General features: G+C 42.1%; 1 protein-coding gene across 1 annotated transcript; it reads left to right on the top strand.

Moving 5' to 3' along the window:
- Positions 1-40,477: 40,477 nt before the first annotated feature.
- On the top strand, positions 40,478-115,390 carry LOC121297416 (cysteine-rich and transmembrane domain-containing protein 1-like). The gene is made up of 3 exons (XM_041223734.1): positions 40,478-40,500; positions 76,853-77,130; positions 115,188-115,390. Exons 2-3 carry the CDS (start codon positions 76,872-76,874, stop codon positions 115,292-115,294), a joined length of 366 nt encoding a protein of 121 aa, XP_041079668.1. The 5' UTR covers positions 40,478-40,500; positions 76,853-76,871; the 3' UTR covers positions 115,295-115,390.
- Positions 115,391-144,179: the final 28,789 nt, after the last annotated feature.

The raw sequence follows: 144,179 nt of genomic DNA on the forward strand, positions 1-144,179 counted from the left end.
AAATAAGCAAGCCGGGGACACAACAATGTGTAACCTGACAAAATAAAGTAAAATGGGGTTGCAGTCCCAAAATAAACAAACAACAAAAACAGTCTGTCTTCCCTTTGTCGCTCCTCCGAAGTATTCCTGGAGCATCCCGTTAGTGCTCTAAAATACAAAAGGAGATTGGTTTGCAGGTCAGCCCACAACAAAGACTTCTTTCAACTCCCTGCTCTTTTCTCTCTCTGTTTCTCTCTCTCTCTCTCACGCACAGTACCTTGCCAGAAAGAACAGAACCATGGGCCATGCCCCCATTTGTACGCTCCAACTCATCCTGATTGGTTAGCGAGGGCAACCACCATCAACAAATCCCTGATTGCCACCGTGCTTCCCGACCGGATTGATGACGTTGCGCACCGCGGCTCCGCTCCCTTTCCAGGTGGCCAACTTCCACCTCCCCTGGGGGTGACTGCTCCTCCTCCCTAGCATCCTCACCGGTTGGTCGGGAGATCTGAAACAAGAATCCATTCTCTCTTTGTCACATATCCCACCGCTCAGAGTGGAGCCGAAGGAACACTCGGCCAAATCTACCATTCCCATTACCCCCCCCCCCGGGAAAAATAATCCACATTTTGATGATCTTTCCCTGCACGATGTACCATATGATACATATAAGGTTGCAATGCCAAATATCGAGTTATTCGAGCATTGCTATCCTTCATGGTGCTTAACCATCTGAGTCGGGAGTGGTCCGTGACCAGATCAAATGAATGAAGTAAATAATATCTGAGGGAGTGGGTAGCCTATTTAATGACCAGGCACTCTTTCTCTACAACCGAATATTTGCGCTCCTGAGGAAGCATTGTTTTGCTAATGTAGAGAATGGGGTGCTCCACCCTATTAACTTTCTGGGACAAGACCGCCCCCATGCGTTGGTATGGAGGAAGAATTTCTTGCTAAAGTCTGGTGAAATTAGCGCAGGAGCCTGGCACAGTTTTTGTTTAATGGTCTCAAACACTCCCTGACACTACTGACCACTTAACTAAATTTGGCGCACACTTCTTAGTGAGGTCTACCAGGGGATTGACCACGGTGGCATACTCGGGGATAAAGCGGCGGTAATAACCAGCCAATCCCAATAGTTACCTCACCTGGGACTTGGTCTTGGGGACCCCCGCGTCCACCAAAGCCTGGACCTTGGTGGCCACGGGTTTCACCCGTCCGTTTCCCATGGTAAATCCTAGGTACTGGCAGGTATTTACCAAACGCACATTTCCTCAGATGGGGATGTAACACCTCGTCCATCAGTCTCTGAAAAGCGGCGGACACACTGTGTAGCCCAAACGGCATGGTTTTTAAAATGGAGCAGTCCATCCGGAGTTGAAAATGTCGTTTTCTCACATGAATTGCAGGTCAAAGGGATCTGCCAATATCCCTTCGTCAGGTCCAGAGTTGAGATAAACCTGGCCATCCCCAGTTGGTCTAGGAGTTCGTCGATCCGAAGCATGGGGTAGGCGTCGAACTTGGCGATAGCATTGACCTTGCGAAAGTCAACACAAAAGCGATTAGTGCCGTCCTTCTTAGCCACTATAACAATGGGACTGCACCACTCGCTTCTGGAAGGCTCAATGACCCCAAGTTCAAGCATCACCCTCACCTCGTTCTGGATGCCACTCCGCTGGCTTTCTGGGATCCAGTAGGGCCTCTCCTGAACAGTGATCCCTGGTGGAGAAATAACAGCCTATTCAGTAAGGTTAGTTCTGCCGGGCACGTCAGAAAACACATCCCCAAATTTCCCGATCAACTTACACAATTCCACCTGCTGATCCAGAAGTAACTGTTCCCCCATTGAAATCTGACTGGGGCTAGGGGCCTCTATGCATGGTCCTAGGTCATCCTCCATCTCGCCTGGGGCTATGAATAAGACCTCTCTTGTCTTCCAGGGCTTTAATAAGTTAACATGGTAGATTTCCTCTTTGTTTCGGCGATCGGATTGCCTAATTTCATAATTTACTGGCCCTACGGCCCATATCACCTCATACGGCCCCTGCCATTTAGCACACAGTTTTGACTCCAATGACGGAAGAAGCAGCATTACTTTATCTCCTGGTTGAAAGGTTCGAATACGTGCATTAGTATTGTAATGCTGCTGTTGCCGATGTTGAGCCGATCTGAGATTGTCTTGAGCCAAGCAACCAATTAAATAAAGATGATCCCGGAGGAGGAGCACATGCTGCACTACATTTTTAGAAGAGCTTTTGTGTTCTTCCCAACCTTCTCTCAACAGGTCAAGGATGCCCCGTGGCTGCCGGCCATATAACAACTCAAAGGGGGAAAATCCCGTTGAGCTCTGAGGCACCTCTCTTAGCAAAGAGTAAGTAAGGAAGAAGAGTAGCCCAATGTTTCTGGTCCTGACTCACAAACCGTCTCAACATTTTCTTCAATGTTTGGTTAAAACGCTCCACCAGACCATTCATTTTGGGATGATAAACAGACATCCTGATGAGACATATCTTTAGAATTCTATACATCTGCTGTAGCGTTTTTGATAAAAAGTTCGTTCCATGATCAGTTAATATTTCTTTGGGAATCCCTACTCTAGCCATAATCTGACTCAATTCTTTCACAATTGCAGTGGCACTAGTAGACCGCAAAGGAACTGCTTCCGGGTATCGCGTTGCATAATCCACCATTACTAATATGTGCGTGTACCCGGAATCAGAAGGCAGCAATGGCCCAATTATGTCCATTGAAACGCGTTCAAAGGGAGTGGAGACAATAGGCAGTGGGACCAAAGGGTCGGGTGCACTCGGCCCGGCACTACTCTCTGGCATTCCGGGCAGGTAGCTACATATTTCGCCACTTCAGTGTAGAGTCCTCCCCAATAAAATTGAGCCAGTATTCGGTCCCTCGTCTTGTCAACACCAAGGTGTCCTGCAAAGGCCTCGGGTCGACAGGACAGGGGAACCATCAACTGTTTGACCAGCTGCCCTGTGCCCGAGGCTAGATTTGCCCTATATAGTAAGTGACCCTCTACAATAAAATGAGGATATACCAGCTTCCCGATGCCGTCAACATCCTTACCCTCAATAGACCTGACCTGTTCTCAAGCATGCACCAGTGTGGGGTCAATGTTCTGCTCCCACACTAGGTCTGCGCTTGAGGCCCACACGTCTGGGACATTGACAGGGGCTGGAGCAGTCTCCATCCTCAAGGGTCCAATAACCTCACCCGCCCAGTCACACTGAATTCCCACTCTCTTCGATTGTCGTTAGGGACCATCAGTTTTTGGCCAACGCCACAGCCTGGTCCAAGGTAGTGGGGTTGTGCAGGCGAATCCAGCCCTGCGTTTCAGCCCTGACTACATGGCAGAACTGCTCCATAACAATGGCCTCCCCTATCTGAACCCTGGTTTTCTGGCTCGGGTTCAGCCATTGTGCCATGTGGTCGCATAGCTGCTGGGTCACCGCCCTGCTCCCTCCATCCCCATCCCGACCCTCTCAATGAGAGCTGTGTGCAGCTCCTCCCTCCTCCGTTCCTCAGCCTCCCTTGGGCTGTCCAAAGCCTCCAGGACCACCGTCAATGTGGCTGGATCCATCCCACTCAGGCACCACATGTGGCAGAATGAGCATAGTGGTGGTAAAAACAACAGACTCCAGTGAGTTTATGTGCCTGGGTTTATTATCCTTTCACAAGGTCACCAAAAATGCACTCAATCGAAATAATAATAACAATAAACAAATAAGCAAGCTGGGGTACATAACAATGTGTAACCCGACAAACATAAGGAAGCCGGGGTACACAACAATGTGTAACCCGACAAAATAAAGTAAAACGGGGTTGCAATCCCAAAATAAATAAACAGTCCGTCTTCCCTTTGTAATCCGTGAATCGGAAAAAACACGCAGGTTAATAATCCGGCACTTCCGGGTTGTCTTTCCTCCGAAGTATTCCGGGAGCATCCCATTTGTGCTCTAAAATACAGAAGGAGATTGATTAGCAGGTCAGCCCACAACAAAGACATCCCGTCTTTCAACTCCCTGCTCGTGTTTCTCTCTCTCTCTCTCTCTCTCTCTCTCTCTCTCTCTCTCTCTCACGCACAGTACCTTGCCAGAAGGAACAGAACCATGGGCCATGCCCCCATTTGTACGCTCCGTCCCCTCCCGAATGGTCAGCGAGGACAATCACCGTCAACCAATCCCTGATTGCCACCACGCTTCCCGACCGGGTCGATGACGTTGCACACTGCGGCTCCATCCCCTTTCCAGGTGGCCGACTTCCACCTCCCCTGAGGGTGACTGCTCCTCCTCCCTAGCGTCCTCACTGGTCGGGAGGGAGATCTAAAACAAGAATCCATTCTCTCTTTGTCACACTAAGATAAAGATACAAGCCCCAAAGATGTGATGAAAAAGAGATGACAGGAATCGGAATGGTACAAAGGTGGAAAGAAATTTGTTTTAAAACTGGAAATTTGTTCTTCCAGAAAAAAAAATATTGTGCTGGTGATTTTATTGGAGTAAATAACTTTGACAAACAGGCCCAACAGAAATAAATGGTGTATGAATGATAGCTCTGACAATAACCGAAGTAATATTATCAGGAGCTTGTCCTGGTTGACTATATACAGACTGGAACATACCAACGAGATGATCCTAGGAGAGAGGTAATACCAGCAGCCGATGACTGCATTTCACATGCACAAGCTTCTCACATCTCCCACATCAAAGGGTTTTACCAGGTGAGAAAAATCAACTGCTGACAAAAAGGCTAACTCACTACCTGCCATTTATTCTGATTTGAATCAAACAAGACAAGGACATACAGTCTTGCCACTTGTGGTCACTGTTGCTCCATATGTTTCTTCAAGGGTGGCAGTACAGACCCCTTTATAAATCACTGGATATACAGTACCTTCATAAAACCTTGAATTCAGCCAAGGCCACTATGAGCAACCACAGCTAAAATGTTGGTGATGTGGACGTGATTCTTTATGTCCTGTTTGTTGAAAATGTGTAATGCTATTATTATTCATATGACTATTGGGCCTCCCACTGTACCCTAGGAGTAGTGGTGTAATCAAGCCAAAACATCGTTCTGGTACTTCTTTCCATAGGCAGAACCTTGACTTAAGAATCTTTACTGATTTATTATGAAAATGCTTATATGGTCTAATTTCGGTGCCTAGGCACCAATGAAGCAATTTTTTCTGTGGGGAAATAAAATTAGTCTTTCCATTAAATAGACACTGGGAACAAAAATAACAGTGTCCGATTCTCTACATACCAGTTTTGATGGTACACTCTGAATTGGAGTCTCTGATAATGGTGCGTATTTTATATGTTTGCTCTCAAGTCAAGCACATCTCTCGCACAATAGTCTGATTTCAGTCAGCTGTCCTTGTGATGGAATGAAGAGAACATTAGGGACTTATATTACAAACTACAGTACTACTTTAAAAAGGCTAACAATTTTCTTTAGTAAAAATGCTGGCGAAGACAGTAAAACTTCATCCAATGACTGCGCTGTAAACACAGGTTTAAATCCGTTTTATATATCGGTCAGTGCAGAGACCCAGGGATTGGAATGAATGACTGACCTTTAAGATTTTATATACTGTATTGTGGCAGGAAATGGCGTTGCAGTGATGCCGTTTATTAAAAAACAAAAATAAATCAAATATTTAAACAAAAATAAACACTGTGCTCACAGAGCAAAATAAAACACTTAAACAACAAGTCACGAACACAAAATAAATTACACATACAGGTCAGGCTGGGCAGATTGCTGTCACTGATCCTATTATTCTATGTTTTAGATTTCTCTCCTCGCTTGCTCTCGTTCTGCCTCTGAACAGCCCACCTGGAGTGTAGAGAGCTACAGGTATTTATGCAGGTGACCATCTCCTGATTAGCAACAAATTAATAACTTAATTAATTCAGGAGATGGTGACCTTCTGCACAAGTTTTTAATGTGGATGGGGATTCCCATCCACGCTGCAAAATGCAAAAATAAAACAGCGGTTCGCCGTCATCTACACACAAATATAAAATAAACAAATACAAATTAACACAAGAGCGGGGAAGGGGAGAACCCGTTCTAAAAATAAACAAACAATACGATTAAACAGCAGGGCTTTCCTACCGCCCTGCTACATGTATATATTACAAAAGCATAAATAAGTGCTGTACATTTATTTAAAATAATAAAACACTGCTAAATAATGTTATAAACTGTTTATTTTTGTATCTGCTTTGATTTTTTCTCAGATCCACCATTTTTTTTATCTAATGAGATCAAATGCAATAGGTCCAGAAAAAACTGAAGAACTGTCGACAGGTAGTCTTTAAAAAAACATTAAAAACAATTCTAATTGTACTGATAATTCTTAAATTGGTGACAAATAAAATATAATTGAGTTTCTGTGTGATTTGCAATTTTATTGAATACAGAGCTACAGATAAAAGACGGGGGAGGTGGGGGGGGAAACATGATATAAAATAGAGGGCATCGTGGTGATTGAAGTTCTGCACTGGTGACGACCTCATAATCAAAAAGAATAGAAAAAAAACTTTCTCTGAAAGAGAAATGTAATCATTACCTAAAGACCCAGATCCTGAACAATATATCAAAGCTGCTCATCAGAGCCTGTGATGCAGTAATACCTGCACCTGAGGGCAAGTATGGACTGCACACACAGATCTCGTCATCATTTTTTCTTCAAGACTGCTGCAATCATGGACGCAGCGACCTTGAAGGTTAATGGTTACATTTCTATTTCAGGGAACCAGGGTTATGATAATAGGGTTATGATAAGAAGCTAACGTTCCCTATCAAGTGCGAAAGGTAACCATTAGTGTATGGGTATGACTACCAAAGCTGTTGCAAGGCAATATTGCAGAACAACTGGAATGCTATAAGGCTTAGCCAAAGGCTAACTTGCACATTACCATTAGGAAACCCAGTAGCAAGTAGTATGTTTATGCTGTAAGAGTCGACCCCGAAGCCACCCTTAACACTCTCGCTCCAAAGCCATGATTTTGTGGATCTGACATTTAGTCTAAAAAGGTATGCAGTATTATAAAGGTATGCAGAGTATTCCGCATCGCTGCATTGCAAATGTCCTTGACAGATGCACCCTGGAACAAAGCCCACAAAGTCACCATGCCCCTGGTGGAATGGGCAGTGAGCTTTTCTGGATGGCATCTGCTTAGACAAGGCTTTACCGTAACAGACTGCCTCCAGCTCTGTATTCTGTCCACATAATATGCCAGTGCCCACACAGGGCAGAACATATGGAGTGGTCACTCCCTGTCAGACTGGAAAGGAGGTGGATGGAAAGCCTTCAATTCCACAGACTGTTTGGTGTGGAATGTCGAGATAGTTTTCAGCAAAAAAGCATGATTGGTATGAATCGTAATCTTTGACCTGGCTTCTGCAAAAATTAAGCAGGCTTTTGCAATGGAAAATGTTTGCATCTCACTCACCTGCTTAGTGGATGTGATTGCAAGCAAGAAATCCTTTTTGAGCGATAAAAAATTCAGTTCAGCTTCATGCAGGGGCTCAAATGGAGGCTTCATGAGTACATCAAGCACCACATTAAATCTCCAACAAGGAACAATATCCTTCATAGGTCGCTGAGCCCCTTTCAAAAACTGACCTGCGAGGAAGTGCGTTCCTGGGGAGACTGAGTCAATTTTGACATGGCAAGCTGAAATAGCTGACAGATAAGACCTTTAATATAGAGGGGAGAGAGGAGGTGATTGTATGCCCAGAGTAAAAGCTTGCGGGCTACGCAATTAAGACTGGGAGTCCTGAGCTCCAAAATATTTATGTAGAGACCCTGCCAAGGGCCCCCTGCATTCCACATAGCACCCCAGCCAAGGCTGGATGTGTCCGTGGTGATGACTTCCCTTACAATGTCACTGCCCAACACAACGCCTAAGTATAGATAGGCAGGCTGTGCCCACCAAGACAGTGCCTTTAGACAGCGATGAGACACTGTAACTAAGCAGCCATGGTTCAATGCGAGCTGAAAACCCTGTGTGGAACCAGACTTGGAGAAAGCGCATGCTAAGGAGACTCAAAGGAAGGGTCTGGGAAGCTGCTGCCATCAAGCCCAAAAGTCTCTGGAATGTCACTACCATGAGTGCTCTGTTGAGCTGAAAAAACTTTAGACAGACAGCTATTCTCCACACTCTGTCGTCTGACAGGAGGCTGTCTGTGAAGGTGTGAGTTGGCTCTTTGCACGATTCACCGACAGGCCCAACCAATGAAGGTGGCCAATCATGAGTTCTGCTTGGACTTTTGCCTGCACTGGAGACTGAGCACAAATGAGCCAGTTGTCCGTGTAACTGAGTACTCTGAAGCCTCTGAGTCTTGGTGGGGCCAGAATAGCTTCTATGCGCTTTGAAAAGGTATAGGGAGGGCAAACAGCAGGTACCTCCTGTGCCCTGGTCTTACGGCGATGTGAAAATAAATGTCATTTAAATCTACCGTGGTGAACCAGTTGTCTGGTCTGATTGATGGCAGCAGCTGTTGCATGCTCAACAAGTTGACCTGTCTGACATCGAGGATAGGTCTGAGACTTATCATCCCACTTGGGCACCAGAAAGTACCTGGAGTAGAACCCTTCCTTCAAATGGAGAGGATGTACCATGTAATAGCCAGTTTTTGTAGCAGAGTTGTCACCTCCTGAGACAATACTGCAGCATCTCGCGGGTCCGTGACTAATGTTGTAGTCATGCCCTGAAAGGGAGGGGGGGCTGTGCCTGAATTGCAGGGAATAGCTGGCTTGTACAGTAGTGAGCATCCAGATGTCTGTAGTGCACTGTGACAGTGCAGTGGGTGTGGGTGTGGAGCAGACTTCACAGAGTCACTTCTGAATTTGCAAATACCCTACCACAATGGTAGGGTGAACCTCATTAACAAAAAAAACCAGTTCAAAGCAACAAAAATATAAATCATAAGTTCCAACAGAGCGAGTCCCTCTCAGCTCCTTGGGTGCACTTCTGGGGTGGTGAAAAGTGCAGGTGCTCAGGTGCTTAAGTGTCCAGTTCTGTTGTTCGGGGTGTGTGGTGTCCAAGGTGAAAAGTGCTGGCAGTGGTGTGGCAGCTCCTTGGCGTCAGGGATCACTCTGACAATAAACACAAACACGTAGCACAAAAATAACCAAATAAACAAACACACAGCTCAGGAACCTAGCTCCAGTATTACCTCAACAAGCCTCGCACTTACAAAATGACAGCCCTTATATACCAGGGGGCTCCACCCCATGATCAGCGCAACTCAGCACACCTGCCAGTTGTCTAATGCAACACAGCTGATCACAGTGATTTTTGTCCCCTAATATGGTCATTCCGCCTTGCACCAAGATGGCCGACTTCCTTTTCCGCCCCTCTCTCCCACGCCAGGTCAACAGCCTGGTCCCAGAACTTCGGTATGTCGAGCGGGGTTACGGTAGCCTGTGCACTGGGGTTCTCAGTAACTCTGCCCCGAAGGTCACACTGCACCCCTAAACCCTTTCCTCGGCTTTTAACAAACACAGAAGTTTCTCCAATCAAGCCCCACCCTTGTCTCACTGCTATCCCCTCCCACTTCTCAGCCCGTCGCTCTCGTTTTGTTTTTCGGGACCGGAAGCGAGACGAGAACACTTCAGCTTGCATCGGAAAAATCTGGCCAATACGATCCTCCTTTGCAACTACTACCTTACTCAGGGCTGGCCCTGTTTCACCCAATAACAGCTGTTTGAAACATAGCCAGTCCCTCCCCAAAATGACAGGATAGGGCAGACTATCCGCGACAGCCACGACTACGCTGTCTGTCCGACTTCCCACAGTCACATATAAATTTCTGGTCGGATATACCTTGGTTTTTCCATGAACACAGGAAATAGCCACCTGGGCATGTGGCTGCCAAGATGTACCTTCCATGAGAGCAGACCGAATCATAGTTTGCCCACATCCTGAGTCCACTAAGGCGTGGGTACTCTTATTACCAATCTTCACAGCAATGACACAAGGCCCCTCCCGACCCTTTCCCCAGGACTTACCTGCTTTGAGAGTCAGGTAGTGGGAAGCCACATCACACTCCATCGCCGCAGGGCAGAATCGCTGAATGTGACCTGGCTCGTGGCATCTCCAGCAGACCGGGGCAGAGGACACCAAGGGAGCCAACCTGTCCCACTGCCCTTGAGCAAGCAGGGGGGATGAACCCCCTGTTATACCCCAGCTAGGGGCCATCCTCGGCCTCCACTGTTTGGGAGGGAGGTGGCCCATCGGGGCACGTGTTGGAACGAGTGGAGAGCTGGATCAGACTCTTGGGAGGGGGAGGGGTTGATGCTGAGGAGGGCGACAGCGCGTCTTCAAAGGCCTCAGCCAGATCGATGGCCGCCTCTGGCGTGGTGGGCCGGTGCTGTACAATCCAATTCTGGGTCTCTGCCCCCATCACGCTCGTGAACTGTTCGATGTTAATCAGCTCGACCACTTCCTGGCCCGATTTTTCGGTGGGGCAGAGCTACCGGTCAGATTGATCTTTCAGCTGTGTGCTACCACGCGGGGGCGGGTAGCCGGAGGCCTTCGGTACTCACGAAACCGGCAGCTGTAGGTCTCCCCAGTGATGTTGTACCACCGGAGGATGGCCTGCTTAATCAGTTTGTAATCCTGAGCGGCGGTGTTGTCCAGAGCCCGGTAGGCTGCCTGGGCTTCGCCTGTTAAGCACAGGGCCAGTTGCAGGGCCCACCACTCCTGGGGCCACCTAGCCATTAGTGCCACGCGCTCAAACATGACCAGGTAAGACTCTGGGTCCTCCTCCGGTAGCATCCTCTGCAGCTTCGGCTTGGGGACCGAACCTATGGGGAGTCCATCTTCCCCTACTGCCGCTGGCCCCGCGCCAAGTTGGTGCAGCTGGGCCACTGTCTGGATGAGTGAAGTGTAGTGGGCAGCGAGCTCCTCCTGCCTCTTCACCTCCCGGGCTTCCCTCCTCCGCTCAGCATCCTCCCTCTGTTGGTCCAGCATTGTCAATAATGTTGCCAAGGTAGTCGGATCCATCTCTAGTGATCCCACTCTGACACCAAATGTGACGGTGCAGTGGGTGTGGGAGTGGAGCAGACGTCACAGAGTCACTTCTGAATTTGCAAATACCCTACCACAATGGTAGGGTGAACTTTATTAACAAAAAAAACACAGTTCAAAGCAACAAAAATATAAATCATAAGTTCCAACAAGCCTTGCACTTACAAAATGACAGCCCTATACCAGGGGACTCCACCCCATGATCAGCACAACTCAGCACACCTGCCAGTTGTCTAATGCAACACAGCTGATCACAGTGATTTTGTCCCCTAATATGGTCATTCCGCCTTGCACCAAGATGGCCGACTTCCTTTTCCGCCCCTCTCTCCAAGCCGGCCCATCTCTGAACACGCATGCAAGTACCTCTGCTTAGTGCCCTCTTGGGTCGGGAGGGAGATTTGCAGCTCAGATCCTCACTCTCCCTGTCACATGCACTGATGCCAATACTCCAGGTGATTCCCTGAAAAGGAGCCGTGGGCTTGTGGCAGCAAACTGCTAGGGCTGCTACTTGGCTCGTGGCTTAGATTGAGCCACTGAGGTTCCTGCCCACAGCTGGTCAATTTAGAGATACAGAGAGATTTCTGTTCAACAACCACAACTCCTCTCTGAGAGAGAGACTTCAACAAACAGGCCTGGTAGGCTACCAGAATATTTTTGTAATTTCTCAGCCATGCGGTGAATGCCCCATTTCAGAATGCCTTATGAGACCCGGCACTGTTTGTTAAGGAGCACTAGTTTAGTTGCCTGCACCAGAGACGCAATAGCTGCGTCTACAGGGGGAAATTCAGCCAAGCCAAGTTTCTCTGCATTATGCAGACTGTCCACATTGACCAGGAAACAACCAGAACTGTAGCCGGGTGACCTCAGGATGAGTGGATTTCAAAAAGAAAATCCGGGTGCACACGGGGGACACGGGAGAGGGACCAGGCTCATCCTCAAAGATGGACCATTCCCGTGTCTCATCCGCAGGCCAGGGCACTTGCAATATTTCAGTGGCCGACAGGGAGAGATTAATTGCAGGTACTGCTCTGTCTGTCTTCCTCCTCAAAGGTGTACTCCGGATTACCCACCTCCTCAGAGGCTGCAATGGACAGCAGATCCTCCTGCTGCCAGTCTGTGCTTACTACCTCTTGTTGCCACAAGGGAACAGACTGCCTCCAACTCACGCAGCAGCTCAGCCAACACTGTGCCCTGATGGGAAACAAAGCTTATCTAACTGCTCACAATCCGTCGATCTCTTGGACCGGATGACATGCTGCTATATGGTAAAGTAACAGGGTGAACATAGTATACAGTACTGTAAAAATTATAACAGGGTGAGTCAAGACTCAAACCAAGTCCACCAGTACTGGACGGTAACCAAGGTTGAACCGAGCTTGCACTGAGGGTTGGTTTGGTGCTGTACAGTACCGTTGGTACGGTAATTTAAACCAAGATGAACCAGTCGGTTCAGTACACGTACTAAGTGTTCAGTCATGTACCAGGCAGGACCAGGGCAGCTTTGTGACCTACGTAACGTGTTACTTACAGTGCTTATAGAAAGTTTACACCCCCTTGAACAGTTTTCACATTTTGTTGTCTGTGTCTCAGAGTTTCATGCATTTAAATGAGAATTTTTTCCACTTATTTACACACTGTTAAGAGGAAAAAAGTTTTTATTGAGAAAAAAATTATATATTAAAAATACAAAACTGAAAGATCATAATTGGATAAGTCTCCACCTCCCTGAGCTAATACTTGGTGGAAGCACCTTTGGCAGCAATTGCAGCTGTAAGTCTGTTGGAATAGGTCTCTACCAACTTTGCACACCTAGATTTGGCAATATTTGACCATTCTTCTTTACAAAACCGTTCAAGCTCTGTCAAGTTCATGGGACTGTTGATGGACAGCAATCTTCAAGTCATGCCACAAATTTTCGATTGGAATTAGGTCAGGGTTCTGACTGGGCCACTCAAGGACATTTACCTTTTTGTTCCTTAGCCACTCCAGTGTAGCTTTGGCTGTGTGCTTTGGGCCGTTGACATGCTGAAAGGTGAACTTCCATCCAAGTTTCAGCTTTCTTGTAGAGGGCAGCAGGTTTTCCTCAAGGACTTCTCTATGCTTTACTCCATTCATTTTCCCTTCTATCCTGACAAATGCCCCAGTCTCTAAGGATGAGAAACACCCCCATAACATGATGCTGCCACCACCATGCTTCACAGTAGGGATGGTGTTATTTGGGTGATGCGCTGTGTTGGGTTTGCACCAAACATAACGCTTTGCATTTAGGCCAAAAAGTTCAATTTTAGTTTTGTCAGTCCACAAAACTTTTTTTTTGCCACATGGCTACAGAATCTCCTGAGTGTTTTTTTGCATACTTCAAATGGGATTCAAGGTGCGCTTTCTTGAGTAATGGCTTTCTTCTTGCCACCCTACCATACAGGCCAGATTTGTGCTTGGGATATTGTTGTCACATGCACACTTTGACCAGTCTTGGCCATGAAAGCCTGTAGCTCTAGCAAAGTTGCCATTGGCCTCTTGGTAGCCTCTCTGATCAGTCTCCTTCTTGCTCGGACATCCAGTTTGGAGGGGCAGCCTGATCTAGGCAAGGTCTAGGTGGTGTCATACACCTTCCACTTCTTAATAATCATCTTGAGCGTGCTCCAAGGGATATTCAAGGCCTTTGACATTATTTTATACCCATCCCCTGATCTGTGCCTTTCAACAACTTTGTCCTGGAGTTCTTTTGAAAGCGGCATGGTGCTCATGGTTGAGTCTTTGCTTTGAAATGCACTACCCAGCAGAGGGAACCTACAGGAACTGCTGAATTTATCCTGAAATCATGTGAATCACTATAATTTAACACAGATGGAGGCCACTTAATTTGGTGTGTGATTTTGTAGGCAATTGATTAACCTAAGCTAATTTAGGATTGCTATTACAAGGGGGTGGACACTTATCCAACCAAACCAATTCATTTTCTACAAATTTCTAGAATATTTTTTTCACTTGGAAGTCGTGGGGTAGGATGTGTAGTTCACTGGTTGCTTACAAGGGCTTGAGTATTATAAAAAGGGGGTGCTTGTGTAATAAGGAATTAGAGATATAAAGCTGGGAAGAAAACAGCTGGACAAGACGTACGATGTAAAACACTCTGCATACGCAGCACTGAGCGGCTATTGAGAATGAGAGACAGAACAAATAAAGACAAAGCTCTCAGTCCAGGTCGTTAGCCAGGTGGCATCTCTTAGCTGCTGGTCAAAAAAGGAGAATGAGAAGACAAACATAAAAGACACTCTCGATGAGAGACATAAAAGACAAAGGGATAGATCTGTCACTACTCAGTGCAGACATGGAGAGTTAGGATAAAGTGTCTCGGGTCCGTGTTGGAGAGACCAAAATAGAGAACCCTTCCCCCCCTTGCTCAGCAGGTGGGGACTAGGCCAGCAGAAGGGGCAAAAAGGTACTTGGACCTGAAAAGAAACTAGGGAGATGAGATAGCAAGGTGTGGCCTTGGTGAGGCTAGCGCATGAGCTGCGACAGGATAGCTGTGGGGGTCCCCTCTAGCCGGCGAGGAACCGTCGGGGATGGCAATGATTTGGGCAGGAGGCCAACCCGGTCGGTCGGAGGAGTGAAACTCACTTCCCCCAAGAGGGATCCCTGTGCGGACTGAGCGGTATTAGAAATAAGAGGAAGTGGAGGAGGAGGGCAAAAATAAACACAGACGGAGGGCTGAAGCAGGCTGAGTGTATAAATAACAAGGAAAGAGATTGACAATTGAACTGACCCCCACCCGGAAGTAGTTTGCGCGGCTAATCTCGTCCACACTGGGTGCTGGCAGGGAGGTTAGAGAAGCCGAATACAGCTATAAAACTTGGAAGCTCCGCAAGGGAGCACCCTCTATAGCGTCCACCAAATTACACCAAAAGGTTAACATATAAATTAAAAAAAATTTACTATTTTAATGCATTTTAATTACAGGATATAAGGCAACAAAAGGTGAACATTTTGAAAGTGGGTGTAGACTTCTGTGGCTTTCATATATCTATTCAGGTTTAGGAGATAAATACCATTAGGTAATAGTTACATTTTGTACTTGACAGCGAAAAACATGATAAAAACAGCTAAAAAAAAATAACCAAACCACCAAAGACAACATTTAACCACTAGATGCTTTCAAAACAAGCCAAATTGGAAAACAACCGATCTGGCAGCACTGTTCAAGGGAAAGTAACCTTATTACCTGTTATCTCAAGTTCAATGTACAAATAAAATGTAAATTTGTCTAATTACAATACTCAATATTTTAATTGGCATTCTGGTACTTTAAGATTTATTTTAGGCAACATCACTGCCTGGGAGTAGAAATATATAAGTAACATTTTGTAAATTAATGTCCTAAAAAACAAAACAAAAACAAAAACAAAAAATAATAATTATAAGTTCTATTATATCTTCTAAAAAAAAAAAAACAACAACATTTCCAAACTGTCGAAGCTCATCGTACCTTTTATGAAGCTAGAAACCTGACAAGCTGGAGAAAAATACAATTTCGGACAACGGCACAGTGGCTTGTCTTCAGCAGGACCCGGCCACATTAACTTTATTGACGGCCCCTTCAACCCCTGGTAGTTGCGCCTGTCTAGATTGATGGGTTCGGTGCAGTTAAGGGTAAATCAAATCTGCCAGTTAAATTAAGTAATAACAACGCGAACAAAAAGCAAAGTGACAATGTTCATCAAACAGCAGTAGCCTACTATAAAAATATTAAAGATTGTCTATCTTTGTATTTTCATTAACACAGAAATAATAAAAACAGCATGCAGGCTATTTAAACGTAAATTCAATACACCTGTTTATTCTTATTAGCTCTGTAGCAGCATTCTGTTGTAAACAAGAACAGATGGAAGAAAATACACCATGAGACTGGAGACCTAGCTCACTCGTGTCATTGCATTGTATTTGATGCCCTCATGTGGTCAATCTGTGTACTGTCAATAACCCAATAATACATCTCTACAGATAGTCAGGTGGGTACTTAGTGAAAAAAAAACCTGCGGCCAGCACACCTTTTTGCAAATATATTGTAGTGACCCGATTTGTACCGCTGGTGTTCTGTATCCCTCAGACTGCTGTATCCCTTGGCAAAATACGCATGCACGGCAATCGACAATCGGCAATTGCATGGCTGATTGTTCTTCTGCTGAACGAGGTTGGGTGTTTAAGGAGAAAGAACAGGAAAGAGATGTGTGAAAAATATAAACAATTGCTGCTAGTGCAGCACGATACTTGTTTGTTTAGTGTTTGTTTGTCTCTGTTTATTATTTGTTTTGGCCAACATGCCCTTTGGTTTGTTAAGTATTTTTGTTTTGTTTATTTGCTGCCAACCCCACATTCTCATGAGATGTCTGGCAGAGACAAGCTGCTAACATCGCACCAGCCAGATCACATTTAAATTTTAACAATAATACATTCACCCCAGCGGCAAACCCAGGATGTTATACGACAAGCTGAATTACAAACCATAGATTTTGTTTGGTATGCATTAATAATAATAATAATAATAATAATAATAATAATATATAATAATAATAATAATAATAATAACTAGAGTTGCTGGCAACTATAAAGGCTTCCAAAGAAAACATGGTTCAATCATTACAAATGATCACTGATACAGCTCGTTACGTTTTCTATTTTTAGTTAATGGGCTACTTAAGTTGTATCATATACAGACCATAATTTTATGCTGATGTTTAAGTGCACTGATCTGTGTTAGGTCCAGCTGAGGAGCTACAGGCCAATTTGTGGGTTTTGAACCTTAGCAGAGGTCAAAGGTCATGGGCAATTACTTTTTTTATAGAGCACATATAACTTCCTATATGTGTTCCATATGAACGATGACTCTATCTGTGATCCCTGAGGCACAATGAGCCAGTTTTTAGCTTGATCTTTAGGAGAGGTCAAAGGTCTCAGGTCATGACATTTTTTCATAGAGCAAATATGTCTTCCTATACATGTTCCATTATAACTATGACCCCATCGGCTTGCCCTAGGAGATAAAATTTAAATGTTAATTCCAATATGGCCGCCAAACCATGTGACCAATCTGCTTTCGATTTTAGTGGTTATTATTTTATTATGGGCTGCACAACTGGGCCAACATTGAAGAGCATACGTGCAACATTGTTCTTGTTATGGGTCACAAAAATGTTTTTTCAATTATCAATATGGCAGCCAAACCATGTTAACAAAACACTCCATTTTAAAATCAACAGTTTTAGTTTGACCTTTTAGAGAGTCAAAGGTCACAGGTGATGACATTTTTTCATAGAACACGTATGACTTCCTGCATGTGTTCCATTATAACTTCGACCATATCGGCACATCCTAGGAGATAAAATTTCAACGTTAATTCCAATATGGCTGCCAAACCATGTAACCAATCTTCTTTTGATTTTAGTGGTTATTACTTTATTACAGGCCGCACAACTGTACCAACATTGAAGAGCATACGTGCAACATTGTTCTTGTTATGGGTCACAAAAGTCATTTTTCAATTATCAATATGACCGCCAAACCATGTGACCAAAACACACCATTTTGAAATCGACAGTACTTCACATTACCCTCTACTACCATACTCAGTTTCATGTCTCTAGTCTATTGCAGTATGGATTTATACATTAATATATGTAAATATAGCACTCGTGAAATTGTTATTTTACTCGCTGCATCCATGTTTTTTAACAAAAAAGCTGGGATTTTAAAAAACTTAAAAAGGACCTTGTCCTGAGCAAACATGACAATTTTGGTGCCGGTCAACATTGCGGTTTCAGACGAGTAGACCTTTAAATATTTTTCACAAATCCAACATGCCGAGCAAACCAACCGTCCAATTGACTTTGTTTCAAAGTTTTGTTTTTATAAGCCATTCATGCGTTACATGCTGACATTGTCAGATCTCCAACTTAAGTCGCTTTTGTCAACAAGAGTTTTGAAAAATTGTCTAATATTTTCATGGGATTTAGCCTAGTGGCCAAACTGTGAACTTGTTTCCACTCGGGGACACCAGTCTGTTTCTCCACACATAGGCATCTACCTACGTATGAGTTTTCCTAACTCTGCGACAAACTTTTGGCGGAAAAATAATAATAATAACTAGAACTGCCAGGCAGTTTTATGGCTCACAAGCCATAGTATCAGTATCCGTCTAAATGTGCTTAGTTCTCAATATGCCAAGTTTAAAATCAGCAACTTCAACAGTTCCACAGAAGATTTTTTCTTTTCTTAAATGCATCAGGTGGCCATCTTGTTTAATGCACAAATGCCAAGTTTTACCGACACAGGCACAATGTTTTTCAAGTTTGGAGTTAATCAGGTGAACAATTTTCAAACTGAAGCCGTTTTAAATATAAGAAGAAAATGGAAGGGACAGCGTGGGAGAAGTACAGGCGTGGAAAAGTGCAGAGCAGTTTAGAAGCAGTTTGAAAGCAGGTTGACAGCTACAGAAGATAAACTAAACTTCCAAAAAAAAAACAACTAACATGGTCTTCAAGCCAGCAGAGCTAAACCAAGTGTGCGTAAAGTGCCACACAATCCAGGACTTGCATAAACTAGTAAGTGTGCTAGAAATGGAGCTGGAAGAAATGAGACAGGAACAGGATCTTGTGGAGCTGGCACACCCAAAATTCATGGAAGTCTGCACCACCCCTAACAGACTGAAAGCCACTAGGGAGATAGAAGAAGGACAGAACAGCTGGGTTCAGGTAGGCAGAAGCAGGGAAAAAAAAGAAACTTTGTCAAACACAACCACAGAATCAAAACAGCCAACAAATTTGAGCTACTTCAAAATTTTGATGAGCAAAACCAACATTAAGAGAATGAAAGGAACAACATCTAGGACCCTATTAACAGTGGTGGCCAGACAGCAAAAATAAGGGAGGTCATGATTGTTGGGGACTCCATATTCCTACAACAGTGTGCTGCCTTCTGGGAGCCTCTGTCACGCACATCACTGAGAACGTGGACAGGCTCCTAGAACGAACAGGAGACGACCCGGTAGTAGTCGTCCACTTCGGTACAAACAAGATTGAAAGAGGCAGACAAAAATCCCTGCAAAACAAATTCAGAGAGCTAGGAAGGAAATTAAAAGACAAGACCAAAACACTGGCATTTTCTGGGATACTGCCAGCACCTTGCAAAGGACCATATGGACAGCTGGAAATAATTAATCTAAACGCATGGCTGAAGATGTGGTGCACACGGGAAGGCTTCACTTATCTTGATCATTGGTCATCATTCTACAACAAGGACTAGCTGTATAGACAAGATGGACTGCACTTAAATAAAAAGGGAACCAATCTACTTGGAGAAAAGATCCTCGAGCAGGTTCAGAAGCATTTAAACTAGGAAGAAAGGGGGGAGAAATCAACAAAAAAACAGCATCAAAACAAAGACAACAACTCAGGTAAGACAACCATTAAATGTATTTATCTAAATGCTAGAAGTATCAGAAACAAACTTTTAGAACTTGAAGCTACTGCACTAACAAGTAACTATGATGTGATAGGTGTTACGGAAACTTGGTTGTCTGAGAGTGATGGGGACGAATATAATATTTGTGGGTATACACTATATAGGAATGACAGGCAGGACAGAAGAGGTGGAGGGGTAATGGTATACATAAGAAACAGTCTTGAAGCCCAGATGTTAAACCTGGACAAAGAAAATAAAGCCCAATCAATATGGATCAGAAAAACGGACAAAAATTCAAATTTAATTTTTTACACAGAGAATCGTGAGGGTCTGGAACCAACTCCCCAGTAATGTTGTTGAAGCTGACACCCTGAGATCCTTCAAGAAGCTGCTTGATGAGATTTTGGGATCAATAAACTACTAACAACCAAACGAGCAAGATGGGCCAAATGGCCTCCTGTCGTTTGTAAACTTTCTTATGTTCTTATGTACTTATGTAGGAGTGGCAGCCTTATTGTTTCACGAGGAGGTGAGAAGAGGAGATGACCACTATGAAAACGGGGCAAGGTACCAGGAGAGAGCAGGGCAAGGAGAAAGACGGCGGATTGGAGAGAAAAGGAATGCAGGGAGAGAGAGCGCGAGAGAGCCAATGGCTCACTAGGGAGAGAAAGGCTACTGACAATGATGTCACAGAGGGCGGGAAGACAACAGAGCTATGATGCCGACCAGGAGCTGCAGGCTCAAAGGAAAGATGGGGGCGGCACCGGTTTTGACACATCGCTAACAACCAAAACAATAATAAACAAAATTGTGGTGCCCATGCAGAACCAGGAGGGGAGCCAGACTTACTGCATAGGCTTTGATGGTAGGGCTGATTGGCAAGATTATTCGTCTTATTTTAATGGTATAGCCAGGCTAGCTGGCTGGGAAAGTAAAGAGAAAGCAAAACATTTAATTACTAACATGAAAGGGGAAACATTGCAAAGTTTGCTAGAGCTGGAATCAGGACTGCATTCAGATTACCAAGCTGTAGTCCAATGGCTTGGGGAATGTTTTGACCGAGGGACTGTAAGCCAGAGCCCCGAGATGGGCAGCATTATACTAATCGGAGGGTAAAGGGGTAAACACCGGGTTTTGATGGGACTGGGAGCTGGGAGGCCTTTAGCCCAGATGGAATTGATGGCTGGACTCGAATTGATGCTGGGGCGAAGAGGAACATGTCCTGCAATTAGCGGCAGCGCTGAAGGGGGGACAAGCAACTGGTACTCCTGAACCTCCCACCTGTACAACGCGAGAATTACTCAGGTCTCATAGAGGCGCTCGACCGCTGCTACCGTTATTAGACTTAGATGGCCTCATTTTAGACTCCCGTCGGCAGTCACAGCAACCCAGAGAAAAGCTAGAAAAACTGACCTCCAATTTGTAGATGGAGAGCTGGCTGGCTTATGCAGTTGCAACCCCCGGTATACAGGAGGATAATGCCCACTACCAGTTCATGGAGATACTCAGACCGGGCCATCTTTGGAGGTACTTAAGGCTACAGAGGCCACAGATGCCACAGGCCTCACTGCGTATGGCCAGGGAGTGGGAGAAGGTAGCAGAAGAGGAAGAGGCCAACAAACCTCAGGGCAGGGTGTGGCAAGTGACTGCAGAAGAAGGGGCAGCAGTGCCCCCAAGCCCTCCTGCACTGGCGACTGCTGAATTGGTTGCCCTTGTACGTGCCCTGACTCACAGCAAGCCCCAGCGCTTCAAGCCCAGGCTTTGCTGGAACTGTGCACAGAGTGGACAAATCCTGCATCAGTGCCCTGGTTCCCAAGGGCCTAGCCCTATCTTGACCCTGGGAAACGGCACAGGGTCTGCATAAAGGACACCACGGGCACCGCCCTGTTTCCCCAGTATTGCCCTTATCACCCGCAACCCAACCGGATCCACATCATTCAACCCTGTCTTCCTCAACCCTGCCGCTCCCCTACACCCCCCACCTGGTCAGCTGCCCCATCTACAAACCACATTACGCCACAGCCTGTCAATTGCCACCCCTGGCTCCGACTGTCGTTGTTGGAAGAACGTGACTGGTCGAATTCTGCCATGTCCCTGTGCAGTCAAAGGGGTCCCCTGCCTAGTGCTAGAGGAACGGGGTCAGCCATCACTGTGGTGCGTCTTGACGTGGTTCCAGCGATGCTATGCCTGGAGCCTACAGCAGTACCCCTGAGGACAGTTACAGGAGAGATCGCCCTTGTGAAGGGGAAGGCTCTCATGTCCCCGTGTGAGTAGCTGCTGTACAGGACCATTGTATACTGGGGTTGGTTTTCCTCCATAGCACCGGGGGGAACCTCACAACTGGAGCCCTACAGCTGAGGGGTGAGCCCACACTCCCGATAGCAGACCGCAGAAGAGATCCTGACAAACAGCCACCCTGAGCCGTCCCCATCAGCTCCCCTCCAGCGTCCACCCAACCCACCCCCCCAACATGGCACCACAACCCTTGCACAAAGACATCAGAAGTGCCACTCTAACTGCAGTGACAGCTATCTGGCGTCTCAACTGCGAGGGACTTGGCCCGGAACAGAAGACCCAGCTGTTGGAAAAGCTGTTGAAGTACTAGGACAGCTTTGCAATCAGGCGGGACTGGTCGAACCGTCGGACAGCCCCTGGATGGCGCCAGTGGTGATGGTTCCGAAGACGGATGGCACGTGGTGACTTTGTGTGGACTATCGCCGCTTCCCCGTATTGACAAGTCACTGTACCTTGTGTCAGGCTCCTTCTGGTTCTCCTCCATCGACCTGCAGAGTGGCTACTATCAGGTAGCCCTGGCACCCGACGCCCGACCAAAGACAGCCTTTTCTACTGGCAGGGAGGCTCTGGCAGTTTAGAGTCATGCCTTTTGGGCTGTGCAACGGCCCTGCCACTTTCGAGCACCTTATGGAGAGGGGTTTGGTTGACGTACCACCGCAGGAGTGCCTGGTCTACCTACCTGCTGGTCCATGGAGCCACTTTCCAGGCAGCCCTTGACTCGCTGAGCAGGGTCTTACAGAAGGGGACAGCCACAGGGCTGAAGCTGCACTCAGATAAATGTCGGTTCCTTCAGCGCAAGGTGATCTAAGGTGACTGCTGTCCATGACTGGCCAGCCCCCACAGACCAGCAGCAACTGAGAGGATTCCTGGGGGTGGCCAGCTACTACCGCCGCCTGCCCCCTTGTTCCAGCTCCTGAAGAAGGGGGAGGTTTTCAACTGGACACAGGCTTAAGAAGAGGCCTTCCACACATTAAAGACCGCCCTTACACGTCACCCATCAAGTCAACCCCTGACCCCCATCTGCCATTCAATTTGGACAAGGATATCAGAAATGAAGGCATCGGAGCTGTGCTGTCCCAAGAGGGGCCGTCTGTGGCATACTAGCGGTTCCTTAACAAGGCTGAATGAGACTACTGCGTGACTCGAAGGGAACTGCAAGCTGTGGTCGCATCGCCCGCCACTTTCGTCACTAGCGGCCTCCTGTTCAGGATCAGGATGGAACATGCAGCCCTACAGTGGCTACTCACCTTCAAGGAACCGGAGGGACAGACAGGCCGCTGGCTCGAGCAACTTCAGGCCTTCAATTTCATCAATGAACACCGGGCAGGGACTCACCATTCCAAAGCAGATGCACTGCCCCACCGGCCATGCGAAGAGGAAGGCTGCAAACACTGCTTGAAACAGGAGATCAAGGAGTGGGAGGCGACTGGACTGACGGAAGAGGAGGCACCTGAAACACTGATTATGGGTGTCGAGATTTGACCACAGTGGGTCTTGAAGACTGAAGGAGGTCCCAGGCTGAGGACCCCGACCTTTGACCAGTGTTGGGATGGTTCCGACTGTTTCAAAGGCCCAAGTGGAATACGTTGCTAAGGTACAATGGTCACAGTGGAAAAGACTGCGAGTACGAGACATTTTGGGGTGACTAAGACGTTGCGCCGGCTGCAGCAAAGTTTCTACTGGGGTCAGTGTCGACACGATGTGGAGGACCACTGCAGGCAGTGAACATAAGAACATAAGAAAGTTTACAAACGAGAGGAGGCCATTCGGCCCATCTTGCTTGTTTGGTTGTTAGTAGCTTATTGATCCCAGAATCTCATCAAGCAGCTTCTTGAAGGATCCCAGGGTGTCAGCTTCAACAACATTACTGGGGAGTTGATTCCAGACCCTCACAATTCTCTGTGTAAAAAAGTGCCTCCTATTTTCTGTTCTGAATGCCCCTTTCTCTAATCTTCATTTGTGACCCCTGGTCCTTGTTTCTTTTTTCAGGCTGAAAAAGTCCCTTGGGTCGACACTGTCAATACCTCTTAGAATTTTGAATGCTTGAATTAGGTCGCCACGTAGTCTTCTTTGTTCAAGACTGAACAGATTCATTTCTTTTAGCTTGTCTGCATACGACATGCCTTTTAAGCCCGGAATAATTCTGGTCGCTCTTCTTTGCACTCTTTCTAGAGCAGCAATATCTTTTTTAAAGTGATGTGACCAGAACTGCACACAATATTCAAGATGAGGTCTTGCTAGTGCATTGTAAAGTTTTAACATTACTTCCCTTGATTTAAATTCAACACTTTTCACAATGTAGCCGAGCATCTTGTTAGCCTTTTTTATAGCTTCCCCACATTGTCTAGATGAAGACATTTCTGAGTCAACAAAAACTCCCAGGTCTTTTTCATAGATTCCTTCTCCAATTTCAGTATCTCCCATATGATATTTATAATGTACATTTTTATTTCCTGCGTGCAGTACCTTACACTTTTCTCTATTAAATGTCATTTGCCATGTGTCTGCCCAGTTCTGAATCTTGTCTAGATCATTTTGAATGACCTTTGCTGCTGCAACAGTGTTTGCCACTCCTCCTACTTTTGTGTTGTCTGCAAATTTAACAAGTTTGCTTACTATACCAGAATCTAAATCATTAATGTAGATTAGGAATAGCAGAGGACCTAATACTGATCCCTGTGGTACACCACTGGTTACCACACTCCATTCTGAGGTTTTTCCTCTAATCAGTACTTTCTGTTTTCTACATGTTAACCACTCCCTAATCCATGTACATGTGTTTCCTTGAATCCCAACTGCGTTCAGTTTGAGAATTAATCTTTTGTGCGGGACTTTGTCAAAAGCTTTCTGGAAATCTAAATAAACCATGTCATATGCTTTGCAATTATCCATTATCGATGTTGCATCCTCAAAAAAAATCAAACAAGTTAGTTAGACACGATCTCCCTTTCCTAAAATCATGTTGACTGTCTCCCAGGACCCTGTTACCATATAGGTAATTTTCCATTTTGGATCTTATTATAGTTTCCATAAGTTTGCATATAATAGAAGTCAGGCTTACTGGTCTGTAGTTACCTGGTTCAGTTTTGTTTCCCTTTTTGTGGATCGGTATTACGTTTGCAATTTTCCAGTCTGTCGGTACCACCCCTGTGTCAAGAGACTGCTGCATGATCTTGGTTAGCGGTTTGTAAATTACTTCTTTCATTTCTTTGAGTACTACTGGGAGGATCTCATCCGGCCCAGGGGATTTGTTTATTTTAAGAGCTCCTAGTCCCTTTAACACTTCTGCCTCAGTTATGCTAAAGTTATTTAAAACTGGATAGGAACTGGATGACATGTGGGGCATGTTGTCAGTATCTTCCTTTGTAAAAACTTGTGAAAAGTAATCATTTAATATATTTGCTATTTTTTTTTCTTCATCTACGATTTTGCCATTTGTATCTCTTACACATTTAACCTCCTCTTTGAATGTTCTCTTGCTGTTGTAATATTGGAAAAACATTTTGGAATTGGTTTTAGCTCCCTTAGCAATGTTCATTTCTATTTCTCTCTTGGCCTTTCTAACTTCCTTTTTGACTTGCGTTTGCAGTTCCGTGTACTCTTTCTGCGTACTTTCTTTTTGGTCCTTTTTTAATGCTCTGTAAAGTGTCTTTTTTCGCTGAATATTTTTTTTAATTGATCTATTAAACCATTTTGGCAATTTAGTTTTACATTTAGATTTGTCTACTTTAGGGATGTAATTGTTTTGCGCCTCTAGTACTACATTTTTGAAGAACAACCATCCTTTTTCTGTGGGTGTTTTCTCTATTTTACTCCAATCTACTTCTGTTAGTCTCTGTTTCATACCTTCATAGTTTGCTTTTCTAAAATTGTAAACCTTAGCTTTAGTCTTTACTTTTGGGGTTTTAAAAAACACTTCAAATGAGACCATGTTGTGGTCTGAGTTTGCCAGTGGTTCTCTGACCTCTGTTTTAGTTATTCTGTCTTCGTTATTTGAAAAGATTAAATCAAGGCATGCCTCCCCTCTAGTCGGTGCCTTGACAAATTGTGTTAGGAAGCAGTCATTTGTCATTTCCACCATTTCAATTTCATCCTTCGTGCTACCCACCGGGTTTTCCCATTTTATTTGGGGGAAGTTGAAATCCCCCATTAGTATGGCTTCTCCTTTGCTACACGCATTTCTAATGTCATTGTATAACAGATTATTTTGCTCACCGTCTGAATCTGGCGGTCTATAGCATGCTCCTATTATTATGCCCTTTGAATTTTTGTCTGTTATTCTGACCCATATTGATTCGGCTTTATTTTCTTTGTCCAGGTTTAACACCTGGGCTTCAAGACTGTTTCTTATGTATAGCACTATCCCTCCTCCTCTTCTGTCATGCCTGTCTTTCCTATACAGTGTATACCCACAAATATTATATTCGTCCCCATCACTCTCAGACAACCAAGTTTCTGTAACACCTATCACATCATAGTTACTTGTTAGTGCAGTAGCTTCAAGTTCTAGAATTTTGTTTCTGATACTTCTAGCATTTAGATAAATACATTTAATGGTTGTCTTACCTGAGTTGTTGTCCTTGTTTTGATGCGGTCTCCCTTCTGTTTTTTTGTTGATTTCTCCCCCCTTCCTTTCTAGTTTAAATGCTTCTGAACCTGCTCGAGGATCTTTTCTCCAAGTAGACTGGTTCCCTTGTTATTTAAGTGCAGTCCATCCCGTCTATACAGATAGTCCTCATTGTAGAATGTGGTCCAATGATCAAGATAGGTGAAGCCTTCTCGTGTGCACCACATCTTCAGCCATGCATTTTGATCATTTCCAGCTGTCCATATGGTCCTTTGCAAGGTGCCAGTAGTATACCAGAAAATACCACAGTTTTGGTTTTCTCTTTTAATTTCCTTCCTAGCTCTCTGAATTTGTTTTGCCGGGATTTTGGTCTGTCTCTTCCAATGTTGTTTGTACCGATGTGGACGACTACTACCGGGTCGTCTCCTGTTTGTTCTAGGAGCCTGTCCACGTTCTCAGTGATGTGCTTGACAGAGGCTCCCGGAAGGCAGCACACTGTTGTAGTAAGGGGATCCAAACTGCGAATTGAACTTGCTGTGCTTCTCAATATGGAGTCCCCAACAATCATGACCTCCCTTCTTTTTGTTGTCTGGTCACCACTGTCAATAGGGCCCTGGATGTTGTTCCTTTCGTTCTCCTCATCAAAATTCTGAAGTGACTCAAATTTGTTGTTTGTTTTGATTTCTGGTGGTTGTGTTTGACGAAGTGTCTTTTTTTCCCTGCTTCTGCCTACCTGAACCCAGCTGTTCTGACCTTCTATCTCCCTGGTGGCTTTCAGTCTGTTAGGGGTGATGCAGACTTCCATGAATTGTGGGTGTGCCAGTTCCTCAAGATCCTGTTGCTGTCGCACTTCTTCCAGCTCCATTTCTAGCATACTTACTAGTTTATGGAAGTCCTGGATCGCGCGGCACTTTTCGCACACTTGGTTTAGCTCCGCTGGGTTTTCTCGGATTTCCCACATCAAGCAGGTGTCACAGATTACTGGCTTGAAGACCATGCTGAGGGTTTGTTTTTTTTTGAAGTTTAGTTTCTTCTGCAGCCATCAACCTGCTTTCAAACTGCTTCTAAACTGCTCTGCACTTTTCCACGCCTATACTTCTCCACTCGCTGTCGCTGGGAAGACTGCCTCGTTTAACTGCGTTGTTCTGCTGTGCTGTTGGCTCCTCCCCTCGCCCGTGTCTCAGAACGGCGCTGAATTTGAATCAGCATCAGCTGCTCCGAGTTTCAGCTTGTTTGTTATCAGAAAAACACACGCGGCTGTTTGACTTTGAGCTGCTGCTGTGTTTCCCAAAGTCCTATGTTTTCTGATTAAAGCAATTAAAGATGCAATTTCTCCTTACTGCTTCTAAACTGCTCGTACTTTTCCACATCTGTACTTCTCCCACTCGCTGTCGTTTCCACTCACTGTCGCTGCGACAAGTGTACCGCCTGGAAGGGATCCAGAATCAGTCCCGTGCTCCCCTCCAACAGCTCATTGTAGGTGGCCCCACGGAAAGGGTGGGCGTCGACGTGATGAGCCTGTTCCCCCTTTCCGAAAAAGGTAACCGCTCTGTGTTATAGCGATGGACTACTTTATAAAGTGGCCCAAAGCCTATACCCTCCCTGACCAGGAGACAGTAACGGTGGTCAAAGAGCTCTTGGGGGGGGGGTCTTCAGTAGGTTCAGGATCCCCCAGGAGTTGCACTCCGACCAAGGACGCAACTTTGAGTCTTGTGTATTTGCAGACAATGCAATGCAATCATCCTAAATTGGTTAAAACTGCCAATAAATGGGCTTGTTTTTAACATTCGTGGGGATTCCAAAAAATGTTTTTTGGGGTTTCCATTCGCTCAATTTATTTTACTCGAGTAAACCAGACTTTTCACCCGACGTCACGCAATGAATGGGAATGGTGGGGGGTTGATAAATTAGCTATGTGTAAAGTACGCATGCTGTTTTTGAAGATTCCTAGTGAACTGTTGTGAAAATGTGGTTTCCATGTGCAGAGAACTGGTACACAAGTGAATCTAAGCTGATGTAATAAAGCAAAATAGCTTGTGCATGGTGTTTTACTACTCTGCCCAAATTGTTTTTCAAATGTCATTAGTAGTGAATACTGTTTCAACTAACATATCTTAAACTCATTAAAAAAATAAACTCAGAGGTATAAACTGAAACTGACCAACAGGTATTGCAGATCACCATAGCTGAAAACACAATCAATACGTTCATTTGCAATTTTATTTGGTCAGTTCTGAGAGAGCATCAACAACTTGTCAGGATGTAGATTGAAATATTCTTTGAAGATCCAGCTGTCAAAGTCACTGGTTCCCTCCTCTGACATAATTTTCTAACATGTTCATATGAGAAGTGCACTCATGTGAAGTGTAAGGTTTGACTGTTAAAACATAGCTTTCCATATTATGCATTAGCCCCGTTTTTTAAAGGTTCTTAGAAGTAATTGCATTATCTTTTCACATAGAATGGAATCTATTACCACATTTAGTTACCTGTCTGAATAAAGAACAGTTACAAGTTACTGAAAAATGTAATCAGATTATAGCAGTGGCTCCCATCATGTGGTCTATCACCAATATTAATTCCACTCCTTCTAACTCTAACCCTCATGAACACCTATTTTATACAACTGTGGCTAGAGCCTAATTAATCATTTTTAATCATTCACGGCTCCAGCCACATTCCCACATGTTTTGACAGGGAGAAATGTAACCCCCTCCCTGCCACCCAATATTCAACACACCAACACACACATAAAGCAGCTGAGTTAATGAAGCAGTGACTCAGTTATGTGGTTTAGATTCTCTGATTGATTACATTAGGAGGTACTGTATGTTCATACCTTGAATAAATACTCAAAATAAGATAAAGAAATAGTATGAACAGCTGTAGTTTGTTCCTTTGTTTAAGTGAATAATGCAAGTCTGTGTTATGCAGTCTGTCTCAATGTGTGGCTTTCATTTGTGCTTTATTAGAGCTAGATATTGTGTGGGTGTTAATGCACACAAAGAGAGTGACAGTTTCATCACTATAAGAGGTTTTAGTTGATTCAGTAAAGCAGCGGATGAATATACCGTAGTTGGGCTGGGTCCAGCTGAGTCATTACGACACAGAGCAGGAACAATGCAGTTGAAATGGAATGACTCAGGATTATTCCAACCAAGTTTAATCTATTAACGAGGTGCTAACATCATATTGAAAAGACTATGTGGCACAAATGTGTAATAATGTATTATTGTAATTGTATGATTTCTGAATCACAATTTCTGAACTTTAAAGCTTAGAAATCTAGAATCAGCCTCTTATTATCCTCTGTAAGTGAATAAATCTCCACTGCCAGGGCCATGTACTCATATGTATGTGTGCTACACTTCAAGTCACTATCTGCAAATATTATTAAGAGTATAAGACTTATGGTAGTGTTTGTATATTTGAACATTTGTATGTCCAACTTATATCTGGGAAGATTGTGATGAAACATCTGCCTTCATGTCACAGATACATTATTGCATCTTAAGGACATGTGACGAAGTGCCCGCCCCTGTGTATAGTATTTGTTATATGTTGCGTGTGGTGTGTTAAATGTTGGTGTATAGTCATTGGTACACAGGATATAAACGGGTCTGTGTAACACGAGTGTTTAAAATTTAAATTTGTATTTAGGCACGAGGATTGCACAGCACTTCACGTGCAAGTAATAATATGTGAGCACGGGGAATTGCACTTTATTAATTCACGTGCAGTTGTACCGAGACTCCAATTGAATGATTGATTAGCAATCGAGTCTTGGTACAGCTGCATAAAAGCAACATGTTTTCACCCACTCGGGGTTGGGTGTTCGGTGAGTGGAGAATGGGAGAGAGAGGAGGAGAAATTGTTTACAACAATTGCTATTGCGTGCTTGTGAGACCAGCACGATACCTGTGAATTCAAAACTCACCGTGTTTGTCAGTGTGTCTGTCCGTGCACCGTTTTGTTCAGTACAGTCCGTTTTTGTTTGTCTCTTTTATTTTGGCGTAGAGTGCCGTGTTTCTGTTTCTGTTTGTTCAACCCTTTTATTTTGCAATAAACCGGCGCAAGCAGGCGCCATCATTGTTTCATTTCATTCGTCCTGTCTGTGTGTATTCCTTTTCTGGTTCCGACGCCGTCCACTTCGGCCGTCTTTGGGACAGGACACAAGAGATTATTTCACATACTTTACAGTAATTTTACTTTACCATGACACCTTTTGCTTACGTAGTGACATGTAGGCCTTAAATACCAATTATCCAATTTTCACAAAACTATTAATTTGCATTCCTTACAGTATTCTATACATACCGTTGTTCTATATCGGGGTCTGTGACAGGAAATAACGTTGCAGTGACGTCAGGCCAGAAGCCAGAAGAATAACACACAGGTACTGCAGTTGCAAAAAGACGGGCCATCTTCAGCACTGGTTTTTAATGTGGATGAGGCTTTCCATCCATGCTGCAAAACACATACAAAAACATTAACAAAAACACATGGTACTTCACCGTCATATATACAATAACAACACGGCTACGCCGTCATTTCAAGAAATCCAATACAATAAATCATAAAACAAAACAAATACAAAATAACACAGGGGTGGAGGAGGAAACCTTGTTCTAAAAATAAACACTGTACAGGGCTGCTCGCCATGTTACAGGGTCATTCACTTTTTCTTTGTACTGAATATGCAGCCTTGGCAGGTAGGGAGGATGTTACTGACGTACTTGTTAGCACTAGCAGCATTACCACTGCTCCCCTTTTCTTGTGCACAAGATGATTTTGTTATTATCTGCTCCAATAGCCGCAGGCTATGACATTCTTAAGTACTTATTACTATTGTCAGAATATGAGGCAGGCACACTTGTTTGCTAGTTAGTTATATTAATACATGTACAACCTTGCTTTAAGGCCACCTCTATACAAAGACCACCTCACAGTTCCAGGTCCACCCTGTGTGTAGTAGTAAGACTATCATCAGCAGTCCCGAATGTGTCTGATTTCCTCTGTAAGACCGACACAAGTGAGGGGCCTCTACCTTCTGGCGCTGGCCGCTCTGTGAGAGCATGTTTGGGTTGATGACCCACTTTTAGCCACCGAGCCATTACTCAGCACCACTAACCTGCCATGTATTGCAGAAACACTCCCAACAGGATTGGGACATAATAAACACAGAATGATTGATGATGTTCAAATACATGTATAAGATTTTAAAGGCATACTCTTTACCATCTGCATTTTCAGAGCAGAGCAGGGCAGAGCACTCATTCTAAACAGATTAGAGCACTCATTCTAACAGAGCAGAGCCTCATAATCACTCTAAACAGAACAAAGCAGAGCACTCATTCTAAACACAGCAGAGTCTCACAATCACTCTAAACAGAGCAGAGCAGAGCACGCATTCTAAACAGAGTAGAGTCTCACAATCACTCTAAACAGAGCAGAGCCTCACAATCACTCTAAATAGAGCAGAGCCTCATAATCACTCTAAACAGAGCAAAGCCTCATAATCACTCTTAACAGAGCAGAGCCTCACAATTACTCCAAAACAGAGTAGAGCAGAGCACTCATTCTAACCAGAGCTAACCTCTGTAGCAAAGTGGTTAACAGTGTGCAGGTGCAAGAATGCTGTGATGATCAATAAACAGACAGACAATAATCCAGGTGCAGTGGTGTTTTATCTGTATAATCCAAAAGTCTGATGACAAATGCAGTAAATAATAACAAACATCGGTGTATTGCTCTGTTGTAATCCACTGGTTGGTCTTAAACACCCACACGTAACACAAAACACAAACACAAGTCCACAGTGAGTGATTTAGTGCTGATTTGGTGCAAATCGTGAAGAATGGTGTAGTCCAGATAAGTGCTGGCCCATGGCGACAGCTCCGGATCATGTTCAGCCGTCTAATAACAACAAACAAAGTGGTTCCTTATACATGACAAAAACAAACAAAACACTCACGATTTACAATACACATTGTCCTTCTGGTTCAGCTTTAACCATACAAAGGAACAGATCACTTTGCTATGCCCCCTTTTGTACCGTCAATCATGACCTCTTTGTTAACTCCAATCTGCGGCTGCTACGTCGTTTCCCTTCCGGGTTAATGATTTATTGTATTGTCGCTCCGCCCCCTTTCTAGATGACGACTGCCGTCTAACCTTGGGAATGAATTGTCTGGTCATCCAGTCCAGGGCACTCTGTTCCTTTTACACAGCACACTCACAGGTTGGGAGGAAGATTTAACACCAATAATCATTCTGTATCTGTCACAACCTCATAATCACTCTAAACAGAGCAGAGCCTTACAGAGCGTGAATTGGCAGAGAGCATTGTAATACTGGGCAGGTTTACAAGAGCTACTTCTGTCCTCTGCAGTCTCAGTTGAACATATGTTGAGATTATAAGACTTTCTGATTGTAGGGTTTAATTATATTTTTTAAGGCTAATGTAGCTTCAGATGTCAATCATTATAATTAAACACTAAATATGCTGCAAATCAAACGCAGTAAAAGAAACTTCAATTCATGATAAACGTTTCTTCCAAGACATTAAAAAATAATTCTAGTTGAAACACCTGTCATTGCATTTACATTTTTCATTCAAATTAAATTTTAATAAATGCAACTGTAGAATCCAGTTTCTGCTTCTGTAATAGTTGCTGTGAATTTGATTCGTTTGCATTTTTGTGCTTTTTTATTTTGCGAATTTCAATGTAGATGTTTACTATTTGAGTTCCAATTCTGAATATGTTGAACTCAGTGGGTATGCTGTTATATTTGACCTTTCAAAGCATCTACTTCCCACAAGGGATTCTCTGCAATAAATCCACTCTGAAGCAAAGTGTTTCAGATTATTTGAGGTTCTATGGTGCATGCACTAGTAACAGAGCCTCTAGCAACAGGTTGCTAAGGGGACACAGCTTTTCCACTATTGACAACCTGGGGACTGGCTTGTTTGTGACCAGTTATCTTACAGAGCACCTAAAATTGCATTGTGTTTTTCGGTTTTTCCATATGGGTGGAATGCTGTGTGTTGGGTGTCCATTATCCTATAAGAGATGTCGCCCCATGCCATTCTGAGGACTGCGAGTGAAGCTGAAAGATGTCTTTTATATTAGGAGACACCCTATGCATGACATATTGACTTATTATGAATCACAGAGATTGTAAAAAAAGTTGCTGTTTTTTACAACAAAAGCCTATGAGTCACCTTCTTACTGGACTGATTTCAAACATTGTGCAACATTATGGCAGGGGAATAAAACACAAAGCGCAATTGCAGGTTGTTAGAAAAAAGCACCGCACCTAGACACACACCTACCCTATAGATCCAATCTAGCTGCGTGTGATACGAGATACCAATGCAACATTTATTTTCTATTGTGCAACATCTGCATTTCCATTCATTACATTCAATCACTTAGTCTTAAATTCTGAGGTAAATACAGTATATAATGTTTTGGTGTTAATCAGCTATATGACTGGTTCTGTGGAGGTTTTGGCACACATTAGTAAGGTATTAGCCACATCCTTCAGAGAATTCAAGTTTTTTTCCCCCAGTTCTAAAGTATTTCAACCAATTACTAGTCATTCAAAAATAAACTCAACATTGCAATGTGTATACAAATTAATTCAGTCCTGCTAAATAAACAGACCAGAAAACAACTAAATTTCACAACCAAACAAACTGAACTTCTAGAGCTACAGCAGGGAAAATGAGCTTCACTGAATGACTGTTGATCTAAAATACTCACAAGGAAAGTAATATTGAGTCCTAGATCGAGATTGAAGAGCACAGGATGATTACCAGAGTGGAGAGACGTTTTAATGACAGTGATTTCAGAGGAACAGGCAGCGTAGTGTGGAAATTGTAAACAGGGGCAGGGGCAGGGGGAGTGGCAGGGGCAGGGGCTTAGGGTCAGGGGCAGAGGCAGGGATAGGGGCAGCAGCAGAGGCAGGGGCAGGGTAAATAGGGTTTGAGCAGGATGAGGGTGAAGGCAGCTGGAGGGGCATTGGCAGGGGGACGAGGCGAGATACAGGGGGAGGGGCAGGATGGAGACGGGGAGGCATTTGCAGTGGCAGGGGGTGGGGCAGGGGGATTGGAGAGGAAGGGGGAGGGTGAAGAGCATGAGAGGTGGTGCGTGGAAGGACAATAGTTGGAACAAGCATAGAGTAGGAAAAGCTAATATAGGAACTAGAACAGAATGAGAGACGGCTTTTGAGGCTTTTAAGGAACAACTGTAGTTTGAGGGAAGTGAATCTGCATTTTGGTGAGAATGGGTGGATGACCCACTCACCCTACAGAGCCAAGTACCTCTTGCTATATTGTAATTTTAGTGTTGTACATGTTGACTATACTGGCTGTGGGCTACTGCTTGCGGTGTTTATTACATCCCCTCGTTTTAAGCTCTTATGCTGCTTTAGTTTCACTTTGTTTTTTAGTGATTTTAATTAGTAGTTTTTAAGAAGCATTGTACTCTGACTCACTTTTAACGTTTTATAGTCGGTTTAACCTGTTTTTAGCCCCCATTATAACTGCGCTGTCCTTATCAATATTGCACTCTGCCCCACCTTCAGTATTTGATAGTATTATTTACTTGTTTTTTTAGTCCCTTCTTTATAATTAAACTGCTTTAGTAGCCTTGGATTTTACAGTGTTGCTCTTGCCTAGAGTGACGGAACCTGGGGACAGTGGAACCAGATTTTCTTTCTCTCTCTCTCTCTCTCTCTCTCTCTCTCTCTCTCTCTCTCTCTCGCTCTCTCTCTCAGTTTTTCTTCTGTTGAGGTTTTTTTTTGTTTTCCCTCTTGTAGCGATATTTGTTTATTCTTACTTATTTTGTTTTTAAAAAGGGGAATACAAATCTTGATCTTTCATTGTTGTGCTGTCCCTTCCTGGTTGGATGGCTGGTGCATTAATAAATACTTACGAGTGCATTAGCGACTCACTCACACAGTTCTTGTGTGCCTGTATATACCGGTCTGTGACATCACCACCCACCATCCTGTTTACAATTGGTCATGCATACTATTGGCATTTGGCAGTGCTCAGCTGAATAATTCCAAATTCATGTGCAACAGGTTTTTCAGTGTAGGCTATGGCAATGCACAGAACTCAAATCCTCTCTTGAACCAGATAGGACCATCTGAGCCAGGAGATCTGGGAGCATTGTGAGAATGAGCCAGGGCAGTATACCCAGACCAGTCTGATTGACTGGTGGGATTTAAGGTTTTAGCTAATGACATAATCGTATAAAATACACCTGTTATGCTGTAGGTCTCACGTACACACTTTGAAGCAGCATGAATTTTCACTGTTAAAGCTCTGTGAGCATGATTTACATAGTTTTGTACTTCATAGGTCAATTTACCCAAAGAGTGAAATCGTTCCCACCTTCTTCTTTCCTGTCATTAACGAACCAACTTGACAAATAACAGTTCCAGGTATTTACCTGGAAGAAGTGAAATGACTTAGGAAAGGGAATAGAGTATCACTATGTCAACTGCTAACGTCTCAACTGTTTTAGTTACAGACTTCCCTTTGCCAGAATGGCTGCCTTATTGTGGTCATGTTAGTTTTTTGGTATGACACTCGGTACATAACTGTATTCTATGATTACCTTGATCAGGGATATTGGAAAAAGAAAATGTAGCAATAATCTGAGGTCATGGCTTCAGTTAAGTGCCATTAACAGTGTTTTTAACCATTTCATTGTCATAGCAATGGTACAGATCTCTCAAACCAACTTTACTTCATGTTTACCATTTACTATCCCAGTGGAGATGACATTCAAAACAAATAAAACATGTCTAGTTATTTCAAATGAAATAGATATTTGTTATAGTGTGGGTTTCTTTCCAAAATGCATAATATATAAGATACCTAGCAAATGGAAGTGCACTACAGGTACAGATCTGGGAAGTAATTGAATGAGGATGGGTGAATAACTGCCAAGCCCACAAAGGGTTCTGAAACATGAAAGCATGAATGCAGTAGGGATTCAAGGAAACACATGTACATGGATTAGGGAGTGGTTAACATGTAGAAAACAAAAAGTACTGATTAGAGGAAAAACCTCAGAGTGGAGTGTGATAACCAGTGGTGTACCACAGGAATCAGTATTGGGTCCTCTGCTATTCCTAATCTACATTAATGATTTAGATTCTGGTATAGTAAGCAAACGTGTTAAATTTGCAGACAACACAAAAATAGAAGGAGTGGCAAACACTGTTGGAGCAGCAAAGGTCATTCAAAATGATCTAGACAAGATTCAGAACTGGGCAGACACCTGGCAAATGACATTTAATAGAGAAAAGTGTAAGGTACTGCACGCAGGAAATAAAAATGTACATTATAAATATCATATGGGAGATACTGAAATTGGAGAAGGAATCTATGAAAAAGACCTAGGAGTTTTTGTTCACTCAGAAATGTCTTCATCAAGACAATGTGGGGAAGCTATAAAAAAGGCTAACAAGATTCTTGGATACATTGTGAAAAGTGCTGAATTTAAATCAAGGGAAGTAATGTTAAAACTGTACAATGCACTAGTAAGACCTCATCTTGAATATTGTGTTCAGTTCTGGTCACCTCACTATAAAAAAGATATTGCTGCTCTAGAAAGAGTGCAAAGAAGAGCGACCAGAATTATTCCGGGCTTAAAAGGCATGTCCTATGCAAACGGCTAAAAGAATTGAATCTGTTCAGTCTTGAACAACAAGACTACGCTGCGACCTAATTCAAGCATTCAAAATTCTAAAAGGTATTGACAATGTCGACCCAAGGGACTTTTTCAACTTGAAAAAAGAAACAAGGACCAGGGGTCACAAATGGAGATTAGACAAAGGGGCATTCAGAACAGAAAATAGGAGGCACTTTTTTACACAGAGAATCGTGAGGGTCTGGAATCAACTCCCCAGTAATGTTGTTGAAGCTGACACCCTGGGATCCTTCAAGAAGCTGCTTGATGAGATTCTGGGATCAATAAGCTACTAACAACCAAACGAGCAAGATGGGCTGAATGGCCTCCTCTCAAGGGAAGTAATGTTAAAACTGTACAATGCACTTGTAAGACCTCATCTTGAATATTGTGTGCAGTTCTGGTCACCTCGCTATAAAAAAGATATTGCTGCTCTAGAAAGAGTGCAAAGAAGAGCGACCAGAATTATTCCGGGCTTAAAAGGCATGTCATATGCAGACAGGCTAAAAGAATTGAATCTGTTCAGTCTTGAACAAAGAAGACTACGTGGCGACCTAATTCAAGCATTCAAAATTCTAAAAGGTATTGACAGTGTCGACGCAAGGGACTTTTTCAGCCTGAAAAAAGAAACAAGGACCAGGGGTCACAAATGGAGTTTAGAAAAAGGGGCATTCAGAACAGAAAATAGGAGACACTTTTTTACACAGAGAATTGTGAGGGTCTGGAATCAACTCCCCAGTAATGTTGTTGAAGCTGACACCCTGGGATCCTTCAAGAAGCTGCTTGATGAGATTTTGGGATCAATAAGCTACTAACAACCAAACGAGCAAGATGGGCCGAATGGCCTCCTCTCGTTTGTAAACTTTCTTATGTTCTTATGTTCTTATGTTTGTAAACTTTCCTATGTTCTTATGTGATAGGGTTGTGATGTCAGAGCTATCAAACACCATGTGGAAAACACAAACAGGTTGTATGCTTGAGATCCAATAGATAAGACTGTTGCTTGGGGACACTATTGTATATTCTTGTATTGCAAATACAAACATGGTTTTCAATATGTCTGAAATTCTGATAAGATGTACACCTGCTTGCATCACAATATTATTCAAATGTAGATAAACATAAGAGTCTTGATACAATATAAGGAAATATAAATCTAGACTTTGACCCTTTATGGGGCGTGTTTAGTTCACAATCTATCAAGCAGTACCTGGCAGGGATATCCCTGCTGCATTGCAAAGAGGACTGACATACATTTTAAAGAGCAATGTAATAGTGTGTTACATTTCCCTTACTGCTGTATGGTGTTTGCATTCATTCAGAGTATTCCTGGGCTTTGTTGCTCCAACACTTAATGATTATCATTTCTCTTTAAATCTGCCTTTGCCTGGATTGCAGCTTCACTGGAGATCTGAAGTGCCTTCCTCAGCCCATTCAAGTCACTGATCTTTCAACTCTGCCATCCCACCGACTCTAAATGTATATAAAGAGGCTGGCTAAGGGAAATTAAATAATAATAATAATAATAATAAATATAATAATAATAATAATAATCTATTGAAATGAAATTGAGGCTACTTGTTCTGTAATATATAAAAGCTGCATCTCCCTGTTGCAGTCAGTTTCAGGAATTTCACATGATGTATCCCTCCAAAACAAATGTACAAGTCCAGATTGTCCCTACTCTATGGCGGAATGGTAGTGTTTACAATTTTGTATATATAATATATATATATATATATTTATAGTCATCGAGTACCATTCTACTGTAACATCCCTTCTATCTCATAAATACCATCTCTGATACAAACACATTTCAGGTGGCTGCATCAAATCCATGTTAGGGTGTACTATATATTCTATATTCATAAACGGCATAACAACATTTGTATAATTTAAACATATAGCTACATTTTTATTATTGTCCATGAATGTTTGCAAATTGCATCTAGTCAGTTTACATTCTGAATCCCAAATACTTCAAAAGATGTATGCTGTAATAATACAATAACGAATATGCGTGGTAGAAAGCTGCCGGCAAATATCTCAAATGTAGGATTCCCTACGTCTACCTAGTGCGGAGGGTATCAGGTGACCTGAATCACAAGTTCCATTGGAAAAGCACACAACTGTAAAGACGTCACTGCTCTACCCCGACAAGAAGGTCGCTGGAGTCGTGCTCAGAGCAAGGAGGAGAGAGTTGCAGAGAGCAGAGCAGAGCAGAGCAGTACTCGAACAACCGGAGTCCAACTAAAGGTAGGGCATTTTCTGTGAGCCTATTTTAATAGCAAGACAAAAAAAGTACCTGCTTTTAATAAAAACATGTATGTGGTGTTTAAGCCTTTGCTCTGTCTCACTGCCTAAAATGAAATCCAAGTCTTTCGAAGGCAGTCGGTATATTTGCTCGTCCTGCAGAGAGAGCACTGGACGCTACTTGTAGTGTAGTACTGTGTGTGCCCTACTCGTTTCCATTGATGTGCTGATTGGATTGGGCAGTGCAGAAAAGCAAACTGATGACAGGTGCAATGTGCTTTTTTCTTTTTCTTGCAAATTTAAGCTTCGTTTTGGTGCAAGTATTTACACGTGATACGATGCAGCACGTATATACAGAGGTTCACAACGCATCCCTAAACAAGGTGATTATATATGTAGGCAATAGTGAATAACTCGGGAGATTCTAGTACATGCTATCGAAGTTAATTGCGGGTAGTTATTCATTAATAATGGAAAATATGATAAGATACGGCAGTAAATATTAACTTTTTATGTAATATATCATCTGTCTTCGTTATTTGAAAAGACTAAATCAAGGCATGCCTCCCCTCTAGTCGGTGCCTTGACAAATTGTGTTAGGAATTACATACTTGCTGTGTGGAGTCTGCCACAAGCGGCCCTTGCCACTGCTGCCCTTAATCAGTTTTAGTGTGTAGCAACTTTTAATTAATAATAATAATAATAATAATAATATAATAATAATAATAATAATTACAACAACAACAACTATTATTATTTATTTATTTACCAATATATACTTTTCACAGACACTTTGTAGTAGGTTGAAAATGGCTCAATTTTATGGCATCCAAGTTTGCGTGTCAGACAACATAAAAAATACTTTACATTTAGTAAAGAGTAACAATGAAACAGGTGCAATTAAGCAAAGTGCGATACTATTACATCATTGTTTGAGCATGATAAAGCCATACCTTATCATTACAGTGCAGTGGGAAGTAAATGTTCTCATTTCCAGCTGAATTCGGTTTCGCAATTGTGTTTTATTTGTTTCAGGGTTAGTGAATTCACGCAGTGCCCATGATGGGTAATGCTGTGTACAGTCAGTCCTGGTGCAGCAGGTGTTACAGTAAGAGACAGCAAGAGAGACACAGTGAGAGACTCAGTCCTGTCTCGAACTTGTTGCACAGTGAGTGATACTGGGGCTTGCTTCACTAGCGAACCCATTTGCCCTGTAACTAAGCTGTATCTTGCCCTCCGATGGTGAAACGCATGAGTAGCTACTGGGTTGTCTAGCCGTTAGCATGGCCCTGGTAAGCAGGCATGTGTTGCTTACATTCCTCAAAGTTAATTTTAGATGTGGGCACACAAGCCACCCCTCCCCCATCATGCTCACCATGTTGTCACCCTGTGAGCCAAATGGTCACTACACTCCTGCTACCTCTGTCAGAAGCTAAGGTTTAAAATGCCATCTTCAGTGTACTGCACTGCAACTCATGAAGCTGTCAAGTGGGAGGGTTTTTTTCCCCAACAGGGATTTATAATGTAATTGCTTTCAGAAAAAAATATCAAAGATGTGGGAAGCATTAACTTGTACAGTTAGTATCAGCTTTACTATCGCTTTGTATGACGAGACTGGTGGCGGTGTTATCGCCCTGTATGACGATGCTGATTAAACATGCTTTTGTTTGGCAGCCTATTGGAATACTTTTGTTTATTACTTGGAGGACTATACAAGAAACATTGCTGAGTCATTGCACTCGTCAGTTACCCCTCTCTGGCAGTTTGACAGAAGTGAACAGGGTGCTCTGGGTATTCTTTTCTGAAAAGCCCTCTTCATTACGAGTAGAATGAGATGTTACACATGATGGTAGTATCTAAATTACAACCAGGGTGATCTTTCTGGTCAGTGTCCCTTTCTCACTTTAGGTTGACCTTGTTTACAACTTACAACTTTTAACATGTTTACAAGGTACAACTTTAACATTGCAAATGTTTGTTACCAATCAGAAAAACAATCACAAGAATTAAGAATGTATGTCGACAGCATTTATTATATATGGAAAATAAGGAATATGGACATATTGGATACCACAGTGTAAATACTATGGATTTGACCTGCATATTTTTCACAGTGGTTAAATGTTTAGGTAAAATTTGTTTAAAAGCCATGTTCAGTTCCTGTCAGCTCAGCTAAATTTACAGTATGTACCATTTGTTTGGTTTCTCTGCAGCTGTTGCTAAAGAAGGTACATAGTTTCAACTAATTTAATGTAAGATAAATATCTAAATGTTGAATATTTAAAATAGTTAAGCTAACAAAGTAATTGGGCTACATAAATTGTTCACATCATGTGCACCCATTCACTGTAGGTCATTAGGTCTCCAGTGTTTTCATTTTAAAACATATCTGGTACAAAAAATGTTAGACATCTGTTTGCAGGCCTGTTTTGTGGGATAGTTGCAAGTGTAATGGTCCCCAGACCAGGAAGTTGACTCTGACACAGGACTGCTAGTTGCTAGTTCTTCCCAGCGACAGCGAGTGGAAGCGACAGCGAGTGGGAGAAGTACAGCGTGGAAAAGTACAGAGCAGTTTCGAAGCAGAAAGGAGAAATTTCATCTTGAATTGCTTTAATCAGAAAACAGAGGACATTGGGGAAACACAGCCGCGTGTGTTTTTCTGATAACAAACAAGCTGAAACTCGGAGCAGCTGATTCAAATTCAGCGCCGTTTTGAGACACGGGCGAGGGGAGGAGCCGACAGCACAGCAGAACAACGCAGTTAAACGAGGCAGTCTTCCCAGCGACAGCGAGTGGAAGCGACAGCGAGTGGGAGAAGTACAGCGTGGAAAAGTACAGAGCAGTTTTGAAGCAGAAAGGAGAAATTGCATCTTGAATTGCTTTAATCAGAAAACAGAGGACATTGGGGAAACACAGCCGCGTGTGTTTTTCTGATAACAAACAAGCTGAAACTCGCAGCAGCTGATTCAAATTCAGCGCCGTTTTGAGACACGGGCGAGGGGAGGAGCCGACAGCACAGCAGAACAACGCAGTTAAACGAGGCAGTCTTCCCAGCGACAGCGAGTGGAAGCGACAGCGAGTGGGAGAAGTACAGCGTGGAAAAGTACAGAGCAGTTTCGAAGCAGTTTGAAAGCAGGTTGACGGCTGCAGAAGAAACTAAACTTCAAAAAAAAAAAAACCCTCAACATGGTCTTCAAGCCAGTAATCTGTGACACCTGCTTGATGTGGGAAATCCGAGAAAACCCAGCGGAGCTAAACCAAGTGTGTGTAAAGTGCCGCGCGATCCAGGATTTGCATAAACTAGTAAGTATGCTAGAAATGGAGCTGGAAGAAGTGAGACAGCAACAAGATCTTGAGGAACTGGCACACCCACAATTCATGGAAGTCTGCATCACCCCTAACAGACTGAAAGCCACCAGGGAGATAGAAGGTCAGAACAGCTGGGTTCAGGTAGGCAGAAGCAGGGAAAAAAAGAAACTTCGTCAAACACAACACCAGAAATCAAAACAACCAACAGATTTGAGTCACTTCAGAATTGTGATGAGCAGAACCAACAACAAGAGAATGAAAGGAACAACATCCAGGACCCTATTGACAGTGGTGACAAGACAGTAAAAAGAAGGGAGGTCATGATTGTTGGGGACTCCATATTGAGAAACACAGCAAGTTCAGTTCGCAGTTTGGACCCCCTTACTACAACAGTGTGCTGCCTTCCGGGAGCCTCGGTCAAGCACATCACTGAAAACGTGGACAGGCTCCTAGAACGAACAGGAGACGACCCGGTAGTAGTCGTCCACATCGGTACAAACAACATTGGAAGAGACAGACCAAAATCCCTGCAAAACAAATTCAGAGAGCTAGGAAGGAAATTAAAAGACAAGAACCAAAACTGTGGTATTTTCTGGTATACTACCGGCACCTTGCAAAGGACCATATGGACAGCTGGAAATAATAAATCAAAACCAATGGTTGAAGACGTGGTGCACACGGGAAGGCTTCACCTATCTTGATCATTGGACCACATTCTACAACGAGGACTATCTGTATAGACGGGATGGACTGCATTTAAATAACAAGGGAACTAGTCTACTTGGAGAAAAGATCCTCGAGCAGGTTCGGAAGCATTTAAACTAGAAAGGAAGGGGGGAGAAATCAACAAAAAAACAGAAGGGAGACCGCATCAAAACAAGAACAACAACTCAGGTAAGACAACCATTAAATGTATTTATCTAAATGCTAGAAGTATCAGAAACAAAATTCTAGAACTTGAAGCTACTGCACTAACAGGTAACTATGATGTGATAGGTGTTACAGAAACTTGGTTGTCTGAGAGTGATGGGGACGAATATAATATTTGTGGGTATACACTGTATAGGAAAGACAGGCAGGACAGAAGAGGAGGAGGGGTAGCGCTATACATAAGAAACAGTCTTGAAGCCCAGGTGTTAAACCTGGACAAAGAAAATAAAACCGAATCAATATGGGTCAGAATAACAGACAAAAATTCAAAAGGCATAATAATAGGAGCATGCTATAGACCGCCAGATTCAGACGGTGAGCAAAATAATCTGTTATACAATGACATTAGAAATGTGTGTAGCAAAGGAGAAGCCATACTAATGGGGGATTTCAACTTCCCCCAAATAAAATGGGAAAACCCGGTGGGTAGCGCGAAGGATGAAATAGAAATGGTGGAAATGACAAATGACTGCTTCCTAACACAATTTGTGAAGGCACCCACTAGAGGGGAGGCATGCCTTGATTTAGTCTTTTCAAATAACGAAGATAGAATAACTAAAACAGAGGTCAGAGAACCACTGGCAAACTCAGACCACAACATGGTCTCATTTGAAGTGTTTTTTAAATCCCCAAAAGTAAAGACTAAAGCTAAGGTTTACAATTTTAGAAAAGCAAACTATGAAGGTATGAAACAGAGACTAACAGAAGTAGATTGGAGTAAAATAGAGAAAACACCCACAGAAGAAGGATGGTTGTTCTTCAAAAATGTAGTACTAGAGGCGCAAAACAATTATATCCCTAAAGTAGACAAATCTAAATGTAAAACTAAATTGCCAAAATGGTTTAATAGATCAATTAAAAAAAATATTCAGCGAAAAAAGGCACTTTACAGAGCATTAAAAAAGGACCAAAAAGAAAGTACACAGAAAGAGTACACAGAACTGCAAATGCAAGTCAAAAAGGAAGTTAGAAAGGCCAAGAGAGAAATAGAAATGAACATTGCTAAGGGAGCTAAAACCAATTCCAAAATGTTTTTCCAATATTACAACAGCAAGAGAACATTCAAAGAGGAGATTAAATGTTTAAGAGATACAAATGGCAAAATCGTAGAGGAAGAAAAAAAAATAGCAAATATGTTAAATGATTACTTTTCACAAGTTTTTACAAAGGAGGATACTGACAACATGCCCCACATGTCATCCAGTTCCTATCCAGTTTTAAATAACTTTAGCATAACTGAGGCAGAAGTGTTAAAGGGACTAGGAGCTCTTAAAATAAACAAATCCCCTGGGCCGGATGAGATCCTCCCAGTAGTACTCAAAGAAATGAAAGAAGTAATTTACAAACCGCTAACCAAGATCATGCAGCAGTCTCTTGACACAGGGGTGGTACCGACAGACTGGAAAATTGCAAACGTAATACCGATCCACAAAAAGGGAAACAAAACTGAACCAGGTAACTACAGACCAGTAAGCCTGACTTCTATTATATGCAAACTTATGGAAACTATAATAAGAGCCAAAATGGAAAATTACCTATATGGTAACAGGGTACTGGGAGACAGTCAACATGGTTTTAGGAAAGGGAGATCGTGCCTAACTAACTTGCTTGATTTTTTTGAGGATGCAACATCGATAATGGATAATTGCAAAGCATATGACATGGTTTATTTAGATTTCCAGAAAGCTTTTGACAAAGTCCCGCACAAAAGATTAATTCTCAAACTGAACGCAGTTGGGATTCAAGGAAACACATGTACATGGATTAGGGAGTGGTTAACATGTAGAAAACAGAAAGTACTGATTAGAGGAAAAACCTCAGAATGGAGTGTGGTAACCAGCGGGAGTACCACAGGGATCAGTATTAGGTCCTCTGCTATTCCTAATCTACATTAATGATTTAGATTCTGGTATAGTAAGCAAACTTGTTAAATTTGCAGACGACACAAAAGTAGGAGGAGTGGCAAACACTGTTGCAGCAGCAAAGGTCATTCAAAATGATCTAGACAAGATTCAGAACTGGGCAGACACATGGCAAATGACATTTAATAGAGAAAAGTGTAAGGTACTGCACGCAGGAAATAAAAATGTACATTATAAATATCATATGGGAGATATTGAAATTGGAGAAGGAATCTATGAAAAAGACCTAGGAGTTTTTGTTGACTCAGAAATGTCTTCATCTAGGCAATGTGGGGAAGCTATAAAAAAGGCTAACAAGATACTCGGATACATTGTGAAAAGTGTTGAATTTAAATCAAGGGAAGTAATGTTAAAACTGTACAATGCACTTGTAAGACCTCATCTTGAATATTGTGTGCAGTTCTGGTCACCTCGCTATAAAAAAGATATTGCTGCTCTAGAAAGAGTGCAAAGAAGAGCGACCAGAATTATTCCGGGCTTAAAAGGCATGTCATATGCAGACAGGCTAAAAGAATTGAATCTGTTCAGTCTTGAACAAAGAAGACTACGTGGCGACCTAATTCAAGCATTCAAAATTCTAAAAGGTATTGACAGTGTCGACGCAAGGGACTTTTTCAGCCTGAAAAAAGAAACAAGGACCAGGGGTCACAAATGGAGTTTAGAAAAAGGGGCATTCAGAACAGAAAATAGGAGACATTTTTTTACACAGAGAATTGTGAGGGTCTGGAATCAACTCCCCAGTAATGTTGTTGAAGCTGACACCCTGGGATCCTTCAAGAAGCTGCTTGATGAGATTTTGGGATCAATAAGCTACTAACAACCAAACGAGCAAGATGGGCCGAATGGTCTCCTCTCGTTTGTAAACTTTCTTATGTTCTTATGTTCTTAGTTTTATTTTAACACTAGAAGCCCCGCCGCAGTCCTTTTGGTAGTTTTTGGTTTTAAATTGTAATTATTCCAGTCGTGTAACACATATGGGTCTGCGTGTTCATATACTGTGTTGATTGTGAACAGCCTTAGACTCAAGGTAAAGGAATACCCTTTTGTCAAAAAAAATAAAAATAAACTAGAGTTGCTAGCAACTATAAAGGCTTTCAAAGAAAACATGGTTCAATCATCACAAATCGCTATTACAGCTCGCTACATTTCCTATAATTAGTTAATGGGCTACTTAAGTTGTACAGAGCAATAATCTTGCGCTGAAGTTTAAGTGCACTGATCTGTGTTGGATACAGCTGAGGAGCTATAGGCCGTTTTGTGGATTTTGAACCTTAGCAGGGGTCAAAGGTGATGACATTTTTTTTATAGAGCACATATGACTTCCTATATGTGTTAAATATAAGTGATTGCCGTATCTGCGGCCCTTAAGGTCCTTTTTTTACCATAAATGTTCATTTTTAACTCTTAGCAGAAGTCAAAGGTCATGGTTAATGACATTTCTTTTATAGAGTGCATGACTTCCTATATGTGTTCCATATGAACCGTGACTCTATCTGTGATCCCTGAGGCACAAGGAGCCAGTTTTTAGTTTGACCTTTTGGAGAGGTCAGAGGTCGCAGGTGATATATTTTTCATAGAGCACATATGACTTCATATGTGTTCCATTATAACTATGACCCTATCGGCACGCCTTAGGAGATAGAATTTAAATGTTAATTCCAATATGGCCGCCAAACCATGTGAGCAATCTGCTTTCGATTTTAGCGGTTACTGCTTTTTTATGGGCCGCACAACTGTACCAACATTGATGAGCATACGTGCAACACTGTTCTTGTTATGGGTCATAAAAGTTGTTTTTCAATTATCAATATGGCCGCCAAACCATGTGACCAAAACACGCCATTTTGAAATCGACAGTACTTCTTAAGAAAGTTTACAAACGAGAGGAGGCCATTTGGCCCATCTTGCTCATTTGGTTGTTAGTAGCTTATTGATCCCCGAATCTCATCAAGCAGCTTCTTGAAGGATCCCAGGAACATGCTGTCGGAACCAGGACACCCCAAGTTGTTCCCCCCAGTACCATACTCCGTTGTATTAGATGTCTGCACTATGTGAGATACCGTAAAATACGAACGTACGTTGACCCAGCGTTGATCGTGTCTCTAATGACACATCTATAGATTAGGGCTTAATGAATTTATTTTAATTGACTGATTTCTTATATGAACTGTAACTCAGTAAAATCTTTGAAATGTTGCGTTTATATTTTTGTGCAGTGCGTTTTATATCTAGGACTCTTCAGTAACTGTGTAATATTGGAAGCTTACTTGTGCAATGTCGTAAATGTAAATCCAAGAACACGTTTTAGTATTCAAATACTCATCTCTGCTCTTAAATAATAACCTGTACGGGTACATGTTTGTGTTTTAAACAAAATACCAGTCATTTCCCAATTCTATTTGCCATCAGATAAAAAAGGCAGACGGTAAGTTTAAGTATTAGGCGGCGGTTATAGATGAGTAAAAAGTACAAAGTTAGTCAGTACTATTTTAATGCAACTGCCCGGCGGACACCCAGGGGGGAAACACACACCCGTACAGCGGCACCTAGACATGTGTTCCAAGGACCCTCTCCACAACTCGCCCCCAGTTACAAAATCCTACAACCTCTATCACCTAGCTGGGATGCCAAGTGCACCACACCTATCAACCATTTAGAATTAATAAAAAAAAATAATAAAAAAAAATAGTTACCAAGATGCGGTCGTTGGGATTCCAACCGTGTGTCATATATAAATAAATAAAAATTACCATATGGGCAGGCATAAGCTGTTAGGGTACAATATAAACACAATTGCATTTTATTGATGGCAACTTGAATGCACAGAGATACCGTGACGAGATCCTGAGGCCCATTGTCGTGCCATTCATCCGCCGCCATCACCTCATGTTTCAGCATGATAATGCACGGCCCCATGTCGCAAGGATCTGTACACAATTCCTGGAAGCTGAAAATGTAATGACCTACGACCTGGATAGCGAACGTGTACGACAGCGTGTTCCAGTTCCTGCCAATATCCAGCAACTTAGCACAGCCAGCTTGAAGAGGAGTGGGACAACATTCCACAGGCTACAATCAACAAGCCTGATCAACTCTATGCGAAGGAGATGTGTTGTGCTGCATGAGGCAAATGGTGGTCACACCAGATACTGACTGGTTTGACCACCATTCTGATCCATAGATTAGGGCCTAATGAATTTATTTAAATTGACTGATTTCCTTATATGAACTATAACTAATCTTTGAAATTGTTGCGTTTATATTTTTGTTCAGTGTGTATATTATATATTTTTACTAACTCCACATGTGTCGTAATAATTGGAAGCTTACTTGTGCAATGTCGTAAATGTAAATCCAAGAACACGTTTTAGTATTCAAATACTCATCTCTGCTCTTAAATAATAACCTGTAAAAAAAAAAAACGGGTACATGTTTGTGTTTTAAAAAAAAAAAAAAAAAAAAAAAAAACAAAAGACCGAAAAAAAAAAAAAAAAACATTTCCCAATTCTATTTGCCATCAGATAAAAAAAGTATTTATTTATTTATTTGTTAACTTAATTTTATACTTTAAAATGTTTTACAAACTACAGCACCACGTCATTTTGAGCAAATAATAGAGCTTAATATTGTTGTAGTATAACGTTGAGAGTGTACTCAAGGTTTTTTTTTTTTTTTTTAAATATGATTATTAAAAAAAAGAAAAGTACCAAGTTATTTGGCGTAGTAAAATACAAACTACCAAATCATTTTAATGTTTAAATCATTCCATGAAAGGGAGTGTGTTTTATTGGTTTTGTTTTTATAAATTACGGTAATTTAAGTGGTTTACATTAGTGTTCCTTCTTTTGAGCTTTTATTTGATGTACTGTATACTGTGATATTAAGGTTACCATGGTATTTTTTTTTAACGGTTATCATACTGTGCAAATTTTATACTGTCCCATCCCTAATTTGTATTGCGATTAGCAGATAACTTGTGATCTTTGCATTCTCCCTTTGGTTCACGGTAATGTTATAAAAAAAAAAAAAAAAAAAAAAAAAAAAAAAAAAAAAAGAAAAAAAAAAAAAAAAAAAAAAAAAAAAAAAAAAAAAAAAAGAAAATAATAATAAAAATAAAAAAAAAAAAAAAAAAAAAAAAAAAAAAAAAAAAAAAAAAAATAAAAAATAATAAAAAAAAAATATCAATGTTACATTCTTAAAAAAAATTAAGTGGGCACACATATATATAAATAAATAAAAATTACCATTATGTGATTTGCTGTTAGATGTACTGTTAGGGTAAGGCAATATAATTATCAGGAATTACCAGTTTTCATGGTCATAGAGTTCCCCTTCTGGTGAACTTTAGAAAGTAAGTCTCCGTTTTTGTACACATCCTGTGAACGCTGTCAATGTGAAACAAAACAAAAATCTAAAAGTGTCTGCAATCAGCGGCAATAGGAGCTACTCTATGGTTTTAATGACAAGCTGTGAAAATGAAACAAATGGATGGTGACATTGAACTTTATGAACACAATGGAAACTGAACAGACAGCACAATTAGCAACAACACTTTGGCTACATCTACACAACGAACACCCACTGAAATATCCAGTTAAAAAAAAAAAGATAGTTTGATGGTTTAACATGTAGGCTAGTTAAAAATAAACTGTTGACAAACCAGGACAGCTTTTAAGTTGCATACACTGTGTGTAAATTATCTTACTCCAATATTTGTGAAAACAATTTTATTACTATTTTTAAACAAACTGCTCGGGTGTGATTTGTAAAGCTTGTGCATTATACATGTTGTTTTGATGTGTTACTGCGCAAATGGGAAAACCGAAGATGAAGAAAAAAAAAAAACGCATGCAATTCATGTTAAATGAATACTTTTCACAAGTTTTTACAAAGGAAAATAAATAAACATGCCCCAAATGTGCTTAATTCCTATCCAGGGGAAATAAATTTTAGCAATAACAAGAGGCAATAGTGTTAAAGGCACTAGGAGCTCTTAAAATAAACAAATGGTATTGGGTTAAACTGAGATACTCCCAGTAGTACTAAAAAGAAATGAAAGAGAAATATGTCCAAACCATCTAACCAAAAGGTGGCAACCCTATACTTACACTGTGTGTGTGTCAGTATGTGTACCATTCTGTACAGGCCTTCGTGTCCACGAGGCTATGAAAAAAAACAAACTAGGTAACTACAAAAGCAATAAGCCTGACTATACTTATATGTCCTCTTTATGGAAACTATAATAAGATCCAAAACCGCTAAATTACCTATATGGTAACAGGGTACTGGGAGACAGTCAACATTTTTTAGGAAAGGGAGATCGTGCCTAACTAACTTGCTTGATTTTTTTTTGAGGATGCAACATCGATAATGGATAATTGCAAAGCATATGACATGGTTTATTTAGATTTCCAGAAAGCTTTTGACAAAGTCCCGCACAAAAGATTAATTCTCAAACTGAAAACAGTTGGGATTCAAGGAAACACATGTACATGGATTAGGGAGTGGTTAACATGTAGAAAACAGAAAGTACTGATTAGAGGAAAAACCTCAAATTGTGTAAACCATGACAGATGTCCAAGGAAGCTGTCATGAGGCAATCCTCTGCTATTCCTAATCGACATTTAATGTTTTAGATTCTGGTATAGTAAGCAAGTTAAATTTGCAGACGACACAATAACTGTACTGAGGCACAAAGGGACTCAAGTCCCCCCCCCCCCCCCCCCCCCCATCTACATTGTTTAAGTGGGTTACATGGGCAAAAAAAAAAAAAAAAACGTTGCATTTGCAGAAACCAATAAAAAAAAATGATTTTTTGGTCTAAACAATGTTATTACTAAGGATCATTAAACAAACTAGACTCGGGTGTGATTTGTAAAGCTTGTGCAAATGACATGTTTCTGATAGGAAAAACCTCAAATGTGTGGTAACCAGAAGCTATAAAAAAGGCCAAAAATAAAAATGATACATTATAAATATAATGAGAAACTTATTAAATTTGGAGAGGAATCTATGAAAAAGTAGGAGTTAATGTTGAACACTGTCTGCAGCAGCAATGGTCATTCAAAATGAGCTAAAAAAGATTAAGAAATGCTCAGAAACATTGGCAAAAGTGATTGAATAGAAATCAAGGGTAATGCACGCAGGGAAAGTAAAAATGTACATTATGCAGACAGGTAAAGAAAATATCTTGAAGATTGTGTTCAGTTCTTGTCACATCGCTCAAAAAAAATCTTACTGCTCTAGAAAAAATGCAAGGAAACACCCTGGGATCCTTCAAGAAGCTGCTGTGATTTTGGGATCAATAAGCTACTAACAACCAAACAAGCAAGATACCGAATGGCCTCCTCTCGTTTGTAAACTTTCTTATGTTCTTATGTTCTTAAAAAGCACAGTGCAGTTTTTTTTTCTTATAGATGCTGTACAGCTGCAACAGGGATTCAAAAAATGTTTTCTTAGTTTACAATATGTGTCTTTGTGTACTGTACTGTGTGTGTAAAATATCAGCCTTTCCAGTGTAATTACCATGTTTAAGTTGCATGAGTTACATAAACTATTCTTTCTAGACACCAGCGAAAAATGGCCGCTTCACAAATATTTTTTACTAGACTGCTGTTTTTCCATAGCAACAGCTCTCCCCATGGTTTTTTTTTTTATGTAGGAACTTTTCTTGAATAACTTTTTTAGATGACACTACAAAGATAACGTATACCCAAGATTCACGTCAATCAGCCAAAGGGTTCATGAGAAGTTTTCATTTAAGCGTTTTACGCAAAATCCAACACGGCCGCCACGTGACAGATCCATTTTTCCTTAAGTAGACTCAATCGTGGACATGAGTGCACTATGTACAACATTTTCACAGATGTCTGTTTATCGTTCATGAGAAGAAGACTTTTGAATATTGTTCAAAATGTTCATAAAATCCAAATGGCTGCCACATCATGTGACCAAAGGCCGCCATATTGACCATGGCACAATGTCTCATAGTCCTCTACATTCGTGCCACATTTCGTGAGGTTTAGTGCAGCCGTGTTAGTTTGTAGGCAGTTTTATAGTCAGTTGCGTATGCAGATGATGTCATCCGGCGTGGCCTTCATGATTTTCACAGTAGCAACTTCCCTTGAACAAGCGTAACGGATGACCATATTGAGATGTTTTATCCCAATTTTTGTTTCAATCAAATAAGCAGTTTCAGAGAAGGTGTTTGAATTTTGATGATTTTATACACAGAGTGTACAAAACATTAGGAACACCTTCTCAATATTGAGTTGCACCCCCTTTTGCCCTCAGAACAGCCTCAATTCGTTGGGGCATGGACTCTACAAGGTATCGAAAGTGTTCCACAGGGATGCACAGTTGTGTCAAGTTGGCTGGTAGTGGATCTCTACTCCTAATAGCTCGTTCCATCTCATCCCACAGATGCTCAATTGGATTGAGATCTGGTGACTGGGAAGGCCACTGCAGTAAGCTGAATTCACTGTCATGTTCGTGGAACCATTCCTGCACAATCCTAGCCTTGTGGCATGGGGCATTATCCTGCTGAAAAATCTATTAGCAGATGGATACACCGCTGCCATGAAGGGATGCCCCTGATTGGCAATGATGTTCAGATATTCTGTGGCATTCAAACGTAGCTCCACTTTTATCAAGGGGCCCAATGTTTGCCATGAAAACACACCCCACACCATTACCACCAGCCTGCAATGTTGACACGAGGCATGATGGATGTATGTACTGATGTGATTTTCTCATAAGAACATAAGAACATAAGAAAGTTTACAAACGAGAGGAGGCCATTCGGCCCATCTTGCTCGTTTGGTTGTTAGTAGCTTATTGATCCCAAAATCTCATCAAGCAGCTTCTTGAAGGATCCCAGGGTGTCAGCTTCAACAACATTACTGGGGAGTTGATTCCAGACCCTCACAATTCTCTGTGTAAAAAAGTGTCTCCTATTTTCTGTTCTGAATGCCCCTTTTTCTAAACTCCATTTGTGACCCCTGGTCCTTGTTTCTTTTTTCAGGCTGAAAAAGTCCCTTGGGTCGACACTGTCAATACCTTTTAGAATTTTGAATGCTTGAATTGGGTCGCCACGTAGTCTTCTTTGTTCATACCCTAGTCCTCCCATCAGCGTGAAACAACAGGAACCGGGATTCATCAGACCAGGCAATGTTTTTCCAATCCTCCAGTGTGCAGTGTTTTCGTTCCTTAGCCCACTGCAAATTCAGTTTCTTGTGTTTTGCTGAAAGAAGTGGAACTCTTATTAGGTCGTCGGCTGCCATACCCCATTTGTGTCAAGGTACGACGAGTTGTGCTTTCTTTTATGGGACTTTCGGCCCCATTGTTGTACTGGACTGTCAGTTGACTAACTGTAGCCCGTCTGATGCTCTGCACAATTCGTGTCAGCCTCCTTTGGCCTCTTTCATCAATGAGCCATTTTCAACCACTGGCCTGCCGTTGGCTGGATATACTTTGGGTGGTGGACCGTCTTTGATACGCACGGGAAACTGTTGAGAGTGAAAAACCCAGAAGCGTTGCAGTTCTTGACGCACACTCAAACCAGCGCGTCTGGCACCTACTACCATACCCCGTTCAAAGGCACTTAAATCATTTGTCTTGCCCACTCTGAATGGCAGACATACAAAATCCATATCTCAATTATGTCAAGGCTTAGAAATCCTTCTTTTAACCTGTCTCCCCTTCATCTACACTGACTGAAGTGGATTTAACAGGTTACATCAATAAGGGATCATAGGTTTCATCTGGATTCACCTCGTCGGTCTATTTCATGGAAAGAGCAGGTGTTTCTAATGTTTTGTACACTCAGTGTATTTTTATGGTAATTTTATGACATTGATCAATGTGTTTGCCAAACCACAGTACCAATCAGCTTCATATTAACAACAGTTAATCATGGCCTATCTCTCAACACGTGTAGCAATTTTCAGAACTCTGCAGGAAGTAGTTTTCAGTACATATTATTGTCCATAGGCATCTACCAACGTACAAATTTTGTGAGTTTTTGAGCAACTTTTTTTAGAAGAAAGAAAAAAAAAATAACTAGAACTGCCAGGCAGTTTTACGACTTCCAAGCCCCAATATCAGTACCCGTCAGCAACTTCAACAGTTCCCAGAATAAGATTTTGAAAGGTCTTTTGTATAACGTACAAAAATTCAAAGGGCATAATAGGAGCATGCTATAGACCGCCAGATTCATACAGTGAGCAAAATAATCTGTTATACAAACAGTAGAAACGTGTGTAGCAAAGGAGAAGCCATACTAATAGGGGATTTCAACTTTCCCATATATAGTGGGGAAAACCCGGTGGGTAGCATGACGGACGAAATTGAAATGGTGGAAATGACAAATGACTGTTTCCTAACACAATTTGTCAAGGCACCGACTAGAGGGGAGGCATGCCTTGATTTAGTCTTTTCAAATAACAAAGACAGAATAACTAAAACAGAGGTCAGAGAACCACTAGCAAACTCAGACCACAACATGGTCTCATTTTGAAGTGTTTTTTAAAACCCCAAAAGTAATGACTAAAGCTAAAGTTTACAATTTTAGAAAAGCAAACTGTGAAGGTATGAAACAGAGACTAACAGAAGTAGATTGGAGTAAAATAGAGAAAACATCCACAGAAAAAGGATGGCTGTTCTTCAAAAATGTAGTACTAGAGGTGCAAAACAATTACATCCCAAAAGTAGACAAATCTAAATGTAAAACTAAATTGCCAAAATGGTTTAATAGATCAGTTATATATATAAAATTCAGTGAAAAAAGGCACTTTACAGAGCGTTAAAGGGACCAAAAACAAAGTACACAGAAGGAGTACACGGAACTGCAAACTCTAGTCAAAAAGAAAGTTAGAAAGGCCAGGAGAAATAGAAATGAACATTGCTAAGGAGGCTAAAACCAATTCCAAAATGTTTTTCCAATATTACAACAGCAAGAGAACGTTCAAAGAGGAGGTTAAATGTCAAAGATACACAAGGCAAAATCATAGACAAAGAAAAAAATAGCAAATATATTAAATTATTATTTTTCACAAATTTTTACAAAGGAGGCTGCGGACAACATGCCCCACATGTCAGCCTGTTCCTATCCAGTTTTAAATAACTTTAGCATAACTGAGGTAGAAGTGTTAAAGGAACGAGGAGCTCTTAAAATGAACAAATCCCCTGGGCTGGATGAGATCCTCCCAATAGTACTCAAAGAAATGAAAGAAGTTATTTACAAACCGCTAACCAAGATCATGTAACAGTCTCTTGACACAGGGGTTGTACCGACAGACTGGAAAATTGCAAACGTAATACCAAGTCACAAAAAGGGAAACAAAACTGAACCAGGTAACTACAGACCAGTACGCCTGACATATTATATGCAACATATGGAAACTGTAAGATCCAAAATGGAAAATTACCTATATGGTAACAGTATCCTGGGAGACTGTCAACATGGTTTTAGGAAAGGGAGATCGTGTCTATCTAACCTGCTCTATTTTTTTTTTTTTTTTAAGGATGCAACATCGATAATGGATAATTGCAAAGCATATGACATGGTTTATTTAGATTTCTAGAAAGCTTTTGACAAAGTCCCGCCTAAAAGATTAATTCTCAAACTGAATTCAATTGGGATTCAAGGAAACACTTGTACATGGATTAGGGAGTGGTTAACGTGTAGAAAACAGAAAGTACTGATTAGAGGAGAAACCTTCAGAATGGAGTGTGGTAACCAGTGGAGTACCACAGGGATCATTATTAGGTCCTTTGCTATTCCTAATCTACATTAATGATTTAGATTCTGGTATATTAAGCAAACTTGTTAAATTTGCAGATGACACAAAAATAGGAGGAGTGGCAAACACTGTTGCAGCAGCAAAGGTCATTCAAAATGATCTAGACAAGATTCAGAACTGGGCAGACACGTGGCAAATGACATTTAATAGAGAAAAGTGTAAGGTACTGCACGCAGGAAATAAAAATGTGCATTATAAATATCATATGGGAGATACTGAAATTGGAGAAGGAATCTATGAAAAAGACCTAGGAGTTTTTGTTGACTCAGAAATGTCTTCATCTAGACCATGTTGGGAAGCTATAAAAAAGGCCAACAAGATGCTCGGATACATTGTGAAAAGTGTTGAATTTAAATCGAGGGAAGTAGTGTTAAAACTGTACAATGCATTAGTAAGACCTCATCTTGAATATTGTGTTCAGTTCTGGTCACCTCACTACAAAAAAGAATATTGCTGCTCTAGAAAGAGTGCAAAGAAGAGTGACCAGATTTGTTCCGGGTTTAAAGGCATGTCCTATGTGGACAGGCTAAAATAATTGAATCTATTCAGTCTTGAACAAAGAAGACTACATGGCGACCTAATTCAAGCATTCAAAATTCTAAAAGGTATTGACAGTGTTGACCCAAGGGACTTTTTTGACCTGAACAAAGAAACAAGGACCAGGGGTCACAAATGGAGATTAGACAAGGGACATTCAGAACATAAAATAGGAGGCACTTTTTTACACAGAATCATGAGGGTCTGGAATCAACTCTCCAGTAATGTTGTTGAAGCTAACACCCTGGGATCCTTCAAGAAGCTGCTTGATGAGATTCTGGCATTAATAAGCTACTAACAACCAAACGAGCAAGATGGGCCGAATGGCCTTCTCCCGTTTGTAAATTTTCTTATGTTCCAGCAGGGCAATGTCCCCAAACATACAGCCAAAGCCACACTGGAGTGGCTTAAAAACAAAAAGGTCAATGTCCAGGAGTGGTCCAGTGAAAGCCCGGACCTCAATCCAATTGGGAATATATGGAAAGAGTTGAAAATTGCTGTTCAGCAAAGGTCCCCATCCAACTTGACGGAGCTTGAGCAATTTTGCAAAGAAGAATGGGCAAAAGTTGCAGTGTCCAGATGTGCAAAGCTGGTAGAGACTTATCTAAATAGACTCATGCTTTAATTGCTGCCAAAGGTGCCTCTACCAAATATCGATGCAAGGAGATGAATACTTATGCAATCAATTATTTTATGTTTTGTATTTGTAATTAATTTAGAACAATTTGTAGATTTTAGTTTTCACATTATGGACTTTTTTGTGTTGATCAGTGGCAAAAACTCCAAATTAAATCCATTTTGATTCCATTTTGTAACACAATAAAATGTCTAAGTCCAAGGGGAGTGAATACTTGAGAGCCACTGTATATTAAGATAATAACGTCATGGGGAGAGGAATGCACCGAAAATGTATGGTAAAATCATTGATATTTACTAGAACGATTATATTTTGTGTGGCAAATTAATTGATTGCTATTTTGAGGATTAACTGACAGCCCTAGTCTGTACTTTCACTACAAAAAAATATATAGTGGGGAAACGGAGTACCATAGGATGTACGAATGTGTCACAAGCACAACGAAAGCAGGAACAACTTCAAACATACCCTTCCGTACTTGGCACCCAGTGAAGTTAAAAAATAAATAAATAAAAATCAGAAGTCAACAAGCAAGGTCACTTTAATAACATACTTTTTTTTCCAGTGCGGTGCCCTCCCTATACTGTCCTCCATTCCACCCTCAATTATCAGTATATAATTTCAATATGTTCATTAAAATGTACACTTTATAGGCTATTATGCCACCAGAAAAACAGGCTACCTTGGGTAAAGTTGATAATGGTATTGAATGTGTTTTCTTAAATTTATAAATGAAATGATAAAAAAGAAATAAAAATCATGCCCATACTGCTCTATTCAATACTTACAGGTTGCATAGTACAAAATTATTTATTTATTTTGCAGACTATTTGAAAAAGAATTGAGAATAGTTAGCGGTATGTGTGTAAAGCAAGTACTTTAAATGTATTGAAAGAAGTATAGATGCTTTATATTTTGTAATTATGTACTGTTTCTAAGTACATTTAAATAAATAATTAAAATGTGTAAATAAAGCAGAAGGAGGAATAAAGCTTGCAGTCCCACTTTGACAGACTTAAATAAAGGGATCATATTTTGCAACTATTAATAATGGCAATATAGGACAATTTCATTAAGATTATTTTTCTTTCACCAGTGTGAATCTTGCTCTTTTTTAAAGTCTGTAGCTTCCTTGTGTTGCAGACCATATTCCACAGAGAGAAAAAGACATAACTTGTTATTTTTTTCTTTTTATTACGATTTGGATGTAAAACCTGGTCCATCAGTCTTTGAAAGGCAGCGGGCGCACCATTTAGCCCAAATGGCATGGCTGTGAAATGAAACAGCCCCTGTGGTGTTGAAAATGCGGTTTTATCTCTAGAACTACGAGTTACCGGTATCTGCCAGTATCCCTTCGTCAGATCTAGAGTGGAAATAAGTCTTGCCATCCCCAGTCTATCTAAAAGCTCGTCGACCCAAGTGAAAGAGAATGCCGCGAGGCGGTTGGACTCGCGATACCTCTCTCACTGCATAAAGGAGGTAGGGAAGAAGCGATGCCCAAGGTTTTTGCTCCTGATTTATAAATGGTCTGATTAAAGCATTCCACCAAACGGACGATAAACAGACGTCCTGATGGGAGGTATTTTGTGTACTTGCTGTAATGTATTAGACAAGAAATAAGTGCCATGATCAGTCAGTATCTCCTCGTGGATCCCTACTCTAGCAATAATCTGCACTAGTTCTTTGGCTATCTCAGCGGCACTAGTGGACCTTAAGAACATAAGAACATAGAAAGTTTACAAACGAGAGGAAGCCATTCAGCCCATCTTGCTCGTTTGGTTGTTAGTAGCTTATTGATCCCAAAATCTCATCAAGCAGCTTCTTGAAGGATCCCAGGGTGTCAGCTTCAACAACATTAGTGGGGAGTTGATTCCAGACCCTCCCAATTCTTTGTGTAAAAAAGTGCCTCCTAGTTTCTGTTCTGAATGCCCCTTTGTCTAATCTCCATTTGTGACCCCCTGGTCCTTGTTTCTTTGTTCAGGTCAAAAAAGTCCCTTGGGTCGACATTGTCAATACCTTTTAGAATTTTTAATGCTTGAATTAGGTCGCCACGTAGTCTTCTTTGTTCAAGACTGAACAGGTTCAATTCTTTTAGCATGCCTTTTAAGCCCGGAATAATTCTGTTCGCTCTTCTTTGCACTCTTTCTAGAGCAGCAATAACTTTTTTACAGCAAGGTGACCAGAACTGCACACAATATTCAAGATGAGGTCTTACTAGTGCATTGTACAGTTTTATCATTACTTCCCTTGATTTAAATTCAACACTTTTCACAATGTATCCAAGCATCTTGTTAGCCTTTTTTATAGCTTCCCCACATGGTCTAGATGAAGACATTTCTGAGTGAACAAAAACTCCTATGTCTTTTTCATAGATTCCTTCTCTAATTTCAGTATCTCCCATATGATATTTATAATGTACATTTGTATTTCCTGCATGCAGTACCTTACACTTTTCTCTATTAAATGTCATTTGCCTGCTGCAACAGTGTTTGCCACTCCTCCTATTTTTGTGTCGTCTGCAAATTTAACAAGTTTGCTTACTATACCAGAATCTAAATCATTAATGTAGATTAGGAATAGCAGAGGACTTAATACTGATCCTTGTGGTACACCACTGGTTACCACACTCCATTCTGAGGTTTTTCCTCTAATCAGTACTTTCTGTTAACATGTTAACCACTACCTAATCCATGTACATGCGTTTCCTTGAATCCCAACTGCGTTCAGTTTGAGAATTAATCTTTTGTGCGGGACTTTGTCAAAAGCTTTCTGGAAATCTAAATAAACCATGTCATATGCTTTGCAATTATCCATTATCGATGTTGCATCCTCAAAAAAATCAAGCCAGTTAGTTAGACACGATCTCCCTTTCCTAAAACCATGTTGACTGTCTCCCAGGACCCTGTTACCATATAGGTAATTTTCCATTTTGGATCTTATAGTTTCCATATGTTTGCATATAATAGATGTCAGGCTTACTGGTCTGTAGTTACCTGGTTCAGTTTTGTTTCCCTTTTTGTGGATTGGTATTACGTTTGCAATTTTCCAGTCTGTCGGTACCACCCCTGTGTCAAGAGACTGCTGCATGATCTTGGTTAGCGGTTTGTAAATAACTTCTTTCATTTCTTTGAGTACTATTGGGAGGATCTCATCCGGCCCAGGGGATTTGTTTATTTTAAGAGCTCCTCGTCCCTTTAACACTTCTGCCTCAGTTATGCTAAAGTTATTTAAAACTGGATAGGAACTGGATGACATGTGGGGCATGGTGTCCGTATCCTCCTTTGTAAAAACTTGTGAAAAGTAATCATTTAATATATTTGCTATTTTTTTTTCTTCATCTACGATTTTGCCATTTGTATCTCTTAAACATTTAACCTCCTTTTTGAATGTTCTCTTGCTGTTGTAATATTGGAAAAACATTTTGGAATTGGTTTTAGCTCCCTTAGCAATGCTCATTTCTATTTCTCTCTTGGCCTTTCTAACTTCCTTTTTGACTTGCGTTTGCAGTTCCATGTACTCTTTCTGCGTACTTTCTTTTTGGTCCTTTTTTAATGCTCTGTAAAGTGCCTTTTTTCGCTGAATATTTTTTTTAATTGATCTATTAAACCATTTTGGCAATTTAGTTTTACATTTAGATTTGTCTACTTTAGGGATGTAATTGTTTTGCACCTCTAGTACTACATTTTTGAAGAACAACCATCCTTTTTCTATGGGTGTTTTCTCTATTTTACTCCAATCTACTTCTGTTAGTCTCTTTTTCATACCTTCATAATTTGCCTTTCTAAAATTGTAAACCTTAGCTTTAGTCATTACTTTTGGGGTTTTAAAAAACACTTCAAATGAGACCATGTTGTGGTCTGAATTTGCCTGTGGTTCTCTGACCTCTGTTTTAGTTATTCTGTCTTCGTTATTTGAAAAGACTAAATCAAGGCATGCCTCCCCTCTAGTCGGTAGAATGTGGTCCAATGATCAAGATAGGTGAAGCCTTCCCGTGTGCACCATGTCTTCAGCTATGCGTTTTGATTATTTCCAGCTGTCCGTATGGTCCTTTGCAAGGTGCCGGTAGTATACCAGAAAATACCACAGTTTTGGTCTTCTCTTTTAATTTCCTTCCTAGCTCTCTGAATTTGTTTTGCAGAAATTTTGGTCTGTCTCTTCCAATGTTGTTTGTACCGATGTGGACGACTACTACCGGGTCGTCTCCTGTTTGTTCTAGGAGCCTGTCCACTTTCTCAGTGATGTGCTTGACTGAGGCTCCCAGAAGGCAGCACACTGTTGTAGTAAGGGGGTCCAAACTGTGAATTGAACTTGCTGTGCTTCTCAATATGGAGTCCCCAATAATCATGACCTCCCTTCTTTTTGCTCTCTGGTCACCACTGTCAATAGGGTCCTGGATGTTGTTCCTTTTGTTGTTGGTTCTGCTCATCAAAATTCTGAAGTGACTCAAATTTGTTGGTTGTTTTGATTTCTGGTGGTTGTGTTTGACGAAGTTTCTTTTTTTCCCTGCTTCTGCCTACCTGAACCCAGCTGTTCTGACCTTCTATCTCCCTGGTGGCTTTCAGTCTGTTAGGGGTGATGCAGACTTCCATGAATTGTGGGTGTGCCAGTTTCTCAAGATCTTGTTGCTGTCTCACTTCTTCCAGCTTCCAGCTCCATAGCATACTTACTAGTTTATGGAAGTCCTGGATCGCGCGGCACTTTACGCACACTTGGTTTAGCTCCGCTGGGTTTTCTCGGATTTTCCACATCAAGCAGGTGTCACAGATTACTAGCTTGAAGACCATGTGAGGGTTTTTTTTTAAGTTTAGTTTCTTCTCCAGCTGTCAACCTGCTTTCAACCTGCTTCTAAACTGCTCTGCACTTTTACACGCCTGTACTTCTCCACTCGCTGTCGCTGGGAAGACTGCCTCGTTTAACTGCGTTGTTCTGCTATGCTTTTGGCTCCTCCCCTCGCCCGTGTCTCAGAACTGCACTGAATTTGAATCAGCTGCTCCGAGTTTCAGCTTGTTATCAGAAAAACACATGCGGCTGTTTGACTTTGAGCTGCTGTGTTTCCCCAATGTTCTGTGTTTTCTGATTGCCCCCGGGTATCGTGTTGCGTAATCTACCAGCACTAATATATGCATATACCCGGAGTAAGAAGGTAGCAGAGGGACCACTATGTCCACTGCGATGCGTTCAAAGGGGGTGGAAATAATCGGCAGTGGGACCAAAGGGGCAGGGCACACTCGACCCAGCACTACTCGCTAACAGTCTGACATGTGGCTACATATTTCACCATATATTTCTGAAGTCCTACCCAATAAAATCGAACCAATATCCATTCCCTTGTCTTATCAGCTCCTAGGTGCCCTCCAAAAGGGATATCATGCGCCAGCCTCTTTACCTCCAGCCGACAGGACGGGGGAACCAATAATTGTGTTACAGGCTGTCCTGTGCCCGTGGCCAGGTTTACCCTATACAGTAATTGCTCCTTGATAATGAAATGTGGAAATACTAGTGCCCCAGTGCCTTCAACATCCTTACCTTCAATAGACTGGACCTGTCCCCAAGTGTGCACTAGTGAGGGGTTGTTATTTTGGCCCCACACTGTGTCCATGCTTGAGTGGCACATGTCCGGTATATTGAGAGGGGCGGGAGTAACATCTGCTCTTGATGGCCCAGTAACTTCTATCATTTGTTATTTACAGGCGTTTGCCATAAGGTTCTGGACATTGCTTTTAACTTCAGTAAACACATGGCAGGGTGAAACCCGTTGTCACCAAGGTCCAGGCCTTGGTGGACCCCAAGGGCTCAGGTGAGGTCTCTGCTGGGGCTGCTGGGGCTTGTTACCATTATAACAGGCTCCCACCAACCTCAGCCTTGTCTCATTAATGCTCCCTCCCATTTCCTCATCCTTCTCTCGATTTGTTTTTCTTGGGTGGAACAAAGGAGAAAACATTACCAATCATTTCCCTTTCAGTTTTTTCTGCCAGCTTTTACGTGTGCGGTTGGGACTGGCATTCATTTCACCAATTGTTTATAGTTTGGCCAGTCTCGACCCAGAATTACTGGATGCGGTAGGCTTTCTGCCACCCCAACTACCAGGTGATGTTTTATCGGACCGACCGATAAATATACTTTAACTGTGGGGTATGTTGCGGTGTCTCCATGGATATAGGAGATAGCCACCTGACAATGTGGCTGCCACACCACACCACCTAAGAGAGATAATCTAATTAAGGTCTGACCACACGCTGTGTCTACTAATGCATGGGTTTTCACCCCGGACTGGGCTGACACCAGGGAGTCCTCGGAATCTCGTTTCACTGCCTGGTCCAGGGTGTTGGGGTTGTAGCACCATGTCCATGCCTGGGTCTCGGTGCCAACCACATGGCAAAACTGCTCAATCACAATGGTCTCTCCCATCTGCACACTTGTTTTCAGAGCCAGGGTGAGCCAGTGTACCATATGGTGAAAGAGCCGTTGCGCCACCACCTAGGGGCATGTATTCAGGGATCTCTTGTACTCCCTGAGATTCACACTGTGGGTTTTTTCCGTGATAAGACGGCGGAGGATGGCTAGCTTTACCAGGTTCTACTCAGCGGCGTTGTCATCCGACATAGCCTGTACCTCTCCAATCAGACAGGGTCCTAATTTGGCTTGCCCAGAACTCTCAGGGCCATGACGCCGTGTTAGCCATCCTCCACTGTCATCTTGTGCGTCGTCGCCTTTGGGGCAATCATGATAGGCCCCACAGCCAAAAGTCCAGTTTAACACACCAACACAAAACGCAGTGAAATTTGCTGATTGCATAAGTTAAGTCAGTTCTTGGTAGAAGCACCTTTTTCTGGATAGGTCGCTACTAGCTATGCACAGTAGGATGGTGGAGATTTTGCCCATTCTTCAAGGGAAAATTGCTCCAGTTCTGATGTGTTTGTTGGGGATCATCAACGGACTGCAATCTTCAAGTCTCAACAAAAATTTGCTTGGATTCAAGCCACTCCTCAAGAACATTAATTCTATTCTTGTTCAACCACTCCAATGTGGCTTTGGCTTTGTGCTTCAGGTCACTGTCCTGCTGAAATGTGAATTTTCTCCCGAGTTTGAGTCTTGGCTGACGCAAGCAGGTTTTCCTCAAGGATTCGCGTATACTTTGCACCATCCATTCTCCCCTGTATCCTGTTTCTCAGTCCCTGCTGTAGAGAAGCATCCCCATAACATGATGCTGCCACCACCATGCATGACAGGGGATGGTGTTGACTGGATGATATGCAGTGTTGGGCTTGCCTCCAGACGTAATGCTTGGAATTTAGACCAAAGAGTTATATTTTATTCTCTTTTTTTGCTTTGTAAAAAAAAAAAAACAGTAAAAAATTAGGCTAAATAATAAAGTAATAGTGAATTAATTAAAATGAATACAAATTCTCCACACTTAACACTTTTAAAATCACTGAGACCACTCTTATGCTTCCTCTTTTTCATCCCTAATCTCCTTTCTGCCTTTTAATTCACCCGTTTCCTTCCTCTCTCCCTTCCCCACACAACCTCTACCCCCTCCCTTTCCCCCTTCCTCTCTCCTCCTCCACTTAAACTGGCCATTTTTTATAGTTTGGTCTTTATCACTTGGAAGAGGGCAGCCTCTTTTTACACTATTAGTGGCGTCAAATGATTCCAGTGTGCCCCTTAGATGCTGATCCTGATTAGGTGTTCTGTTGTAGACACATACATGACACTGCTGCGCAGAGTTCTTAATTCTGTTTTTGGCCAAGAAACCTTGCTCGCACTGGGCTGCTGAGATTGGCAGAAGCGCCATTATTTCCACCACTTGCAGTATGGTCCAGAAAACAGCAACAATTAAAAAGAAATTGAGAAATTCATATAAAATAAGTGTCATGGTGAAACAGAAATGTAGTGTTGACCTACCTCATAATTACGGCAGTATGGCCCAGGCCGCTGTAGGCCTTGTCTGTGTTGCATCCTCCTCTGCAAAAGTATGTTGGAGAAATAAGCTAATGTTGTGTTGATATAATCTATAAATATTTATGTTAACAAAGAGCACCCTCTCACCTTTGGAGAACCTCACTAAAATGCTTCAGGAGGATCCACTTGTTTCACTCTGTAGTCCATCAACTGGTCGTAAGTTTCAGGCCATGTGTCATTTAAATGCTTTTTGAAGCAATTGACGGCTGTCTTGATCAAGCAAGCTACCAAAGCGGGACCTAAATTCATCAACAGCAATGGTGATGGCTGCTGTGATGTGGGTTTTCAGTGTGTGATGACTGGCCATCGGTACGTCGTCCATTTTAGGACATCCTCAGACCTCACCTCTCCTCGTGTCAATCCTCACCCCTCCTCGTCTCAATCGTCAGACTGCTTTAAGCCATACTATCCCCTCCCCTTTTTTACGATTATACTGGAATAGTTGGACAGAAGTTTAACAGTATGGTTTTATGCGAGAGGTACCGATTTTGAGTATATTAATATGTTATGCGTTAATTTGAAAATACGATAGAAACTACGTAATATATGTTTTCACATTTTTTTTTTTACTTTTAATATAGGTTGCTTGTGTTTTGCAATGTTGAAAATCAGACTATGGAAAACCACAACTGCATCCCTTTTAAATGAAAACATCAATGACTTCTGTTTTATATATTACTTTATTTTAGTTAAGTTGTTTGAGTTAATGTAAATATATTCGTGAGAAAAATGTTTTAATAAATAGGCTAAAGATTAATTGAAGGTCTGAATCAACGAATTACTAAATTGATAGTAGCTAGCTACCTATAAATAGGGGTCTACCTAAATCGCGATTTCGCAGAAATCGTGAAATTGAGGGGTCACCGCGAAATTCATTTCTTTTAGGGGCCAATGCATATGGACAAGTACAGCGAGAGGGGAAAAAAAAATAAACATCCTTTTAAATGAACTACTGCACAATGCAAGAGATGCAAACTAGGTATCTTCCTTCTGTAGAGAGCCCTTTTTATTCCTTCGCCGTCCTGTGTGCATTGCACTTAAGCAAACAAAAATGTCCACAAATAACATTTACAAAAAAAATTCTCCAAAGTGGTTGACTTTGTTGTTGTTGTTGTTGTTGTTGTTGTTGTTGTTTACTATTCAAATGACAACAAAGTTTTAATCCATCTATCAGTATGTCTTTACTGCTTTTCTGTCACCTGTACTGTGCAGTAGGAGGTGGGACAAAGTTGGTGCTGCATTTTCACTTAGGTTGCTAAAGTCTAGTTTTCAGCATTGGAGGTAGAATAGGAGAAATGGACGATAGAAAAAGCAAAGTATATTTTGGCTGATTTTGTGTACCATTGTGTACCATTTTGTGTACCATTTTCAAGCGATTTCCCAAAGAAATATTAGTTTACCTACCGTAAACCTGGTTCCCTCAAAAGAAGATGGCCACCAAAACATTGTTATGGGATACACTCCTGCCTATTGGTAGGTTTCACGGAGTTCTTTCTATCAAAGCTGCCGATAGGCCCTCTCCCCTCAGTGACCCATTCTGTTCCGCCCACTGAGGGTGCTTAACCGTCACGCAGTGGAGACTCTCTTTTTGCGACGAAACCGTGAAGTCGACCGATGGCCATCTTCTCTTGCAGGTTACCAGGTTTACGGTAGGTAAACTAACGTTCCCTTTCAATTCGAAGATGGCCACCAAAATATCGTTATGGGAAACGTGTACCAGAGCCGTCGCGAGGGGCCCGTCACATAGCCACACCCCTCGTGGAATGTATGGCTACCCGCCCAGGTGGGGGTAAGCCAGCACAATCATATGCAGTGGAGACTGTTTCCGCAATCCAATGCGACAGTCGCTGCTTCGAAAGGGGCTGTTCCACGGTCTGTGTTCCATGGCAGACGAAGAGCTGGTCAGATTGACGCAGCGCTCTCGCCCTATCCACATAACATCTCAATGCCCGTACTGGGCAGAGAAGGTTCAACTTCTTATCCTTCTCCGTAGCAAACGGTGGAGGATAAAAAGACTCCAGTTCCACAGACTGATTTATGTGGAAGGCTGTAACCACCTTGGGGAGAAAAGCAGGGTTTGCACACAGTGACACTCTGCTCCCATCATCCCAAATACTCATGCAGGAGCTATGCACAGACAGCGCCTGCAGCTCACTAACCCGCTTTGCGGAGGTGATGGCCAAGAGGAAGGCTGTCTTCATAGACAGGTGCTTCAACTCAATGGAGTATATAGGCTCAAATGGGGCCTGCGTGAGAGCCTCCAGTACAATCTCAAGCCTCCATTCCGGGAGAGTGGCCCTCCTAAGAGGGCACAATAAGGTAACCAGGTAACCAGATTCTCCTGGGCCACCTGGGGGCCATTAGGAGAACTGACTCCTTCTCTGACCAGGCCTTTCAGAAAGGCCGGGAGTAATGGTAGAGGCGGGAACGCATAAAAGAGCGCTGTGGGCCATATGTGGGCTAGGGTGTCGACGCCGAGTGGACCGCTCGGGTGGTGGAGGGAATACAACAGGGGGCAGTGTGTAGTCTCCGCCAAGGTGAAGATATCGACCAGCACCTTCATGAACTGTTCCCAAATGCGCTCCACCACCTGAGTCGTAGTCGTGACGCTGCGAAAAGGGGGGGTCCCCAAGAGAAACTGAAGCACGTAACGGTATTGCTCGGTTGTGAGCACCCACACATCGGAGGTGCAAGCACGCCAGTAGTGCAGCTGTTGTGCCATGAATTGGGTCTGAGGCCGCCAGCCCTCAGGGGCCCTGCTGGGGCGGCTGAGGCTGGGGCGGGGCTAGCGGTGGCGGTTGCCTAGGATGGAAACCCTGGAACCGCCTTCCAGAGTGTTGCTGCGTGGACTGGCTATGGCCACGTCCACCATGCTGAGGGAGGGTCCTGCCTCTTGTCTGAGATGAGGCCTGTAAGCTATGCCTAAGGTCACCTGGCGGGGCTGTGGTAACTGGCACCGTCCGGGTGACTACCCCGACGCGAACAGATTGCCAGCGACTTGACCTGCCCCGTGTCGGCGTGGGGGGAGGGAGCAATGTGGCTACCTGTCTTGACACCTGTCGATCCCAAAGAGACTGCAGGATCTCCTCCACTGCTGGGCTAAAGATATGGCCTGGTGATATTGGCGCGTCCAATAGCACGGCCTTATCAGCATCAGGCACCTATGCTTGCGACAGCCACAGCTGTCTGTGCGCGACCACTAGACCCGCCAGACTCCATCCCAGGGTCTGCCCATGCAAGCCAGAGATCTGGAGCAACGTATGCAGTAATAATCGCAACTCCGTGGCCACTGGCTCTGGGAGCGGGGGGTCACATAAAATCCCATCCAAGTCTGCAACCAGCATACTGGATGTGTTTGTTAAGGTGGTACTTGGGGATCCTGCCACATAAACCCTCCGGACATGTGTCTCCTTCATCCTGCACTGCAGGTTCGGGCACACAGGGTCCCTGGGCACACCTTCTACTGGTGGAGCCTTAACCAAGGCTGTGATGGTGGAGTCCACAGGGGGAAGCCTGGCCAGGCCCAGCTTCTCTGCCCCCTCCAGCGAGACCAGTGGAGAGCTATATTTCAACTGTGCCGGTACTTTGGCTGGGCGATTCCAAGAGGAGCGCACCTCCTGTACGTCATGCAGTCGAATGACGGAATGGCGTGGCTCTGCCTGTGCTGTCCAGGGAACCTCGGAACCAAGGGCCATTTCAGTTGTGAATTCAGGCTTTTCTTCAACCTCCATATCTGGAGGGAAAGCGGACTCCGCCAACGAGGCGGTGTTGGACAGCGCAGTCGATCCGCTTGCCCTGCTCTCCCACCAAGGGATCAGGGGGCAGTACAGAGACTGCGACCGGCACAGGGGGTGGGTGAAGAGGGGGACGCCACACGGGGGCCCACGGCCGGAGCCGGTGGGGCCTGCCTCTCCAAAAGCTCCATGATCCGGCCGATTCTGAGCTTTCATGACACCTGTGCACAGAGGATCTCCCCAAAGGGACTGTCTGACGGCATCAGGAGGCGTGGCTGGGAGGGGCCCACAGTGGGGGACGAGGACGCGGCTTTTCAGCCCCCGCGTGCTCGCTAAATCGCCTGGAGAGTCACACGGGGGCTGAAAAGCCGCGCAGATGTCGCAAGAGCCTTTCAGGGCTGAGGAGGCGTGCTCTGGGCCTAAGCACCGAGTGCATATGTTATAACTGTCCTGCTGTGCGATATTCGTCCCACAGGCATGGAATTCAGCTCACCGTGCGCACAGTTTTACCGAAGTAGCACGGGCAGAGTCTTACGCACCGGGGCAGCTATGCATGGTGCCTACCCTGACCACGTGGTCACACACCTGAGCAGCGCTTAGCGTACAACAGAGGGACAGGGCCGAAGCCGCGCCGGGTGATTGACTTTCACACACAGCAATACAAAACCAGTTTTTAAAATATTACAGGACAGATAGGGGAGAGCATACTGTCTTGATTGTGAGACCTGCACCCAAGGTGAAGGCCAATGCAGCCCGCGTATGTCTCAACCCAACGAGGGAAACCTCAGGAGGAGTATACGACTGGCCTGACTGAAGCAGACGCGATGTGGCTAGTCCTCTGCGCAAGCATGGGGACACGCAGCTACAATCAAAACAAGGCCCAACCTGTGACCCGCAAGCGGCTGGTGGGCTAACTCGACAACAGGACAAGGCAAGCTCAGCCCCGTGCAGTAACGGTGCTCTCCGAAGCAAGAAAGGGTGAAAAACGCACACAATTCTTAACAATAATACTTACCGTACTAAGTTGGACAGACGGAGAGAAGCAGTCTGACATGCGGAGCGAACAGGTGCTGATAGTTTCAAACAGAATAAAAAGGCTACAAATTTAAAACTACTGATTCCGGGAAAAGTGGCGAAGGCCAGCTTTCAGCACAGAGTGCAGGGGAATTAGCATTAGCTTACGCAGTGGCTAAAAGGGGTCAATGCAACACAGAGAGGTCTTACCATACCAATCTTGAGAAGCGAAAGAGAGCGAGTCTCCCCTGTGTGACGGTTAAGTACCCTCGGGAGGCGAGACAGAGGGGGTCACCGAGGGGAGAGGGCCTGTCGGCAGCTTTGATAGGAAGAGCTCAGTGACACCTACCAATAGGCAGGAGTGTATCCCATAACAATGTTTTGGTGGCCATCTTTGAATTGAAAGGGAACTGTACATGCAGATTGAGGTCATTTGCATATCTTAATGTGTTTTTGAGAAAATATGATCTATCGCTTTAGCTTCAGAATCACACATTAAACAAAAGACTACTACAGAGGCTGCTGAAGAACGTAAAATAAACAGCTTTCAGGAGCCAAACTGGAAAGTCAGCCCAGACAAAAAGTATTCCTGTCTGCAAGTTAAATCAGTACTAAAATGATCTAGCACAGCCACCTTGTTTCCACCTGCTGCTTACTTTTTCGCAGTTGGAATTTTAGACCCAAATAGTCACGTTTTCTTTGTTTTCACTGAGTACCAATAAAATAAATTATTGCATGGGACAAATAACATGACAACGGACATGCTGCATGTATTGTCTTTATTAAAGCATGCCAGATGAGTTTTGAGTTAATTCCTGCTGGCTACTTTATTAAAAATATTAAGTGCTGGATTGCACCGATCGCCAGCTTATTTTGAAAACCCTGCATTCACATTGTTATTTTTGAAAATAAGTTGCAGGGACAAATTTATGACAAAAGTGTGTTATTGGACTGCTCATGTATTGTTTTGCAATAAATTATCTTTAGCAGTCATTTTGCTGCATTATTTTTTTTTAAAGCATGCCAGATGAGTTTTGAGTTAATTCCTGCTGGCTACTTTATTAAAAATATTAAGTGCTGGATTGCACCGATCGCCAGCTTATTTTGAAAACCCTGCATTCATTGTCAATATTTTTGCAAATAACCGGTTGTTTCTTTAGCAGTCATTTTAACGTTTTAGCCTCTCGAAGTGCTTAACACAGAAAACCCGCCCCTTCTAACTCTCTGATTTGGTTAAATAGTGTCAAGACGCAACACAGCTGTAATGTGGTTCCAAGATTATTATTTTTTTTTTTTTCACCCAGCAACGCACAAGTGGTCAGCTAGAAGCGCAATCAATCCTTTTGATAAAGGCACTGTAGCATCTGCAGGACGGGTGGATCAGGTTTTTTCAGCCGGGCTGCGACAGCCACTTCACCGGGTGGTCCGCCCAGCTGAAAAGGCCTGGGGAGAACCCTGCTATCCCTAATCCTAACAAACCTGAAATGTGACCTCCTCTGAATTAGGCTGATACTGAACTTGTTTAGCATGCCACCTTGCTTTGGTCTTCTCATTTTTTCTAGTGATGACACTGTCCTCTGCAGCTCAGAGATGGCTTGGGGAAGGATAAGCTCATTTTTCTGAAGTGTGCAGCTAAGGGTTCCTAGTTCATGAAACATGTCAGCCAAGAAGTGGTTGAATACATAGAAGTGTGCACTGTCCATTTCACACTTTATCTAAGAGGCAAGAGTTACAAACACTTTAAAAACATTTCCTCAGTAAGGAACCTTTGAAATCATATTTAAATTACACTAATTATATTTCATTGTAATACTGCATAATTTGACATTTATTAAACACTAGAAATGGGGTATATTTTTTGCTTGACCCTGAATGTCAGCATTGCTTGCTGCTGAAGTCAAGTGATCCATGTAATGGTGAGTCACGTTATATTGGCCACTGTTATGAGCAAGGTCACTACTTTTTTGCCAGGCCGGAGAACCCAGCGTGTGCCCTTGACACTGGATGGATTGCACATATGAACACCGAGCTGTTCTTCCATAGCATGCAGCTACTTTCTGAATTTGAGCTAAACGTTTTCCATACCAGATGGAGGAGGTCGTACAGTTTAGCTAGCGTCGGCTTCTTTCTCTGCAGGCGGAGAATCGCCAGCTTCAGTCTAACAATCCAAAATCGAAGGGAATGGTAGTTCCTCGTGCCAAGTTACAGCGAAGCATGAGAACTGCCGGTGACTGTCTATACAGCATGGATAGTTTACATGTTTTCAGGGTATTGGTGCAGCAAAAGTAAATCAACCAAAAGCACCATTCCACATTTAATTTGTAGTTCCCAACACACTTATGTGAAATGTTAAATACCTGTCATACAGTAAGAGAAATAAGTCACCAAAGGAAAGTAAAAATGTTTATCTCCTCCTTTTCGCCAGACGACCCCAGGCACTTTTATCCACGCATCCGTATAACAGGACATCCGTGTTTAATGACAATTAACATATTTTGTCAACATGGAAATATACTTGGGAACACACTTATTTTGACATCTGTATCATGTATATTAAATGGTTTATTGTAAATATTTGCTACCGATCAAGAAAATAACTTAGTAAGTTTTCAGTGTCTGTGTGAAGGGCATGGAAGATGAGGAACAGCTGGGAACTTTCACGGTCATGTGCTTAGCAACAGCGGGAAAGGGGAAAACCCTATGTAAAATTACTTCCGTGTTTCTTAAATATGCCAAAATCTTGCTGTTTTGTGCAGTGCCACAACAGTGCAAAAAAAGACACATGTCTAAGCTTTTACCTAATACCATCAGAGGCAACAGAACCAGGGAGAAGGCAGCTTTGGCTGCAATCAATAATAAAAAGTCAGACGTCAGATATCGGACCACAATGACAGCCAGCCTCAGAATATACATACATTTGCAGCACCAACTTCATAATGGAGTATATAGGTTTATGATTATTTTTAAACTATAAACTGAGCATTTCCTTGTGATTTTTAGATTTAAGGTTGGTTAAAGAGAATATTTAGGTAAACATAGTATGTGTGAAGCAGAACTGCTCAGTTGACAGTTTGCCAGTAGCTCGCTCATTTAAATCTATGTAAACTCAATGTAAACTCTATGCAGCCTGCTTTTGTTTACCCCTCCAAGAATGGTGGCTGCACGTTGCTAGTCATATACATGACACCGTGATGCAGACTCCTCATCTAGGTGAGTGCCGTGGGAAACATCTTAGGCTGTACTGCCTTTGTCTCTGTAATTACTTTTCATAAATAAAAATGCTACAACAGAACAGCAAAAACAGTTCAGAAAAATTTGGTGAAAATGCTGAAAAAAATTCACTGATGAAAATAAGATTGCCCTGGCAGTGCTATCTGTTTATCTCTTAAATTATTCCTCTTGTTTATTTTTGGAATGGCAAAAAAATACACTGCACTGCAGGCTGCTGGTCTTCTATTTGCCGACCAAGATAGTGAGCCTGAAAGCTGTGATGCTCAGGACAGTTTAGCTAGTGAGATAGGAATAGATGAGTTAGGAGAGGGGGGGTGGGGGGGGGGGGGGGGATTAAAAATTACACTTGTATATGTGTAATCATATTGGCTCTAGAGATCTACCAAAATGAAGACATAAACACTCCAGGGTTTTCTGTTGTTGCATTATACTTGTATCTGTTTAGATACAGGATTGGTATTCTTTATGGCCATACTTTCTGTTAGAACCTTTCCAATCTGTAATTTACACTCATTCTATAACAAAAATAAACAAGTAAATTAATATTTAACAAGCATTTGAGTCACTGTTCCCGTGTTGTATTTTTATTTATTTATTTATTTTTGGGGGAAACTGCAGAAATCAGTTATCAGACTTGTGAATGAATATTAGGCTACTGACAAGCTCATACTGTCCAGACTGTAACGTACTGACAAGCTCATACTGTCCAGACTAACAGACAGGCTCATACTGTCTAGACTGTAACGTACTGACAAGCTCGTACTGTCTAGACTGTAACGTACAGACAAGCTCATACTGCCCAGACTGTAACAGACAAGCTCATACTGCCCAGACTGTAACCGTCCCCATTTTTCAGTGTGTGGAACTTCTTGTGTTAAACACAAAATTTAAGGCCAATTAATGACTGAAATGTGTCATTTGTTAGGTAAAATAGTAATTTTATTAGTTTAATTAATTTATTTGTACTGAATAAAGTATGAATTGTATTATAATAGGGGTCTCTACAACATTTTAGTTTTTGGGTTGAAAACATTATTTATTGGTTGTATTTTATATAGTTAATTAAATGATACATGCATATTTAAAAAGTTTAATTTTTTTTTTTTACATCTGTGGTCTCCCTAAATATTAATTTGCATTTTTGAAATATGTATTGTTCATACTTTGTGAATTTAAAAAAAAAAAAAAGATTAAGGGGGAAAAAAAAAACATAGCATGTGGTATGTTACATAGTTTTCAAACACTGTCCTCTCCTGAAGACGTGTGGTGTATAAAGTACTGTATAAAATAATTTATTAGGCGATTATTTCACATTTATCTGTATTGTACAGACTTTTACCCAGTTTTCCAATCCAAATAATAAAATGCGTACCTTTACAACCAAATTAGCCTGCAAAGTAGGGAACATTATTTTCCTTTTGTACTTTTATTGTATGGTGTTTTTTTTTTTTTTTATATTCAAGGATATATGAAACCACTCATTAAATTGTGCAGAATGTTGGTGAAAGACAACATTGTACAGAAAACAATGTGGCATTCAAAGTGTTAAGGCCGGATTGCGATTATTGCTGTCGTATCGCCGTGCAATTTATACTTTCTACCACCAGATGCCCTGCTCAAACTGCAGTCACTGACAGTTCAAATCAACTGAACTTTGACCTCGTCGCTATGGTTATTACAATGCCAAAATGGATGATGACACATCTCAGAAGCTATATCTTCACTCATGAGGCAGATTGTTTCAGACCCTGTTGAGACTGCTCATAAATGTTGCTTGTTTTTGCATTTTCTTTTGTCGTCACCCCCTGGAACGATATTGGCCGGTAAAATGTCTGTGCGGCCGGTGGATTTTTCCATCCACTAGCCATGGTGGCTTATGCATGGAAAAGTTAATTTCAAGCCCTGATGTTTAATCGCTGTTCCAAGTCAATTTGCCAAAAAGTACATAAATACACTATACATGTATTTTACCTTTTTTCTGTTTGAAAGAAAATCTCTGTATTAGTACTCCCTCTGAATGTCTGTCAGTGTAGACCAAGTCATGTTCCTCGCTGTCCTATACGTGCAATCGGTTTTCAATTTAGCATAGTAAATAAAATAAAAATCAAGAATAGCGTTTGCTATAAACGGCAATAGAGTCGCGACACTAGCAACTAGTCTCCGGTGACGAGTGAAGAAATCAAAACAATTGGATGTAGTCTGATTTACTTTCAGGAACTTTATTTGAGCATATCACAGGATGGTGCTTTTCTCTAACAAAGCCAGGAAAGATGCTTTGAATAAACATTAAAAACACTGAATTAAACATTAAAAAAACTAAACTTTAGAACTGAAAATATACAAACTTGCACTCAAGTCTGAATTTTAAAACATGAAAAGTTAGCGGTACTCTTATTATTTTACATGTCTTGCAAACAGTTCACAGATAATGTTTGCTTTTGTGTACCAGGTACCTGAACTGAAGAACAGCTCCATGTATGTTTTTTGTTAGCATTGAGGTATTAAGGCTGTTGGAAATGCCCAGGGCGCAACATCATCCACTAAAATCAAGGAGAAAACTAACAGAAGCATTTTATATATATTAGCTCAAAGAGCCAGCTGCCCAACGTTTCAATCCATTTTCTAATAACAATAGAACCTTAACGGCACCTTGCTGGCCTTACCATATGTTAAAGCCCTATTTTTTAGGGTTCTATTACATATTTAAAATAATTTGTGTGAATAACTAGTTCAGTGTAAAGCCCTTGAGTTTAGGAAACATTGTTGAAAGTGCTTGAGAGTACTAGGCTTGCAGACCGTGGTATTTACCTGCACTTCAGCAGAGTGGGGCGCTTATTAACAAAAATAAACCAATGCTCCAGTCTCTATTGCTGATTGTGGACTCCTTGTGTCTGCGTGAGTTTTGTTCAAACTCTCTTTCTAGCCTCCATCTGAGGTAAAACTAAAAAAGTATGTGAAGCAGACAAGCTTCATCAGCACATTACCTGCTACCCTTCGAATGAAACGTAAAACTCGGGTCCTTTTGTAAGCCACTTTGCAGCAGCAGTTGTGATGCATAGTTAATTAATTGATGATGATCATGATGATAATAATAATCTGCTCCATTCAGCTATCCAATATCAAGCCATGTTTTGTCTGCAGTAGCCTTTCCTGCCTCTTGCTTTAGTGAAATGTAAGTGCCTGAGTGTCCCTCAACCTGAATCTTAATATGATGGCTGGGACAGTGCAGGACTGTTTCAGAAATGAGGGGCTGTGTTGTAATAGCATTTCCATTGGGCCAATCACACTGTCAGGATCTGTTCTCATGGAGCAATTTCATTATTTGGAAAAGAGTTTGTGAAATGTTCGTATGTGGTATTGCTCCTAAGATTTTTTGGTAGTCTGTTAGTTTATCAAAAGTGCTATGAAAAGCTCAACTTGCCGCCTTGTTCTTCTCTTGCAGGAAGCATTATCTGACCCTGATGAATTACGAGAACCCTCCACAGTACCCCGGGCCTGGCCCCTCTGCTCCTGGGTACCCCCCGTACACACAGCAGCCAAACCCAGCATACCCCGGCCCCAACCCTGCCTACCCAGGTCCAGGGGTCAACCAGGCTTACCCAAACTACCCCCCGGGCCCCGGCGGCCCCTTCCCGGGCTCCGGACAGCCTGGCTACCCAGGATACCCACAGTATGCCCCGCAACCTGGACAGGTGTACGGAGATGCTCCAAAGAACACAGGTCAGTTCACCTGGAGAGATCCAGTACAGTGTGAACGATTCCACTAAATACAAGCAGCGTCCTTATATACCAGCATCATTTCATATTACCTGTTTTAACAGCCTGTTATGTCTAGATTCATGTAATTTGCTTAAATCATTATTTAATATAATGCAGGGGTGTGGAATTCATATCACCAGATACCCGAGACAACAAGATTTGCCTTTTTTTATTTATTTATTTATTTCTACTTTTGTTCTGTTGCTAGGAAATAAAACATGCCGATATATTTCTGAAAGCCGCACAAGTTTCTGAAAACTCAAAAGTCTAGCACATACACACATGTAAAAAAAATGCATTCCTCTCAACCTCAAACCAAAATGATATACTCACATGTACACATCCCTTTAATTCACAAACCCTCAGTCACACACACAGTAATAAACTTAAATGAGTGCAACAATATCTTTATAATTTACATTGCTTTTGTCTACAGTAGGACCCAAGAACATTGACTCGATAGAAGACTGTTGTTACCGACAGGGTGCTATAATTGCACGCTGGAGGGGCATTTAATTTTCCACTATGGCTGAGTCTGCAATAAAATACAACTTTATATATTTGATTTAAATATAGCAGATACAGCATAAGTAAATTAAATAAATAGCCAAAATGTTTTTGAAGTTTATACTGCATAGTTAGGAAAGTTTTTGGTCTGGTTTGCCGACTGCTGCATAATCCAGTTTGTCCAATCTGCCAGTCATATTTGTTTTTGCTTGTTGAATTTGTTTGAATTTCAGTAAACAGTGACGTTAATCACCATTTTAGTGTTTGGTTCATCTTTTGTAATATGTTTTAATAAATTTTCTGTTAATTCGCTTTTTGAGCAGTGTTCACATTTCGCCAATTTCTCTTGTGAAGATGAAAGGCATTTGTTTGAAAAGGGGTGGGACTGAGTGATGTGAACCAGTCACATGACGGATGGAAACTATTGTGTGGTGGTGTAAGGATGTTAGGGCAGTAGTTCAATCTATTTTTGCTCCTTTAATGAGGTTTTAACCAATCGCTTTCCAACCACTGATTGTTATATATAAATTAAACTTGGGCTGTCAATTAATAGCAGTTAACTTCTGCGATTAACTGTTACATTTTTTTTAGATAACTTTTTTTAACGTGCATTTACCCTCAGTCTTGTGCCTCTCAGCATACTGCAATTCATTCCTTGGCACTATTTTAATATACTCGAGTGCAGCAACACAATCAGAGCAGTCGTTTGAATTGAAAGTTAGTCACGGAACTATGTTATGGAGCAAAGCACCACATGTGAAGGACTTATGAATGGAAAGTATGTATTTTATTTTTTTTTACTTTGACTGTTCATTAGGTAGAAAGAGTATCTAGTATCACAGAATACATTGTCTGCTGTACAACCTGTGTGCTGTAAACCCGCCTTCATATCTCAAAATACACTTTCTAGCTTATTCTGCTACAGGCAGCAACAACAGAACAAAAAAGAAACTGGTCGGTTTCAACAGAGTACTTTTTTTTTGTTTTTTGTTTTTTTTTAAATTCAGGATCTCTGCAAGCCTGTGCATCAAGCTACATCATGTCAGTGTGATACAGGGTCCCACTTGAAAGTAGCCCCGTATGTATTTCAGTTAGATGTTGGCATTCAGTCTGTGTTCACGTTGGGAGTGACATTCACAACGAGGATTCCTGTGCATGTCTGTGCTGCTCCCTCATGGGATTATTTCTGTATTATTTATGTATAATACTTACTGGGCTACTCTCAGTGGGACACCCTGTATAACCAATGCTGTTGCAAAATGGATAGCTACCGACTTTTAAAATTTTATTTCAATTACCAAATTTATTTTAAAACATGTTTAAAATTAAGGGACATGTAACTGTTACTCAGTGTGTCATTTTATTCAGATATTTTCACGCTATAAAAAATCATGTAATTCAAAGGAAACTGATAAGAAAATCTACAGTTTAATTTGAAATGCAGTAAGGTGAGTAATAAACTGACTGTTGTGATTGAGCAGTTGGTTCAAAAAATTTAACAGTCAATGTTTTTCTGTATAATTTATGTAAATAAATATAAAACCATGGAGGGACAAACTAATATCTATAATAAAACAAATTTGAATGAGATGGATGCAGTAATTGTATCAGTTAAATATGTGATTAATACCACGATTAACTGAGATTGAAACATTTTATCGGAATTATTTACCCGCTTGACAGCCGTAATATATACAGTCTGTGTGTGTGTGTGTGTGTGTGTGTGTGTGTGTGTGTGTGTGTATATATATATATATATATATATATATATATATATATATATATATATATATATATATATGTGAGATAGCAGGGAGGGGGTTAAAATCCTTCCCTGCTAAAAACCTTGTGAGAATGCACATTTGGGTGTTATGGGGTTTAATTGGGTAATTGTTTTATTGTTTAGTAATCCCCTGCACCTGGTGGTAATTGTAAATTAGAGCCAGGTGCAGGGTATTTAAGAGAGGCAGCCAGTCTGTTCCAGGCTGCTGAGAGAAGAGCCCGACTGTGTGAGTGAGCAGTCGTATTGAGGTATTGTGTAAGGGTGTTTTTGAATGTTTGGGGCAGGTAAACGGTTTAGCCGTCCTGCGTGATAGTTAGGTTCCTGTTTGTTTAGTGAGTGCTCCAAATAGGAGCTAGGTGTTTGTTTTGTGTTTATTTCATTTTGTGTTTATTAAAAGTGAGCGCTGTTTCAGTAGAATCCTGTGTGTGTTGGGTCGTGATTCGGAAGGGAGAAGAACCCGTGAGAGCCTCTGTGGCAAGCAAAAAGGTGACAATATATATATATATATATATATATATATATATATATATATATATATATATATATATATATATACACACATACAGTGGCTCTCAAAAGTATTCACCCCTCTTGGACTTTTCCACATTTTATTGTGTTACAACATGGAATCAAAATGGATTTAGTTAGGAGTTTTTGCCACTGATCAACACAAAAAAAGTCCATAATGTCAAAGTGAAAAATAAAATCTACAAATTGTTTTAAATTAATTAAAAATACAAAACAGAAAATAATTGATTGCATAAGTATTCATCCCCTTGAGTCAATATTTGGTAGAGGCACCTTTGGCAGCAATTATAGCCATGAGTCTATTTGGATAAGTCTCCACCAGCTTTGCACATCTGGACACTGCAATTTTTGCCCATTTTTCTTTGCAAAATTGCTCAAGCTCTGTCAAGTTGTATGGGGACCTTTTTGGTGAACAGTAATTTTCAACTCTTTCCACATATTATCAATTGAATTGAGGTCCGGGCTTTGACTGGGCCACTCCAGGACATTGGCGTTTTTGTTTTTAGCCACTCCAGTATTGCTTTGGCTGTATGTTTGGGGTCATTGTTGGAAGATGAATCTTCTCCCAAGTCCCACGTCTCTTACAGACTTCAGCAGGTTTTCCTCTAGGATTTCTCTTTACTTTGCTGCATCCATTTTGCCCTCTATCTTCACAAACTTTCCAGCCCATGACGCAGAGAAGCATCTCCATAGCATAAGTACAATGTTGTCCTGGAAGAAAACTTGCTTCCTTCTGCTCTGACAATGTTCCCCAACTCTGAGGATTGGTTTTTCCAGCAGGACAATGCTCCATGCCACACAGCCAGGTCAATCAAAGTGTGGATAGAGGACCACCAGATCAAGACCCTGTCATGGCCAGCCCAATCTCCAGACCTGAACCCCATTGAATACCTCTGGAATGTGATCAAGAGGAAGATGGATGGTCACAAGCCATGAAACAAAGCCGAGCTGCTTGAATTTTTGCGCCAGGAGTGGCATAAAGTCACCTAACATCAGTGTGAAAGATTGGTGGAGAGCATGCCAAGATGCATGAAAGCTGTGATTGAAAACCAGGGTTATTCCACCAAATATTGATTTCTGAACTCTTCCTAAGTTAAAACGTTAGTATTGTGTTGTTTAAAAATGAACATGAACTTATTTTCTTTGCATTATTCGAGGTTTGACAACACTGCATCTTTTTTGTTATTTTGACCAGTTGTCATTTTCTGCAAATAAATACTTTAAATGACAATATTTTTATTTGGAATTTGGGAGAAATGTTGTCAGTAGTTTATAGAATAAAACAAAAAAAAATGTTCATTTTACCCAAACACATACCTATAAATAGTAAAACCAGAGAAACTGATAATATATTTAGTGTGTGTGATATAGCTATCAAACAAAATCACAGAAAATAATCATGATGAGTTTTCAGTATGAAAAGTGACACTGTCAAAATGAAAACATTACAAAATTAGCATTGGGTATGACCTCCCTGAGCATTAACACAGTCCTGGCAGTGTTGGCGCATAGACCTAATCAGCTTCTGGGTAGACTGCTGTGGGATGTTCCGCCACTCTTCCTGTGCAGCTGCAGCCAGCTGGCGAAGATTAGCTGCTCGCAGTTGTCTCATGTGGATGGCACTGGCGATGTATAATCCTAGCACTGTGTGGTCTTGCATTGTCTTGCATTCCTGCTGAAAAATCAACACTTCCGGATTAGCTTGCAGGAATTGAGAAACTGTTGCCTCAAGGACTTTGTCAATCTATCGCTGAGCAGTAAGGTTGCCCTCAATCAGCACCAAAGGTGTTCTTGTGTTAAAGGGGATTCCTCCCCACATCATAACACTTCCACCGCCTCACCAGTTGGCTTGAACAATGCAACAGTCAGCATAACTGTCCTGGGCTAGAGTAGTGACCCTCTGCCTTCCAGGACAGAGCCAGTTTCTCTGGACTAGCCTGCTGATTTATTGAAGCAGAACATCTCGTTCTCAAGGCAACTTCTTTCTCAGACAGGCCACCTTAAGACATGCCGATAGCAACCAGACGATCTTCATTACTCAAGCAGGACATGGTCATGTCTTTTGCTGTGTTTGCGTTAATTAAAATCATGTCTCTTCAAATGGCTATTTGTACAGATTCTTAATGAACTAATTTTGGCAATTGTTAACTCCAATACCAAACACTGAGCACCTGTCGTTTTTATGAAATCACATAACTTGAGCTCAGTATTTTGGGAGGTTTTGGGAGGTAGCTAGCATTTCGATTTTTAGCATTTTGTTAGCGCTTTGTTTTGTTTTTTCAAAAATTCTACACTCCTGTAAAATCTTTTTTTTTTCCCCCAAAGGGCTACTTCTCAAAAGACTGAGCAGGTGCCATCCCTGGCCAGTTCCCTGAATCGGAGTACATGCTGTAGGGAATCTCATGTTCACGCCTGGCTAGCCTGCACCCTACATTTATGAGGGCAGATCTGTAAAGTTTTCTTATGAATCCAACTACTAAAAGTACACAACCCTTTGTCCACACAGTAATCGTGCGCGAGCCTGTCACCAATGTGCAGAGTGTCTTCCATAGACTGGGCTCTGAAGGAGGTTTAATCTCATCTGATGGCGCAGGAGTGCTATTTTTAACCCTTGGAGTGCCAGTGGGCGAGGGGAGGTGCCTTTATTATTATATGTAGCTGCTTATCCAGTTGTAATAAATGGGCACACGCTACATATTTGAAAATCCTGTGCCCGAGGTATGTAGGAGTGCCTTGCCGTCTGATAATGACATTTAGCTGTGGTTCTGAAATTCAAAATGAATGTAATGTAATTGTTTTCACAACTTGGGTTAATAGTTCAGGTTTTTGTAGCACAGCATAAAAATCTTTATATGTAAGAAAATATAAAACTCATTCTAATATCAAGTTTAGTTTTGTCTGCAGTAGCCTTTTCTACCCCTTGCTTTAGTGAAATTTAAGTGGCTGGAAATTGTCCCTCAATCTAAATCTTAATATGAGTTGTTTACCTTCAAACCAGACAGTTCAGGACTATTTTCAACAGTGAGGGGCTCTGCTGGTAAAGGCCTGGCATGTGTTGTAAAAGCATTTCCACTGGGCCAATCACAGAGTGGAAATATCACTTCCATATTGCACACGACCACAGAGCATAACTGTTCCTCAGTAAATGTGGAGATGTTGACTGAAAGCCGGCTTTGTCTTCCTCTTCATCTTTGTGATAGATGTGGCCTATTTTGTTTTATGTTGTAGTTGTGGGACCTCTGTATCGGAGTATCCTGCTGCAATGCTTTGCAGTGATGCCAGCTGCATTGATTGGAAAAGCATTAGAAGTCACAGCTCCATTAGAACTTACATTAACCATACCTTTCCTGCTTAGCGGTGTCTCAGGATCTCAGTGAAAAAACAACCCCCTGAACTAGGCACCCCCACCCACATACACCCATCTTATTCTCTCCACTCTCATTGTGAGTAAGGATGGGGCGGTATAAAATTTTCACAGTACGATAAATGTTAAAAATAAATAAATATCGTGGTAACCTTAATATCACGGTATTCAGTACATCATGCAAGTTATCAAATAAAGGCTCAAAAGAAGAAAGACTAATGTAAATCACTTAAATTACCGTAATTCATAAGAACATAAGAAAGTTTACAAACGAGAGGAGGCCATTCGGCCCATCTTGCTCGTTTGGTTGTTAGTAGCTTATTGATCCCAGAATCTCATCAAGCAGCTTCTTGAAGGATCTCAGGGTGTCAGCTTCAACAACATTACTGGGGAGTTGATTCCAGACCCTCACGATTCTCTGTGTAAAAAAAGTGCCTTCTAGTTTCTGTTCTGAATGCCCCTTTGTCTAATCTCCATTTGTGACCCCTGGTCCTTGTTTCTTTTTTCAGGTTGAAAAAGTCCCTTGGGTCGACATTGTCAATACCTTTTAGAATTTTGAATGCTTGAATTAGGTCACCGTGTAGTCTTTGTTCAAGACTAAATAGATTCAGTTCTTTTAGCCTGTCTGCATATGACGTGCCTTTAAACCCAAATAATTCTGGTCGCTCTTCTTTGTACTCTTTCTACAGCAGCAATATCCTTTTTGTAGCGAGGTGACTAGAACTGAACACAATATTCAAGATAAAGTCTTTGTGGCAGAGCAGGGCTCTGCCCTTGGAAACACTGGCAGGGATGGGGTTAAATTCTCCTCCCTGCCCAGGTTGATTGCCCCAGGTGGGAGCAATCAACTAATGTAATTAATCAATTATCATTTAGCCACCTGGCATAAAAGGAGGCCTCAGCCTCCCAGTAGAGAAGAGGGAGCTGAGGAAGCAGGTTTTTGGTTTTTGGTTTTTTAATTTTGATAAATCCAGTGAAGGCATTGCCCAGCCTGGAAATTGTTATTTTTGTTTTTTGTCTTTCTTTTTGTGTTTAAATCGCATTGTTTTGGCCCTTGTGCCCTTTTATTTTTGTGTATTTATAATAAAATAATTATTTTTTTGAACTACAGACTGTCTCTGGACCTCTATCCACTCGCCAGCCTGACACAGTCTTACTAATGCATTGTACAGTTTTAACACTACTTCCCTTGATTTAAATTCAACACTTTTCACAATGTATCCGAACATCTTGTTGGCCTTTTTTATAGCTTCCCCACATTGTCTAGATGAAGACATTTCTGAGTACCTTCTCCAATTTCAGTATCTCCCATATGATATTTATAATGCACATTTTTATTTCCTGCATGCAGTACCTTACACTTTTCTCTCTTAAATGTAATTTGCCTTGTGTCTGCCCAGTTATGAATCTTGTCTAGATCATTTTGAATGACCTTTGCTGCTGCAACAGTGTTTGCCACTCCTCCTATTTTTGTGTCATCTGCGAATTTAACAAGTTTGCTTACTATACCAGAATCTAATCTAAATCATTAATGTAGATTAGGAATAGCAGGGGACCTAATACTGATCCCTGTGGTACTCCACTGGTTACCACAGTCCATTCTGAGGTTTTTCCTCTAATCAGTACTTTCTGTTTTCTACATGTTAACCACTCTCTAATCCATGTACATGTGTTTCCTTGAATCCCTACTGTGTTCAGTTTGAGAATTAATCTTTTATGCGGGACTTTGTCAAAAGCTTTCTGGAAATCTAAATAAACCATGTCATATGCTTTGCAATTATCCATTATCGATGTTGCATCCTCAGAAAAATCAAGCAGGTTAGTTAGACACGATCTCCCTTTCCTAAAACCATGTTGACTGTCTCCCAGGATACTGTTACCATTTTCAATTATAATTTTCCATTTTGGATCTTATTATAGTTTCCATAAGTTTGCATATAGTAGAAGTCAGACTTACTGGTCTGTAGTTACCTGGTTCAGTTTTTTGTTTCCCTTTTTGTGGATCGGTGTTACGTTTGCAATTTTCCAGTCTGTCGGTACAACCCCTGTGTCAAGAGACTGTTGCATGATCATGGTTAGTGGTTCGTAAATAACTTCTTTCATTTCTTTGAGTACTATTGGGAGGATCTCATCCGGCCCAGGGGATTTGTTTATTTTAAGAGCTCCTAGTCCCTTTAACACTTCTGCCTCGGTTATGCTAAAGTTATTTAAAACTGGATAGGAACTGGATGACATGTGGGGCATGTTGTCCGTATCTTCCTTTGTAAAAACTTGTGAAAAGTAATAATTTAATATGTTTGCTATTTTTTTTTCTTCATCTATGATTTTGCCATTTGTATCTCTTAGACATTTAACCTCCTCTTTGAATGTTCTCTTGCTGTTGTAATATTGGAAAAACATTTTGGAATTGGTTTTTGCCCCCTTAGCAATGTTCATTTCTATTTCTCTCTTGGCCTTTCTAACTTCCTTTTTTGACTTGCATTTGCGGTTCCGTGTACTCTTTCTGTGTACTTTGTTTTTGGTCCCTTTTTTAAGGCTCTGTAAAGTGCCTTTTTTTGCTGAATATATTTAATTGATCTATTAAACCATTTTGGCAATTTAGTTTTACATTTAGATTTGTCTACTTTTTAGGGTTGTAATTGTTTTTGTGCCTCTAGTACTACATTTCTGAAGAAAATTAATCCTTTTTCTGTGGATGTTTTCTCTATTTTACTCCAATCTACTTCTGTTAGTCTCTGTTTCATACCTTCATAGTTTGCTTTTCTAAAATTGTAAACCATAGCTTTTGTCATTACTTTTGGGGTTTTAAAAAGCACTTCAAATGAGACCATGTTGTGGTCTGAGTTTGCTAGTGGTTCTCTGACCTCTGTTTTAGTTATTCTGTCTTTGTTATTTGAAAAGACTAAATCAAGGCATGCATCCCCTCTAGTCGGTGCCTTGACAAATTAGATTAGGAAGCAATCATTTTTCATTTCCACCATTTCAATTTCGTCCGTCGTGCTCCCCACCGGGTTTTCCCATTTTATATGGGGGTAGTTGAAATCCTCCATTAGTATGGCTTCTCCTTTGCTACATGCATTTCTAATGTCATTGTATAACAGATTATTTTGCTCACCGTCTGAATCTTGCGTCTATAGCATGCTTCTTATTAGCCTTTTGAATTTTTGTCTGTTATTCTGACCCATATTGATTCGCCTTTATTTTCTTTGTCCAGGTTTAACACCTAATCTTCAAGATTGTTTCTTATGTATAGCGCTACCCCTCCACCTCTTCTATCCTGTCCTGCCTGTGTTTTCTATACATTGTATACCCACAAATATTATATTCGTCCCCATCACTCTCAGACAACCAAGTTTTTGTAACACCTATCACATCATAGTTACTTGTTAGTGCAGTAGCTTCAAGTTCTAAAAGTTTGTTTCTGATACTTTTAGCATTTAGATAAATACATTTAATGGTTGTTTTACCTGAGTTGTCCTTGTTTTGATGCGGTCTCCCTTCTGTTTTTTTGTTGATTTCTCCCCCTTCCTTTCTAGTTTTAAATGCTTCTGAACCTGCTGGAGGATCTTTTCTCCAAGTAGATTGGTTCCCTTGTTATTTAAGTGCAGTCCATCCCGTCTATACAGATAGTTCTTGTTGTAGAATGTGGTCCAATGATCAAGATAGGTGAAGCCTTCCCGTGTGCACCATGTCTTCAGCCATGCGACCATATGGTCCTTTGCAAGGTGCTGGCAGAATCCCAGAAAATGCCAGTGTTTTGGTCTTGTCTTTTAATTTCCTTCCTAGCTCTCTGAATTTGTTTTGCAAGGATTTTGGTCTGTCTCTTCCAATGTTGTTTGTACCGATGTGGACGATTACTACCGGGTCATCTCCTGTTCGTTCTAGGAGCCTGTCCACGTTCTCAGTGATGTGCGTGACAGAGGCTCCTGGAAGGCAGCACATTGTTGTAAAGTAAGGGGCTGTTTTTCTCAATACAGAGTCCCCAACAATCATGACCTCCCTTCTTTTTGCTGTCTGGTCACCCTTATTAATAGGGTCCTGGATGTTTTTCCTTTCGGTCTCTTGATGTTGGTTTTGCTCATGAAAATTTTGAGTACCTTACAATTGTGGCTCAAATTTGTTGGATGTTTTCATTTCTGGTGGTTCTGTTTGACGAAGTTTCTTTTTGTCCCTGCTTCTGCCTACCTGAACCCAGCTGTTCTGACATTCTATCTCCCTGGTGGCTTTCAGTCTGTTAGGGGTGGTACAGACTTCCATAAATTGTGGGTGTGCCAGCTCCTCAAGATCCTGTTGCTTTCTCATTTCTTCCAGCTCCATTTCTAACATACTTACTAGTTTATGCAAGTCCTGGATCGTGCGGCACTTTACGCACACTTGGTTTAGCTTTGCTGGGTTTTCTTGGATTTCCCACATCATGCATGTGTCAGATTAATGGCTTGAAGACCGTGTTAATGTGTTTTTTATTTATTTTTTATTTTTTTGGAAGTTTAGTTTCTTCCTCAGCTGTCAACCTGCTTTCAACCTGCTTCTAAACTGTTCTGCACTTTTCCACGCCTGTACTTCTCCCACGCTGTCGCTTCCACTCGCTCTCGCTGGGAAGACTGCCTCGTTTATAACTGCGTTGTTCTGCTGTGCTGTTGGCTCCTCCCCTCCCCCGTGTTTCAGAACGGCACTGAATTTGAATCAGCTGCTCCGAGTTTCAGCTTGTTTGTTATCAGAAAAACACACGCAGCTGTTTGACTTTGAGCTGCAGTGTTTTCCCAATGTCCTGTGTTTTCTGATTAAAGCAATTAAAGATGTAATTTCTCCTTACTGCTTCTAAACTGCTCTGCACTTTTCCATGCCTGTTCTTCTCCCACGCTGTCGTTCCATTCATAAAAATAAAACCAATAAACCACACTTCCTTTCATGGAATGATTCAAACATTTGGTATTTTGTATTTTACTATGCCAAATAACTTGTTACGTTTCTTTTTTATAAAGACAATCAGAATAATTAAAAATAAATAAACAAATAAAAAAACTGAAGTTGTACACTCTCAATGTTATAGTAGTTTGTTAAAACATTTTACATATAGAAATAAGTAAATAAATACCTTGTTTAGCTGATGGCAAATTGGAATTGGGAAATGATCAGTCTTTTGCTTAAAACACAAACATGTACCACAGGTTATTATTTAAGAACAGAGATGTCATTTATTTTTTCAACCGGATTGTCAGAAAGACAGCCGGAGTGGGTGGCGTCAGACCAGAGCCAGGAAATAAACAACAAGAGAGAGGTGGAGTTTGGTGGAGCTGAGCGAATGGTCTCGCTCAGCATTTAATGAATGAACAAACAGGACACGGCACATTCGCCAAAATAAACAGACAAACAAAACAGACCTAACAAAACGGACCTAACAAACTATTTTACTTTACATTTTTTCAATTACCTCCGTCTCCAATCCCGTTTTCCACTCACCGAACACACAACCCCGAGTATATGAAAACATGCTGCTTTTATGCAGCTGTACCGAGACTCGATTGCTAATCAATCATAAGAACATAAGAACATAAGAAAGTTTACAAACGAGAGGAGGCCATTCGGCCCATCTTGCTCGTTTGGTAAATCATTCAATTGGAGTCGCTGTACAACTGCACGTGAATTAATAAAGCGCAATTCCCCGTGCTCACATATTACATTTTACTTGCACGTGAAGTGCTGTGCAATCCTTGTGCCTAAATACAAATATCCATTTTAAACACTTGTGTTACACAGACCCGTTTACATCCCGGGTACCAATGACTATACACCAACATTAAAACACAGCACATAACACAAAATATACACAGGGGCAGGCACTTTGCCACACGGATAAATAAAATATGTATAACAAAAAAATGAAGTATTTTAATACTAAAAAGTGTTATTGGATTTACATTTACAACATTGTACAAGTAAGCTTCCAATGATTATTACACAAAAATAAAAAATAAATTCTTCACTAACCTAAGAAAATTGGAATACTGTTATACAACTAAACAAAACTACGTTGATAATAAGTAGGCTATCCTGCTGCAGTCGCGGGTCTGTGCTAGTTTTATTTGAGACATCGGTCGTGTTCTTATAGCGCAGATTTCCGCAGTTTTGCACCATGCTGCACAGAATCTCGGAGATGCGCTGTAGACGTCGGTCAGCACCCACAGAAATATGTGCAGATTCTGCATAGCCCAGCGCAGCTTTGAAATGTTAAGGCAGGAGGCTGGCTGCAGTTGTGAACCAAAGGGATCATGCAAAGATCACACCTTATTCTCTCCACTGCACTGTCATTGTGAGTTCAGTCAGATACACCCACTTTGTTCTCTCTACTGCACTCTCATTGTGCGCTGTTCAATCATAACTCGCCTCGAGGGTGCATGACCGTTCGTTCCACATGGTGCAAAAAATAATTAGTTTACAATGAAGGATTCATAACCACTGAAGGGTGAGGTACCAGATTGGATATGTTTTTGCTTCTCAAACCATCAAGTTTTCTGTTTTACACAAAAATCAATACATATTTTTTTATTCATTTTCTAGTAAACTAACAGGTGCAACTTTGCTGGCTGTGCAATGTAATTTTCTTCTCTCGAGTGGCACTCAATCAAGAGTTACATTTCAAATAGTGACGTTTGTTACTGTGAAAGTTGCCATATTTCTGTTGGAACCAAGACTTTTGTTTCAACACACAACACAGCCTTTCCTGTTCTGTTTGTGTGCAGGACATGTTATTGAATCATAACACAGCCTCTCCTTTTCTGTTTGTATGCAGGACGTGTTATTGAAAGAGCACAAGTGTAATGTTTCCCACTCTCACACTGTTCTACATCAAGCCTGTTTCTTTGTCCTTGTTTTGGGAACTTTTGGGAAATGTCAAGAGCATTTTATATCCCGTACCTCTTATGAAGACCTGTATTATTACACACAGCCGTAGCCACACAATACAAAGCAGCATTACAGAGCTCCGCGTGAAACACTTATTAATCATGCTTGAAACTTTATGACTGATGCGTCATACCATGCTAACCTGTGTGCACCTTACATCAAGGTTACCTTGTGATTCTTTCCGACAGCCCCCTCCCTCGCAAAAAAACTAATAAAGTAGTAAATGAATCGCAGTGTCCTAACATGAGCCTGTTTGTGATGCCATGGAAAGTAATTATTTCATATCTGATGCCAACTGTTTACTAGAGGGGCGCAGACCTTGTTGATCATCATTTGTTTTTAATTGACACTGGAATGGCTTTTCAAAAGGCTTGTATTCAGTCCATTCACTCAGTACATTCTGTAGACTGGCGGATTACGTTACAGCATCTAAATAAAAAGTAATTAAAGTGCACAAAGGTGATGCAGTCATTCTCTGAAATGTTCCTTGATGCAGTACTATTACAGACAGCTGCACGCATCATGCAAATCGGAATTTGAAAAGAAAATGCAGTCTGTTGAATGGATCTGCACCGTTGTGTGTGTGTGTGTGTGTGTGTGTGTGTGTGTGTGTAAACCTCCATTGTAAGATCAGTTACCAAAATACCCAGTCCAGGGCTTTGTTCCAACTATGTCCTGAATACTGTAGGTCCTGGTAATTGGGGTTCTCCAGACAAGCTCAAAGCCAGGTGAAGGCAGATTTAGAGAGAAGTGATAGGAGAAACAGCCATTTAGAATGATTGCAAACAACCAGCCGCAGTAAAAGGAATCTGAAAAGGTGTTTAAAAAGACACACAAAGCTTCTTCCTGCTTTGAGTGGAAGCGACAGCGAGTGGGAGAAGTACAGGCGTGGAAAAGTACAGAGCAGTTTCGAAGCAGAAAGGAGCAGAAAAGGAGAAAGGAGAAAGAAGCAGAAAGGAGAAATTGCATCTTGAATTGCTTTAATCAGAAAACAGAGGACATTGGGGAAACACAGCAGCAGCTCAAAGTCAAACAGCCGCGTGTGTTTTTCTGATAACAAACAAGCTGAAACTCGGAGCAGCTGATTCAAATTCAGCGCCGTTTTGAGACACGGGCGAGGGGAGGAGCCAACAGCACAGCAGAACAACGCAGTTAAACGAGGCAGTCTTCCCAGCGACAGCGAGTGGGAGAAGTACAGGCGTGGAAAAGTACAGAGCAGTTTCAAAGCAGTTGGAAAGCAGGTTGACGGCTGCAGAAGAAACTAAACTTCAAAAAAAAAAAAACCTCAACATGGTCTTCAAGCCAGTAATCTGTGACACCTGCTTGATGTGGGAAATCCGAGAAAACCCAGCGGAGCTAAACCAAGTGTGCGTAAAGTGCCGCGCGATCCAGGATTTGCATAAACTAGTAAGTATGCTAGAAATGGAGCTGGAAGAAGTGAGACAGCAACAGGATCTTGAGGAACTGGCACACCCACAATTGATGGAAGTCTGCATCACCCCTAACAGACTGAAAGCCACCAGGGAGATAGAAGGTCACAACAGCTGGGTTCAGGTAGGCAGAAGCAGGGAAAAAAAGAAACTTCGTCAAACACAACCACCAGAAATCAAAACAACCAACAGATTTGAGTCACTTCAGAATTTTGATGAGCAGAACCAACAACAAGAGAATGAAAGGAACAACATCCAGGACCCTATTGACAGTGGTGACCAGACAGCAAAAAGAAGGGAGGTCATGATTGTTGGGGACTCCATATTGAGAAACACAGCAAGTTCAATTCGCAGTTTGGACCCCCTTACTACAACAGTGTGCTGCCTTCCGGGAGCCTCGGTCAAGCACATCACTGAGAACGTGGACAGGCTCCTAGAACGAACAGGAGACGACCCGGTAGTAGTCGTCCACATCGGTACAAACAACATTGGAAGAGACAGACCAAAATCCCTGCAAAACAAATTCAGAGAGCTAGGAAGGAAATTAAAAGAGAAAACCAAAACTGTGGTATTTTCTGGTATACTACCCGCACCTTGCAAAGGACCATATGGACAGCTGGAAATAATTAATCAAAACGCATGGCTGAAGACGTGGTGCACACGGGAAGGCTTCACCTATCTTGATCATTGGACCACATTCTACAACAAGGACTATCTGTATAGACGGGATGGACTGCATTTAAATAACAAGGGAACTAGTCTACTCGGAGAAAAGATCCTCGAGCAGGTTCGGAAGCATTTAAACTAGAAAGGAAGGGGGGAGAAATCAACAAAAAAACAGAAGGGAGACCGCATCAAAACAAGAACAACAACTCAGGTAAGACAACCATTAAATGTATTTATCTAAATGCTAGAAGTATCAGAAACAAAATTCTAGAACTTGAAGCTACTGCACTAACAGGTAACTATGATGTGATAGGTGTTACAGAAACGTGGTTATCTGAGAGTGATGGGGACGAATATAATATTTGTGGGTATACACTGTATAGGAAAGACAGGCAGGACAGAAGAGGAGGAGGGGTAGCGCTATACATAAGAAACAGTCTTGAAGCCCAGGTGTTAAACCTGGACAAAGAAAATAAAACCGAATCAATATGGGTCAGAATAACAGACAAAAATTCAAAAGGCATAATAATAGGAGCATGCTATAGACCGCCAGATTCAGACGGTGAGCAAAATAATCTGTTATACAATGACATTAGAAATGTGTGTAGCAAAGGAGAAGCCATACTAATGGGGGATTTCAACTTCCCCCAAATAAAATGGGAAAACCCGGTGGGTAGCGCGAAGGATGAAATAGAAATGGTGGAAATGACAAATGACTGCTTCCTAACACAATTTGTGAAGGCACCCACTAGAGGGGAGGCATGCCTTGATTTAGTCTTTTCAAATAACAAAGACAGAATAACTAAAACAGAGGTCAGAGAACCACTGGCAAACTCAGACCACAACATGGTCTCATTTGAAGTGTTTTTTAAATCCCCAAAAGTAAAGACTAAAGCTAAGGTTTACAATTTTAGAAAAGCAAACTATGAAGGTATGAAACAGAGACTAACAGAAGTAGATTGGAGTAAAATAGAAAAAACACCCACAGAAGAAGGATGGTTGTTCTTCAAAAATGTAGTACTAGAGGCGCAAAACAATTATATCCCTAAAGTAGACAAATCTAAATGTAAAACTAAATTGCCAAAATGGTTTAATAGATCAATTAAAAAAAAATATTCAGCGAAAAAAGGCACTTTACAGAGCATTAAAAAAGGACCAAAAAGAAAGTACGCAGAAAGAGTACACAGAACTGCAAACGCAAGTCAAAAAGGAAGTTAGAAAGGCCAAGAGAGAAATAGAAATAAACATTGCTAAGGGAGCTAAAACCAATTCCAAAATGTTTTTCCAATATTACAACAGCAAGAGAACATTCAAAGAGGAGATTAAATGTTTAAGAGATACAAATGGCAAAATCGTAGAGGAAGAAAAAAAATAGCAAATATGTTAAATGATTACTTTTCACAAGTTTTTACAAAGGAAGATACTGACAACATGCCCCACATGTCATCCAGTTCCTATCCAGTTTTAAATAACTTTAGCATAACTGAGGCAGAAGTGTTAAAGGGACTAGGAGCTCTTAAAATAAACAAATCCCCTGGGCCGGATGAGATCCTCCCAGTAGTACTCAAAGAAATGAAAGAAGTAATTTACAAACCGCTAACCAAGATCATGCAGCAGTCTCTTGACACAGGGGTGGTACCGACAGACTGGAAAATTGCAAACGTAATACCGATCCACAAAAAGGGAAACAAAACTGAACCAGGTAACTACAGACCAGTAAGCCTGACTTCTATTATATGCAAACTTATGGAAACTATAATAAGATCCAAAATGGAAAATTACCTATATGGTAACAGGGTCCTGGGAGACAGTCAACATGGTTTTAGGAAAGGGAGATCGTGCCTAACTAACTTGCTTGATTTTTTTGAGGATGCAACATCGATAATGGATAATTGCAAAGCATATGACATGGTTTATTTAGATTTCCAGAAAGCTTTTGACAAAGTCCCGCAAGGAAACATGGATTAGGGAGTGGTCTGTAGAAAACAGAAAGTACTGATTAGAGGAAAAACCTCAGAAAAAAACAGGGATCAGTATTAGGCTAACAAGATGCTCGGATACATTGTGAAAAGTGTTGAATTTAAATCAAGGGAAGTAATGTTAAAACTGTACAATGCACTTTAGTAAGACCTCATCTTGAATATTGTGTTCAGTTTTTGGTCACCTCGCTATAAAAAAGATATTGCTGCTCTAGAAAAGAGTGCAAAGAAGAGCGACCAGAATCATCTTGAATTATTCCGGGCTTAAAAGGCATGTCATAAAAGGCATTTCATATGCAGACAGGCTAAAAGAATTGAATCTGTTCAGTCTTGAACAAAGAAGACTACGTGGCGACCTAATTCAAGCATTCAAAATTCTAAAAGGTATTGACAGTGTCGACCCAAGGGACTTTTTCAGCCTGAAAAAAGAAACAAGGACCAGGGGTCACAAATGGAGTTTAGAAAAAGGGGCATTCAGAACAGAAAATAGGAGACACTTTTTTACACAGAGAATTGTGAGGGTCTGGAATCAACTCCCCAGTAATGTTGTTGAAGCTGACACCCTGGGATCCTTCAAGAAGCTGCTTGATGAGATTTTGGGATCAATAAGCTACTAACAACCAAACGAGCAAGATGGGCCGAATGGCCTCCTCTCGTTTGTAAACTTTCTTATGTTCTTATGTTCTTATGTTCTTATACCTGGAATGGAGTAGGACTGCAGGAGCGGAGGTTCCTTGCTACGTTAGGTCACCACAATCTTAAGAAACAGTGACTGGAGTGTGCGTCTGCTTGGAACTGACACCTTTACCTACATGTTGCCGTCATTGCCATTCTGGAGCTTGTCTGAATTATTTACCTTATGTTTGTGATGCTAAACCGTGATTCAGCAAATCTTTTGCTTCAGATTGTTGCAATCTCCTCATGAAAAGTTCTCCTCCTAGTTAAAGCATAGCTAACAGTAATTATACATAGTGAATGTATGGTAAATCATTGATAAAACTGTAAAGCAGAGGTATGGTAAAGCATACTAAAAACAATGGCAAACCATGGTACACTATGGAACATGCATAGTATAACCATGAAAAGTTACTGTTAATCGATGCCCAGCTGACACTCATTGAAAGTGTCACTCCTCCATGCTGTCAGCCAGCCAGCATTGTGACAAAGCACCTTATTCATCACCACACGGAAGCAAGGGTGCAAGGAACTCTCATTCCCCAGTCCCCAGGAGTATGCAAGCCTGAATAATGAGATGTGAAAAGAGCCTCAAGGCAAGTGCATTGTCTAGTAACATCCTGCCCGCCTCTGCTGCTGTGGGATCCACAGAGACCCGCTGGAACCTGAGAGTTCACAGAGGGCACATGATTACCAGCTCTGCACGCCGTAGGCAAGAAGGATTTATTACAGCAGCTTTTTAGAAACAAAAGCATCACCCAGACCTCCAGGCAGAGGAGGAGCACACTGCATTAATATGAACCGTTACCTGCAGCAAACTGTGTGATGAGCTCCTGAACATGCTGCCGGCATAGTGTCTGATGAACTCCCGAACATGCTGCCAATATAGTCTTGCTGCCATCGTGCGCACAGCATTTACAAGTATATAGAAAAGACTTTGAAAACATATTGAATTCATGGAAATCATGTGACCTTACCACTGGGATGGCTGCTTGTTGATAGAGCACCTGTCGCTACCACACAATTTCATTTATAATTGAACATTTATGCTGTCATTTTTTTAATATAAAAAATGTTTACTTACCATTTTTGGATGGCTACTTCATGCAAGGGACCCCCTCCGGAGTGAAGGGTATGAAGAGGTCACTGAGGTCACTGGCCGGATGAGTGGGATGTCCGCCTGGCAGAGGTCACACTTTCACTGGAGTGCAATTCAGGAAGCAATTCATCCGGCTTTGCGACCCGTAACCAAAACAGCTACTATCCTCAATGCTGTTAAACAGCAGATTTTTTATATCCTTTCCTCTATGAAACAACTAACTGAAGGCGATGACCCCATCCACTTTCTTCAGCAGAAAATTCCACATTGGTATCCAACCCTGAAGCCCTCCTGAAGACCGCCCTTTGCTGGAGTTAAATAGAGCGCACCATTATATTTCAATGCTTTCGTTATACTGATCGACAACGACTCATCCAGGCTGCTTGAAAATCCGCTTTGGTGTTCATACAGGGGCAAAAGCGACTCCTCCAGGCTGCTTGAAAATCCGCTTCGGTGTTCATACAGGGGCAAAAGCTTTCTATGTGGATTACTCTGCTGTCACTGCCATGAAGAGGATTAGTTACTTGAACATTGAATACATGGGCTACTAGATTATATGCATGCTGTGTACGGTTGTTCAGTTTGCTGTTCAGTTTTCCTGTTCGAGGTGGTTTGGCTCACAGCAAGTCCCCTCAGTGTAATTTTTATTCATGTTGACAATTTTAGAATTGGTTTGGGGGGGGGTGGGGGTGGAAGTAGGGAGGAGATAGGGAACCAGAAAGTGAGAGGGAGTACATATGTTAACTGGGGTCTGAGATTTCTGGTGTGCAGTGTGCTCCCTCTAGCTTTTTTCATTATCATTCTACATTTTTGTAACAACGCTCCCTTCTTGGTTTAATTCACTATGTTTTTGACAGTTGTATTGGGGAAGCAGAAGTAGGGAAGGAGAGGCTGAGATTTTGGAATTAGGGGTTAGATAGGGAATCTGCAAGCGAGAGTGAATTGTGGCTTGAGCATTTTGATATGTAGTGTGCTCCCTCTGGCTCTCTCCTCCTTTTTTTTTATCACCTTTAATTTTTGTAACTATGCTCCCATTTCTGTTTATTTTGCTGTTTTTTTGTCATTTTATATGCAGCTGTCCTATAGGATATTGCTATATGATAAGTGCCGAGTCAGGGATCCTTCTCCTTGTCATATTTTCTTGCTCTCTGAGTGCAATGTCTTTTTTACTTGTTTGTTCTCCCTGATCTTTCTCTATCAGAGGTCACACTAGATTTTCTTATATGCGTTCCTGAAACGTACATGCCCAAAATTTTGAATCCCATACTTCAAATATACATTTTAACACAAAAGCTAAGAAACTGTAGGGATGTGCATTTTGGTACATTTATTATGAATGTTTAAACTCTATGGAATGTAGTAGTTTAAAAAAAATATCTGTCGTGTTTGTGTCTCATATACACACACACACACACACAGTAGCAATCTAGGTTAATGCAGGCAGGCGCATACACAGGGGGTTAGTGTGTCACGATCCAACATACACACTTTTTCTTTAGATGTATATAGAGACTGTCGATCAACATGACGAGACCACTTTTTGGGCTGAGGAAAAAAACGACTGTTTGCCATCATATAAATATTTTCTGCATTCAGCAAAAAGCCTCACCATGTCTAGCGAAGATTCTTGGACGAAAGTACATTGTACGGGTATTATATTTTGTATTGAGATATATAATATCTTGCCGTATATATATACTATATCACATTCTCCATTCAAAGAATGTTATGTTTTCGTTTGCATTTTTGTGTGCATATACTACAACATAATGTGTGTTAATTTGTTTTCTATATACTAATAATATAGATATATCTCAGCAAATATATATTATATATCTTGCAATATATATATTCATTTATATATATATAGAGACACACACACACACACACACACACACTTTTTCTTTATTGTATATAGACCGTTCACATGACGAGACAGGATTCTAAGCACTGTTTGCCATCATCTACGTGTGTTTTAATATTTTTCTGCATTCAGCAAAAGCATCACCATGTCTTAGCGAAGATTCTTGGAAAAACTGTACATCTGTGTGTATTTTATTTTTTTGCCCAGAAGGTCTTTCACACACAGTACATCTTGCCGTCTCGATAAACAAGCCACGGATACTTCATCTCCCATTCAGAATTATAAGAATGTATTTTTCGTTTGCATTTTTGTGCATTACTACTGCTTGCAACTGCTTTGGTCACTGTAGTACTCGTAGTCAGAAGTAGATGGCTGAGATGCAGATGAGCAATCTTCATGAGAATTCCCCGATGTACACTCTGCACTGGGGTATTAATTTTTATGCTTAAAAAAATCTGTACGGGCATCCTTGTTGAACTACTGCGAAATATAACAAAAGCACAAAGTTAAATTAGGTGACTACAAAAATGAAATGGGAAAGTAGGATCGAGAGTGAACAATTCATGTAATTTGTCAGCTGTTTGAGACCAGAATTAGGTTCAGGCAAGATATAAAGGTAAAAGCAAAGACTGTTTTTAATTAACAGCTTTTTTAAAGTTTAAATTATGAAACAATCAGCTAAATTTGTCACCTGATTAAATAAAAAAAACCCGAAAACTGCAAGCCCTACTCTGTGTGTGTTCACATTTACTTTTTCCTAAATACTTGTTCCCTTTCAATTCGAAGATGGCCACCAAATATCGTTTATGGGATATATGTCTGCCTATTGGTAGGTGTCACTGAGCTTTTGCTATCAAAGATGCTGATAGGTCCCGCCTACCAAGGGAATATAACTGTCACGCATGGAAGGGTCTATCTCTTTTTGCTTCTCCAGTTCGTACGGTAAGACCGTCTGTGTTGCAATGAGCCAGTTTTATTACTTAAGTGCTGTGTTGAGTTGCTGCTAGTTCGTTGCACTTGGTGCTGAAAGCTGGCTTGACGCTTTTCACGGAATCAGTAGCTCCTAAATCGTAGCCTTTTTTCTCATTTCTTACACTGTGTTCAGCACCTGCTCGCTACGCGTGGCAGGCTGCTTGTCTTCGTCTGTCGTCTGTGAGTGGACGGCCGGTGCATTATTTTTAAAAGAATGCTGTTTTTTAGGAGAATGCTGTTACTCCACCGGGGCTAGGCCTGCCTTGTCCCTGATTTTAAGTTCGTCCACCAGCCGCCTTCGGGCTGCATAGCTGACCCCTGTGTTTTCTAAATACCGCGGTGCGTGCTCGGCCCGTGCTACTTCGGTACCACGGTGTTCGCGGTGCTCACGGTGCTCATTGACACACCAATACCAGAAACAGGCAGTGCGCTGATGCTGCATGGCACTCTGTGCGCACGGTACCTGTTGCCCCGTACTTAGTGCGCATTGTACCCGGTGCTGCATGGCACATGGTGCTCGGTGCGCACGGTATTCAGCGCTGCATGGTACTTGGTGCACGCGGTACTTTGTACAACGCTAGTGTGGGAACGCAGTGCCTCATAGTATACGCTGCACATAGTGCACTGTACTCTGCGTACGGAGCTCGGGTTACACGGTGCACACAGCCCGCACTCAGTGCGCTTAACAATTTCAGTTCACCTGCGTTGCCGTGGTTGTATTAACCTCGCAGCTTACTGTTGTGTGCGCGTATGTGTGGTTTTATTTTACTGCTTTGTAGTTTAGAAATTAAAAATAATACAAGCATGATTTTTCTACCGGGAGAATTTGCTGGCCCCAAGGTGAGTGGCTTCCGCCGGCTTGTTTCAGTCCATATACTCGCACGCTGTTTTTAAAAATAAATAAATAAATAAAGCAGTTACACACGCTGCTGTGGTGACTGCTGTTTTACCTTCACAACCTTGCTTGTGTGTGTGTGTGTGTGTGTATACAGTAGCTTGTGAAAGTATTGACCCCCTGTGGCAGGCTGGCGAGTGGATAGAGGCCCAGAGACAGACTGCAGTTCAAAAAAATAACTATTTTACTATAAATAAACACAAAATGAAAGGGCACAAGGGCCAAAACAAAACAATTTAAACACAAAAAAGATAAAAAGCAAAACTTACAAAAATAACAGTTTCCAGGCTGGGCAATGCCTTCACTGGATTCAAAATTTCTAAACAACCCAAAAAAAAACCAACCTGCTTCCTCAGCTCCCTCTCTCCAAATGAGAAGCAGAGGCCTCCTTTTATATCAGGTGGCTGGGCGCTGATTGATCGTTAATCAACTTAATCAACTAATCAACCCCAGCCACCTGAACATAATAAACCCAGGCAGGCAGGGTAAGTTAACCCCATCCCTGCCAATTTAAAAGGGCAGAGCTTTGCTCTGCCACACACCTCCCCCCATGTACAACGTACACCGGCCGCAATCGGCCAACTCCCCCCTTCCCCCCACCCTCCTCCCCCCAAGAGTCCAATTATGTCCCTTGGGTGGGCTGTTATGGTGGGTGGTGGTGGGCGGGGTTGATGTCGGAGCCCCCAAGCCTTCTTTGGTTGAGGGGGCCCCGAATGTCCAAGGTAGCATGGCGACGGCGGCCCGGCTCCCTCTGGTGGCGGAGGCGGCGACGGCGGCGGCCGGCTCCCTCTGGTGGCGGAGGCGGCGACGGCGGCCCGGCTCCCTCTGGTGGCGGGCGGCTCCCGGCCCGGCTCCCTCTGGTGGCGGAGGCGGCGGCCCGGCTCCCTCTGGTGGCGGAGGCGGCCCGGCTCCCTCTGGTGGCGGAGGCGGCGGCCCGGCTCCCTCTGGTGGCGGAGGCGGCGGCCCGGCTCCCTCTGGTGGCGGAGGCGGCGACCGGCCCGGCTCCCTCTGGTGGCGGAGGCGGCCCCTCCCTCTCGGGCTCTGAGAGCGGCGACGGTGGCTCCTCCCTCTCGGGCTCTGAGAGCGGCGGCGGTGGCTCCTCCCTCTCGGGCTCTGAGAGCGGCGGCGGTGGCTCCTCCCTCTCGGGCTCTGAGAGCGGCGGCGGTGGCTCCTCCCTCTCGGGCTCTGAGAGCAGCGGCGGCTCCTCCCTCTCGGGCTCTGAGAGCGGCGGCGGCGGCGGCGGCGGCGGCTCCTCCCTCTCGGGCTCTGAGAGCGGCGGCGGCTCCTCACCCCTCTCTGGCTCTGGGAACGACGGCAGATCCTCCTCCCTCTCTGGCTCTGGGAGCGACGGAAGCTCCTCACCCCTCTCTGGCTCTGGGAGCGACGGCGGCTCCTCACTCCTCTCTGGCTCTGGGAGTGACGGAGGCTTCCTCAGCTCCCTCAGCTCCCTCTCTCCAAATGAGAAGCAGAGGCCTCCTTTTATATCAGGTGGCTGGGCGCTGATTGATCGTTAATCAACCTAATCAACTAATCAACCCCAGCCACCTGAACATAATAAACCCAGGCAGGCAGGGGAAGTTAACCCCATCCCTGCCAATTTAAAAGGGCAGAGCTTTGCTCTGCCACACCCCCCTTGGCATTTTTCCTATTTTGTTGCCTTACAACCTGGAATTAAAATGGATTTTTATTTGGATTTCATGTAACGGACATACACAAAATAGTCCAAATTGGTGAAGTGAAATGAAAAAAATAACTTGTTTCAAAAAATTCTAAAAAATAAATAATGGAAAAGTGGTGCGTGCATATGTATTCACCCCCTTTGCTATTAAGCCTCTAAATAAGATCTGGTGCAACCAATTACCTTCAGAAGTCACATAATTTTAAATAAAGTCCACCTGTGTGCAATCTAAGTGTCACATGATCTGTCACATGATCTCAGTATATATACACCTGTTCTGAAAGGCCCCAGAGTCTGCAACACCACTAAGCAAGGGGCACCACCAAGCAAGCGGCACCATGAAGCCCAAGGAGCTCTCCAAACAGGTCAGGGACAAAGTTGTGGAGAAGTACAGATCAGGGTTGGGCTATAAAAAAATATCCGAAACTTTGAACATCCCACGGAGCACCATTAAACCCATTATTAAAAAATGGAAAGAATATGACACCACAACAAACCTGGCAAGAGAGGGCCGCCCACCAAAACTCATGGACCAGGCAAGGAGGGCATTAATCAGGGAGGCAACAAAGAGACCAAAGATAACCCTGAAGGAGCTGAGCTCCACAGTGGAGATTGGAGTATCTGTCCATAGGACCACTTTAAGCCGTACACTCCACAGAGCTGGGCTTTACGGAAGAGTGGCCAGCAAAAAGCCATTGCTTAAAGAAAAAAATAAGCAAACATGTTTGGTGTTCGCCAAAAGGCATGTGGGAGACTCCCCAAACATATGGAAGAAGGTACTCTGGTCAGATGAGACTAAAATTGACCTTTTTGGCCATCAAGGAAAATGCTATGTTTGGCGCAAACCCAACACCTCTCATCACCCCAAGAACACCATCTCCACATTGAAGCATGGTGGTGGCAGCATCATGCTGTGGGGATGTTTTTCATTGGCAGGGACTGGTAAACTGGTCAGAATTGAAGGAATGATGGATGGCGCTAAATACAGGGAAATTCTTGAGGGAAACCTGTTTCAGTCTTCGACAGATTTGAGACTGGGACGGAGGTTCACCTTCCAGCAGGACAATGACCCTAAGCATACTGCTAAAGCAACACTCGAGTGGTTTAAGGGGAAACATTTAAATGTCTTGGAATGGCCTAGTCAAAGCCCAGACCTCAATCCAATTGAGAATATGTGGTATGACTTAAAGATTGCTGTACACCAGCGGAACCCATCCAATTTAAAGGAGCTGGAGCAGTTTTGCCTTGAAGAATGGGCAAAAATCCCAGTGGCTAGATGTGCCAAGCTTATAGATACATACCCCAAGAGACTTGCAGCTGTAATTGCTGCAAAAGGTGGCTCTACAAAGTATTGACTTTGGGGGGGTGAATACTTATGCACACTCAAGTTTTCTGTTTTTTTGTCTTATTTCTTGTTTTCTTATTTCTTGGTCCAAATGGGAGTAGTTTCCAACCGCAGGGTAGTGATGACGGATGCCTCCAACTCAGGTTGGGGCACAGTCTGTGAAGGTAGAGGAGTCAGCGGGTCCTGGTCGGGCCGCTGGGTGTCCCTGCATATCAATCTGCTGGAGCTGCAGGCAGTTTTCCTTGCCCTCCAGCGCTTCCTTCCGTGATGCGCAACAAGCATAAGAACATAGGAACATAAGAAAGTTTACAAACGAGAGGAGGCCATTCGGCCCATCTTGCTCGTTTGGTTGTTAGTAGCTTATTGATCCCAAAATCTCATCAAGCAGCTTCTTGAAGGATCCCAGGGTGTCAACATCAACAACATTACTGGGGAGTTGATTCCAGACCCTCTGGAATCAACTGTTGTTCATCTGTTGTTCCGCACGGACAATACATCGGTGGTGGGTATGTCAACCACCAGGGGGCCTTCGGTCCCCGGGGTTGCATCGCCTTGCCTTCAGGCTTTTGACTTGGGCCCAAAGAAACCTACTGTCCCTTCGGGCGACGCGTGTCCCGGGCATGGACAATCGGGCAGTGGATCTCCTCTCAAGTGAGGGTCCACATCCATTGGAGTGGCGGCTCCACCCTCAGGTGGTGGAGCGCATTTGGTAACAGTTCGGGAAGGTGCAGATCGATCTCTTTGCCTCAGCGGGTTCGACACATTGCCTCCTGTGTAATCACTCCACTGCTTAGACGGTCCACTCGACGTCGACGCCCTAGCCCACATATGGCCCAGAGCACTCCTTTACGCATCTCAGCCTCTGCCATTACTCTCGGCCTTTCTCGAAAAGGTCCGGTTAGAAAAGGTGTCAGTTCTCCTGGTAGGCCCCAGGTGGCCCAGGAGAATCTGGTTCTTGACCCTGTGCCAGCTATTAAGCGGCCCGCCCTGAGAGATCCCGCTTCACCTGGATCTCCTCAGTCAGGCGAGAGGCACGCTTTAGCACCCGGAGCCGGCAGGCTCCAGCTATGGGTCTGGCCCCTGAAAGGGACCGCTGGTCAGCCTTAGGGCTGTCGGTAGCGGTTGTGGGTACCTTGCAGAATGCTAGGGCACCTTCCACTAGGTCGCTGTACGCCTATAAGTGGAAATATTTCTAGGATTGGTGCCGTACTATACTATATGTCGTACCCAATCTCTTGTCCCATGCCTGTCATCTTGCAGTTTCTGCAAGATCTGCCGGAGGCTGGTAGATCACCTTCCACACTGAAGGTATACAGCGATTTCTGCTTGCCATGTTCCCGTGGACTGGGTGTCCCCGGGCACGCATTTTTTGTCTACCCGCTTTCTCCGAGGCACTCGGCGACTGCACCCTCCTACAGGACTACTCTGCTTGAATGGAGCCTTGAGGTTCTACTGGAGGCTCTCACACAGGCCCTGTTTGAGCCTATATACTCCATTGAGTTGAAACATCTGTCTGAAGACAGCCTTCCTCTTGACTATCACCTCCGCAAAGCGGGTTAGTGAGCTGCAGGTGCTGTCTGTGCATAGCTCCTGAATGCGTATTTGGGATGATGGTAGGAGAGTGGCACTGCATGCAAACCCTGCTTTCCTCCCAAAGGTGGTTAAAGCCTTCCACGTGAATCAGTCTGTGGAACTGGAGTCCTTTCATCTACCACCGTTTACTTCAGAGGAGGATAAGATGTTGAATTTCCTCTGCCCGGTTCGGGCATTGAGATGTTATGTGGATAGGACGAGAGTGCTGCGTCATTCTGACCAGCTCTTCGTCTGCCATGGGACACGGACAACCCCTTTCGAAGCAGTGACTGTTGCATTGGATTGCGAATACAGTCTCTACTGAGTATGATGGTGCTGCCTTACCCCCGCCTGGGCGAGTTGCCACACATTCCACGAGAGATGTGGCTACGTCATGGGCCCTCTTCAGAGGTGCCTGCATGGCTGCGATTTGCGATGCGGCTAGCTGGGCTATGCCACATACTTTTTCAAGGTTCTATCACCTTAACGTGATAGATCCCCCATTGCCTTCAATGGGCACACTAGGGTCCTTGAGGTTGCACGCTCGCACCGCTGACCTTGGGGGGCTGACGTTCTTCTCCCTCGCAACGGCTCTGGTATTCCTTTTCCCATAAACGATGTTTGGTGGAAAGGGAACGTTAGTTTACTACCGTAAACCTGATCGCCACCAACCGAGAGGTCGCGTCAGTCGTCATCACGGTCTCATCACGAAAAGAGGTAGATCCTTCCCTGCATGACTATTATATTTCCTCAGTAGGCGAAACTGAGGAGGTCATAGAGGGAAGGGGGGCCTATCGGCAGCTTTGATAGTAAGAGCTCAGTGACACCTATCTCTGCCATCTTCTCTTTCAGGGAACAAGGTTTACGGTAGGTAAACTAACGTTTTATTTCTTACCGATATGGACCTTTGTTAATATGGGGCATTACACATTATTTTAAAATAAAATACAGTGCATGGTAGAATACCATCGTATTCATTTTCAATGTTCATTGCGCTACTAGGAACTGTAACCAAACTATTCTAATGGCAGTGTGTGTACGCATTCCGCTTGACTAAACATGAAATAGTACTTCAGTGTGGTCAGTACGGTTCTCGATTTGGTTATGTGGTGTGGACATGGCCTAAAAGTAAATAGCCTCAATATTGCTATCATAGTCAAATATGAGGCTTATTGTTGCCACCTGCAGGACTGGAGTGTACCTTAATCAATTAATCAATGCTATTGAACTTTTTTTTTGTTGTCGTTGCTGCAGTGTAACAGATTACCATGAATATGCTTGTCTACGTCCCTTTTCATTCTGTGCATCCAGTGAACACAAGACAAAATATTTTCACATCCACTGGATTTATTTTGCATCTAGGGCACAAAATTTTGCGTTAAGCAACCCTCTGCTCTATTTTTGACCATGGCTAGTGTTGTCATTAATTCCTGAAATTTGCGCGGGGGCAATTAAAAAGAGCACACTGCTTAGTTTATCTTTTAAGAAAGATATATTGCATGTTGGCAGGAAGCTCTTGGTTTCAAAGATGTTGCTCGTTTTTAAAATAAACATTACAAGGTAGTTGCAAGTATCCTGTAATATTTTGCAGTCCACAGAGATCCAAAATATATTAATCTTGGACCACGGCCCTGTGTCATGCACTTTCAATTTTTCATTCTTTTGGAAAGATCTACGACTCTTTGCCATTGCTAATACCCCAAGGGGTGGGTAAAGGAAAAGAAAATTAATTGTAATTGTTCACAAAAAAACATTAAATACATTTCCTTCTCTATAAACAATACAGCAGACCTCTATTTCAGAAAATTAATTGATATAAGTTCATATTTTAATCACCTAATTTAATGAATAAATAAAAAAATACATTTTTTTTTTTTTTTTTTTAAACTGGATGATAGTTTTTAGTCTCCTCCTGTAGTCACATGTGTGTTTGTTCAAGCACTCCCTGGCTTGTTCTCAAAGTAGTTGGTTTGGTTAATAAAGACCTGTTGTTTCCCTTGCCCTTTGGAGAAAGCTGCTGTGCTGTGCTGTTTTCATTGAGTTAGTTTCTACAGTTGGCATATCCTGGCCACTCCTGCACTGTACGTATGTCACAGTATCATTCTTACTTCATCTTGAACTCTGGATGAAACAAGGTTAGCAATGCACAAGTTATAGCGGTGCCTGACTCCTATGTAGATGCACCAGTCTGTATATGTGTATATATGTATAGAAGGTGAATGGAACTTTTCCATGTGACTGGCTCTGGTTTTATATTCACAGCCCTGGCAGGGGATGCATGTTCCTGATTCTCTGCTTTCATATTACTTGTACAGCTGGCATTATTGCAGCAGACGCCTCTTTGTTTAGTAGATGTAGCTGACCAGGGTGTCCCATTACCTCTCCTCGGTGATGGTGCATCCCTTGTATACACTCCCACCTGTCACCTCCTGGAATACAGCGACTTCAGAGGCTGGACACTCTTTAATTTATGAGTGAAGAGCAGCAAAGGCTTCCTTTGTGTGTGGTTTCTCACACACAAGGAATTCATACTGAACATTGGATAGTATCCCACCCTGCTAGACACCTGGCCGCTGTGACTTCAGAGTAAGTCAAGGCAAGTCGAACCATAAAAGAGTGTCTGTGTGGAGCCAGTTCTGATTGTTTTTGGAACTGTTTTCTTGTGCAGGATTGTGTTCAGCCATTTCAAACAAAGCTGCTGTTAGAGTGGCATTCAACGTGAGGGAAACTTTAAACAATCTGTGCAAGTAGGATTCCATGAAGCTGCTGTGTACAGCCCAGGGCAATCCTGTGGATTCCATGAAGCTGCTGTATACAGCCCAGGGCAATCCTGTGGATTCCATGAAGCTGCTGTATACAGCCCAGGGCAATCCCGTGGATTCCATGAAGCTGCTGTATACAGCCCAGGGCAATCCCGTGGATTCCATGAAGCTCCTGTATACAGCACTGGGTAATCCTGTGGATTCCAAGCTCCTGTATACAGCACTGGGCAGTCCTCCTGAAGGTTCACGTTTGACTATCTTGTGAACAGCTCACCCTGCTGTGGTGTGGTATGGGAAGTGACTGTAAGCACAGAGGTTCATGTTTGGCTATATCTTGTGAATTGTTAAAGACCTACTGACCCTGCTGTGGTGTGGTATGGGAAGTGACTGTAAGCACAGAGGTTCATGTTTGGCTATATCTTGTGAATTGTTAAAGACCTACTGCAGCAGGATTATTAACATTTCACTCTTACTACCCGGTTACTCTGAAAGCCAACAGAAAGCCCAAAGAACTTAACTTTCATCTGCGCTGTGTAAGGAGATCGGGGGGGGGGGGGGGCACATTAAAGCCAGCAAAATTGCTTTTATTGGACATTTTTAACCTCTGCTGGGATCCCTTTTTAAAATGTGGCTGTTGTGAAATAGATTGTAAAGTACAGTGGCACTGGATCGAGTCCAATCCACAATCCTGATGTGAGACTGCCAGTCAAGCTGAATTGCTTGGGGGCAGCAAAGATGAGAAACTCATTGCACTTCATTCAGGGAAATAGCCTCATTCTAAGTGAATTCTGAACCGTCTTCCAGAGAGATGAACAGCAGCCCCCTGGGGGTATAACAGGCAGCATGCACAGATACCAGCATCATTTTTACTTTCAGAGGACTGAATCTGATGGGAGAGCCATAGACCTAAGTACTTGTTACTTCTATCTGCGTATATTACTCTCTATTGTGTATTACACTATTAAATGCAATATGTATTTGGTGTTGTATTAGTTTACTAATTTTATAAATAATTTTTGCACACAGCCTGTTACGCCCCGCAGCAGCCTTGTGCACCGCATGAAGCCAGCAGCTCGTGTCGTCGATTTCCAGGGATCAGGCAACTTGAGTTGGCTTACTTGTGCTCTCCTTGCAGGCTGCTTAGATTCAGCTAGAGTTTAAAAATAAAATGTATAATTTATTATTATTTGAACTGTAGTTGTGTGATTTTACTGTTTTGTGTGAGTTTCTTTCTCGTGAGTTTTTTTTTTTTTTTTTTTTTTTTTTTTTTCACAGAAACATAACAGCTGCTTGCAGTCCCCATGAGAGAAGGTTATGAAGGCTGTTAGGGCGTTCAGTCTGTTTGGGTTTGCCAGAAGCGATACAGGTGGGCATCCCTGTATGCTGCTTCTTGCAGTAATTCGAACCGACCCAACCCAGTATCCATACTGAACCGAGGGTACCATACCAAGGGAGAGCAAGAGAATTGCACAGGGAAAGAGCCCACATAGGAAGCCATCTTCCTCATCATCCTCCTGCCTATTTTCCGTCCTCCTTCTTCAAGGAAGAGAGAGTCAGCAGTCCAAGAGATCAGCGGACTCCGAACAGCTGGAGAAACTAGGCTGCTGTTTCCCATCAGGGCACAGTGCTTGCTGAGCTGCTGTGTGAGTGCGCTGCTCTGCCTGCCCCCGATCCCTTGGAGCAATAAGGGACTGGCAGAAGGATAATATGCTGTCCGTCAGCAAAGCGAAACTGGCTTTCATCTCTGATGAGGTGGATTCCGACAGCACGTTAATCTCTCCCTGTCAGCAGAGCTTCTGCCATTGATTTAAGAGAGCCACTGCAATTTTGCAAGTGCCTTGGCCTACAGATGAGACCAGGATGAGCCTGCTCCCTCTCCCATATACCCTCGCCACAGCAGCCGTTAGAGGAGCTGCGTTTGGTGAATAAAAACCTGCTCCATATCTCAAACTGAATGGGCAGGCTATGGGCAGAAATCTTGCTGCTTTGGCTTTCCCAGGCATATGTGCCTGATGGGGATAAAGCACCGCTGTTGGATGCCCCCAATACACCGGGGCATACTTTTGGTCCTGCAGTGGATGGGATGCTGCAGTGCTCTCACCGGGCATGGAAGTCCACGAGCTGGTGCATCTGCTTCCCCAGCATCCCCAGTGCTCAAACCAGCAGCAAACAACTAGAGCCAGAGGTGGTTTTGCATGGTACACCCTCTCCACTTGATGGAAGGGTTCTACTCCAGGTACTTCCTGGTGCCCAAGCGGGATGGTGGCCTCAGACAGGTCAACCTGTATCTGAGTCAACGGAGGTTCAAAAAGTTAATCATGCAACAGTTGTTGCAGACAATCAGTCCAGGCAACTGGTTCACCATGCTGGACCATAAGGATACGTATTTCCACATCCCTGTAAAACTAGGGCACATGAGGTACCTACAGTTTGCTTTTCAAGGAACAGCATAAGAGTTCTGTGTCCTGCCTATTGGCCTCTTCTAGCTCCCATGTCTTTTTAAAGTGCACTGAAGCTATCCTGGCCCCATTTGAGACTCAGAGGCATCAGTGTGCTCAATTACCGGATGACGGACTCATTTGTGCCCAGTCTGCAGCTCAGGCAGTGGCCCAGATGGAGCTCGTCTGCAGTCACCTTCATCGGTTGGGCCTGTCTGTGAATCATGCAAAGAGCCAACTCACACCTTCGCAGACAGCCTCCTATCTAGGAGTGTGCTTGGACTCCAGGTCAGCCACCTGTCTGGTTCTTTTTCAGCTCAACAGAGCGTTACAGTAGTGACATTCCATAGACTTCTGGACTTGATGGCAGCAGCTTCCCAGAACCTTCCCAAATCCCCTGGGCCGGATGAGATCCTCCCAGTAGTACTCAAAGAAATGAAAGAAGTAATTTACAAACCGCTAACCAAGATCATGCAGCAGTCTCTTGACACAGGGGTGGTACCGACAGACTGGAAAATTGCAAACGTAATACCGATCCACAAAAAGGGAAACAAAACTGAACCAGGTAACTACAGACCAGTAAGCCTGACTTCTATTATATGCAAACTTATGGAAACTATAATAAGATCCAAAATGGAAAATTACCTTTATGGTAACAGGGTACTGGGAGACAGTCAACATGGTTTTAGGAAAGGGAGATCGTGCCTAACTAACTTGCTTGATTTTTTTGAGGATGCAACATCCATAATGGATAATTGCAAAGCATATGACATGGTTTATTTAGATTTCCAGAAAGCTTTTGACAAAGTCCCGCACAAAAGATTAATTCTCAAACTGAACGCAGTTGGGATTCAAGGAAACGCATGTACATGGATTAGGGAGTGGTTAACATGTAGAAAACAGAAAGTACTGATTAGAGGAAAAACCTCAGAATGGAGTGTGGTAACCAGCGGTGTACCACAGGGATCAGTATTAGGTCCTCTGCTATTCCTAATCTACATTAATGATTTAGATTCTGGTATAGTAAGCAAACTTGTTAAATTTGCAGACGACACAAAAATAGGAGGAGTGGCAAACACTGTTGCAGCAGCAAAGGTCATTCAAAATGATCTAGACAAGATTCAGAACTGGGCAGACACATGGCAAATGACATTTAATAGAGAAAAGTGTAAGGTACTGCACGCAGGAAATAAAAATGTACATTATAAATATCATATGGGAGATATTGAAATTGGAGAAGGAATCTATGAAAAAGACCTAGGAGTTTTTGTTGACTCAGAAATGTCTTCATCTAGGCAATGTGGGGAAGCTATAAAAAAGGCTAACAAGATGCTCGGATACATTGTGAAAAGTGTTGAATTTAAATCAAGGGAAGTAATGTTAAAACTGTACAATGCACTTGTAAGACCTCATCTTGAATATTGTGTGCAGTTCTGGTCACCTCGCTATAAAAAAGATATTGCTGCTCTAGAAAGAGTGCAAAGAAGAGCGACCAGAATTATTCCGGGCTTAAAAGGCATGTCATATGCAGACAGGCTAAAAGAATTGAATCTGTTCAGTCTTGAACAAAGAAGACTACGTGGCGACCTAATTCAAGCATTCAAAATTCTAAAAGGTATTGACAGTGTCGACCCAAGGGACTTTTTCAGCCTGAAAAAAGAAACAAGGACCAGGGGTCACAAATGGAGTTTAGAAAAAGGGGCATTCAGAACAGAAAATAGGAGACACTTTTTTACACAGAGAATTGTGAGGGTCTGGAATCAACTCCCCAGTAATGTTGTTGAAGCTGACACCCTGGGATCCTTCAAGAAGCTGCTTGATGAGATTTTGGGATCAATAAGCTACTAACAACCAAACGAGCAAGATGGGCCGAATGGCCTCCTCTCGTTTGTAAACTTTCTTATGTTCTTATAATATGAAAGGACATTTTGTGGCCTTTCGTTTGATATGTTACATGCATGCAGTACAAACTATCCAGTAGTAAATGAAAAACAGTGAAAAACAGGCAGAAATAGGGCTGTGTGTAAAGAAAAAAAAAATCACTGGTTTAAAAGCAAAGCACATTTTTCTTCTGCTGCAGCAAAAACTTCACGTCAGGCAATGGAAAAAGCAATGGAGAGTGCTCTGTCTCACAGCGATGATCAGCTGTTAGGTATCCTCTCGTTTGTAAACTTTCTTATGTTCTTATGTTCCTTTGGGTCTCCTGTGCATTGCGCCCTCTCCAAGCCTAGTTCAACACAGGGTTTTTCGGCCCGCATTGTACCATGGCCAACTAAGTGAAAGTGTTTCACCACTGTTTAAAGGCACTCTCTTATTGATCACAGCTTGCCTATTATGCCTAGGTGTAGCATTGGGCAGTGTCACCAAAAGGAACGTCATCGCCACAGACGCGTCCAGCCTCGGCTGAGGTGGTGTGTGGAATGGTAGGCTCGTAAGGAACTTCCCTCGGCAGGGTCTCCACATAAATATTTTGGAGCTGCATGCAGTTTATCTGGCCTAGGCAACTGTTTGTATGCCTTCACTCTGTTCACCATGCTCCCAGGCGAGACTGGGCCACTGTGCTATTAGTAGCCCCTTATTGGCCCAGTAAATGCCTCAAACTGCTCAGTCAGATGCAGGGGACTTGTAGCATTCCGATCCATTGAGCCCACAGCTCTGGGTCTGGCCCCTGAACAGCTGCATATGTGCCATCTGGGTCTTTCTGTTAGGGTCTTTGACACCCTGTAAAATGCGTTCCTAGTACAGGTACAAGTAGGGCATCTTCAGACGTGGTGCTTGCCTCTGGGGTTTTGACCCCGTGACCTGTCCCATGGCAGTTACACTGCAATTTTTGCAGGATCTTTTTGTCAAGGGGAAATCCCCCTCCATGTTAAAGGTCCATCTGGCAGCTGCATCAGCTTGCCATGTCAAGAGTAGAAATGTTTTAAAGGGGCTGGACGACTTTGTGAAGAACATTTTCCCTTGCTGGAGGCTAAACATGGTGCTTAATGCACTCATGAAGCATCCATTTGAACTCATGCATTCAGCTGAGCTGAAATTTTTTTATCATTTAAAGGCCCTCTATCGGAGACCAGGACAAGTGTCACACTACGTACCAATCCTGCTGCCTTTCTGAAGACAATCTTGGCTTTCCATGTCAGTCGGTCCATGGAATTGGAGGCTTTCCATCAACCTGCTTTCGAGTCTGATAAGGAGAGCTCCATATGCTCTGCCCAGTTCAGGCCCTGGCATATTTATGTTGACAGGAAAAATATTTGGAGGCAGTCTGACCAATCTTTTCTCTGCTATGGGCAAAGTCCCATGGTCCAAGCCCTGTCTAAGCAGCGACTGTCCAAGTGGATAGCAGGTGACCTATGAGCTGGCAAACTTGACCCCTCCAGAAAAACTCACTGCCCATTCCAGCAGGGACCTTGCAACTTTGTAGGCTTTATGCCAAGGTGCATCTCTCAAGGACATGTGCTATGCGGTTATGTGGCCTACTCCCCATACCTTCACTAGGTTCTACAGGCTGAATGTTGTGGATCCTCAAAACCTTAGTTTTAGAACTAGTGTTAAGGGCGGCTTCCCAGTCGACCCTTACAACACAGGCATAGAGGTGAAATTTTCCCTCAGTTTTTCACCCCAGCTACTTTTACTGGGGTACCAAATGGTAACGCACAGGGCAGCCTCTCGGCTTAGCATTGTGGTCATTCTGCAAGCATGCCTTTGCGATGGCTTGTGAATACTCACCCATTCAGTAATGGTTGCATTTCATACTTAATAGGGAGTGTTAAGTTATTATCATAATCCTGGTTTGCTGAAATAGAAATGTAACCATTAACCTGCAAGGTCACCGCATCCATTATTTGCAGCAGGCGTGAAGGAAAAAAGGATGCCAAGATCTGTGACAGCAGTACTTTTGATCCTCCGGGGGTGGGGTGCCGAAAGGAAGTGTGGGGCATCACAGGATCAGAGGTTTTGGGTAACTCAGTGCTCAGCTTTTCATTGCATATGGAGGTGACTGAAGAGATCTTCGATATGAAATAAGCAGGCCTACACTGTACACCTAGTAATATATAAGAACATAAGAACATAAGAACATAAGAAAGTTTACAAACGAGAGGAGGCCATTCGGCCCATCTTGCTCGTTTGGTTGTTAGTAGCTTATTGATCCCAAAATCTCATCAAGCAGCTTCTTGAAGGATCCCAGGGTGTCAGCTTCAACAACATTACTGGGGAGTTGATTCCAGACCCTCACAATTCTCTGTGTAAAAAAGTGTCTCCTATTTTCTGTTCTGAATGCCCCTTTTTCTAAACTCCATTTGTGACCCCTGGTCCTTGTTTCTTTTTTCAGGCTGAAAAAGTCCCTTGGGTCGACATTGTCAATACCTTTTAGAATTTTGAATGCTTGAATTAGGTCGCCACGTAGTCTTCTTTGTTCAAGACTGAACAGATTCAATTCTTTTAGCCTGTCTGCATATGACATGCCTTTTAAGCCCGGAATAATTCTGGTCGCTCTTCTTTGCACTCTTTCTAGAGCAGCAATATCTTTTTTATAGCGAGGTGACCAGAACTGAACACAATATTCAAGATGAGGTCTTACTAGTACATTGTACAGTTTTAACATTACTTCCCTTGATTTAAATTCAACACTTTTCACAATGTATCCGAGCATCTTGTTAGCCTTTTTTATAGCTTCCCCACATTGTCTAGATGAAGACATTTCTGAGTCAACAAAAACTCCTAGGTCTTTTTCATAGATTCCTTCTCCAATTTCAATATCTCCCATATGATATTTATAATGTACATTTTTATTTCCTGCGTGCAGTACCTTACACTTTTCTCTCTTAAATGTCATTTGCCATGTGTCTGCCCAGTTCTGAATCTTGTCTAGATCATTTTGAATGACCTTTGCTGCTGCAACAGTGTTTGCCACTCCTCCTACTTTTGTGTTGTCTGCAAATTTAACAAGTTTGCTTACTATACCAGAATCTAAATCATTAATGTAGATTAGGAATAGCAGAGGACCTAATACTGATCCCTGTGGTACACCGCTGGTTACCATACTCCATTCTGAGGTTTTTCCTCTAATCAGTACTTTCTGTTTTCTACATGTTAACCACTCCCTAATCCATGTACATGTGTTTCCTTGAATCCCTACTGTGTTCAGTTTGAGAATTAATCTTTTGTGCGGGACTTTGTCAAAAGCTTTCTGGAAATCTAAATAAACCATGTCATATGCTTTGCAATTATCCATTATGGATGTTGCATCCTCAAAAAAATCAAGCAAGTTAGTTAGGCACGATCTCCCTTTCCTAAAACCATGTTGACTGTCTCCCAGTACCCTGTTACCATATAGGTAATTTTCCATTTTGGATCTTATTATAGTTTCCATAAGTTTGCATATAATAGAAGTCAGGCTTACTGGTCTGTAGTTACCTGGTTCAGTTTTGTTTCCCTTTTTGTATATAAAGTCCTATATTTTTATAACTAAACTATGAACACAGATCTACAGTCAACGCTCTGCAGCGCTGAAGAGCTCCCAGCAGGTTCCTCATGCTGTGTGTCTTGTTTTGCAGTGTATGTTGTAGAAGAGAGTAGACGGGATGACTCTGGGGATAGCACCTGCCTCACTGCCTGCTGGACTGCGCTGTGCTGCTGCTGTCTCTGGGACATGCTCACCTAGATGAGCCGGGATGTCGGCACACCACGTGGGCCTCCTCCCTGGAGGAGCCTCCTCTGCTCGCACTCAACTCAATGTATTGCGGACAATGCTCCCTCCAGCCCTCCATGGCACGTGAATGTTCCACATGTGGTGGCCGTGGTTCTATTCTACCTTGATTTTTATAGATACACTTGTCTATCTTTCTTTAAATTAAATCTTTAGGTTTCTAATCACTAACACCACAACAAAGCATTTGTGGGGGGGGGGGGGGGGTTTTGTGGGGGGGGGGGGGGGGGGGTTGTTTATTTTTGTTAAATGCTATATAATTATCAAATTATTATTATTATTATTATTATTATTATTATTAGTCAAATGTGTGTGCAATTTATTTTCGCCAGTCTTTTTAAAGGAATAAATATTTTAAACTAAACTAGCCTTTTTAATATTTACATTCCTAGAATTGAAGCCTGCAAAAAAATGTAATGAAATAACTTTTAATTATGTGCCTATGCCACAACTCAGAATTGCATAATGAATAAATGATTGAAAAATTCTTCCCTTTTTTAATGTTTTTTTCACAACTATCGGCAGTGTTATGAATGAGCTGTAAGCAAGACACATTTTGGGATACCAGAGAAAAGTCCATTACAATAATCAATTCTAGATATAACACAGGCATGTATTAGCCTCTCGGCATCAGAAGTCCATTTTCTCAAAGCCCTACCTCCCATGTTGCTTTTGTTGACCCTAGGAATAACCAGCAGCCCCACATCCTTTGATCTCAGAGTGGAATATACGGGGTCAGTAACTCCAGCAAATAACTAGGTGCAATCTATTCAGCGCCTTTTAAGTTAACAGCAAAATCTTAATCTATTCCATACTGCACAGGGAGCCAGTGTAAAATGGGCAAATGTTCACTTTTCCTGGTTTTAGTCAGAATGCTAGCAGCAGTATTGTGAACAAACTGCAAGCGGGATACCGTATGTTTTGGGATACAAGAAAAAAGTGCATTACAATAATCAATTCTAGATAAGCGGCATGCATTAATCTCAGCATGAGCTATTGAAATAATTGGTCTAGGTTTAGCTATATTTCTCAAATGGTAAAAATATACTTTAGTAATTTCCCTAATATGAGTCTCAAATGAGAGATCAGAATCAAAGATGACCCCCAAACTCTTAATTTCAAGTTTGTTTTGATGTGAGGCTGCAAGGGTGAAGCTCATGTAATCCCAATTTTCCTTTTTAGTTGGTTCTGTGAGCCCACTAGCATACCTCTGTTTTATCTGAATTCAACTTTAAAAGTTCTGAGACATCCAACAATTGCTGTTTGCAAGGCAATCAGCTAATAACACCAAGCACAAGTATGTCCTGGCTTTAAAGACAAGCATGATGGGAGTATCATCAGCATAACAATGGAAGTTCACTCTGCGGATGTCTGGATAATGTCACCTAAAGGTAAAACACATATAACGAAAGTAACAAAAGACCTAAAATGGAGCCCAATGGAACACTGCAGACAACTTCATACAATGCTAACCCCAGCTCCAAATAGAGACAAACTGAAACCTATCAGAAAGTCCTGAACCAAGATAGAACACCTCCTGACAATCCCACTGAACTTTCAAGACCATTCAATAAAATGGAGTGGTCCACAGTATCAAAAGCTGCACTTCGATCTAGGACAATTAAAATTGATGGAAAGTCAGAGTCCGAGAGCTTATCAACAGATCATTCACTACTCTAACAAGGGCTGTCTCTATGCTATATGCAGCATGAAATCCTTACTGACAATTTCTTTGAACGGCATTGCCTCAGCTTACGATATTCAAGCTAGGAAGTTAACAGTTACTGTGGACTGCAAGTCTCCAGTGGAGGTGGTGTTTCAATCAGTCAAATACAGGATTCACTCTGATCCACCCTAATGGAAATATATTCCTTAGCTCAAATTGAGGTCCTCTTCACAATGGTCAGGTTTGTTGCACAGGCTATATTGCACAGCAGGTCTTTTCAGACAGTGTTTTTGTTTTGAAACATATCCAACAAGTTTACTAACCTGGGCTTGACTTGTTTGTACAGTATAGGAGTTCAGGAAATGATGACATGTTGATGCTGAATTATTATTATTATTAATCAACAGTGCACAAACACACTTGTACAATACATGAACTGTAGTATGCAGTTGCTGAAAGCCTTAGTGCTGTGTGTTTGAGAGTTCTTTCTAGATCTGTGTCTAAAATCCACTACAGACGTAAAGAAAGGAATGCTTTGGCTCCATTGGCAGGGCTGAGTACACTATGTAACACAATTTTTGTTCCAGGGTAGTAAGTGTTATTTCCTAATTGCTTATGCCTCAAAAGTATAGCAAATGGCTATTATTCCCCACAAACTTTGCTTTTGTGACCAGGACAGTGATATTTTGAAATGTACCTATTTCCAATGAGAAAACGGTCTTTTCATTCACTAAAGTCAGAAAAAAACAACATATGAATCCAAATTAACATGTATTTATACTAAAGTAATATAAAAATGACTACAAAAGATTTAGAAAATCACTTTCACAAATCAGCCCCCAAATGTAGTCTCCCATCATGTTCTCGGTATACTGTCCTTGGTATCGGCGTTCAAAGTCCAGTATATCCTGGTGGAAGAGCTCGCCTTGCTCCTCCGAGTACGCTCCCATGTTCTTGAATGCATCAAGGATATGGACTTTGAGGGACATCCTACAGCCCATTGTGCCGTAGTTCTTCACCAGAGTCTCAGCCAGCTCCATATAGTTTTTCGGCCTTGTGATTGCCCAGGAAGCCCCGAACCACTGCGACAAGCTGTTCTAAGCCGCTTTCTCCTTACTAGTGAGCTTCTTGGGGAATTCATTGCACTCCAGGATCTTCTTTATCTGTGGTCCGACGAAGACAATGGCTTTGACTTTTGCCTCAGACAGCTTAGGGAAGAAGTCTTGAAGGTATTGAAGGCTGCCGACTCCTTATCTAGAGCTCTGACAAATTGTTTCATAAGGCCCAATTTGTGCAATGGTGGCATCAGCACCTTCCGGGGGTCCACCAGTGGTTCCCACTTGACGTTGTTCCTCCCCACAGAGATCTCGGTCCACTGTGCCCAGTCCTGCCTGTGGTAGTGTGCCTTGGTGTCCCTGCTGTCCCAAAGGCAAAGATAGCAGGGAAACTTGGTAAAACCGCCTTGGAGACCCATCAGGAATGCCACCATTGCAGCCTCTTGATGCCATCTCAGAAAAATTCAGATATGTATCCACTTAGGCAGCTGGAACTAAACTGAACTGGTGGGCTTAAGGCCCGTGTATTTATACTACTATTTAAATTACTGGAAAGTTCTAGAAATTTCTAGAAGTTACTCCAAGTTTACTCAGCACTGAATCTATCTGGAATGTTCTGGAAAATAGGTACATTTCAAAATATCACTGTCCTGGTCACAAAAGCAAATTTTGTGGGAAATAATAGCCATTTTCTATACTTTTGAGGCATAAGCAATCAGGATATAACACTTACTACCCAGGAACCAAAAAAAAAATATATATATATATTTGTTACACGGTGGTATCGAAGGTTACGGCACACAGAAACTCACACTAATAAGAATTGACAAGTGTTGTATCCTGAATGCCTTCCATCCAGAGTATGTAAAAAGGAAGTGGGTGTCAGTGATGTAAGCACCATGAGACGCATTCTGAGCAGTTCTGGTTAAAATAAATAAATAAGTCTGGACATTTTAAGTGCTGCAAGACTTTATTCTCTTGTACGTGATTCTCAGCCGCTATCTTTAAGGATTATAGGTACTCCTAAACCGAACTACAATCGCCTGAAGTTAAGCCTCTCATCATGTGACAGAGTTCACAGCTTAGGTTTCAGTTTGAGATTATTGCTCCTTTATTGTACCAGCTAGACTGAAAGTGGTGGATGTCGTTGGAAAGCAAACACCGTGTTCACATGTACAGTTAGGCCGGCCCAGGGCCGCCTCATCTCATGGGTAAACGCTCAAAAAATGAAAAGACGGCCCTGGGCCAGGTGAAATTTAAATCAGCTTTTTGATGCGGCCTAAAGTAAGCTACCTCAGGGCCAGCCTATCAAAGCGTGAACCCAACACAGGCCCAGGGCCGGCCTTATCGCGTCAATGCGGTGATGTAGCTAAACATAACTGTAGTAGATCAAACAATGTCGGTTTTAAGAGGATGCAGAAATTAACCCTTAGAGGTCCATTTATTCAGTGCTTGTCCGGTCCAATTTATTTTCACATGCGCTGTTTTAAATTTTTTTTTTTCCAGAACCAGTTTAAAACAGGTTTAAAAGGCACTGAATCGCAAAAGGACACTCTATATCTCCAGCCTAGCCCCACCTCTTGTTCACTGTATTTTTCACATACCTCTTACGGACATGCATACTGATAAATCCTCTCCTGATCACTCGTTTTATCACTAAACTCCTCAATAATGTGAGCCAAGTCTTTATTTTATTACTATAACATCTCAGAAAGCTTTGCTTTATGGCTGTAATATTCTTTGAGCGCTGGAATCAGAAGCAGCTATCTCCTTTATGTCCATATTATCTCTGGTGAAAACCTGCAAGTTTGTCTGAGAACTCTCGAAAATACTGAGCAGCAGACCAGAGATAAACCCACCACGGATCTTGGATTTTATGGAACGTACGGCAATCTCCAGCCCATTAAATAGCAATGGGGAATGCACCGACACTTTTAACAATGATGATGCTGGGTCAGTCATGAATGGTAAGTATTTCTTCATCGTACAGCTTTCATTAAAACGATAACACTTACACACACACACAAACTTCAGATTGTGGCTAATATTGTAAATCTCAATATTGATAAATAATGCACATGACGTTGCATATTCAGGTCATCATTAATATAATAATCTGTATTGTGACTAATCTAATATGCACGTCCTTGTTTGCTGCATTTACGTATGATCCAACATGACCGCTTCTTTCTACAGTAACCGACTGCACTGTCAACACACGCCTTCATCGTATCTTATGCAATAAGTACAGTATCAACAGTGATGCAAAAAATAAGATTGCCATATTTACATCTGGGAATTTCCTAGCTCAATCTCTTATGTTGACTTCTGGGAATGCAGCGTTTTCGTCACTGTCTACATTTCAGACAAGCACTTCGCCACAATTTAGGCTTTTCAGCCACATATGTGAACGCACGTAGGCCCCTTAAAACCTCAACTATGAACAAAAATTTTGAGGTGGCCCAAGGCTGACTCGGTAAGTGTGAACGGGGTGTTAGCCAGCTTCCCCCCATGTTAATTTCATATTGAGGTTCAATGGTGCAGTTTTTCTTTTTTTTTTTTTTAGCCATCTGTAACAAATATATTCCTTCAACGACTGCTGACAAAGTGTAGAGCTGGCGTTGGCTCTATAATCCACCAGGTAAGTGTCCCGTGTTTCTTACAAGGTTTCTCCACACAAGTATCGTCGGTTCTGGAACGCTTAGGTTTGTTCTGATTTCTAATACTCTCCAACTCAATCCCTTGTCTCCGTATTTCTCTCAATAGAAACACCACTACAATTAATTGTGTTCCGTTGCTCAATATGCCACTTATTTATTTGAACATAGAAAACACCACCCTATAGTTCAAACTTGCTGTTTCATTACCAAGAGTTTTCACAGCCAGACTCTCCACCATCTAACTCCTCACTCTTGCACACCTTCTCTAGTACGTGTACTGTCTGCCTTTTCAACCTGACTCAATACCCGTGGACAGATCACCTGACTCTGCCGCTCAGGATTATGGGGATTGGAGTTTCGTACTCTTCCCGTCTTACAATGTATGCTGTTGTTCTCCAGAAACAAATGTCTTTCTAGTTTTGAGGACAGGGGCCAGATATCAAAATCCCCCCACTCTGGATACCTTCTCTGTGTGCTCAAAGTTGACCGTTTGTGTGTGTATATATATATATATATACACACATACACACAGTACCAGTCAAAAGTTTGAGTACACTTGCCGGAAACTAGGTTTTTTTTCATAATTGACAATGTTTTACGTCATATATGTTTCTGTAAATAGTTGAAATGAAAACACATGTTACAATATACAAAACAAAACATAAGGAGTTTCAAAGCAACGTGATTGAAAATTGTCTCTAAATCTTGGATTCCTCAAAATAGCCACCCTTTGCCTAATAACAGCCTCACAAACACGAGGCATTCAGTTAACAAGTTTCAGCAGGAAATCACCCGACATGTCTTCCCAGCTCTTCTACAGCAATAGGGCACTTGTGGGTAGCTTTGCTTTGACTCTTCTGTCCAGTTCGTCCCATACAAGTTCTATGGGATTGAGGTCTGGAGACTGGGCAGGCCAGGTCTAGATTGAGTTGTCTCTCACTTTCCTTCTTCGCCAGATAGTTCTTGCATAACTTTGAGGTGTTTCAGGTCATTATCTTGCTGAAGAATGAAGGACTTCCCAACTAGCCGTAATTCTGATGGAATGGCATGCCTCTGAAGTATGCTATGATAACCATGCTGGTTGAGCATGCCATGGACTTGGTAAAGATCACCAACTCTGTCACCAGCAAAGCAACCCCAGACCATGAGACTGCCTCCTCCATGCTTGACAGTGGGAACCACACATGCGCTCACCCTCTCTGCGTCTTACAAATATTCGGCGGTTGGACCCAAATATTTCAAATTTTGAATCATCGGTTCATAAGACCGACTTCCACTCCTCAAACGTCCAGTTTCTGTGTTTTCTGGCCCAGGCAAGTCTCTTCCTCTTATTCTGCACTCTTAACAATGGTTTCTTTGCAGCAATTCCTCCAGTTAGGCCAGCTTCACGCAATCTCCTCTGAACAGTTGATGTTGAAACATTTGTACTTCTAGTAGCATTTAGCTGAGCTTGTATCAGGGGCAGTTAATCGCCGGTTTCGCAGACTTGTGACTCGAATTAACTTGTTCTCTGATTCTGAGGTCACACTTGGCCTGCCTGACCTTGTTTGGTCCTCCTGAGTGCCAGTTTCTTCAAATCGTTTGATGGTCTAGGCCACAGCAGTAACAGACTTGCGATTTGTCTTAAAGATTGACCTTCAATTTCTTTGCTTAACTGAGCATATTTTGCCATTTTCTGCTCCCTTACATTCAGGAATGACAAGCGTGTGCCTATGCTACCTATATTTTTAGTAGTCATGACCCTCACCCGTTAACAATAATTGATGACAAAAGGTTAATTAGGTAACATGCTACTTAACTCAGAGAACATCTAACAAATACACTTTTATACTTAGGCCAGTGTTCTAACACCGTGTTATACACATTTCAGACTTTTAACTGACTTGGGCTTCAGACTGAAATCCCTTGTTTGTGTAACCATTTCATTGACTTTGACAAGATTTATATTTTCATTTAAAAATTAAATTTTAGAATGCAATTCACTTATGATTATCAGCTTATATAAGTACACGTATCATATAATGAAATATTAAATGTTTATAGACAAGTTTATACAGTTATAAGCATAGATAATCATGAAAAACCTGGTTTCAAGCAGGTGTACTCAAACTTTTGACTGGTACTGTACATATATATATATATATATATATATATATATATATATATATATATATATATATATATATATATATATATATATATAGTACCAGTCAAAAGTTTGAGTACACCTGGGATTCAAGGAAACACATGTACATGGATTAGGGAGAGGTTAACATGTAGAAAACAGAAAGTACTGATTAGAGGAGAAACCAGAGAATGGAGTGTGGTAACCAGTGGAGTACCACAGGGATCAGTATTAGGTCCTCTGCTATTCCTAATCTACATTATGATTTAGATTCTGATGTAGTAAGCAAACTTGTTAAATTTGCAGACGACACAAAAATAGGAGGAGTGGCAAACACTGTTGCAGCAGCAAAAGGTCATTCAAAATGATCTAGACAAGATTCAGAACTGGGCAGACTCATGGCAAATTACATTTAATTGAGAAAAGTGTAAGGTATTGCACACAGGAAATAAAAAATTGTATTATAAATAAATATCATATGGGAGATACTGAAATTGGAGAAGGAATCTATGAAAAAGACCTAGGAGTTTTTGTTGACTCAGAAATGTCTTCATCTAGGCAATGTGGGGAAGCTATAAAAAAGGCTAACAAGATGCTCGGATACATTGTGAAAAGTGTTGAATTTAAATCAAGGGAAGTAATGTTAAAACTGTACAATGCATTAGTAAGACCGCATCTCGAATATTGTGTTTAGTTCTGGTCACCTCGCTATAAAAAAGATATTGCTGCTCTAGAAAGAGTGCAAAGAAGAGCGAACAGAATTATTTCGGGTTTAAAAGGCATGTCATATGCAGACAGGCTAAAAGAATTGAATATTCAGTCTTGAACAAAGAAGACTACGTGGCAAGCATTCAAAATTCTAAAAGGTACTGGCAATGTCAACTCAAGGGACTTTTTCAACCTGAAAAAAGAAACAAGGACCAGGGGTAACAAATGGAGATTAGACAAAGGGGCATTCAGAACAGAAACTAGGAGGCACTTTTTTACACAGAGAATCGTGAGGGTCTGGAATCAACTCCCCAGTAATGTTGTTGAAGCTGACACCCTGGGATACTTCAAGAAGCTGCTTGATGCAATTCTGGGATCAATAAGCTACTAACAACCAAACGAGCAAGATGGGCCGAATGGCCTCCTCTCATTTTTAAACTTTCTTATGTTCTTATAATATGAAAGGACATTTTGTGGCCTTTCGTTTGATATGTTACATGCATGCAGTACAAACTATCCAGTAGTAAATGAAAAACAGTGAAAAACAGGCAGAAATAGGGCTGTGTGTAAAGAAAAAAAATCACTGGTTTAAAAGCAAAGCACGTTTTTCTTCTGCTGCAGCAAAAACTTCACGTCAGGCAATGGAAAAAGCAATGGAGAGTGCTCTGTCTCACAGCGATGATCAGCTGTTAGGTATCCTGAAAACAGCTTATTTTAAAGCAACACCAGTGTGAACTGAGGAATGTTATAAAGATGAATTATTATATTATAATATTAATATTGACATACTCAATCTACAGTGTTGCTGCATCGGTGTATTAATTGTGAACAAGTCTCCAAAGCTTTATTTAATAACTAAAACTGAGATGAAACAAAAGTTGCATTTTTATAACATTTTAAAATCTTTAAAGGTATGAAATCTGATTTTAAACACTGTATGTGAGTAAAAGTAAACCAACTGAATAATACAACACAATATCATAATTTACTGTAAGTTTTACATTAGAACTGAGAACATCATTACTTTATTGAAGATGTAAAACACGAGAGTGTGGATACTGGATTGATGTTCTGCAAAACAATGTATTTACCAAGGCTAATTGTTATTTCTATAACTTTTGGAATATAAATATTTTTAAAGGATTACTGAAAAAAAACTTTCAGCCCTATTATTAACAGAAAAGGATCCATAAATATTAATGAAAAACTAATTTTCATTTGTCATTTTCATCTTTAGATGCAATTAAGATTTTCTAAAATTTATTATGTCTTTTTTGTTTACTTTAGAAGGGTAGCACTAGACTGTTATTGAATATTTTATCATCGCATTTATCTTTTTTTAAATAAAATTTACAAAGGTTTTCAATAGTAATTGCAATATTGTTAAGCATAGTTATATTGCATAAAACAATTCTAAGCATCACCTTCATATTTAATGTATTACTGTTACTTATGGAAGCATTGTTTTTAAAGGACACATTTCTAACTTTCATTTTGCTTAAGAGATTTTGTAGAAAGTGTTTGACTGGAACGTTAATCTTTTCAGAAAGATTCTGAACCTGCTTTGTCCAGGATACCAACCACCCTCAGGCATTATGGGTACTTTAAAACAAATGTCTACATCACATGCTTCCATTACTTTTCAACTGTGAACCTGTACCAAAAATCAGAAGCGGTTTCTTAGCAATGACATGCCACTTTGTTGACCTGGCATGGAATTTAACTGTAAAATGCATTGGCTGCATTCCTGCTGATGAGTCCCATACTAGGGAACATTGCCTCCTATGTGCATAATGTGCTGGACTCCTTTAACTTAAAGCAAGTGGTATGTACTGTCACTGACAGTGGAGCCAATGTTGTAGGTGTCTGCAGTCTCTTGAAGTTGAACAGGCGCTCTTGTTTGGCACACAGCTTACACCTCTAACAAATTATTTTTGCTAGGGAAGGAAAGCAAGTTTAAGTAAAATAAATATATTCAGTGATTAGAAGATGTCAACCTATCTACCCTTTTTAAGAAGTCACTGAGTGCTTGGCATGCTTATGCTAATGTGTATCTGATCTGAACCACAGAAAATTCCAAGGGACTGTGATACAAGATGGAACTCAAGCTTGCCAATGATTGAAAAAGTGATCCAGCGAGCAGAACAATTAAAGATTGCTATGAAACTGAAGAGACCAGATCTGAACATAAAGTGCTCCTAAAAGAAGTGTGTGAGATGCTCAAGTCATTCCACGAAGCCACCACAACTATCTGGGGAGCAAAGTATCCAACTGCATCTCTCATTGTCCCTACAGTGGTTGGAATTCACAGAGCTCTTGGAAAGCTTGAACTAAATCTGAATCTGCCTTGAAGGTGAAAGACTTTTGAGTCAAATATCAGGTTATCAAGCTTAGAGAATTCCCTTGATTGACAGATATTAACCTTCCCCGATCCATGTTTTAAAACCTTTAAAGTCTCTTCAGCAAAAAGAAACTATGACTAAAGGCTTGTCTGTTCTTAAGAAACCTACTGAACGTGATCCAGCTCCTCCCAAGAAAGCACATACATCTGAAAGCATCTATGAGCTTTCTGACAGCAGAAGATGATGATAACATGGAAGGATCTGCTTTGCACAATGAGCTGAAGGTGTATGCAGCAGAGAAGAGGGAACCTTTGGCTTACTGGAAAATTGCAAAGATTCATTGCCTTTGTTGACACAGCTGTCACACTGTTTCTTTTGTTTGTTTACAGTTTTAACATTACTTCCCTTGATTTAAATTCGACACTTTTCACAATGTATCCGAGCATCTTGTTAGCCTTTTTTATAGCTTCCCCACATTGTCTAGATGAAGACATTTCATCTAGACAATGTGACAATTCATCTAGGTCCTCTGCTATTCCTAATCTACATTAATGATTTAGATTCTGGTATAGTAAGCAAACTTGTTAAATTTGCAGACGACACAAAAATAGGAGGAGTGGCAAACACTGTTGCAGCACCAAAGGTCATTCAAAATGATCTAGACAAGATTCAAAACTGGGCAGACACATGGCAAATGACATTTAATACAGAAAAGTGTACTGGAGGTACTGCAGGCAGGAAATAAAAATGTACATTATAAATATCATATGGGAGATAGTGCTACCAGTCAGATGAACATGTCTTACAGAGATAGGAGCTTGATTAACAAGCTACAGCAGATCTATGTTCAAGGATGATCTACAGAGTGCTACTGCCAGGAGCTGTCAAGGTTACTGATCATTCAATAATTACAGACCCCAATTCTTCAGCTCTGTTAATACCGACTCCCCTGATCAGATGTGCAATCAAAAAAAAAAGGAATTAAGTTATCCAAACTGTGTTTCGGGTGTGTTGAATTGTCAGGTTGATGCAAATTTAGTGTAAGTATACGGCTCCAGGCCTACAAGATAATATAAATTGGCAATCAGAGTCTTAGAACGCCAGCTGTTCTAAGTGCCAGCCAGTATTAGGGCCACAGGACCAAGGACAGTCTGAGTTGTGGCACAGCGAGGACAGGTGGAGCGTGGACCATTTTCTAATCTCTCCCAAAGGCCTCATTCCCATTCTGACACCTAACATCTGGATCCCCTGGACAAAGCAGGCTTACTCGTTCTCCACTCCCAGAATGAACACTGGTAAGTACCTGCTGCACATACCCGTATTAACTGCTTCACCCCCTACAATGTCTACTACAAACTTGAAAACTACCTTTTTCAATTGTCACTTTATGCTAACAAATCTCTGCTTCTCAGCGAACTTATAACTGAAACCAATCTTGATCTTCTCTGTCTAGCTGAAACCAGTAATGTAAACGACGTGCACTTGTTGCATCTAGCCACCCCAAAGGGCTATTCCCTCTTTGACAAACCTTGCCTCACTGGTCGAGGCAGGGACACTAATGTTACTGCAAATTCTGTGCTCACCTCCTCAGTTCTTTCTTTGCCTGCCTTTTCTTCATTTGAGCATCACACCTTCAAGCTCCCCTCTCCCATGTCCCTCACCCTTGCTGTTATCTACCATCCACCTAAGAATAACTCTGCTTTTATTGCCGAGTTCAGAATTCCTCTCCCTCGTCTGCACTTCCACTGATAAAATTCTTCAGCAATCCGATTCCTCCCAAATGTTACAGCATTAATACTTGGTTGGAGATGTGGTACGAGACTGGAAATCTGTCTTGATTATGGATAAGGATGAATAAGGATTTTCACTATTAAGAGAATAACTGGCGTTGCGAAACCCAAATCCCTGAATGCGAGTTTACCTTTTCCATTTCAAGCAAACATGATAGTAGCAAACCGCTGATCGATCCTGTATTAACTAACACATAGAAAGGCGGCATCTCATCTTTGCCCTCATTTCTAGAACATGGGGCGCAAAGGAGCCGTGCTTCCCCAGTAGCCGATTCATGTTCATTCAGTCCAGCTGCCACCTCAGCCCTCAGTTCCAGCTCTTCTTCTGCCTCTACTTTCGGTACCAAGTTCAGTCAGTTGGTCCCATTTGATTCCACAACCCCCATCCAGAATCCTCAGCTTCTCCAGATGCTATTTAACTAAAACCTACTCTCCGTAACCCCCTTCAATCTGCTCAGCATTATATGTCTGCAGCCCTCCACCTTGTTCAAGCTCCTATTCTACAGCCTGCTCAGCGTCTTCAATCTTCTGCGCCCAGATTCGAATAATCATAGCCCTTCAATCAAAACCTGGCTCTCATGGTCCGTGCTAGGGATTCTCTCCAACTCCCTCCAGTCTGTCTGACCCTCTGTGGGATTCTTAAGAGCTTTCCCCCTGCCTCACCTTCCCGTCTGTCTATATCAAAATATGTTCTCTGTTTGCTAATTTCTACTCTTCTGAAAAGCCACTTCTCCCCCTACAATGATTTACCCATGGAGATCAGCTGCCTCTCGGCCACCTGCGTACCTCAGGACGGATCAATTCAGCACGGTTGGTCCACTCACACGTCAAGTATCAAGTTCCCTATCTCCCTTTTCAAGGTATCTCCACAGCAGGAACCCCCCCCCCCCCCCCCTCCCCTCCTCAGACCATCTGTTCATTGATTCCTCTCACTCCTATCATCACTTGCCTCGTCTCGAGCAGACCTCCCTCCATTCCTCCACCCTTACCCCCCAAGCAGGCCTCCTTCCTGTCCACCCTCACCTCGTGAGTAGGCCTCCCTCCTCAACTCCACCCTCTCCTCCAGAGCAGGCCTCCCTCCTCGCCTCCTTGCATGGCTCCCTCCTCTCCACCCTCTCCTCCGAGCAGACCTCCCTCCTCTCCACCCTCGCCTCCTCGCAGGCCTTCCTCCTCTCCACCCTCTCCTCCAGAGCAGGCCTCCCTCCCCCCCTCGACTCTCCCCCCCCCCCCCCCCAGCCTGATCACGAATGTGGGGGAACTGGTCCTCCTCTGCAGTGGATTCCTACATTCATTCATCCTTCCCTGATATAGCTGCTGCTCCTTCTAAAAATACTAGAATCATCGCTACTCTTCGGAAAGGCTGCTTCTCCCCCTACGAGGATCTACTCATGGAGACAATTTGCCTCACAGCCTTCTTTGGCTTTCTCAGAAGCTCCGAATTCACAGTTCCCTCAGCTTCTTGCTTCCCCTTGGTGGGTATTCGTTTGTGTCCTCTCTTCTAGGCCCAACTCCTATTTTCTTATTCAGCTGCGCACTTCAAAGACAGACCAACTCCGGTGTGGTCAATTCATTCAGCTTTCAAGGACCAAGTCTGCTTTCTGCCTTTTTCAGCAATGTCAAGGTATCTCTCATGCAGGAAACCCTGCTCCCCCCTCCCGGACCCTCTATTCATCAATTCTTCCAGATCCATCGTCACTTGTCATTGGTTCTCAACCCTCCTCTCCACCCTCCTCTCCAGGACAGGCCTGATGACAGCTATTTACCCCATTCCTTCCGTATCAGTGCAGCCACCTCCGTTGCAAGGGCTAGCATCAATCAGAGCCTGGTCAAGACCATGGGGCATGGTCCTGTTCTGCAGTGGATTCTTATGTTCATTCACCTCCCTCTGACATAGTTGCAGCCCATTCCAAAATTGCTAGTATGCCTGAAGTGGGGGCTGCCTGTCTGCTGGAGCCACTAGAGGTTTTCCCCTAATTAGCTTCAAGGGGTTTTTTCCTCTCCACTGAGCAGCAGGTATACACATAGTCATATCCTACTAAATTTACTAACCATTCTCCCGTTTGTCCCGTTTGTCCTTCTAGTCTTTTGTTTATGTTATGCGCTGGCATGTGCTCTTTTGTTTGTCTCATGGTGTGGGTGATTTGGTGGAGTGCCGGGGGTCCATCCTTTGGGGGGCAAGTGATCTCACTTCCCCGACCTCAGGGCATGGCTTCAGCTAACCTTTGACCTTCCGGGGGGTTCTCACCGTGTGAGTCAGAGCGGACCCCCGGCCACACTCTGTTTCACAGCTCCTGCGCTTATCTTGCCTCACTCAAGGCATCTATACTCTGTCTCAGTTCGGGACGTGGCTACTCATGCTCAAGTCCCATAGTAACCTCTATGCCTTGTTCTTATCTCAGGTTCCAGACAGCGTGAAGTCTCGGCCAATTGGGGGTCTAACGAGCGCCCATTTACAGAAGTCTCAGATGCTGAGTACCTCTCCCTCTCTATCTGCTTTCGTGTCCCAGTCTTCCGGGACCATCTTCCTCTGAGGGGCGGCTCCACGAGTCATAACCCTCATATATGTTTCCGGTTGCTAGGCCTTCGGCCCTGAGCTCGTGTCTGCATCGCAGCTCTCAGTCAGTGACCACTTTCTGTATCCTGTCTTCGGTTGCTGGGTCCTTCGCCCCTGGGCTCGTGTCGGCAACGCCGCCCTCAGTCAGTGACCACCTTCTGTCCTAGCTTCCATGTCCAGCTTTGCTGGTCTGCTACTAGAGTGGGCCTCGCCTGCTCTTCTATCCTAGGCCCGGTCCTTTCTAGCCAGCACTCTGTCCTACTAACCGCTCCCTTCTGCTTCTGCCCTATCTCTATCCCTATCTCTACCCCCAGCTCACGCCTTGTGAAAATTCAATAAAAGCTTGTTGGTATAACCCCCTCTTCCAGGGGTGATGGCACCCTGAACTCTGCATCTCAGCATATCATGAGTCCTGGACACCTACAGGCATGCCTGCATCCGTCCCTCTGTACTAAAGGTACTGATCATAGGCTGCTGGTAAACAGAGATTTCGTGTCAGAATCAGCCGGCTGAATCTATGTTTCACAAGCCATTTTGCTATTTAAAATCCTATTGCAGCATGTAAACATGATGTTGGCATTGTCTCAGTGGACAGATGTAGAGCATGTGACTGCTACCTGGGTAAATAAATATATTTAACTGAAACTGTCAGGAACTACAATAAGAAATTACCATTTTAATAAGTATTGCATGAAACTAAAGTATAGGAGCAATATGGGTCGATGGAAATAAACACCTTTTCAAGACTGCAATTAATTTATATTCCCTACAGTCCCAATATTTTTCAAAACATATAGGCTACATAAACACATAATTTTAAACAACAGATGAACTGTTACATCACCTTGCTTAATATCATACCCCATTTATCACAATTTTTCAAAAAACACTTCCTCACAAACCCACTTATTGTGAAATTACCTCTCTTACCCCCTTTCACACTGTGAACACGAGTACGGTACACTTTCCAAGTGTGCTTGGCGCTTTTCAGTGGAAACTTCCTCGGATAGTTTCTCTTTCAGACTGGATGTGTGCTGAGTTCACTTCCATCTTTTCAAGTGTATCGTGATCACTTCCCTTTCACATTACACATCTGCAATTGTACTGAGAATACAAAAAAACAGTTAATAGCTAATAAATAGCAAATAAAACAAAACTCGGTATAGTTTGATACATGATACGTAAAAACATGTGAATTTAACATTTGGCAGCCTTAATTTAATATTAATATAATTTAATATAATAACAAAACGTTTTGCACTTACTGTTCATAAGCCACTTACCTCATGCATTTTTTAAAACTTATTCTATTCTGTGGTAGAAAGGTCCCTATGCAGCTAATCTATGTGATGCAGTAGCAATATTACAATCTTGGCAAAACCGAACACAACGCAATTGTTTTCTTTATAACACTGGGACAAATACGCATCTTAATTCAAATGTATTCACGTCACAGAATTTACATATTAAAGTAAAACTACCATTTAAATGAAACCACTGCATGAGGGACGAGTGAATTAAATAAAACCCAGTATTATTATTATAGCCTACTTCGTGTTCACACTATCTTCTTATGGGATCTGCTGTTTGCACAAAAAACCCGGAGTTCGTAGTCTCTCAGCTACTGGCACTACTACGAAAACAAATCTCAAGTTATCATTTGTTTATTATATAGGCCCACCTAATATAACACATAGGACATAGTTAAATACTCTTAATTCTCGGCTGTTTTAAATGTGTCGGTTCTTTTTTTTTTTTTTTTTTAATCTTTAAAAAAAAGTAACTTTTAAAGTTTACCATCCGATATCACAGTTAGCTAAAGTACACGTACAATATTTCTACAGCTGCAGAAGAGGCAACGGGATGTCTTTCTTCGTTTCCATGAAGTGACATCTCAATGTCAAGGTATGCTACAAAGACAGCAATTACACTATACGAGATTCTTCTGGTTTTAGTTTCAGCTGAGTTACTGAACTAATTAACTCTTTGGTACACTTGACGTTCGCAACTGAATTGAAAACATTTTTCTTTCACACTGAAGCAAAAATAAGCGAACCGTCCCCAGAACAGATGCAACCGTACCGAGACCACCTCTTTCACGTGGTCTCGGTACGGTTCGTTTTAATCGTTCCCGGGACGTTTGAAGCTTTCACACTTAAGGACAAATGTTCCAAACTCAAACAAACCGTACCGGGAATGGGAGCGTCGCCACACTTGGGCCCAGTTATCGAGCGATTGACAATTAAAAACATTTCTGCCAAACCTTATCAGACTGTAATCCTCTGCGGCGAGTTAGCTCATCCTCGTAGTTAAAAAAAAGATATCTTTCCCACCGACCTCAGTACCGTTGTCAAGGTTATGAAAAAAAGATTGGTGATTGGACGGCTCTTCGATGTATAGTATCGAAATTAAGCGCGTCTGCAGCAAACTTACAGTAACTTTTCTTTCATTGCAAGGCACGCAAGCAACCAGCGTGTGCAGGTGCTGTTTAGTTATTTATACTGTATAAATGGGTAATTGTATGTACGAAATAATGTGATATATTATAACAATTGTAAGTCGCCCTGGATAAGGGAGTCTGCTAAGAAATATAATAATACAGAACGTTTGGCCAACTTTGCAGTAAACCGGAGCTATATTTGTGTCTTAGGCATTAGCTGTGTCCCGACAAATTTTGTAAAAAGAAAATGTGCCAGTAATGTAAGTGCATTTAATTTTATCAATTCAATTTGAATTCAGTTGCCTGATGCAGCTGACATGTATGTGATACGCAAGTCATGCCTTTATTTCTGTTTTGTTTTTGTTCCCATATAACTGACACTTTCTAAAGCTCAAAGGGAAGTATTGACATCCACTTTTAGTCACTGTATGAGAGCGTTTTAAAATTTAAGCTCACTTTGGGAAGTCAAATACACGTTTGAGAGCCTTTGTCAGAAACTATGATTATCTTTATGTGGGGTAGTAGCTCGCTAACGTTACGGAATTTGTGCTGCTATGCCTGTTGGTGGTAAATCGGTTGTCCGACTGTCAAAATGTTTTGGTAGAGTGCTTTCTTGGAGAATATGGTGCTATTTCTGGCAATATAGAGCAGTGGTCATCAAAGTGGTGGTGCACGCGGGCAAATTCGTGTCTGCGAAGTCAGGCCATCGTGCCCGCGGCAGCTGTTCTTAAGTTATGGGTTGTGAACACATTTCTGGCGAGTCGTAGTGTGGGAAAATAAAGAAAAGCTTTAAATAAAGAAAGTTTTAAACATGTTTTCCAACAAAAGCATCACAGCAGTCTGTTGACAGTGTTGCTCGCTTATGTTGTGCTTGTTTTTTTTTTTATGGGCTTCTGCATTACGATCAACCAATTGAATATCTCGTAGCCCAATCATAAATTAGCTGGGTGGAACATAAACTGTTTCTGTTTCAGTTAGAGGTACTGACAGTAAGTTTAAACAATAGAAGAGTCATATCTTCCAAGTTTTACGCAGCTGTCCAATCAATAGGCAAGCAGAGGCCGTTCACGGTAATCGGCATTAAAATTGAAGGCGAGTGAGTAGCCAATGGGAAAGTGAAAGATCTGACAGCCTTCCAATCATTCGTGAGCAGAGGCGGGTGCTAATATGCCGGGAATTGAGAAAAATAATACATTTCAGTACGTAGAATTTAATGTTCTACCTCTGTATTTTTTATTTCAACAGACAATGGAAACACCGTAGTATATTTAGTTACGAATCCACTTTTTCTGAATAATTGTACTGGAGATGAGCGATCTCTAAAACAGTAGTGTTGACAAATTTGTAAAATTGAAACAAATCGAGATGCTATCTATCCTCTTATTTTAGTTTATTCATGGTTATCTGTATAAACATGCTTTTTAAAAATATCTGCATTGCATATTTTATGTAAATTATTTAACGAATAAGCACAGCACGCACAATTACTGCCTGAGACCTGGCTTTATAGAGTGAGCCAAGAAACTCCCACTAAAACTCTTTATATATATATATATATATATATATATATATATATATATATATATATATATATATATATATATATATATACATTGATACGCTATACCTTGACACGAATTGTGGATTGCCATGGCAAGCCGGTTTGTCGTTTTCTGACCTAACAGCGAGTTCCACTTCTTTCAGCAACAAACAAGAAAACTGGTGCAGTGGGTAAGGACACGAAAAACAGGAGGATTGGACAAACTGATGGGAGGACTAGGGTATGGAGAAAACCACATGAGTACATGCATCCTTCATGCCGTGTGTCAACATTGCAGTCTGGTGGTTGTGGTGTGATGTTGTGGGCTGTGTTTTCATGGCACACATTGGGCCCCTTGATAAAAGTGGAGCAACGTTTGAATGCCACAGGATAGATATATGCCACAGGAATCCCTTCATGGCAACAGTGTATGCTTCTGCTAATGGATTTTTTCAGCAAAATGATGCCCCATGCCACAAGGCTGGGATTGTCCAGGAATGGTTCCACGAACATGACAGTGAATTCAGCTTACTGCAGTGGCCTGCCCAGTCACCAGATCTCAATCCAATTGAGCATCTGTGGGATGAGATGGAACGAGCTATTAGGAGTAGAGTTCCACTGCCAGCCAAGTTTACACAACGGTGGGAAGCATTGGAGTCAACATGGGCCAGCATCCCTGTGAAACGCTTTCGATACCTTGTAGAGTCCATGCCCCGACCAATTTAGGCTGTTCTGAGGGAAAAAAGGGGTGCAACTCAATATTAGGAAGGTGTTCCTAATGTTTTGTACACTCAGTGTGGGTGTGTGTGTGTGTGTGTGTGTGTGTATATATATATATATATATATATATATATATATATATATATATATATTTTTTTTTTTTTTTTTTTTTTTTTTTTTTCACACACACATCTGTATGTCTCAAGAAAGCAGTGCAATAGTCAGCGTGCCTGCAAACAGCCAAGTAAGATCAATTTATGACCGTGCCATAATTACTTTGAGGACCACAGGTATAGAGTGTCCTCAGTACACACACTAAGTACACATTTATTAAGTAACCACAGGATATAATTAATTTCCAATGCAACTAACAACCAATGATCATCTCAACTGACATTTTGTGCAGCCTGTCAAATGCTGCGTGGGCCTTAACAGGGTACAGTTCAGTTACAAAACACCAATGTCACCAAATTTTTCTTCATTAACATAGTCAGTCTTATACAAATGCACACATCAAGTGCAATAACAATTCATATATTTTTTAGATAATGACACAATGATACCAAACGCATTGTATATGCATGTGTTTAAATGTAAACAATGATTAAAATGTTAGTTTTCTTTATTTTTCTCGCACTCGTAATGTGATGTCGTAAGCAACGTGAAACCTGCTTTATATCACAAATTACACCTGCACAGCACTCATGATATAAAGCGGGTTCATCTGTACTTTTCAGCACAATGACAACAGTCATGTTGTATGTTTAACATGTTAGACCCGGCACAGAGAACCTATTAATCATCAGGATTTCTCTGTTAACAAAAGTTTGGGAATTTCTTTACGTCATGATTTTCACCTTTTCCTATGCATAGCAAAACAGGTCTTGGACCCAGACTCTGCAATCCCTATCTATACCTAGCATAAGCCCTTACGGTAAAAAAAAAAAAAAAAAAAAAACAGACTGAGGACAGCGGGCAGGAAACAGAGTGGTGAGGGTATGGAATGGGTTACCTAGCCATGCTGATGTGGCAGAACCACTGAGATCCTGTTAGCCAAAGTTCTCAGCTCAATCAGCTGCTAGGTACCAGATGAGCACGGATGGGCTGAATGACTTCCTCTCATACATCAAATTTCTTATGTTCTTCTGATAGAACGGAATTAAATTCCCCCCGAGAGCTCTCTTGTTTTTTCAGCAGACCTGGGAACATTTCTCATAATGACTCCCCACAGACCCAGAATGCTGATTCAGAAACATCTCTGCACTGCCCTTTGGAAACTGGCTGGGCTTATATTTAAAAATGATTTGCAGAGTGTAATAGAACACGGGCAGGCAGGCAGCTATTGATAACTGTGCCAATTCCCCAGTCACAGTACACCAGCTCCTCTGAAGAAGGTAGAGGGGGTGAAGAAGAGCAGTGCAAACGACCGCCTGCCCCAAACAGGGAGAGAACTACCTGTACTGTCCCTCTCCCAGCCTCACCACCACCCACGAGCTTAGCAGTATGAAGGCTGATTTTTATAAAGTATGTGTATGATTTGTATTTTTCACTCAGTATACCTCAGCTCACTTGAAGAGCTGTTATCCTATTCAGCATCCCCATGCATGTTTTGTGATTATCATAATATCCATACATTTATTGGTATAAAAACATTAAAAAAGGAGTGATCTTGAAGCGGCATGCAGTTGTGAAATGCAATTGTTTTTTTTGTTTTTTTTTTTATGAAAAGTGATTTTGAAATTGAAGAAGCATGCAGTTGTGTTGTATGAGAAAGGAACCTGAATTAACAGAAGTATGTGAAGTGTGCTGTTTGTGGGGCCAAGGCAGTCATAGCTGTGAACCTGCATTGAGAAGTGAGGGAGATCTATTTCAGCAGTTAACAAAAAAAAAAAAAAAGTGCATGCCTGTTCAATTCAAATTCATTTTTATTAAAATGTGTAATTAATAATTGGGTTTGGAGGACATCAGGAACAGAAATAAAAGCTATTAAAATGCATTTCTGGCACTCAGTTCCACAGGGACAGTGACACCGCTGTTTGAAGAATGCACAAAATGCACACAATATAAATGTCAAATCTCTGGAAAACCTAGTTTAAAAAAATGTTGAAGCCCTCTCCTAAAAAGTTAATAAACCATGTCCCCCCATCCCAATAGTTGTGAATCAGCACCGTACAGGGGGTGTTGTTACCTGCTACCTCAATTGTGGGTGTCCACTGAATGACCAGAGACAGAGTGATGTAACTGAAAAAAAACACTAAAGTTACAGTCTTTTTCAGACTATGATAATCCATATTGTAAGTATCTGTTGCACAATGGCTGTTCATACCACAACAACTTTTCTGCTCTGAGACTAACACAAAGTTCATTTGTCAGAGTAATTGGACACACTGACTCAGTGGCATTGCTGGTCTACACAACAAACGCATGTCAGGCTTTTATAATCTCAAAAGCAGTGCTTTAACGAATCTTATAAAACATTTAATATATCTACACCAGTGTGCTTTACTGAGCAATGAGCGTCCTTGCACAGGCTAGGATGAAGGCTACTAGCACCGCCCTGCAGGTCCTAACAACAAAACTAGGGCTGTCATCACGATTACATTTGTTAAAATCTCAATTAGTCTTGGTTTCAATAACATATTTAATTTATACAATTACTGCATCCATCTCATTCAAATCTGTTTTTTTTGTTTTTTTTGTTAACTGATATTATTGCAGGTGACGCAATCTAAACATGAACACGAAGCCCATTATCAGCTCCTGCAAAGGATTCGGCTCTTTTGCACAACATTATTGGTGCTATGCTTCAGAGCAGGAGGTCCCAGGTTCACATCCCACCTCCGTCTGTGAGAAAGCTCTGCCCGCCGGGAGCTAGTATCGGGCTTATGTCTTCATTTTGATTGGGTCACCTACCAGTCTTGACCCATATTATTAATAATATTATTTTCATCATCCAATAAACAGCCCATCATAAAAACTATGTTTTCTTATTTCTGAATTCATATTGTTGGCCTCTCTGGTTTTATATTTATTTACACAGAATAATAAAGAAAAACTCCAATGATTGCTGTTAAATTGTTTGAACCAACTACTAAATCACAATGGAGTCAGTGTATTTAAAAGGGCCTCCGTTATACTCATATACTCATAACAGTTTTTCATTGCCGTGTAAAAAAAAAAAAAAAAAATTAGGTAATTGAAATGCAATTAAAAGTCAGTAGATATCCACTTTGCAACAGCATTGGTTATACAGGGAGTAGCCTAGTAAGTATTACACCATACATAATATAGAAATAATCCCATGAAGGAGCAAAACAGACATGCACAGGAATCCTCGTTATTACAAACAAGGTTTATACAGGAATGTCACTCCCAACGTAAACACAGACTGAATGCCAACATCTAACCGAAATACATATGGGGCTATGTGGCAAAGTGGTTTGTAGTGCTCCGGTGTATAGGTAAGTTGAGGTGCTCCAACAAAGGACAAACACGAAGTCTACCGGTCAGGTTTCTTTTAATGCCCTTTTTAAACCGGGTTTCAAATAATAAAGCTGGCTCTACCCAGCAATGGATATTGCCAGCTACAAAACAAAGGGGTTGCAGTCCCGAAATAATAAACACAAAAACACGTCTCCAAACTGGGTGCTCTGGTGCAGGTGCGGTGCTCTGAGTGCTGGTGCTCGTGCGCGTTCGAGTCTGGGCTTCTTGCTGCAGCTCCAGCTTCATATCAGCCGTCTGGTAAAACAAACACAATACTCCTCAATGAACCCACACTTCATTTAAGATTCCGTCCTTGTCTCCCCCCATTAACCACAACAAAGGAGCCGATTACACTAGGGCGATGACTCCAGGTACCGTAACGCCGCCCTCTTCCTGAATGGCCGGCTCCCGACTGTCCCCAGGATGAACTGCCCAACCATTCAGTAGGAAGCCCGCAGCTCCTGTTGTACAGTGCCCTCACTGGTCGAGAGGGAGATTTTTGATTCGGATTCATTCGCTCTCCGTCACAGGCTACTTTCAAGTGGGACCCTTTATCACACTGACATGATGTACCTTGGTGCACAGGCTTGCAGAGAACATGGCTTTTCAAAAAAGTTCTCTCGAAACCGGCAGGTTTCATTTGTTTTTCTGTTACTGTTGCTGTAGCAGACTCCTGTTCACGCGTTGTAACTTGCAACGGACTGGGTACGGTACCCTTTGACCCACGACTGTACACATACAATGACTTGCACCTCAGTCAGTATGGAACGCTCCACAGCAGTACTGTATATGTGCAGTGACTTGGACAGAGTTGGTATTGTACCCTCCTCCTCACTAATCGGTGTCGTACGTTACGTCTCAGTTCTGTAAACGAGCTGTGGCTGATGTGACTTGCAACAGGCAGGGTATGTTAATTTGACCCACTACTGTCCACGTGCGATGACTTCAAGCAGAATTTGTATGCTACTCTTCACCTTAGTAAAGTAAGTGCAGAACAGATAGTATGTTCACAACTGCGACAGTAGTGTACATGTGCATTGACTTGTAACAGACTTCGTATTTTACCCTCCATCTCAGTACTATACGTTCGTTGACTTACACAGGAGTTAGTATGGTTTCCTCAGTAAAAGTAATGTACATGTGCGCTGACTTGCACAAGACTTGGTATGCTACCTTCCAGCTCAGTATAGGAAGTGCACAACAGATGGTATGTTAACCGCAGTGATAGTAGTGTACACGTGTGTTGACTTGTAACAGAAGTGGAATTGTACCCTCCATCTCGGTACTGAACGTTCGTTGACTTGCACAGAAGTTATTATGCTACCCTCAGCGAAAGTAATATACACATACGGAGACTTATACCATAGTCGGTATGGTACCCTCCATCTCACTATTATACATTCTGTCAACAGACAAAAGCGTTAGTATTTCACCCTCGCAACAATAGTGTACAGGTGTTGCATCAGAGTGGGTATGTTACCCTTTAACACAATATTGTTCGTATGTGATGCCTTGCAACAGAGTTGGTAGGTTACCATCCAACTCATTAATATACACGTGACTAGGCTTGCACCAGAAATAGTAGGGTACTACGCTTAATCCCGTTACTGGGCATCTAGTGATTTCCAAGGGAGTTAGTATGGTACCCGATTGGACCGTGGTGGAGACTTTGCGATGACTTACACCATAGTAAAGTACGTGCATAACAGATAGTGTGTTAATACTGGGATAGTTATGTACACGTGCGCTGATTCGTAGCAGAATTTGTATTTTCCCTGCATCTCAGAACTAAACATGCAGTCATTTCCATGTATGGTTCCCACATTAATGTTTGTGAACACATGCGGTGACGTAAACCATAGTCGGTACGGTAGACGCCGTGTGGTTACAACACTGCATCGGCGTCACTGTCGTTATTTATGTCTCAGTTCCTTTGCCTTTGCCCGTGCTCTAACTTACCGCCATATTAGTATGGTACCCTCCATCTCACTATTGTACATTCAGTCAACTGATAAAAACGTTAGTATTTCACCCTCGCATCAATAGTGTACAGGTGCATGTACTTGCATCAGAGTGGGTATGTTACCCTTTGACACAATATTGTTCGTATGTGATTCCTTGCAACAAAGTTGGTAAGGAACCATCCATCTCACTACTGTTCAAGTGCCAAGACTTACACCAGAATTATTAGGTTACTAATATTCATCTCAGTACTGAACGTGCAGTGGTTTCCCTAGGAGTTAGTATGTTTACCGCATCGACAATGGTGTACACTTGCGGTGACTTTCACCATAGTCGGTATAGCAGCACCCGCCGCCTCCACGCCGCCGATTTTAAGAAACGTGGTATGGCACCTTTGGCCTCAATACTTTAGCAGGAGAGTCGATGTCTTACGCTGGGTCTCTGTTCTATAAACGAGCTGTGAGTTGCAACGGGAAATGTATGTTACCATTTGACCCAGTACTGTCCACCTCCGATGACTTGTTGCAGGATTGATATGAGACTTTCTACTATAGTAAAGTTCATGCCCACCAGATCGCAAGATAACATACGGCGGAAGTACTGCATACGTGCTCTGCCACGTAGCAAAATGGTTATTTTCCCCTCCAACTCAGGAATGAACGTGCAGTGATTTCCTTAGGAGTTAGATGGTTCCCATATCGACATTGCTGAACACATGCGGAGACTTAAACCATAGTTGGTACGGTAGACTCCGTGTGTTTACAACATTGCATCGGCGTCGCTGTCGTTATTTTTGTCTCAGTTCCCGTGCTCTATCTTACCGACATATTAGTATGGTACCCTCCATCTCACTATTGTACATTCAGTCAACTGATAAAAACGTTAGTATTTCACCTTCGCATCAATAGTGTACAGGTGCATGTACTTGCATCAGAGTGGGTATGTTACCCTTTGACACAATATTGTTCGTATGTGAATCCTTGCAACAAAGGTGGTAAGGAACCATCCATCTCACTACTGTTCAAGTGCCACGACTTACACCAGAATTATTAGGTTACTAATATTCATCTCAGTACTGAACGTGCAGTGGTTTCCCTAGGAGTTAGTATGTTTACCGCAACGACAATGGTGTACACTTGCGGTGACTTTCACCATAGTCGGTATAGCAGCACCCGCCGCCTATTTGAAGAAAATTGGTATGGCACCATTGGCCTCAGTACTTTAGCAGGAGAGTCGATGTCTTACGCTGGGTCTCTGTTCTATAAACGAGCTGTGAGTTGCAACAGGAAATGTATGTTACCATTTGACCCAGTACTGTCCACCTCCGATGACTTGTTGCAGAATTGATATGAGACTTTCTACTATAGTAAAGTACATGTCCACCAGATCGCAAGATAACTTACTGTGGTAGTACTGCATACGTGCTCTGCCACGTAGCAAAATGGTAATTTTTCCCCTCCAACTCAGGAATGAACGTGCAGTGATTTCCTTAGGAGTTAGATGGTTCCCATATCGACATTGCTGAACACATGCGGCGACTTAAACCATAGTTGGTACGGTAGACTCCGTGTGTTTACAACATTGCATCGGCGTCGCTGTCGTTATTTATGTCTCAGTTCCCATGCTCTAACTTACCGCCATATTAGTATGGTACCCTCCATCTCACTATTGTACATTCAGTCAACTGATAAAAACGTTAGTATTTCACCCTCGCATCAATAGTGTACAGGTGCATATACTTGCATCAGAGTGGGTATATTACCCTTTGACACAATATTGTTCGTATGTGAATCCTTGCAACAAAGGTGGTAAGGAACCATCCATCTCACTACTGTTCAAGTGCCACGACTTACACCAGAATTATTAGGTTACTAATATTCATCTCAGTACTGAACGTGCAGTGGTTTCCCTAGGAGTTAGTATGTTTACCGCAACGACAATGGTGTACACTTGCGGTGACTTTCACCATAGTCGGTATAGCAGCACCCGCCGCCTATTTGAAGAAAATTGGTATGGCACCATTGGCCTCAGTACTTTAGCAGGAGAGTCGATGTCTTACGCTGGGTCTCTGTTCTATAAACGAGCTGTGAGTTGCAACAGGAAATGTATGTTACCATTTGACCCAGTACTGTCCACCTCCGATGACTTGTTGCAGAATTGATATGAGACTTTCTACTATAGTAAAGTACATGTCCACCAGATCGCAAGATAACTTACTGTGGTAGTACTGCATACGTGCTCTGCCACGTAGCAAAATGGTAATTTTCCCCTCCAACTCAGGAATGAACGTGCAGTGATTTCCTTAGGAGTTAGATGGTTCCCATATCGACATTGCTGAACACATGCGGCGACTTAAACCATAGTCGGTACGGTAGACTCCGTGTGTTTACAACATTGCATCGGCGTCGCTGTCGTTATTTATGTCTCAGTTCCCATGCTCTAACTTAACGCCATATTAGTATGGTACCCTCCATCTCACTATTGTACATTCAGTCAACTGATAAAAACGTTAGTATTTCACCCTCGCATCAATAGTGTACAGGTGCATGTTGTTGCATCAGAGTGGGTATGTTACCCTTTGACACAATATTGTTCGTATGTGAATCCTTGCAACAAAGGTGGTAAGGAACCATCCATCTCACTACTGTTCAAGTGCCACGACTTACACCAGAATTATTAGGTTACTAATATTCATCTCAGTACTGAACGTGCAGTGGTTTCCCTAAGAGTTAGTATGTTTACCGCAACGACAATGGTGTAGACTTGCGGTGACTTTCACCATAGGAAGCGACAGCGAGTGGGAGAAGTACAGGCGTGGAAAAGTACAGAGCAGTTTCGAAGCAGAAAGGAGAAATTGCATCTTGAATTGCTTTAATCAGAAAACAGGGGACATTGGGGAAACACAGCCGCGTGTGTTTTTTCTGATAACAAACAAGCTGAAACTCGGAGCAGCTGATTCAAATTCAGCGCCGTTTTGAGACACGGGCGAGGGGAGGAGCCGACAGCACAGCAGAACAACGCAGTTAAACGAGGCAGTCTTCCCAGCGACAGCGAGTGGAAGCGACAGCGAGTGGGAGAAGTACAGGCGTGGAAAAGTACAGAGCAGTATTACAATATTACAACAGCAAGAGAACATTCAAAGAGGAGATTAAATGTTTAAGAGATACAAATGGCAAAATCGTAGAGGAAGAAAAAAAAATAGCAAATATGTTAAATGATTACTTTTCACAAGTTTTTACAAAGGAAGATACTGACAACATGCCCCACATGTCATCCAGTTCCTATCCAGTTTTAAATAACTTTAGCATAACTGAGGCAGAAATGTTAAAGGGACTAGGAGCTCTTAAAATAAACAAATCCCCTGGGCCGGATGAGATCCTCCCAGTAGTACTCAAAGAAATGAAAGAAGTAATTTACAAACCGCTAACCAAGATCATGCAGCAGTCTCTTGACACAGGGGTGGTACCGACAGACTGGAAAATTGCAAACGTAATACCGATCCACAAAAAGGGAAACAAAACTGAAATGGGTAACTACAGACCAGTAAGCCTGACTTCTATTATATGCAAACTTATGGAAACTATAATAAGATCCAAAATGGAAAATTACCTATATGGTAACAGAGTCCTGGGAGACAGTCAACATGGTTTTAGGAAAGGGAGATCGTGTCTAACTAACTTGCTTGATTTTTTTGAGGATGCAACATCGATAATGGATAATTGCAAAGCATATGACATGGTTTTTTTAGATTTCCAGAAAGCTTTTGACAAAGTCCCGCACAAAAGATTAATTCTC

This window comes from Polyodon spathula, chromosome 22 (assembly GCF_017654505.1).
Source record: "Polyodon spathula isolate WHYD16114869_AA chromosome 22, ASM1765450v1, whole genome shotgun sequence".
In the NCBI taxonomy this organism is placed as follows: domain Eukaryota; kingdom Metazoa; phylum Chordata; class Actinopteri; order Acipenseriformes; family Polyodontidae; genus Polyodon; species Polyodon spathula.

Bases quoted from the DNA above. Each gene is read 5' to 3' on its own strand.
- LOC121297416 (XM_041223734.1), top strand. From the start codon at position 76,872: ATGAATTACGAGAACCCTCCACAGTACCCCGGGCCTGGCCCCTCTGCT. The intron at 77,131-115,187 runs GTCAGTTCACCT...CTTGTTTTGCAG, and splicing joins AGATGCTCCAAAGAACACAG to TGTATGTTGTAGAAGAGAGT.